This window comes from Oncorhynchus mykiss, chromosome 6 (assembly GCF_013265735.2).
Source record: "Oncorhynchus mykiss isolate Arlee chromosome 6, USDA_OmykA_1.1, whole genome shotgun sequence".
In the NCBI taxonomy this organism is placed as follows: domain Eukaryota; kingdom Metazoa; phylum Chordata; class Actinopteri; order Salmoniformes; family Salmonidae; genus Oncorhynchus; species Oncorhynchus mykiss.
This window is the reverse complement of record NC_048570.1, coordinates 26,491,023-26,610,306: the sequence shown is the minus strand read 5'-3', so window position 1 is coordinate 26,610,306 and position 119,284 is coordinate 26,491,023. Positions and strand designations below refer to the sequence as shown.

The 119,284-nt window shown below is 42.0% G+C and overlaps 4 protein-coding genes across 4 annotated transcripts in view; 3 read left to right on the top strand and 1 right to left on the bottom strand.

Moving 5' to 3' along the window:
• Window positions 1–45,976: 45,976 nt before the first annotated feature.
• Window positions 45,977–56,769, top strand: LOC110525620 (serine/threonine-protein phosphatase 2A 55 kDa regulatory subunit B alpha isoform). Its single transcript, XM_021605903.2, has 10 exons — window positions 45,977–46,346; window positions 46,826–46,903; window positions 50,728–50,825; window positions 50,920–51,085; window positions 51,269–51,381; window positions 51,537–51,714; window positions 51,982–52,146; window positions 52,508–52,677; window positions 52,999–53,090; window positions 54,503–56,769. Exons 1-10 carry the CDS (start codon window positions 46,340–46,342, stop codon window positions 54,777–54,779), a joined length of 1,344 nt encoding a protein of 447 aa, XP_021461578.1. The 5' UTR covers window positions 45,977–46,339; the 3' UTR covers window positions 54,780–56,769.
• A 4,131-nt stretch (window positions 56,770–60,900) lies between these two features.
• Window positions 60,901–75,279, top strand: LOC110525619 (BCL2/adenovirus E1B 19 kDa protein-interacting protein 3-like). The gene is made up of 6 exons (XM_021605902.2): window positions 60,901–61,052; window positions 71,115–71,376; window positions 71,479–71,560; window positions 71,685–71,776; window positions 72,219–72,368; window positions 73,148–75,279. The coding sequence occupies exons 1-6, from the start codon at window positions 60,965–60,967 to the stop codon at window positions 73,194–73,196; spliced, it is 723 nt and encodes a 240-aa protein (XP_021461577.1). The 5' UTR covers window positions 60,901–60,964; the 3' UTR covers window positions 73,197–75,279.
• A 4,195-nt stretch (window positions 75,280–79,474) lies between these two features.
• On the top strand, window positions 79,475–107,363 carry dpysl2a (dihydropyrimidinase like 2a). Its single transcript, XM_021605900.2, has 14 exons — window positions 79,475–79,875; window positions 86,845–86,933; window positions 88,612–88,796; window positions 89,027–89,191; window positions 89,358–89,419; window positions 90,954–91,034; window positions 91,127–91,195; window positions 100,304–100,424; window positions 100,901–101,057; window positions 102,093–102,234; window positions 102,481–102,651; window positions 103,184–103,363; window positions 103,500–103,689; window positions 104,184–107,363. The coding sequence occupies exons 1-14, from the start codon at window positions 79,834–79,836 to the stop codon at window positions 104,273–104,275; spliced, it is 1,746 nt and encodes a 581-aa protein (XP_021461575.1). The 5' UTR covers window positions 79,475–79,833; the 3' UTR covers window positions 104,276–107,363.
• A 5,588-nt stretch (window positions 107,364–112,951) lies between these two features.
• Window positions 112,952–119,284, bottom strand: part of adra1aa (adrenoceptor alpha 1Aa) — a 10,942-nt gene continuing 4,609 nt past the window's right edge. The window contains exon 2 of the mRNA XM_021605899.2: window positions 112,952–114,377. Within this exon, the coding sequence (XP_021461574.1) occupies window positions 113,827–114,377 (551 nt within the window). The 3' untranslated portion in view covers window positions 112,952–113,826. The remainder of the gene's footprint in view (window positions 114,378–119,284) is intronic.

Genomic DNA, 119,284 nt, shown 5'->3' with positions numbered 1-119,284 from the left:
TGACATTTTATTGATAATGACCTATAATGCAAAACACATCATCAGGACGATGTGGCAAGTGACATTTAGATTTTTTTTAAATACTATAACTTGACTAATTAAAAAAATACCAAAGATTATTTTTGAGTGTAGTTTTCCTATAAATAGATTGATTTTGATGGGGAATTTTTTATTTTGCTAATTCGATTTCTGTCCAGGTGTGGACATCGACCCTAGGGGTTTTTAAGGGCTCACAAGCAACTGAGAATACTTAACGGTTGATTTGTTTTTAATGTGAATAGCCTATCCACGTACAGTGCTCTGGTCTTAACTTCAATATCATACATGTACAGTGCCTTAGGAAAGTATTCAGACTGAAAGTATTCAGACCCTTTTTCCTCCAAACATAACGATGGTCATTATGGCCAAACAGTTCTATTTTGTTTCATCAGACCAGAGGACATTTCTCCAAAAAGCATGATCTTTGTCCCCATGTGCAGTTGCAAACCCCAGTCTAGCTTTTTTATGGCGTTTTGGAGCAGTGTTTTCTTCCTTCCTGAGCAGCCTTTCAGGTGATGTCAATATAGGACTCATTTTAGTTTTAACAGTTTAATAAATTTGCAAACATAAAAAAAAATCTGTTTTCTCTTTGTCATTATGGGGTACTGTGTGTAGATTACTGAGGATTTATTTTGATTTAATCCATTTTAGAATAAGGCTGTAACGTAACAAAATGTGGAAAAAGTCAAAGAGTCTGAATACTTCCGAAGACAAAGTAGCTGTGTTTTGTAATCAGTTTAATTTCAGCTAGTCGTAAAATAATGCTGTGGGAGGATCCATGTGGTGATGAGCCTTTATGCTAAGAAAGTCACAAGCCAAATGAAACAATGTAGAAAGAAAATGTTTGTAACAGATGGGTAAGGTCACCCTATAATACACAAACACAGGAACACTGGGTGGCATATAGCCTAGCGGTTAGAGCGCTGGGCCAGTAACCGAAATGTTGCTAGTTAAAATAACAGAGCCAACAACCCAGAGCATATCGGACTGCTTTTTCTCTACCACATCTCCGGATTCCTACCGCAAGCTCTAAACATTTACACCAGATCATCGCAGCTTGCTAGCTGCAATCTGAGTGTCTACTCCTGGCTAACGTCTCTGTCCCAAAGTAAGCACCAGATAGCCTTGAGCTAGCCTCGAGCTAGGCCCATCTCCCGGCTAGGCGAAGAGGTCCACCAGCCAATTCCTGGTCTACAATATCTCTTTGCCAATTGGCCTGGACCCTTTACTGCCGACATGGACGCCCGCCGATCCATCACGACTGGTCTGCCGAGGTAATCGTCCGAGGTGGTTTCAACAGGCTCTTCTGTTGCGACGTTGCCGGAGGCCCATCTGCTATCCCCGGCCCGCTAGCTGTCTGAATCGCCGTGCCTCCAGCTCGCCTAGCGTAGTAGCGACTACTGAATCAGCTCCCGTACTCATCTATTGCTACTCTTTGGACCCTATGATCACTCGGCTACACATGCCTCTCCTTAATGACAATATGCCTTGTTTATTGCTGTTTTGGTCAGTGATTATTGTCTAATTTCACTGTAGAGCACCCAGCCCTGCCCAATATGTCTTAGATAGCCCTTTTGTTCCACACTCCACACATGCGGTGACCGTACCTGGCTTAACTGGTGCCTCTTGAGACAAAACCTCTCTCATTGTCACTCAATGCCGAGGTTTACCACTGTACTCACATCCTACCATAACCTTGTCTTTACATTATGCCTTGAACCTATTCTTCCACGCCCAGAAATCTGCACCTTTTACTCTCTGTTCCAAATGCAATAGACGACCAGTTCTTTTAGCCTTTAGCCGTGCCCTTATCCTACTCCTCCTATGTTCCTCTGGGGATGTGGAGGTTAACCCAGGCCCTGCAGCCCCCAGCACCACTCCCATTCCCCAAGCACTCTCATTTGTTGCCTTCTGTAACCATAAAAGCCTTGGTTTTATGCGTGTTAACATTAGAAGCCTCCTCCCTAAGTTTGTTTCATTCACTGCTTTAGCACACTCTGCCAACCCGGATGTCCTAGCCGTGTCTGAATCCTGGCTTAGGAAGGCCACCAAAAATTCAGAAATTGCAATAAAACTGCCAAAGAGTTCTGTCATACTATCCAGGTCTGTGCCCAAACATTTCGAGCTTCTAAAAATCCACCTTTCCAGAAACAAGTCTCTCACCATTGCAGCTTGTTATAGACCCCCATCAGCCCCCAGCTGTGCCCTGGACACCAAAAGTGAATTGAATGCCCCCCCATCTGTCTTCAGAGTTCTTACTGTTAGGTGACCTAAACTGGGATATGCTTAGCACCCCGGCCGTCCAACAATCTAAGCTTGATGCCCTCAATCTCACACAAATTATCAAAGAACCTACCAGGTACAGCCCTAAATCCGTAACCATGGGCACCCTCTAAGATATCATCCTGACCAACTTGCCCTCTAAATACACCTCTGCTGTCTTCAACCAGGATCTCAGCGATCATTGACTCATTGCCTGCATCCGTAATTGGTCCGCGGTCAAACGGCCACCCTTCATCACTAAAACACTTCAGCGAGCAAGCCTTTCTAATCGACCTGGTATCCTGGAAGGATATTGACCTCATCCCATCAGTTGAGGATGCCTGGTTGCTCTTTAAAAGTGCATTCCTCACCATCTTAAATAAGCATGCCCCGTTCAAAAAATGTAGAACTTAGAACAGATATAGCCCTTGGTTCACCCCAAACTTGACTGCCCTTGACCAGCACAAAAACATCCTGCGGCATTCTGCATGAGCATTGAAGCCCCCACGATATGCAACTTTCAGGGAAGTCAGGAACCAATATACATAGTCAGTTAGGAAAGCTAAGGCTAGCTTTTTCAAGCAGAAATTTCCATCCTGTAATACTAATTTAAAAAAGTTTTTGGACACTGTAAAGTCCATGGAGAATAAGAGTAATTCCTCCCAGCTGCCCACTGCACTGAGGCTAGGAAACATTGTCACCAGCAAAAAATATACGATAATCGAGAATATCGATAAGCATTTTTCTACGGCTGGCCATGCCTTCCACCTGGCTACCCCTACCCCGGCCAACAGCTCAGCACCCTCTGAGGCAACTTTCCCAAGCCCCCCCCGCTTCTCCTTCACCCAAATCTAGACAGCTGATGTTCTGAAAGAGCTGCAAAATCTGAATCCCTACGAATCAGCTGGGCTAGACAATCTGGACCCTCTCTTTCTAAAATTATCCGCCCAAATTGTTGCAACCCCTATTGCTAGCCTGTTCAACCCCTCTTTTGTATCATCTGAGATCCCCAAAGATTGGAAAGCTGCTGCGGTCATCCCCCTCTTCAAAGGGGGAAACATTCTAGACCCAAACTGTTATAGACCTATATCCATCCTGCCCTGCCTTTCTAAAATCTTTGAAAGCCAAGTTAAACAAACAGATCATTGACCATTTCGAATCACACCGTACCTTATCCGCTTTGCAATCTGGTTTCTGAGCTGGTCATGGGTGCACCTCAGCTTCGCTCAAGGTCCTAAACGATATTATAACCGCCATCGATAAAAGACAGTACTGTGCAGCAGTCTTCATCTACTTGGCCAAGGCTTTCGACTCTGTCAATCACCGCATTCTTATCGGCACACTCAACAGCCTTGGTTTCTCAAATGACTGCCTCGCCTGGTTCACCAACTACTTCTCAGATAGAGTTCAGTGTGTCAAATCGGAGGACCTGTTGTCCGGACCTCTGGCAGTCTCTATGGGGGTACCACAGGGTTAAATTATCGGGCCGACTCTTTTCTCTGTATACATCAATGATGTCGCTCTTGCTGCTGGTGATTCTCTGATCCACCTCTACGCAGACGACACCATTCTGTATACATCTGGCCCTTCTTTGTGTTAACAAACCTCCAAATGAGCTTCAATGCCATACAACACTCCTTCCGTGGCCTCCAACTGCTTTTAAATGCTAGTAAAACTAAATGCATGCTCTTCAATCAATTGCTGCCCTCACCCGCCCGACAGAGTAGCATCACTACTCTGGATGGTTCTGACTTAGAATATGTGGAAAACTACAAATACCTAGGTGTCTGGTTAGACTGTAAACGATCCTTCCAGACTCACATTAAGCATCTCCAATCCAAAATGAAATCTAGACTTGGGTTCCTATTTCGCAACAAAGCATCCTTCACTCATGCTGCCAAACGTACCCTCATAAAACCGACTATCCTACCGATCCTTGACATCGGCGATGTCATTTACAAAATAGCCTCCAACACTCTACCCAGGAAACTGGATGCAGTCTATTACAGTGCCATCCGTTTTGTTTCCAAGCCCCATATACTACCACCACTGCAACCTGTATGCTCTCGTTTGCTGGCACTCACTACACATTAGTCGCCAAACCCACCGGCTCCAGGTATTCTATAAGTCTCTGCTAGGTAAAGCCCTGCCTTATCTGAGCTCACTGGTCACCATAGCAACACCCACCTGTAGCACACGCTCCAACAGATATATTTCACTGGTCATCCCCAAAGCCAACACTTCCCTTGGCCACCTTTCCTTCCAGTTCTCTGCTGCCAATGACTGGAACAAATTGCTAAAATCACTGAAGCTGGAGACTTATATCTCCCTCTCTAACTTTAGCAATCAGCTGTCAGAGCAGCTTACCGATCACTGTACATGTACACAGCCAATCTGTAAATAGCACACCCAACTACCTCATCCCCATATTGTTATTTATCTTCTTACTCTTTTGCACCCCAGTATCTCTACTTGCACATCATCATCTGCACATCTATCACTCCAATGTTAATGCTAAATTGTAATTATTTCGCCTCCATGGCCTATTTATTGCCTTAGCTCTCTACTCTTCTACATTTGCACACACTGTACATAGATTTCTCTATTGTGTTATTGACTGTACGTTTGTTTATGTGTAACTCTATGTTGTTGTTTTTGTCGCACTGCTTTTCTTTATCTTGGCCAGGTTGCAGTTGTAAATGAGAACTTGTTCTCAACTGGCCTACCTGGTTAAATAAAGGTGAAATAAATCACATTTAAAAACTAAAAAAAATGCTCCAGGATCGCCGTTGACAATGGCAGACCCTGGCCATGACCCTACTCTTTAAGGGTGTCTCAGGGAGAGTTGAGATATGCAAAAAAAAAAAAATCAAATTCACACGTGTATTAATACACATGTACATGTTTGAAATAGGACAAATATAAGCACCCACCTAATTATTTGTTATTATAACTGATCTGCAAACAAGTGTCTATGGCTCTCATTACACTTCCTGGAACCATACAGCATATTACAAAACACAGCTACAATACAAATAGTTGGTAATAGGAATGGTTATTAAGGTTAATATTGTCGAAAATACATTTTTTAGCTTTGATAACACCAGCTATCATGTAACCGTCGACTTATGTGTCTCTCTGCATGATTCATTAAAGGTAGACTCAGCAAACTGATGTTGCACGAGCGGAGATGAGTGAGATGCAAGACTTGTCTCTCACAGTCACACACAGTATCTGCACATATGCACAGGTTCGCTTCAAACTGTTTCAGCTTGGTAACGTCCTTAGTTATTGGGGAAATTGATCTACTATGCTGTTTACTTTCAGCATCTCATATCGTTGAGTCTACTTTTAAATATCTATCAATCAAATGTTAATCTTCTCACTAAACTTACTAAAGCTTGCACAACGCTCTTAGAAGAAAGGGTTCCAAAAGGGTTCTTCGGCTGTCCCCATAGGAGAACCCTTTTTGGTTCCAGGTAGAACCATTTTAGGTTCCGTGTAGAACCCTCTGTGGAAAGGGTTCTACATGAAACCCAAAACGGTTCTACTTGGAACCAAAATGGTTCTACCTGGAACCAACAAGGGTTCTTCAAAGGGTTCTCCTACGGAAACAGCCAAATAACCCCTTTTAGGTTCTAAGATTGTACACCTTAACTCTTGAACTCTATTCAAACTTTCATAGAATAGGATAAGGTGCAGTCATCTTAAGTAAAATTGTTTCTGTAATGTTCCCTTGAAGTAAATGGGTTTGTGCACTGGAGAATACAGCAAACCATTTCAGATAAATTAAATATGTTTTTGTACAGTAACAGCATAGCATGTATCCACTTCTAAGTGATTTCTGGGGGGAAATCAATCGGTTTCTGGGCATGTTTTTGACAACTTGATGGAGGTAGCTGAAGAACAGGTACGCCGATAGCGTAAGTTTGAAATCAAACAAATCCAAACCACTTCATCTGAGGTGTTGGAAAGGTAGAGCACAAACTGAGCAGGAAAGTTGATCTTTAGACCTGCAGGTCTACAGCAGGTTAGAAAAATCTGTATTGTCCACATATTTTTGTGTGGAGGAGTAAACTAAAGCTTGTAGGGTAGTAGGATTTTTCTGGGGCTTACACAGCAAAAGCCACAGCTTTAATCTTGAACATACTGTACTTTTTCTTATTATTATTCTTTAGCATGCTACTCCTCCTACACAGTTTAAGCTAGAAACGCTGTTCAAACTTTAAAATATGCAGAATGGTTTCACTCGAGTAGCTTATAATACAACTTTTTGATATCTTATATACTTTTTATGTTATTCATTCTTTTGTCCTTATTTTTGGCAATTTTCGCAACATTCTAAAGCTCCCCACTGTGACATCAAAAATACTACTTTTTACACAAATCATCTACTTTGACCACAACTTAGACAAAAAGTTAGAGGGTATGACATCTACTTCTCTGCTATTCAAATCTGAAATAATTACAGAAATATATGGTAAAGCTCTAACAAATGAGCTGTTTTAGTTACTGCATCAACAACATTTTCTGTAACTATTTTGCAATCAACTACCTTTTTGATCACTACCCCAACAGGTTATACAAAAAGTTAGAGGATATTTAATATTCCTCTACTTCTCTGCTATTCATATCTGTTTGCAGAACAAGCATATTCACTACGGATCTTACTGTACAGCTATTTTAGTAACTGCATTACTATATTTTCCCCAAACATTTTCCAAACAACTGCCGTTTTGACCACTAACCCAACAAGTCAGACAAAAACATAGAGTGTATGAAATCTTCCCCTACTTCTCTGTTTGTCAAATCAGAAAACAGATTAAGAATATTGTCTACAAACCTGTAGATAGAGATCTTTTAGTAACCCATCAACCCATGTTCTCTTTCTAGCTGCAGTAAATCATGTCATAAACTAGCTGATTAATTATTGTCCAACAGCTGCAAATTCCCCCCAAAATACATTACTTTCCTTACTTTGTCTAAGAACACTATCATGAATTTAGCAAAGTATGTTTTGTGGGTCAGAATTTGCAGAATTTAGTTATTATTAAAGCACAAATTTACTGTATGTTAGTATGTTTCTCACACTTGCTTTAGCCAAAAGGGAGCAGTGTTGCCAAGGCTACTGTTGCCTAGCAACACTAAAATAAAGAATACTTTCCCAGTCTGGACGACCTGAAAAGATTTCTAATGTTTACTAGTTTCATCCTACTTTTCCAGGTTCATGCTCCGTGCTCTAAATAACCTAACTGTCTAGTTTGCCTGTCTCTAAAGAGAAGGTTGGGCTGTACCCTTCTGATTGGATAGAACAATTAAGAATAGATTCTACCAATAAAAGTTACAGCTGTTTGTCGGAATTTAAAAAATAATAATATTATTATTATTTGTTTACTTATGCCCATAGCACACCAAGTGGTCACAAAAATAAAATACATTTACAAAAGTAATTTTATAGAAAAAGAAAGCAAAGCAAAAGTATTCAAGATTCCCCCCATACACATCAAGTTTTAAGTAATACCAGAATTTGTGTCCCAAATGGAACCCTATTCCCTATAGAGTGCAGGAATAGGGTGCCATTTGGGATGTAAACTAGAGAAGACTGCAAGGGAAGCTTCCCTTTGCACAATTCTATCTAGACTAGAGCCCAGTCCGGTTTTACAGGGTACGTTCAACACCACAAACGTTGCGCAAACCAAGTTAAAAACGGTTTAAAACAAATACAGGTTTAAAAGGCAGAATCAAAAAAAACTTGTAAGGAAAGGTCTGTGAAATGGTGAAAGAACAGATGTTGCAGCTGCTTGTCGGAGTTTAGAGGGACAAAAAGTGGCTAGCTGACGTCTACTAACAGGTCTCTGTGTCATCACTGATTCGTTGCTATGGATACTCAGACACAGAGGGCAACAATTTATGATGAGGGTGAAGAGTGACCACAATTGTGACTCGTTTCAGTTAACTAGGCGCATGTGACAAGTCACGACTTCACAAGAGAGGCATTTCCATGTTTGTTTAAATGTTTTTATCAAAATGCGTTTTTCTGTAACATTTTAACTTTCATGTGCCTTAATAACAAACTTGTATGCCATCTGTAAATATGAACTAAGTTGTTAAATTCCGAGCCTAATTGGTTTAGCCACAGAAAAAGTCAGGAACCATCCCTCTAGCCATGATTGGCTGAGATAATGAATGTGCTGGACATGGAGTTTGGTCTGCCATGTAGCATCTTCTGTTTATAAAAATTCTACTGCAGTTTTTTCTGATGATATAACGTTAGCCATGGAGAAGTGCAAATGTGTTGCTACTGTTCTCAATAACATTGCTGCCCTTTTCAGGCATTATTGACAAAGGTCAGTGGGAAAAAGTTGAGATTGACTACTTTCAGGAGGACGATTGTACCATGCTGACTCTGCCTCTGAAAATGAATCAGGCAAAGAAGAAATCCCTGATTTAGGTCAAAACATTTTAATTGAAGAAGACATTGTAGAGTCTTCTGATGACAGTAATGGGGAAGAAATTGCAAACAACAGTAATCTTGTCACAGAAGAAGTTGGTGGAGTTTTGACATCAGTGGAATGTTTGGTGGAAGCAGAGGATGATAAGGAGATGAATACAATTCTGTTGATTGATCGCAAATGCAGAAGGAGTCAAAAAGAGAACACAGAAGGCTGTTGTATAAAACACCTGTCTCTGTATTACATCTTCTAACTAAGGGCAACCATGGCATCCATGACAAAGAGGGAGAAATATCTGATGATTCTTATGGCATTGCACATGGTCAGTGTGAACCAGAGTGACTTGACACAATGGGCCAAGCAAGCTGTATAAACAAAACGGAAACGACACAGGATGTCTTATTTAATGAAAGGGGTTGCAGTCTGCCGTGAATTATTCATCCACGTATACGGGTAAGAGTCTAGCTACAGTTTAAGAAAGTATACATTTCTACTTTTGTCAGAAAGTTGTTTTCATTGCAAGTTAAAGCTTACTGTTAGCTAGCTAGTGTTAGATGTTAGTGTTAGGTGCTAGCTAACATTAAATGTGCGATCTGTGTAATAATACCTCAGAAAGCCATTTGATTTAGCTGGTTATAGTCTAATATTAGCTAGCTAACTAGCTAACATTAAACAAATAAGTTCAACTTCAACTAGCTATGACAATCGGTTTGTATTGCTAGTATTCTATGGATTGGGATTATGGTTCATTGTTTAGCTAGCTAGCTAGCTACATGTCTAAACAAAAGACTGAACTTCGCCAGATGATTACATGACCCATCAAGTTAGCCAGGTGTGTCTGACTGTGATTACGGCTATCTATTGTATAGTAATGCTAAAATTTTGTGTCTGGAATTTGTCTTTCATTATCAGTAGAACACACCTGACTCTCCTCCACCAGTCATACAATGATAATGGTAAAATGGCCCAGGACAGACCTGTGTAAGCAGTGCTAGAGGAACAACTATCAGGTCTTCAGATCTGCCAATCTGTCAGAAGCTGTTAAGTCAGCCAAGCGGAAGAAGCAAGAGCAGCATATCCTGCTTGTTCAGAGTGTGTGGTCTGTCTACCAGAAGATGGTTGCTGACTGCAAGACCATCTGTCAAGACCTGCAGTTGTCTCAGGGGAGCCCTACTGAACCAGCAAGCAAAGACATCAGTTTGCATTACATATTTGATTTTGCTCAACAAGTAAGCAACAATTCCTTCTGTATACTGACAAAGGACATATAAAGGAAAATGTCCTTTTTCAGGACCCTGTCTTTCAAAGATAATTCATAAAAATCAAAATAACTTCACAGATCTTCATTGTAAAGGGTTTAAACACTGTTTCCCATGCTTGTTCAATGAACCATAAACAATTAAGGAACATGCACCTGTGGACTGGTCGTTAAGACACTAACAGCTTACAGACAGTTGGCAATTAAGGTCACAGTTATGAAAACGTAGGACACTAAAGATAACTTTCTACTGACTCTGAAAAACACCAGAAGAAATATGCCAAGGGTCCCTGCTCATCTGCGTGAATGTGCCTTAGGCATGCTGCAAGGAGGCATGAGGACTACAGATGTTACCAGGGCAATTGCAATGTCCATACTGTGAGACGCCTAAGATAGCGCTACAGAGAGACAGGATGGACAGCTGATCGTCCTCGCAGTGGCAGACCACGTGTAACAACACCTGCACAGGATCGGTACATCCGAACATCACACCTGCGGGACAGGTACAGGATGGCAACAACAACTGCCCGAGTTACACCAGGAACGCACAATCCCTCCATCAGTGCTCAGACTGTCCACAATAGGCTGAGAGAGGCTGGACTGAGGGCTTGTAGACCTGTTGTAAGGCAGGCCCTCACCAGACATTACCAGCAACAACGACGCCTATGGGCACAACCCCTCCGTCGCTGGACCAAACAGAACTGGCAAAAAGTGCTCTTCACTGATGAGTCTCGGTTTTGTCTCACCAGGGGTGATGGTCGGATTTGTGTTTATCGTTACACCAAGGCCTGTATTCTGGAGCGGGATCGATTTTGGAGGTGGAGGACCCGTCATGGTCTGGGGTGGTGTGTCACAGCATCATCGGACTGAGCTTGTTGTCAATGCAGGCAATGTCAACGCAGTGCGTTACAGAGAAGACATCATCCTCCCAGCATGACAATGCCACCAGCCATAGTGCTTGTTCTGTGCGTGATTTCCTGCAAGACAGGAATGTCAGTGTTCTGCCATGGCCAGCGAAGAGGCAAGACCTGGGACCTGTTGGATCAGAGGGTGAGGTCTAGGGCCATTCCCCCCAGAAATGTACGGAAACCTGCAGGTGCCTTGGTGGAAGAGTGGGGTAACATCTCACAGCAAGAACTGGCAAATCTGGTGCAGTCCATGAGGAGGAGATGCACTGCAGTACTTAATGCCGCTCGTGGCCACACCAAATACGGCCTGTTACTTTTGATTTTGACTCCCCCTTTGTGCAGGGACACATTGTTCAATTTTGTTAGTCACATGTCTGTGGAACTTGTTCAGTTTGTGTCTCAGTTGTTGAATCTTGTTATGTTCATACAAATATTTTCACATGTTAAGTTTGCTGAAAATAAACGCAGTTGACAGTGAGGACATTTCTTTTTGCTGAGTTTATATACACTGCTCAAAAAAAGGGAACACTTAAACAACACAATGTAACTCCAAGTCAAACACACTTCTGTGAAATCAAACTGTCCACTTAGGAAGCAAGACTGATTGACAATACATTTCACATGCTGTTGTGCAAATGGAATAGACAACAGGTGGAAATTATAGGCAATTAGCAAGACACCCCCAATAAAGGAGTGGTTCTGCAGGTGGCAACCACAGACCACTTCTCAGTTCCTATGCTTCCTGGCTGATGTTTTGGTCACTTTTGAATGCTGGCGGTGCTTTCACTCTAGTGGTAGCATGAGACGGAGTCTACAACCCACACAAGTGGCTCAGGTAGTGCAGCTCATCCAGGATAGCACATCAATGCGAGCTGTGGCAAGAAGGTTTGCTGTGTCTGTCAGCGTAGTGTCCAGAGCATGGAGGCACTACCAGGAGACAGGCCAGTACATCAGGAGACGTGGAGGAGGCCGTAGGAGGGCAACAACCCAGCAGCAAGACCGCTACCTCCGCCTTTGTGCAAGGAGGAGCACTGCCAGAGCCCTGCAAAATGACCTCCAACAGGCCACAAATGTGCATGTGTCTGCTCAAATGGTCAGAAACAAACTCCATGAGGGTGGTATGAAGGCCCGACGTCCACAGGTGGGGGTTGTGCTTACAGCCCAACATCATGAAGGACGTTGGCATTTTCCAGAGAACACCAAGAGTGGCAAATTCGCCACTGGCGCCCTGTGCTCTTCACAGATGAAAGCACGTTCACATTGAGCACGTGACAGACGTGACAGAGTCTGGAGACGCCGTGGAGAACGTTCTGCTGCCTGCAACATCCTCCAGCATGACCGGTTTGGCGGTGGGTCAGTCATGGTGTGGGGTGGCATTTCTTTGGGGGGCCGCACAGCCCTCCATGTGCTCGCCAGAGGTAGCCTGACTGCCATTAGGTACCGAGATGAGATCCTCAGACCCCTTGTGAGACCATATGCTGGTGCGGTTGGCCCTGGGTTCCTCCTAATGCAAGACAATGCTAGACCTCCTGTGACTGGTGTGTCAGCAGTTCCTGCAAGAGGAAGGCATTGATGCTATGGACTGGCCCGCCCGTTCCCCAGACCTGAATCCAATTGAGCACATCTGGGACATCATGTCTCATTCCATCCACCAACGCCACGTTGTACCACAGACTGTCCAGGAGTTGGCGGATGCTTTAGTCCAGGTCTGGGAGGAGATCCCTCAGGAGACCATCTACCACCTCATCAGGAGCATGCCCAGGCATTGTAGGGAGGTCATACAGGCACGTGGAGGCCACACACACTACTGAGCCCCATTTTTACTTGTTTTAAGGACATTACATCAAAGTTGGATCAGCCTGTAGTGTGGTTTTCCACTTTAAATTTGAGTGTCACTCCAAATCCAGACCTCCATGGGTTGATAAATTTGATTTCCATTGATAATTTTTGTGTGATTTTGTTGTCAGCACATTCAACTATGTCAAGAAAAAAGTATTTAATAAGAAATACTGAGGACAGACAGCTTCAGGTCTTCTGAGGACAGACAGCTTTGTAGCTCAGAGTTCACAGCATAGGAATGAAACCTTTTAGATACCATGATTCCCTGGGATTGGATACTAAGGCGGTCCGGCTTGAATTCATCCGCTTAGACACAGCTACTCATCCGGGTAGAAAAATATTTATTTGTCTTCAAACTTGTGTTGCGTTCTGGGTTCGTTGACTTTTTAGACCTTGGCTGCAGCTTGGGTCACGTAGTCTTCTCTGGAAATTCTTTACTCACAGGTTTTATACCCTCGTGTCAGAAGTGGGTGTAACTGCCTTTAGGGCAATTCTCTGGGCGTACCAAGTTATGAGGGCATGGTCTAGATTTTACTCAAATCCAATTTTAGACAACTAACACAATTCATTTTTCCCAAAACATTCTCTTTGATTTGGATATTTTCCATACAACGTACAATGTATAAACATCAAATGTATACTAGGAAAACTCTTCACGTTACAATGTTTTCGTAATAACGTCATCTATTAACCTTTAATAACAAAACAAAAATGACATACATTTTCATTTTCCATCTATCGTCATCCCCACCATTGTGGCTGACGGAAACCATTGTTCCAAAGTCCCTTTATTTCATGTTTAATGTTCTGAGGCTGGTTCTCCATAGTAACAGGACAAAGGAATTTGTCTGTGGGCTGAGATTTACCAGGGACGCGAGGGGTCATAAAACCCCCACATCTTCAGACCCCTAGATCTCTCCTCCTCTGTTGGGGTTGAGATATAATCTGTAGGGTTGTGGTCTCCTGTAACCTGACCTGATCAGTACAGTCATGACACAGGCCACACCAAGTTTGTCCCGGACTGGTGCTTTGACCTCATCAAGCAGCGCTTCAGAAAGACCAGAGGGAACACTTTGTCCGAGATTGCTGGTGTTGTGAAGGACAGCACTGTGACAGGGGTAAACATCCCACAGCTGGTTGGACTGGAGGATGGTACGGTGCTAGTGGAAAGCTATGGCTGGCAAGAACACCTGACTCCATGCTTCAGGCCGCTGCCACAGATCAAGCAGTACCAGCACTTCAGGTGAATATCATTTTCATTGCATTGTGTGAAGTTATTCTTCTAATCTAAACTTGGGAGGTGGATTGATGTTATGCAAGGTTGTAATATCTTCAAAAATGTTTTTGTTATTTCCTGTTTTACAGCTTCGATACTCTGGAGCCTGGTGTTGTTGTCGCCAAGGAGCGGTCGGACTCAGTCGGGACCAGGTTTCAGCTGCTGCGCAACGCTGACATCCTTCCTCCCATAAATGGTTTGCCTGTTGAGCACAAGCACACAACTTCTGACTACAACCTTACAACGGCTTACAACAACCACACAACTGCTGACCATATCTACTGACCACAACCAGGCAACTACTGACCACACCACAACTGACAGCACCACAACTACTGACCATAACCACAACTGACTACATCTACACAATTTCTTACCACACAACTAAGGACCGCAACCACACAACTACTGACCACAACTACACAACTACTGACCACAACTACTGACCACAACTCTGGTCTGCACTAGCTCTGGTCCAGCTCTGGTCCTGGGCGTAGCTAGTTAGCTCTGGCTCACACAAGCTCTGGTCTAGCTCTGGTTTGTGTTATAAATTATAACTTAAATATGCACTCATTAGCATATAATACCTACCACCAACAATAATTGTAACTCCTGAACCGTTCAAGTTAGATACACCAAACCAACTTTCACATATTCAGGCTATCCTAACTTATATATGTTTTATTATATCAACTAATAACTATAAATTACCATACATTAGCAATAAACCACCAACAGTAACTCTTGAACTGTTCAAACTAGATACAGCAAACAAATGTTAATATGTTCAGGCTATCCTCATTTTTCATTTACCAAATTGTTCAACTATAACCAGTCACCACAGTTATTACTGCAGACACTACCACTACTGTAAAGTTTTTCAAAACCATACACACTTTTAAACTGTTTTGCTTTAAATAGTATATTAAAATATTTTAAACTTCGACCACTAACACAAACATACTTTTAAAGAACTTTAGCAAGCCCCACAACTTTACTTGTAAAGTTAACATCTAGTTTGTATTACTACCTTGTATTTTTTTTGTTTAGTCGTTTAGCAGATGCTCTTATCCAGAGCAACTTACAGGGGGAATTAAAGTGCCTTGCTCAAGGGAACATCATCTGAATTTTCACCTAATAACCTCAGGGATTTGAACCTGCAACCTTTTTGTTACTGACCGAATGCTTTTAACTACTAGGCCTGCAGAATATGAATTGATAGCAATGACTACAATACTTATTTAACATGTTTATATCACATGATTTGACATCTTTATACTATATCACGTGTGTCCAAGCAGTTGAATAAACAAGGGCTTGGTGGTATGGACTTGACCCTTGTTGTAACCCAACAGTTAACTTTAATGTGTAGTAGTTCACGTCTGTGTCAGGGCCACTACCACCTCCAAGGTAGTCTGTGTCGGGTTACACAGATTGAGCCGACGTGTCATGACAAGTATGAATGGCTATTTTTGTGAGTAGGCATACTTGCATGAAAATGAGCCATTACCTGTCCTTCCCAGGTGACATTATTAACCCAATGGCGTTGAACTAATGAGAAGAAGACTTGAGTCAAAGCTGCTGCTGCCACCAAACACAATCTTAATTGCACCAAATCTATAGCACTAACGCAGACAATCTCTGTCTGGTGTTATGTTGAGGTAGATGTTCTTACATTTTTCAAAGTCTGTTTCACACTAGAATAATGTCCAATACAGTGTCTCAAATGGACTAACCAACAACAAAAAGCATAGTATGGGAAAACCATGCCTTTGCAATGTGTTCTGACAGAGCTGAAGATGATCTGGTCACTTACCATGCCGATGGAGTGAGAACTGCAGCCTTTGTGTCTGGGAAGGCTTTAATAGCATCCACATCTGCTCACCACAATAAGTGCTAACCATAATCTCACACCTGCTGTTGGCTTTTCATCAAGTGGCTACAACAGGTAGATAAATCAGCAGGCCTGCCACACACACCCACCAGGTGCTGGAGCGCACTTTTACTACTTCCAGCCACCTGGAGCTAATGCTCATGGGAGGAGAGTCTTTCTTCTTTATTGTATTATTTGTCTTCTCGAAACCACTCTGTTTAAAGTGGGGGGACATTAGAGAGGATAAAGTGGAATTTAGATGTAGGCTTCTTCACCCTGTGGCGGCGGTACTTGAAGTACAGTATGTCACCGTCCCATTTTTTAAGCCTAAAATTAATATAATGTTCCCCGGGCAATCCTCTTCTTAATCCGGCTCAGAGCGGTAGACTTGTATATTGGTCTCGGAGTCAGAGGCAGGACGGGATTACAGACTCATTGGAATTAATACTGTAACTATGACTTGGACACACTTCTCTACCAATAACTCTAGCCTACTCCAATCACACTATAGAGTTTGGACATGCATGCATACAGCACACACACTCACCCTCACATATCAACCTGCTCAGCAAAACCTCAAAAATATCAAGCAATAACAATTTGCTTCATGTAAAATGTACATGTTTGAAATCAATTCCTAGAGAAGGGTATGAGGTCAATCACATAATCTTAGGTTATACACCATTACATTTTCAATCACTTTCAATTAACTGAAGAAACATTGTGCAGGCAGAGTAAGAGCAAGAGAGTAAGTCAATATAGTATAAGTATGCAAATCCAGTCTTGGGACCTGTAGTCTCACATGGCTGCTAGAGTCTGTCCCCATTTATTGTTTACCAGTACTGTATATTCACATGTGTTCCTCTCGTCTTGTCTGCATACATATTAGAACGTTTTTGTGTTCTGGCTGCTGATCCAGTCTTCATCTGTTCTGCTTTGTTGGCAGTTCCTTATTTTATATTCCTTGGAGGCAGCAGTATCTATTCCAGACAATCCATCTTAGTGCCCATGGTTTATGTTGAAAACAACTGGAAAAGGTAAGCATTCACATGACAAATGGAAAGAGGAGGAAAACAATGGACAATGATCCTGCTTACATTGCTGCTCATTGCAACTATGACAGGTTACAGCAGACCAATGCATCAGGGAAAAATTGTGTTTTACCTTCATGCACTTTCTCTGCGTTCATCAGAGAGTGGAACCCATTAAAACTAATTGAGCATATTTGGCATTTGGGCTGTATTAATTGAAAAGCTATCACTGCCAGTCATGCACTAAATGACCACATTATCTGAGTCTGTCAGCATTATGTTTGACATCGTACTACATTCAGCCATGCTTGGGGAGTTGTGCGTGGACTCTTAGCAGCACTAGAACAGGGCTAAGAGTCACAATGTGCCAGTGTGAGGTGGTCAGGCATTAAGCGATAGAACAAGCTGTCCATCTCATAAAAGCCCCCCATTTGATGCTTCAGAGATAGATTTTGTCATTTTAATATAAGGAAGCATCCATCTGCCTACAGTCAAATGACAAACTTGCACTAATGATCCACACTGTAAAAGGTGAGACAACGCTGTTGTTAATTTGAAGCGATTTTACTGATTGGAAATATTGAAAATTCTGCTTTGGTTCGTTCAACCTATTCTATTCAATTATTGAAATGAAATAACAAAGTCAACAGATCAATGTGTTTTTTAAATGTAATTTTAATCAATGTTTTTTTATTGAATGAAAGCATTTTAAATTGCTTTCAACACCTCATGCACATGGAATAGCAGTGGGGGCAATGTAGCGACGGCAGTTCATCAGAAGAGTTGGAGCCGTAGCTTATTGGGGCGTGGCTTTAAGTTTGTTATTTTTGCCCACCTGTGACAGTGAATGTCATTCAAGTGAATGTGGTTTATTGTAGTTGCTATTCAAACTTAAACTTGAACACTGACAGCATCTGTAATGATACTTGCATAAATACATGCGATACTAAATAGCCGGATAAGGTTTCTATGTTTTTATATTATATTGTGGCTACTAAATGTGAATGTCTTGTGTAAAGGTTATGTTTGGGAGAACATTATTTGAAGTTATTTAACAGCTAAATATTGCGGAAAGAATATTGGTTCAATCAATGTAATTGTCTGCATTATTTCCAATCCCCCATATATTTTTGGGATAAATATATATATCCATACAGACATGCATACATATACACATACAGTTGGTTAATAAGCCATATCTGTTTATTGGCCAATAACATATTCAAAATAATCCATCTACCTTGATAATCTGTTTGGACAATTTGCACATTTGGATCAAAATGACTGTTAATTAAAACCATCACCCCTTTTGAATTTCTTTGCCCATGGGAGAAATATATTCCCCCCCCCCCCCCAGTTCTTTTTCCACAAAACTTCATCTAAAATTGTTGAATGGGTTCCCTGTAAACAAAATATATTATATTCCTTCTCTTTTAGCCAGGTAAATACTGATCGTCTTTTCTTATTATCTGCTAGGCCATTACAATTGTAACTGGCTATACTTATTTCACCACTTACCATAATGAGACACAACTTTCAATTCTATTTATCAAAATATATGTTCGTAAACGTACCATTAAAAAGTAACATGATGATTGAGTGTCTATATAGCTGTACCATGATATTTTCATTGCTACTAATTAAACCTCAAATTGGTCCCCACCATTCCACCCGCTAAAAACCCTCCTCATCCCGAGCTGGGCCGTCATTCCAATGCCCGGAAGACCACCTCCGACCCCCTGCATCCCATAGCCCTGAACAGACTGGGATCCATCCTTCGAAAAGAGCACACATTTACCGAATTGAAGTAGATCAACTGCCAAATGCATTTCCATCGCCCTCACCTCGATTTGTATTATACATAGCTGTGGATCATCCTCTATTGTCCCTAACATCTTTTACTCCTTCGCAACAGTTGTGGGATACACACATACACCCACACACACTCAACCCTTTCCCCACACACAACCATAAACTCCCATTCTCAACAGTTGCACCATCCCAGAGCCCAACTCAAGAAAGGTCCTGATTTACAAATGCACTTACTGTTGCAGCTGCATGAGAAGGCCTGCAAGACCGCGCAAAAAAAATGGGCAAAAATTGAGAGATTTATTAATCATTGTCACATCCTAGATGACGGAGGTCAAATGTACACCTTTTCCCTGAAACATTTATTTTAAAACTGTTCCACCATGATAGGACAATAAATAAATAAGACGTATAATTAATACATCATCTGAACAACATTGAAAGCTCTCTCATACCCCAGCTCACAGCAATACATTGGTTCGTCTGTGTCTGTAGAAGAGTCACGTTTTAGTTTTGGAATCGGTTCCCCTGTCTAACTCTCCGTCATGTTTGGGTGTTGCTTGTTTTCGTAATATTTGTTGACAAATGTCTCTAGTCTTAAGATTTGTTTTGTGTTATTATCCAGATTGAAGGTTATCACCCACCAGATTGTGTAGTGCTAATATTTTAGTCTAACTTGCCGATATTGAATATCACGTTTTATCTTGAGGTGCTCTACATAACTTTGTTCAGTCCGCCATTACCTACGAATCATCTTCTTAAGATGACTGTCAACTAAATGTTTTAATTCATAGGAAATGTATTGAATCGCTTTTAACCCAGTTGAAGACATTTGGAAAGATAATTAAAAAGTGAACTCGGAACAAGATTCTTAAAAAATGTATTTACATTAAAAATTTGTTTGTATTTATGTCACGTCCTGATCTCTTTCACCTGTCCTTGTGCTCGTCTCCACCCCCTCCAGGTGTCGCCCATCTTCCCCACTTATCCTCTGGGTACTCATACCTGTGTTTTCTGTCTCTGTTGCCAGTTCGTCTTGTTTGTTCAAGCCTACCAGAGTTTTGTCTCTCAGCTCCTGCTTTTTCCAGTTTCTCTTTTCTCATCCTCCTGGTTTTTGAACCTTGCCTTTCCTGACCCTGTACTCGCCCACCTGACCACTCTGCCGGTCCCTGAGCCTGCCTGCTGTCCTGTACCTTGGCCTCTACTCTGGATTAATAACCCCTGCCTGCCTTGACCTGTCGTTTTCCTGCCCCTGTTGTTACAATAAACATTGTTACTTCACACAGCCTGCATTTGGGTCTTACCATGATTCCTGATAATTTATTATTTATTAGGTGTAACACACGGAGGAAAGTAAGTTCAGTGTTAAATAGGTTGCAACTTTATATATAGGTTTGGTAATAATCAAATAAAACAGTAGGCACTGAGTCATATATTTGGTTTCAATAAATGTGGTATTTTTCACATTTACTTGTTATTTTTTTGGCTTCATCCGAATAGTTTTTTTCTTCTTCTACAGTATCTAATACAGCGAATGTGGTAAGCGGAAACATGTATGAATAATTGAGTGGTGACAGGAAAGTAAATCCGATTATATCTGTGAGTCTAATTGCTCCTAATTTCTGTTCTTGGGCTCTCTCTATCATATCATCCCCCTGTTCGATAATTTCACCCTCTTTGCTCCTTCAGTCTCGCCTTGCTCCAGTCTCACATTTTGTGCTTTTCAACTGAGGTAATTTAGGAAATAAAATTCAGATTACTGTCTCCTTCGGTCTGTCCTAAACTCCCTCATGTGCTGGTCTGTGCAGTGTGGTGCTTGTAAGGTGACAGCAGTGCTTATTTCTAACATAAAGGTATTTGCTAGATCCTTCTTGATACCCTTAAGTCATATATTTTTTCAGGCGTGAAGTAGAAATGTGCTTATGAGGCTATACTGGTCTCATAGTTTACTAAAGGGGATTGCTAAACGTCTGGACTGAATCATGAGAGCCATTTCCTCTTACTGGTGTTTAATTTTGGACAAAAGACCTGGCTGTTTAAGTCCAGTCTAAAGCAGCAAATGTCACAAAATGAACCTGATGTATTCAGGCTGAGTTCTGATTTGTTATATCCATAGCTGTAATTTTGCATACTTCCAAAGAAGTCAAAAGGTGATGGAAAAAATTGAAAACAGAGAAAAGAATATTGCAAGGAAAAGGTGGTGTTCACAAACCAAACGTTCCAACCAATTTCATTGGCCTGGTGTATTGGAAGTCAATTTATTTCCACCTTGACATTAACATGTCAAATGTAATTAATTACATCGGTAATGGTACTTGTTTGACTGGATAATAGGACTTATTTTTAAATAGAGTTTGAGTGTGTGGAGTGCATCCCAGTGCACTTCTGAACTGGCTTCTATCTGTCTCAGCATGTGAACATTCCTGAAGCTGCCTCCCTCCCAGGTGATCTACTGCAGTATACCCCAGGGTACCGGGGAGCGAGTCTGAAAGCAGATCCCTTGCAGAGATTCTTTCAGTGTGGCTTTGTTGCTAAGAACGGCTATACAGCAGAACATGCTGCATATCTTCCTTGCCTGCTCAAGCTGTGGTTACTCTCATTGCCTTTCGATTATCATATGAGATCTGGTTCAGAGGATTAAACTGTGTTTTCAGTATCGATTTTATGCTATACTCTTTATCAGGTTATGGTCTACATTGGTCAGTTACTCAATTTAACTGCTGCCTATTCCCAGCTTCTTTTCCCAGGGAATATTAAAACATCATATGGTTTTGTTTTTCTAACTGATGATGATGAAAATCCTCTAGCTTTTTTCAACCTTATAGAAAAGGAACATGAACTTTCATGGGTTAACAAATGTGCTAAAACGTTCAGAGGCAGAGATACACAGACAATGCTTATTTCCCAGCCAGGTTGTAATCCTATTAAATCAGCCACTCTGCTCAGACAAATGAAATCATCTGCTCCAACTGGAGGAAGGCCAAGTTTACATAAATAAATTAAGAAACAGATTCACTTCCAACCCTGCTGTGATTGTGACTGGATTCAAACAAACAGGAAAATAACATATCAAACACAATAACTGACTCATAAATTCCTCTCACGTGGAATTAGTTCCCACTGGGTCTTTAAGTTTTAAGTTTTGACCTTTTGTAAGGTCACCTTTTCCAGTGTTTTGTTTATAAGAAAATTGATCTTTGAGGCAAACAAGTAATTTGTGGTATATATCAGATAACATGGCCTGAAGCTTATTTGCCATCTCATGTCAAACCTAATCTTATATTTAATGTCTCTCCTCTGCCTCCGTCTCTCATTGAGACTTTATTAGTAACAGTTTGCCTTTCTAAATGTTTACCACTCTCACTACAGTTTTATTTGAACACACTCAAAAGGGTTAAGTAAGTATATTGGATATGGAGTTAATGTCCATAAATGTGTTATTGCATTGCATAGAGCCATCTCTTTTTAGGTCCAGTACTTATGCATATTTGTATTATACACACAAGATACATTGTGGGACTCCACATATATGTCTCCAAGTGCTATTAAGCCTCTATTACCTTCAAAGGGTTTGAATCAGGCACTTTGATTCTGAGTTAGTCAGATGTGCTATTTGAAGAAGTGTGGTCCATGGACATGGCTCTGATCATGCCTTTTAGTGCTTGCCTAATTGTGAACAGTCACAAACATAGCCACTATCAAAGGCTTGGCAAGGATTGTACCTCCCATCTGCCAACTAACCCTTCATCTTGAAAAAACTTGGATCTTCTCACTCTCTGTGCTCTGGCAAAGTTCCGCTTCAAAAGACTCAGAAGTCAGTGTCTCGCCAAGTGGAGATCTTGCCTGAGAAGAGCCTGTTGACTGGAGAAGCTGTTATGTTTTGGGACCCAATATTAATGCTTTCTTCTGAAATATTATTAACTGATGAAGACTGATGAGCGTGATCAATACTCACTAGCTTGGAAATATTGAATCACTTAGAAATTATTTAATCAAATTCAAAATCCCCTTGTTGAACATTCTTCCAGTGAGCTAGGAGGGCATATAAACTGTCAATAAATAGTATGGAGATCGCTACAGAGAATTCCTCTGACACACAGTATAACACTTGCAGAGCAAAGTAGTCATTCCATCATAGAGATATGTAGATACTATTGTGGTTCATTCCCTGTATTGTGTAGATACATCTGCCTTTTACACCCTACTTTTGCATCAGCATGTGCATAAAATACACTGCTCAAAAAAATAAAGGGAACACTAAAATAACACATACTAGATCTGAATGAATGAAATATTTTTATTAAATTATTTTTTCTTTACATAGTTGAATGTGCTGACAACAAAATCAAACAAAAATTATCAATGGAAATCAAATTTATCAACCCATGGAGATCTGGATTTGGAGTCACACTCAAAATTAAAGTGGAAAACCACACTACAGGCTGATCCAACTTTGATGTAATGTCCTTAAAACAAGTCAAAATGAGGCTCAGTAGTGTGTGTGGCCTCCACGTGCCTGTATGACCTCCCTACAACGCCTGGGCATGCTCCTGATGAGGTGGCGGATGGTCTCCTGAGGGACCTCCTCCCAGACCTGGACTAAAGCACCAACTCCTGGACAGTCTGTGGTGCAACGTGGCGTTGGTGGATGGAGCGAGACATGATGTCCCAGATGTGCTCAATTGGATTCAGGTCTGGGGAACGGGCGGACCAGTCCATAGCATCAATGCCTTCCTCTTGCAGGAACTGCTGACACACTCCAGCCACATGAGGTCTAGCATTGTCTTGCATTAGGAGAAACACAGGGCCAACCGCACCAGCATATGGTCTCACAAGGGGTCTCAGGATCTCATCTCGGTACCTAATGGCAGTCAGGCTACCTCTGGCGAGAACATGGAGGGCTGTGCGGCCCCCCAAAGAAATGCCACCCCACACCATGACTGACCCACCGCCAAACCGGTCATGCTGGAGGATGTTGCAGGCAGCAGAACGTTCTCCACGGCGTCTCCAGACTCTCACGTCTGTCACAGGTGCTCAGTATGAACCTGCTTTCATCTGTGAAGAGCACAGGGCGCCAGTGGCAAATTTGCCAATCTTGGTGTTCTCTGGCAAATGAAAACCGTCCTGCACGGTGTTGGGCTGTAAGCACAACCCCCACCTGTGGACGTCGGGCCCTCATACCACCCTCATGGAGTCTGTTTCTGACCGTTTGAGCAGACACATGCACATTTGTGGCCTGCTGGAGGTCATTTTGCAGGGCTCTGGCAGTGCTCCTCCTGCTCCTCCTTGCACAAAGGAGGAGGTAGAGGTCCTGCTGCTGGGTTGTTGCCCTCCTACGGCCTCCTCCACATCTCCTGATGTACTGGCCTGTCTCCTGGTAGCGCCTCCATGCTCTGGACCCTACGCTGACAGACACAGCAAACCTTCTTGCCACAGCTCGCATTGATGTGCTATCCTGGATGAGCTGCACTACCTGAGCCACTTGTGTGGGTTGTAGACTCCGTCTCATGCTACCACTAGAGTGAAAGCACCGCTAGCATTCAAAGTGACCAAAACATCAGCCAGGAAGCATAGGAACTGAGAAGTGGTCTGTGGTCCCCACCTGCAGAACCACTCCTTTATTGGGAATGTCTTGCTAATTGCCTGTAATTTCTACCTGTTGTCTATTCCATTTGCACAACAGCATGTGAAATGTATTGTCAATCAGTGTTGCTTCCTAAGTAGACAGTTTGATTTCACAGAAGTGTGATTGACTTGGAGTTACATTTTGTTGTTTAAGTGTTCCCTTTATTTTTTTGAGCAGTGTACATAATTTGTATCTGTGTTTAAAGGAATTGTAGTTACATATTTTTCAAATGGCTTACCCTAGCAAACTTACCCTAGTAAAACTGACTATCTTACCGATCCTCGACTTCGGCGATGTCATCTACAAAATAGCTTCCAATGCTCTACTCAGCAAACTAGATGCAGTTTATCACAGTGCCATCCATTTTGTTACTAAAGCACCTTATAGCACCCACCACTGCGACCTGTATGTTCTAGTCGGCTGGCCCTCGCTACATATTCGTCACCCTAGAAATGGGTCCCGAATGGACGGGAGAGTCCGGCGGCGCCGGACGGATGGGAGACTCCGGCGGCGCCGGACAGGCGGGAGACTCCGGCGGCTCAGGACAGGCGGGAGACTCCGGCGGCTCAGGACAGGCGGGAACACCTGTAGGCAGAAGACAGAGAGACAGCCTGGTGCGTGGAGGTGGCACTGGGTAGACCGGACCGTGCAGGCGCACTGGAGCTCTTGAGCACCGAGCCTGCCCAACCTTACCTGGTTGAATGCTCCCCGTAGCCAGGCCAGTGCTGCGAGGTGGAATAGCCCGCACTGGGCTGTGCTGGTGAACTGGGGACACCATGCGTAAGGCTGGTGCCATGTACGCCAGCCCGAGGAGACGCACTGGAAACCAGATGCGTAGAGCCGGCTTCATGGCATCTGGCTCGATGCCCACTCTAGCCCGGCCAATACAAGGAGCTGGAATGTACCGCACTGGGCTATGCACACGCACTGGGAAAACTGTGCGCTCCACCGCATAACACGGTGCCTGCCCGGTCCCCTCTCGGGCTTCCAGCCGCGCTGCGGTGCTGCCTCCTCATACCAGCGCCTCTCTGCCTTCGCTGCCTCCAGCTCTGCTTTGGGGCGGCGATATTCCCCTGGCTGTGCCCAGGGTCCTTTGCCGTCCAGAATCTCCTCCCATGTCCAGGAGTCCTGTGTTCCTTGCCGCTGCTGCTGCTGCCCTTTACCACGCTGCTTGTTCCTTTGTTGGTGGGTGGTTCTGTAAGGGCTGTCTTGGGTGGAAGAAGGAGAGGACCAAAGCGCAGCGTGGTTAGTGTTCATCTTTTTAATAAACAACTGAACACTTCAAAAATACAAAACAACAAAGTGACAACCGAAACAGTTCTACCTGGTGCAGACACACAAAGACTGAAAATAACCACCCACAAAACACAAAGGAAAACAGGCTACCTAAATATGGTTCTCAATCAGGGACAACGATAGACAGATGCCTCTGATTGAGAACCATATCAGGCCAAACACAGAAATAGAAAATATAGAAAAACTAACATAGACTGCCCACCCCAACTCACGCCCTGACCATACTAAATAAAGACAAAATAAACAGAATAAAGGTCAGAACGTGACACATTTACATAAGTACTCAGACCCTTTACTCAGTACTTTGTTGAAGATCCTTTGTCAGCAATTACAGCATTGAGTCTTCTTGGTGATGACGCTATAAGCTTGGCACAACTGTATTTGCGGAGTTTCTCCCATTCTTCTCTGCAGATCCACTCAAGCATCACAACTGGAAAAGGTCCCAGCACAGCCAATGATTCTGTGTGGACTGTGGACTGTGGAGCCTGACATGAAAGCCCTCTCTTTTTTTCTCTGTTAAACACACCTTCTTAATTTCCTGAAAAAGCTATGATGACTGAATAAAATGTTTAGTTGAAAGCCCTGCAAATGGAAGAACATATTGACAAACATTTCATTATCCTGGCTCTGAAGAAATTAAGGCTAGGCTGACACAGTGACAATTTCTATTAGTGGGCAGGAGAATGAAAGATATATACTCAAATCCCAGGATGATGACGCTATGTTGTTCACCTCTGGTACTACAATGTCTTCTTATGCATGAATTAGTACTTTTCTTTTGTTTTTCCAACAGAATATGCCCACTAAGATGTGTGTTTCACACCTGCACTGTACTGTATTTGAGTCCTGCTCTGGGATTCTGTTTCTGTTGTCATGACTGGCCTGCTTGGGTCAGGATACCATGGACCACAATCCTACAGTGAGATATCTCACACCCACCAGAGGGGAAGAGATCGAGAGGTATGTAGATGGGGGGTTTATGACACATCACGCCCATTGTAAATCTTAAGGCAGCAGACAAAATTCCTTTGTCCTCTCACTATGGAGAACCGGCCTCAGAACATTAACATGCAATAAATGGATAACATGCAATAAATAGGTTTTGTCAGCCACAATGGTGGTAATGACTATAGATGGAATATGAAAATTAATGTAGTTTTTGTTATGTTATTAAAGGTTAAAAGATGACATTATAACAAAACCAACTTTAAGAATTTTCCTAATATGTGCCTACTGTATGTTGTGTAGAAAATATCCAGATCAAAGAGAATGTTTTTGTAAAGATGAAATGTGAAGTTAGTTGTCTAAGTTGGATCTGAATCAAATCCAGACCTTGCCTCATAACTTGGTACACCCAGAGAATTGCCCTAAAGGCGGAAACGCCCATTTCTGACCCAAGGGTATAAAACATGTGAGTTAAGAATTAACATATTAGACTAAGGGACACTGAGCTGCAGCCAAGGTCTGAGTGGTCAGAAAAAGCAAAACAAGGTTGAAGAAGACAAAGGAACCTTTTAACAACCTATGCTATGGATGAGTAGCTGCATCAAAAGGGGATGAATTCAAACAGGACCACCCGGTCACCACTCTCCAAGGAAACGTGTCTACACTGTTTTGCTTCCCATGCTGGAACCATCCAAGCTGATTAGCCCTCCTCCAAAAACCCATTTTCAGAGCAAGGGCGAGGAACCAGGCCACTAAGAGAAAGGACACTGACATTGTGAGGAGAAACAAAGAGTTACACCCGGTAACCGAAGACGGACCTTCATCAGAGAAGTCGGAATCCGGTCTACGCAGACACACACATTGGAGACCTTCAACACGTAATTACATCATTATATTCTGACCCATAAGAGTGGCAGTTCGGGGCAAGGTTAGGATTAAATTAAGCACATTTGACAAATGCACCCAAGTGTGTTTTTTCTCGTGCACTCTCTCTCACTCTCGCTCTCTTTTGAACTCCCCATTTTGTGTACACGCGTCATATCGTGTTGGCCCTCTAGAGACCTGTTTTATCGTTCTAAGTTCTAATCAATAGCCTAGACTGTGTTTTTGTGTATCTTATATTATAATTATAGCTTTTTAGCAAATAAATAATCAACTCAACTGGTGTGGTACGAATTTATTTGGTGAGACTCGGGATTGTGCAGATTCCCAGATTATGCGACGTTCAGAATGAGACTGTAGAGGAAATGTATTAATGAGCGACTGTTGTAAAATCGATATTCTGATCTTTTTTGAGTTAATTTGGGAAATAGAAACTCAAAATAGCTAAAACTTTCCCATGGAGCCCCAGGTTAACGAGTTAATAGTTGCCTGATTCATTTAGTCACGTAATTATAAACCGTTAATCATTCGACGAGCAGCAGTCGTCACATTAATCAATACAATGTCACGACACTGTGGTGAGAAGAATCACATTTTAGATTTGGTCGTGTATTGTATCTTTATGTGTGGTGTGGTATTTGATAAAGCACAGTTTTGGTGATTTAGCCAGTACAGAAAACTATATCAAAAGCCCAGTAATGTCCCCCTGGGAATTACATTTTAATGGAGTTATAATAGAAAACAACTACAAATAGTTAATCAGCAGAAAGGAGAGATAATTCCAAATGGCTTTACTCCATGATATCATGATAGTAAGGGAAGCTGGCGCAGCAGGGTAACACTGTGCACTGGAAAATTTTACTCACATAGTGTCTGCTTCCATAAATGATTGCATACCAGCAACGAAGGTAAAAAAGTTGGGATCATTTTAAAAAGGGACGTTATAGGCTGTTGATGTGACTACCCTCTCCATGGGTCTGCCTGTAAGTCTATTGATAAGGACATTTGTGTTGCGCTTTTTGCGCTATAATTCATGGGGGGTATCTATACTGTCACAAAGACCTGTGGCCTGTGATGGGACTAGGTGGGGGGGTTGTGATGGGATGATGTACAGCCACTGTACTAATCACCCATTCACTGACATCAATTACATTCACATGTGACAGGTAATCCTCCAGTCTCTCCTCTCCTGGTTTTATGAATTAGTCAAATTGAGATACATTTGACCATAACAAAAAGGCAGTAAGAAAGAGCACGGGGTGGTGGGTGTGGGTGGGTGTGTTGGGAGGGTTTGGGAGCTGGGGATTGACTTCTACCTACTGAATTCCACCTGCCCTGTTTGGTGACGGTTTCATCAATCTTTCCATTTTACAGCTAAAATGACTTCAATGGTTGGAGTCCCTGGTATTTTATTTTATCCCCATACCATGCGTTCTGCTTTAAAGCACTAGGCAGGAGATTGACTAATCAGTCCCTGGCCAGTTTCACCACCATAAAGAATTGTGCAGCCTTTGTTGCTGCTTTGTTCTTGTCACTCCTTTAAAATGATACATGGCTGGCAATATGTTAAATAAATTATTCTGAATACGGCGAGACAAAGAGAGAACGACAGAGAGAAACTGTGGGTGGTTTGAGAAAGGTGTCCTTCAGTCTTTTCATGTAAGAAAAAAAATTGCACAAAGGTAGCAATTCAGCACAACAGACCACAAGTTCCCTCTTTAAGGGTTGTTCATATTACTTAACTCCTTTTGAGTTTGAAAAGCTGTCCATGTAGTTCCATTTATATACTTGTCAATTTCTCATTATCTAACTGACTAACCTGTGTCCTCACCAAACGTCCATCTAATGAGTCTGAGTCATATGCCAAACTGACTCAGAAACTGAAGTAATTTACAGATTGAGAAATCACATTTTTCTATGCATATATCCATACAGCAGACAAGTGAAACAATCATACAATCACACACAATCTGTCAATCACACAAATGTTTATTTTGTTTTGTTCACCTTCAGTTTTGTTCACCTCTCATCATACAAGGCCATGTCTGTTCAGTAAACAATCCAAAAAGACAATTATGGCAAAGGGAATAAGCAGTTGCCAGCTAAAACACAATTTCTCCAGGTAAATAACCCTAGCCAGCTCGCTCAAAACATTTCTAACCTCAATGCACTGAATCTAGCTTCCTTTTTTACAGTACAAACTTCGAAGCCTTCAGCACCATGGACAAGGCCTCCTCCACCAGCCTGCGCAGTGCCACAGACAGAGCAGGTCAATGCCACAGGCAAGTTGATATGGTAATTTTAGGTATTATTACCAGTAAAAAAATAAAAAACTCTGAAACGATTTACTGTGGCATACTGTAAATTATGGTGCATAGTGGGAAAATTGCTGTATTTCGAATGGTACTGTAATTTCACCCCTCAAAATACAGTACCTTACAGTACCATTAGAGCACCCAAAAACTTTTATCCACAATTGGATGCATGGTATGCTTGTTTCTGAGCATTAACATATTTTGAGGCGTGCCTTGTAAGAGGCTATATTTGTTACTCCTGTGAGTGAGAATGCTGTATCAAATTAACTCCTATGTGGTTATAGTGCCCCATCCATTTAAAATGTATAGATTACAGATTGAAGTGTCAGCAAGTCATTAAATGGTTGAGCATTTTGCCATGTCATTTTCATCTGTTTTGCCCTGTAGTCGCTGCCAGTTTGAATGTCTTTGTTGAGTGCAAATTATATTAAACACCAATTATTCATTAATATGGTGTAACGTGTAAACACTTTACCTAGCAGCCGACCTGCTTGCACCAATCCCTTGTAATTACAGAAAAACACTCTAAAATCTCCTAAAGAGCTAAAAAAAAATGGAATGGTCTGCTGATCCATGTGAGAGAAGCAGACTCGATCTCAAGCTATAAGTCTTTACTGAAGACTCATCTCTTCAGTAGGGCCTATGATTGAAGTTAGTCTGGCTCAGGGGTGTGAAGGCGAACGGCAAGGTACTGGAGTGACGAACCACCCTGCTGTCTCTGCCTGACCGGCTCCCCTATCTCGATTGGGATTCTCTGCACATTACGGGGGCTGAGTCACTGGCTTGCTTGCGCTCTTCCGTCCTTCCTGTTCTCAGGCTCATACGGTGGGGAGATTTTTGTGAGCTATACTCGGCCTTGTCTCAGGGTAGTATGTTAGTGGCCTGTTGATATCCCTTTAGTGTTGTGGGGGCTGTGCTTTGCCAAAGTGGGTGGGGTTATATCCTACCTGATTGTCCTTGTCCAGGGGGTAACTTTGGATGGGGCTTCAGTGTAGCCGACCCCCCCCCCCCCCGTCTCAGTCTCCTGTATCTATGCAGCAATAGTATATGTGCCTAGAGTCAGTCTGTTGTATATGGTGTAATTCTCCTGTCTTATCTGATGTCCTGTGTGATCTTAGATATGCTCCCTCTGATTCTCCCATATCTCTCTCTCCATCCTCTCCCAGAGGACCTGAGCCCTAGGACAATGCCTCAGGAATACCTGGCCTGATGACTCCTGGCTGTCCCCGTCCCTGGTCCACCTGGTCGTGCTGCTGACCCAGTTTCTGCTGTTCTGCCTGCGGCCATGGAACCCTGAGCTGTTCACCCTCAACATCCCACACATGCTGTCACATAACTGACATTAACTCCCAAGGTGCTGACCTCTTGCACCCTCTACAACCACTATGATTATTATTTGACCCAGTGGTCTTCTATGAACATTTGAACATATTGAAGAACGATCTAGCCTTAATGACCAAGTACTCTTATAATCTCCACATGGCACATCCAGAAGAGGACTGGCCACCCCTCAGAGCCTGGTTGCTCTATGTCTCCTCCTAGGTTCCTGCCTTTCAAAGGAGTTTTTCCGCTCCATGGTGCCTCTACATCTGCATTGCTTGCTCTCTGGGGTTTAAGGCTTGGTTTCTGTATAGCACTTTGTGCCAATTCCTGTAAAAAGGGCTCTATAAATACATTTGATTGATTAAAATACAAAGCCCTCACCTCAATGAATTTCATTCATGAATTATTTCTGATTACGGTAGCATTTCATTTCTTACCATATTTATATTACAGCAGGTGTACTGTAATATGAAATAAAGAATTTTACTTGCCACGAGCTGCCTGTCAAATTCATGGCAATCTCTTTACAGTGTAAGCTTCCTCTGTTACATGTCAGCTGGCTGAAGTGGTACATAGCACAACAGGATATTATCAGGTATCAAGGTAAGACCCAAGTGCAGACTGTGAAGTAACAATGTTTATTGTAACGGGCAGGCAAACAACAGGTCAAGGCAGGCAGGGGTCAATAATCCAGAGTAGGGGCCAAGGTACAGGACGGCAGGCAGGCTCAGGGTCAAGGACAGGCAGAGGTCTGTAATCCAGAGGGGGTGGCCTAGAAACAGAAGACAAGGGGCATGGTTTTGACTCTAGACACAGAAAAGGTAGAAAAAATACGGAGGGTACGGGGCAACAGAGGACGAACAGCAGAGGGGCTAATGATCTTGGAGCGGGGGGTAAAGGTCTTGGCTTCCGGGGGTGTAGCCGCGACACTATAGCGGCATGCCAGCGCCTCAGGCTTGACCTTCTTGGATACCGGTCGGTGCTGAGGAAGCAAAGTGGCCCGGGCATTACTGAATCCAATCCGGGGGTCCTGGTAGTCTGAGGAGCTGGCGGAGAGGTCCGGGGAAATTTCCAAGCCCCAGAAAGATGTCCCGGGGCAGGCAGAGCTGACTTCAGTCAATGAGTGTGGCAAGATGGGCTCCAGCCCACGATGGCACCAGTAGCCCAGTCAATGGAGGGATTGTGTTGCTGGAGCCAAGAGAATCCCAATACCACGGGAACCTGCAGAGTCTCAACCAGCAGGAATTGGATCGTCTCACTGTGGTTCTCGCTGTGGTTCTCACCTCTGCCACAAATACCTCCAGACTGAGGCAGGCAGCAGATTGTTGCTCCCACACCGCCATGACCCAGGCGAGTGCCCTCCCAGACATCAGCGTAATACTGTACGCTATCTTCGAGCAGTCCAAGGGGAACGAAGAAGGCTGCAGCTCAAAAACGAGGGAGAACTGGAAGAGAAAGTCGGGGTTCCCGGGAAACCGGGGTTACGGTGCTGCTACCAGCCGGTTTACAGAGGGGCTCAGAGGTTATCATCAACCATAAATCCGTAAACATGGGCACCCTCATAGATATCATCCTGACCAACCTGCACTCCAAATACTGATTGTTTTCAATCAGGACTTCAGCGATCACTGCCTCATTGCCTGCATCCGCTATGGGTCCGCGGTCAAACGACCAGCCCTCATCACTGTCAAACGCTTCCTAAAACACTTCTGCGAGCAGGCCTTTCTAATCGACCTGGCCCAGGTATCCTGGAAGGATATTGACCTCATCTTGTCAGTCGAGGATGCCTGGTCGTTCTTTAAAAGTAATTTCCTCACCATCTTAAATAAGCATGCCCCTTTCAAAAAATTTAGAACTAAGAAACAGCCCTTAGTTCATTCCAGACCTGACTGCCCTCGACCAGTACAAAAACATCCTGTGCACTAGCATCTAATTGTCCCCACGATATGCACCTTTTCAGAGAAGTCAGGAATCAATACACACACTCAGTCAGGAAAGCAAAGACTACATTTTTCAAACTGAAATTTGCTTCCTGAAAAAAAAAAGTTCCTGAAAAACTTCCAAAAAGTTTTGGGACACTGTAAAGTCCATGGAAAATAAGAGGACCTCCTCTCAGCTGCCCACTGCACTGAGGCTAGGTAACACTGTCACCACTGATAAATCCACGATAATCGAGAATTTCAATAAACATTTCTCTACGGCTTGCCATGCTTTCCTCCTGGCTACCCCAGCCCCGGCCAACAGCTCCACACCCCCCGCAGACTCTTGCCCAAGCCTCCCAGCTTCTCCTTCACCCAAATCCAGATAGCAGATGTTCTGAAAGAGCTGCAAAACCTGGACCCGAACAAATCAGCTGGGCTAGACAATCTGGACCCTCTCTTTCTAAAATTATCCGCTGCCATTGTTGCAACCCCTATTACCAGTCAGTTCAACCTCTCTTTCGTATCGTTTAAGATCCCTAAAGACTGGAAAGCTGTTTCGGTTCCATCCTGCCCTGCCTTTCTAAAGTCTTCAAAAGCCAAGATAATAAACAGATCACTGACCAATTCGAATCCCACCGTACCTTCTCCGCTGTGCAATCCGGTTTCCGAGCTGGTCACGGGTGCACCTCAGCCATGCTCAAGGTACTAAATGATATCATAACCGCTATCGATAAAAGACAGTACTGTGCAGCCGTATTCATCAACCTGGCCAAGGCTTTCGACTTTGTCAATCACCGTATTCTTATCGGCAGACTCAACAGCCTTGGTTTCTCAAATGACTGCCTCGCCTGATTCAGCAACTACTTCTCAGTGTGTCAAATCGGAGGGCCTGTTGTTCGGACCCCTAGCAGTGTCTATGTGGGTACAGTGTTCAATTCTCGGGCCAAATCTTTTCTCTGTATATATCAACAATGTCGCTCTTGCTGCTGGTGATTCCCTGATCCATCTCTACGCAGACGACACCATTTGGTATACATCTGGCCCTTCTTTGGACACTGTGTTAACAAACCTCCAAACGAGCTTCAATGCCATACAACTCTCCTTCCGTGGCCTCCAACTGCTCTTAAACGCTAGTAAAACCAAATGCATGCTTTTTAACCATTCGCTGCCCGCACCTGCCCGACCGACTAGCGTCACTTCTCTGGACGGTTCTGACTTAGAATATGTGGACAACTAGAAATACCTAGGTGTCTGGCTAGACTGTAAACTCTCCTTCCAGACTCATATTAAACATCTCCAATCCTAAATTAAATCCTATTTCGCAAACAAAGCCTCCTTCACTCACGCACTGCGACCTGTATGCTCTAGTCGGCTGGCCCTCGCTACATATTTGTCACCAGACCCACTGGCTCCAGGTCATCTATAAGTCTATGCTAGGTAAAGCTCCGCCTTATCTCAGCTCACCTGTCACGATGACAACACCCACCCATAGCACGCGCTCCAGCAGGTATATCTCACTGGTCATCCCCAAAGCCAACACCTCCTTTGGCAGCCTTTCCTTCCAGTTCTATGCTGTCAATGTCTGGAAAGATTTGCACAAATCACTGAAGCTGGAGACTTATTTTTCCCTCACTAACTTTAAACATCAGCTATCTGAGCAGCTAACCGATCGCTGCAGCTGAACATAGCCCATCTGTAAATAGCCCACCCAATCTACCTACCTCATCCCCATATTGCTTTTATTTACTTTTCTGCTCTTTTGCACACCAGTATTTCTACCTGCACATTATCATCTGCTCATCTATCACTCCAGTGTTAATTTGCTAAATTGTAATTACTCCTCTACTATGGCCTATGTATTGCCTTACCACCTCACACCATTTGCACACACTGTATATAGACTTTCTTTTTTTCTATGGTGTTATTGACTGTACGCTTGTTTATTCCATGTGTAACTCTGTGTTGTTGTTTGTATCGCACTGCTTTGCTTTATCTTGGCCAGGTTGCAGTTGTAAATGATAACTTGTTCTCAACTAGCCTACCTGCTTAAATAAAAGTGAAGTAAAATATAATAAAATAAAAATGGTAGGTTGCCTAGTTGGCAACCCAAGGAATTACTCCCTCAATGCGTCCAAGGCTAGGTCGTGACGTTTGGCCACGGCCTGGAACCCTTCCATCAGACCGCGAAAAAACTCCTTGTGCCTACCAATGGTGGCTCCTTGTGAGGAGATCGCGTTGCGGAGCTGGTCCTAGTCTGCTGGGTCCGTCATGGTCAGTTCATACTATCAGGTATCAAGGTAAGACCCAAGTCCAGACTGTGTGAAGTAACAATGTTTATTGTAACAACAGGGGCAGGCAAATGACAGGTAAAGGCGAGCAGGCGTTGATAATCCAGTCTAAGGAGCAAAGGTACAGGGTGGTAGGCAGGCTCAGGTTCAGGAAGAGCTCAGTAATCCAGAGGGGGAGCAAATGTACAGGATGGCAGGCAGGCTCAGGTTCAGGAAGAGCTCAGTAATCCAGAGGGGGAGTAAATGTACAGGATGGCAGGCAGGCTCAGGTTCAGGAAGAGCTCAGTAATCCAGAGGGGGAGCAAATGTACAGGATGGCAGGCAGGCTCAGGGTCAGGCAGAGTGGTCAGGCGGGCGTCAAAAACCAGGAGGACGAGAAAAGGAGAGGCTGGGAAAAGACAGGCGCTGACAGGACAAACGCTGGTAAGCTTGACAAACAAGACGAACTGGCACAGACAGACAGAAAACACAGGTATAAGTACACAGGGGATAAATGGGGAAGATGGGTGACACCTGGGGGGGGGGGGGGGGGAGCACAAGGACAGGTGAAACAGATCAGGACGTGACAGATGAAACAGATCAGGATGTGACAGATATAACCGTTTCATTTTCCATTTTACTCTGTAATATGAGACATAATGTATTTAAAGAAGCCAAAACAGGAGTGGGCCTATAGATCATTTTTTGGGGGCATATGTCAAGGGTGTTGTGTAGCTAAAATGAACCCTCATACTGTACATGGCTGATAACTATGGCGTCTAGACAAAATGTAGAAGGGAAATAGTCTTTGAAGAAGAGAGCATTTGTCTTTTTAGGGAAGAGGGAGACAGAAAAGTTGCAAGGACATGAAATTGAGGTATTGTAAATCCCACTTCTACCTGTGGCAGGCAGGCGGTGGAAATTAAAAACCTCAGATGTTCTGCTGTCCAGCTGACATTTTAATCTGTTTAGAGCCACCATGCAGGTAGCCATAGTAAGCTGACTCAGGGTCAGTGTACACTGTAAAACACCATTGAAGGATGAACTTCACAGAACTTCACAGATCACTAATCCATTCTTGGTCCGCATGGACAGTGCACCATTCTTGCATCTTGGTCATATTTTGCTTGTCTCGCCCTCAGGACAGCCTCCTTTGCTGTTTTTCTGTAGCTGCCATAGGACATTGGGGAGCGCATGGACAGTGAGAGGAATGCAAAGAGAAACATGACTGAAGTTCCTTCTCTCTTATGTGTATCACACAGGCTGTGTACATGAAGATAACTAAAAGTATAAGAGCTGGAGTGCATTCAGTAGTTTAAACAAAGATAATTCCAATAGATACATCTCACCTTATTCACATAGCATTTTGCAGCATTTTGAAACTTCAGATGACTCCAAATAAACCCTCCCTTTAAGTAACTGTTGGATAAATGGCTGTGGGAATAGACTTCTTTTTCAAGTGACAATCTCAGCCGAGTCTGCTTTTTCAGGCAGTGAATGCACCTTTAAATTGAGCCAGTTTGTAATATCCCACTGATCTGGATATACTTTGCAATAAGATCCCAATAAGCCATGCATCTTCAAAAGAGATGCATACTCCTCACCCAAACGAATAAGATTGAATAAACAATATTCCAACACTCTCAACCGCTCCTCTTGTGCCATCATACTATTAAGGATTTATGGACATATGGACATACAAGATATGCCTCTTTTGTTCGAGAATATTATCTTTCAACAGTTTATTGCTGTGTCATCCCTGTTTATGAACTGGGTTGTGGTGTGGCCCACTTGTAAACAAGATCCAAATATCAAATCAAATCAAATTTATTTATATAGCCCTTCGTACATCAGCTGATATCTCAAAGTGCTGTACAGAAACCCAGCCTAAAACCCCAAACAGCAAGCAATGCAGGTGTAGAAGCACGGTGGCTAGGAAAAACTCCCTAGAAAGGCCAAAACCTAGGAAGAAACCTAGAGAGGAACCAGGCTATGTGGGGTGGCCAGTCCTCTTCTGGCTGTGCCGGGTGGAGATTATAACAGAACATGGCCAAGATGTTCAAATGTTCATAAATGACCAGCATGGTCCAATAATAATAAGGCAGAACAGTTGAAACTGGAGCAGCAGCACAGCCAGGTGGACTGGGGACAGCAAGGAGTCATCATGTCAGGTAGTCCTGAGGCATGGTCCTAGGGCTCAGGTCCTCCGAGAGAGAGAAAGAAAGAGAGAAAGAGAGAATTAGAGAGAACACACTTAAATTCACACAGGACACCGAATAGGACAGGAGAAGTACTCCAGATATAACAAACTGACCCTAGCCCCCCGAGACATAAACTACTGCAGCATAAATACTGGAGGCTGAGACAGGAGGGGTCAGGAGACACTGTGGCCCCATCCGAGGACACCCCCGGACAGGGCCAAACAGGAAAGATATAACCCCACCCACTTTGCCAAAGCACTGCCCCCACACCACTAGAGGGATATCTTCAACTACCAACTTACCATCCTGAGACAAGGCTGAGTATAGCCCACAAATATGCAGGGAGAATAGATTAGAAAATTATAGGATGAGGTTTAGTACATGTCAAGTAAGTTCTGCAACTACAGGAAGTGATTGGATGTTTTAGCATTTCATTTCCATAGAGAGTGGCAAGCACGTCTGATGAATAGGTAATGCCATCCCTGCCAGGGAGCACTGCACATTGTGGGAGGATTCCTGCAAGGTCTGTTTTTTAGCAACTACGTAGACTATACTTGCTTGCTTGATTCTGCTATTTCAAATTACCACTTTTTCTTCAGGCTACAAATGACCAATTTTACCATGTGATGTTTAGTGACTGTTTTCTCTTCAGCAGTTACATACAACATCGATGGATGTGAAAATAAGACCTCCTACATGCATTTTTGAGTCCTTACAAAACGACTCTAGTAGGACATTAACTATACATCACATCGACTGCAAAAGTCTACACAGGAAAGGCTCTCAAGGTCAATGGCAGAGAAAATCACTTTTTATAAATGGAGTGACTCAATTGGGTAATTAATAAGGGCATGTTCTAATATCACACAGTGCAGTAAGATTGGCTGGGGCAAAGGAGTCTGGGGTGACCTTGATGTTGCCTCACATTCCGTATTAGTAATGACGGCAAAAAATAAATAAACACATGGAAGAAGCAATCGATTTGTCTTTTAAATATGACCCAACACATTTTAAAGGTGCCTTTTATAAAAGATTCAAACAGTCAAACAGAAGAAAAAAAACATTTCCACAGGGCCATCTGGTAAACAGATACCAGAATAGTCATTCATTTTCCTCTCCTTTCATAATGACACAAAGACATCTTGTATAACCATGAGTAGTTGCAGGGCTCACTGTTTAGAATCCTTTGAGTCTAACTATGTTAAAAACACACACAGGACAGGCTTAAGGAATATCCAGAGGAAAATTCATCTAAAAAATGTTAGAAAACATAACATTTTTCCAAAACCTTTGGCATTTGGCAGCTTTTGCAAAAAATGTTGTGAATATTTCACAAAAGTAACATACATTGATACAAAGCTTTTGTATATTACATAATTGTTGCTTATGGGTTGCATGTTACTTGCATGTAACTACTGCTGCTGCTGTTGTTGTTGTTGTTGACAATCCTTGGAAACCAAGAGAACACATGCTTTTCCTCAGCAGATAAAAATTGACAGTTTATGAGCTGCATCTTTTGATGAGAAGTCTCTGTGTTTTCTTGGGTTTAGCCTGTGAAATCTGCCCGAGGTCTACAGAGAAAAAGGCATGGAAGACAACAGCCAATCAGTGCACTTGTGACTGCCTAAAATGTCAGACTTAATTCCCTTTGATTATCAAAACCTACGGCCTCCTTATCTAATCTATTTTAATTATAGAGGGGATAAGTCTTCATTGTGATGATGGAGGTGGCTGTGTCTTTGAAATTAATATTTAAGACAAGAAAGCATACTGTAGAGATGTTGGGTCAGTAACCGAAAGGTTGCTGGTTTGAATCCCCGAGCTGACAATGTGAAACATCTGTATATGTGCCCTTGTGCAAGGCAATTGACCCTAATTGCTCCGGTAAGTCACTGTTATCCAGACTTACTCTGGATAAGAGCTAAATGACTAAAATGTAAATGTAACTTATTTCAGAAAGTCAATAACTTGGCCAATTAAGCATACATACTCACAAACAGTGTACATTTAGTTACAGAAAAGGAAATTCTCTTTAAAAGTTTTTCTGTAGGAGAACCAAACCAGTGCTGTGAATGATCTAATTCATTAATCAAATTGCTATCTTCACTTTCTTTTGCAGATATTAAAATTCTTGCATAGATGGGGAGATCAGGATAATGAATGGCAACATGAGGTTGAGGTATTGCAGATTACAACCAATCAGGGGTATTGTCCATTGTATTGTAATCAGGGGTATTGTCCATGTTATGCAGCCATTATAATGTACAAGTGAGTAAGTTACTGGCTACAGGAATCAAATCAAATCTAATTTTATTTGTCACATACACATGGTTAGCAGATGTTAATGCGAGTGTAGCGAAATGCTTGTGCTTCTAGTTCCGACAATGCAGTAATAACCAACGAGTAATCTAACCTAACAATTCCACAACAACTACCTTATACACACAAGTGTAAAGAGATGAAGAATATGTACATAAAATATATGAATGAGTGATGGTACAGAACGGCATAGGCAAGATGCAGTAGATGGCATAGAGTACAGTATATACCTATGAGATGAGTAATGTAGGGTATGTAAACATTATATTAAGTGGCATTGTTTAAAGTGGCTAATGATACATTTTTCCATTATTAAAGTGGCTGGAGTTGAGTCAGTATGTTGGCAGCAGCCACTCAATGTTAGTGGAGGCTGTTTAACAGTCTGATGGCCTTGAGATAGAAGCTGTTTTTCAGTCTCTCGGTCCCTGCTTTGATGCACCTGTACTGACCTAGCCTTCTGGATGATAGCGGGGTGAATAGGCAGTGGCTCGGGTGGTTGTTGTCCTTGATGATCTTTTTGGCCTTCCTGTGACATCGGGTGGTGTAGGTGTCCTGGAGGGCAGGTAGTTTGCCCCCTGGTGATGCATTGTGCAGACCTCACTACCCTCTGGAGAGCCTTACGGTTGTGGGCGGAGTAGTTGCCGTACCAGGCGGTGATACAGCCCAACAGAATGCTCTCGATTGTGCATCTGTAAAAGTTTGTGAGTGCTTTTGGTGACAAGCCAAATTTCTTCAGCCTCCTGAGGTTGAAGAGGTGCTGCTGCGCCTTCTTCACCACGCTGTCTGTGTGGATGGACCAATTCAGTTTGTCCGTGATGTGTACACCGAGGAACTTAAAACTTACTACCCTCTCCACTACTGTCCCATCGATGTGGATAGGGGGGTGCTCCCTCTGCTGTTTCCTGAAGTCCACAATCATCTCCTTTGTTTTGTTGACGTTGAGTGTGAGGTTATTTTCCTGACACCACACTACGAGGGCCCTCGCCTCCTCCCTGTAGGCTGTCTCGTTGTTGTTGGTAACCAAGCCTACCACTCTAGTGTCGTCAGCAAACTTGATGACTGAGTTGGAGGCGTGCATGGCCACGCAGTCGTGGGTGAACAGGGAGTACAGGAGAGGGCTTAGAACGCACCCTTGTGGGGCCCCAGTGTTGAGGATCAGCAGGGTGGAGATGTTGTTACCTACACTCACCACCTGGGGGCGGCCCGTCAGGAAGTCCAGTACCCAGTTGCACAGGGCGGGGTCGAGACCCAGGGTCTCGAGCTTGATGATGAGTTTGGTTAAATGCTGAGCTGTAGTCGATGAACAGCATTCTCACATAGGTATTCCTCTTGTCCAGATGTGTTAGGGCAGTGTGCAGTGTGTAGTGTGGTTGCAATTGCGTCATCTGTGGACCTATTGGGGCGGTAAGCAAATTGGAGTGGGTCTAGGGTGTCAGGTAGGGTGGAGGTGATATGGTCCTTGACTAGTCTCTCAAAGCACTTCATGATGGCGGAAGTGAGTGCTACGGGGCGGTATGATAACAAACTCATGTAACAGTACAAATTTAGACCGTCCCCTCGCCCATACCCGGGCGCGAACTAGGGACCTTCTGCACACATCACACCCTGCACACCCTCGAAGCATCGTTACCCATCGCTCCACAAAAGCCGCGGCCCTCGCAGAGCAAGGGGAACTACTACTTCAAGGTCTCAGAGCAAGTGACGTCACTGATTGAAACGCTATTTAGCGCCCACGCTAACTAAGCTAGCCGTTTCACATCTGTTACACTCACCCCCCTTTTGACCTTCCTCCTTTTTTCCGCAGCAACTAGTTATCCGGGTCAACAGCATCAATGTAACAGTATAATTTTATTCCGTCCCCTCGCCCATACCCGGGCGCGAACTAGGGACCTTCTGCACACATCAACAGTCACCCTCGAAGCATCGTTACCCATCGCTCCACAAAAGCCGCGGCCCTTGCAGAGCAAGGGGAACTACTACTTCAAGGTCTCAGAGCAAGTGACGTCACTGATTGAAACGCTATTTAGCGCCCACGCTAACTAAGCTAGCCGTTTCACATCTGTTACACTCAGTCATATTATCCGTCAGATTTTACCACAAGCTAAACATACATTACCACACGTTGAAGCATACAAATAATAAAATGCATTTGATATATTCAAACCCATGAATATGATATATATTACACATATTTTTTATCATTGTGAGGAACAGTAATATCAAGGAACAATTGTCCTGGCAGCAAATAACTTGAACAAAGATAGATTACACATACGTAAAATTATTTATTTGGTAACCTTGGTGAAATGGCATTCTTCAGCAGTGTAAAAATTATTTACATTTTGATCAAGAAAAGCCTCCTTGATCGAAAAAGCATATGACATAAAGATACTGGATGGCTTCCATGTTACTATGGTGAGCACAGCTTTTATATTCTAGTGGAAGCGAGAGCTGTGTAGAAGTGTTTTTTTCTCCTCTTCTGTCAAATCTGCAGGCTGTTGTCAGCAAGTAACACAAGAACCAGTTTGGGGACATAGATTACATGTTACATTATTGCCATCTAGTGTTTGAAATTGTTCCATTTTCTCCGTGATACTGGGGAATTATGGTTACAGCAGTTCATCCCATGTGATATACAGTGCATATTCAGACCCCTTGACTTTTTCTTCATTTTTTTACTTTACAGCCTTATTCTAAACTTGATATTTTTAATCACTCATCGTACACACAATACCCCATAATGACAAAGCAAAATCAGGTTTTTAGACATTTTTGCAAATGTATTGAAAATAAAAAACTGAAATATCACATATGTATTCAGACCCTTTACTAAGTCCTTTGTTGAAGCACCTTTGGCAGCGATTACAGCCTCGAGTCATCTCGGCTATGACGCTACAAGCTTGACACACCTGTATTAGGGGAGTTTCTCCCATTCTTCTCTGCAGATCCTCTCAATCTATGTCAGGTTGGATGGGGAGCTTCGCTGCACAGCTATTTTCAGGTCTTTCCAGAGATGTTCGATCAGGTTCAAGTCTGGGCTCTGGCTGGGCACTTCAAGGACATTCAGAGACTTGTCCCAAAGCCACTCCTGCGTTGTCTTACCTGTGTGCTTAGGGTCGTTGTCCTGTTGGAAGGGGAACCTTCGCCCCAGTCTGTGGTCCTGAGTGCTCTGGAGCCGGTTTTCATCAAGGATCTCTCTGTACTTTGTTCCGTTCATCTTTCCCTCAATTCTGACTAGTTTCGCAGTCCCTGCCACTGAAAAACCTCCCCACAGCATGATGCTACCACCACCACGCTTCAATGTAGGGATGGTGCCAGGTTTCTTCCAGACTTGACGCTTGGCATTCAGGCCAAAGAGTTCAATCTTGGTTTCATCGGACCAGAGAATCTTGTTTCTTATGGTCTGAGAGTCCTTTAGGTGCCTTTTGGCAAACTCCAAGTACGCTGTCATGTGGCTTTTACTGAAGAATGGCTTCTGTGTGGCCACTACCATAAAGGCCTGATTGTTGGAGTGCAATCAGGTTCTTTGAAGGTTCTCCCATCTCCACATAGGGCCTTTTTCAGTGTGACCATTGGGTTCTTGGTCACCTCTGTGACCAAGGCCCTTCTCCTCCGATTGCTCAGTTTGGCTGGGCTGGGCCAGCTCTAGGAAGAGTCTTGGTGGTTCAAAACTTCTTCCATTTAAGAATAATGGAGGCCAGTGTGTTCTTGAGGACCTTCAATGCTGGAGACATTTTTTGGTACCCTTCCCCAGATCTGTGCCTCGACACAATCCTGTCTCGGAGCTCTAAGACCATTTTCTTCGACCTCATGGCTTGTTTTTTGCTCTGACATGCACTGTCAACTGTGGAACCTTATACAGTCAGGTGTGTGCCTTTCCAAATCATGAATTTACTACATGTGGACTCCAATCATGTTGTAGAAACATCTCAAGGATCATCAATGGAAACAGGATGCATAGCAAGGGTCTGAATACTTATGTATATAAAAATACATTTAAAAAATGTCTAAAAACCTATTTTCGCTTTGTCATTGTGGGGTATTATGTGTAGATTGATGAGGATTTTTATTTATTTAATCCATTTTAGAATAAGGCTGTAACGTAACAAAATTATGAAAAACTCAAAGGGGTCTGAATACTTTCCTGAATGCACTGTAATTGTCACGATCGTCGTCTTCCTCGTCTGAGGAGGAGTAGTTGGAAGGATCGGAGGACCAAAATGCAGAGTGGTATGTGCTCATCATGAATTTAATGAACAGAGAACACTTGAACAAACTATACACGAATAACAACCGTGAAGCTATAATAAGAACTGTGCTGACACAAGCAACTAACATAGACAATCACCCACAACCCACAATGACAAAACAGGCTACCTAAATATGGTTCCCAATCAGAGACAACGACTAACACCTGCCTCTGATTGAGAACCATATCAGGCCAAACACAGAAACAGACAAACTAGACATCCAACATAGAATGCCCACTCAGATCACACCCTGACCAAACAAAACATAGAAACATACAAAGCAAACTATGGTCAGGGCGTGACAGTAATATACATTACTGTTCAAAGCTTGGAAAAGAAAAGCTTTTTTTGTCCATTGAAATGACAGCAAATTGATCAGAAATACAGTGTAGACATTGTTAATGTTGTAAAGGATTATTGTAGCTGGAAATGGCTGATAATTAAGGAAATATCTACGTAGGCTTACAGAGGCCCATTAACAGCAATTGATTTTGGATCAGTAGAAGTGAGATTTTTGGAAAGAGGCAATTCCTGCTTTTCGGCCGACCCATACATTGTTTCAAGCTGGGTATAGGACCAACTGGGAATGGTTACATATTTGATAGTTTTGAGAAGTGGAATTGTTTTGATTTTTTGTGTAACAGCCTCCCAGAGGAAGTGGGCGCTTCGAGTCACGCGGCTAGGTGCTTAACCTGTAGTGTGTTTTGCTATTCTGTGAGGGCTTATGTTCTGAACCTGCTTCACTGCTTTAGGTGCTAAGGATTCAGACATGTTGCAGCAGTGTGTAAGAGATTCCACAATGTGAGATATTGCAGGAGGGCATAGTCAGAGGGAGTTTGCAGTTGGGATAGAGAGTGCACTGTGTCAACTGTGGGGGTGCCCATGCAGCTGTGGATCAGAAGAGCCCTGTGATTGAAAGACAGGTTGAGATTGCCAGAGTTCGAGTGGGGCAGAACGTTTCCTATGCTGAGGCAGTGAAAAGAGTAGAGGATAGCCCAAGGATGAGTGAGTCGACTGGGAGCCCCCACAGTGAATAGTCCTGTAGAGAGAGTTTTAGTAAGGTTGGATTTCTTGCGTTTATAGAGATGGTGATCAACTGCATTGCACTGATGGAGCGGAAATCATCAAGATAGATGTGGAAGTTGCAGCAGCAGATAAATATTTCGTTGTACGAGATTTTAGTGCAGATCTACAGAAAGTTTTGAGAGAAGGGGTTCCATCCTCCCAAGCCGACGGCCTGGTGTAGGATCGTTTAGGGCTAAGTAGGATGGGGTGGTGGATTTGGGAGCTAGTGTATAGGATGGCAGGTAGGGACCTGCCACTTTAAGGGACATACATACACTGACAATTCTAACAGCTTTTTTGTTAGTAGAGTATTTAACTGTCTTAAAATACAGTTCAATTTATTTTTGTAGGGTAAGAAAATGTGTTTTGTTGTTTGTAAATTTACATTTGTGTATATGAAATTTGGCCAAAAGAATAATTAAATTAAATTAACGTTTCAGCTTATTTCTATCGTATGTAAAGAATCCAAGCTGTACATCTCTCCACAATAGTGTAAAATCTTTCTAAATGTGTTCCAAGTATAAATCTACTGATGTCTTGCCACAGTTTTCTTCCATGAATACAATGCCAAAAAAGATGCAGCACTGTTTCTGGGTGGTCATTACAAAAGGAGCAATTTGAGTTTATGTTTTCATTAAACTTCTTCATATAGTGGTTAATATTTATGGATAATTTTAAAGGAAATTCCTTAATTTTGTTAACAAGTAGGTATGTGTGGCAACATCCAAACTTTTTTCCAACAGATATTATCAATAAATCCATTCCAATAAGGCATGACATAAGGAAAAGCTACAACATCCTGCTGAAACAAGGTTCGTATCGCTCTACCGGAAATTCACAAGAAGAAGTCTGTCTCTCACTGACGTCAATGCAGGACTAGGTTGCGCCATTTTGAAAGTAGAAGCAGGGAGGGGAAAATTTTGCAAGCAAGCAGCCAGCTAAACAAGAGGCTTTGCAAGGTGTTCCAAGGGAGAGTTGCTGATTGTCAAAGCACTGCTAAGCAAGATAAGTGACATGAGAAGTTGAAGAATAGTAGGGGGAAAGCCACACACTCTGTAGCTTTACGATTCACCTGCACTCATCGAGATTCTGCTTGTACACACCCTAGCACGGTAAACTGGAAAGATAAGCAAGGGCCCCAACCAAGGCAAGCCCTCCTCGACAGAGATTCCCTCTCCACCATGGCAGGTAAAGTTAACTAGCAGGCTACTGTCGTTAGCTAACTATGACGCATAAATAAAATGGTCAAGTTAATCGCCCATAAAATCTACAAATTGTTTTGATGTAACGTTAGATTGTCCGCTTTCTTGATATTTAGAGATAATCTAGCTAGCTAAGGTTAGCGTAGTACGTCTACGAGTTGGGAGTGTAAACGTTGCTCTGCATGTGTTGTCCAGCGGTAGTGGAGGCTTCGGCTAGGTTAGCTAGCTAACTCTACCATCGACATTTAGATAGCTAATGTTACCTAACTTTATCTGTGTTAGCAAGCAAGGATGTCTATTTTGCTCAATAGTTCTCTTGATGATGTTTATGGAAAGTAGCTACAGGAGTCAGAAGATTATAAACAAAGCATGCTGATCAATAAGATTCATATTATCTTTGACATCAGAACCATGATGATGATGCAGCTGTTGATTTTCAAAGCATTGCTGTTTGTGCGGTTCTAGGAGCTGGCGGCGGAGGCAATGATGTGCAGTGGTGTTTCTCTCAAGTCAAAGGAGCGATTGATGACGATGTGGCTGAAGGTATGACTGATGATTCAGACTCTAGACTGCTAACTAGCTAGTTGATGTAGTGTGCAGTTAGCAACGACAGCCACCGACTCACTTTCACCTCTCCTCTCAAAACATCATACCATAACTTCAATTAAAATCACGGAACACAACAAGCGCTTATTAGAGACAGGCTTCTATTTGAGCCAGGCATCTATTAATGCATACAGACGTTTGCTCATTTGCATAGCTAGTTGATTTTGTTTAGTTCCTGCATTCACTTCAATCATTTTAATCAATCTATTCATTGCCTGCACTGTGTTATCATGTACACACAGTGTCAGTCATTGAGTCTTAGTATTCCTATTTTGAAGTTTGACTGTTTTTGTGCTTGCCAGTTAACAGTAGCTTGCTGTTATCAGCCAATGTCTAGCAGTTTCTTACTCGTGATAAATAAATAAAAACAGATGATTTCCATAATTAAAAAAAAGTCATTATTGATTTATTTAATGTAACACATCACACTTTAAACCTGGTAATCTATTCATGTTTACCTTGTAAACAATTCATTTAGACACAAGGTTTATTTGCTGAAATGTGTGCCTTTGCCCGGCTATTAAAAGGGACAGGTGGCTTTTTGAGACTGTTTAATTGAAGTTTTACGTTACCCACCAAACATGTCAAATAATAAAGGGACATGTTAATTTTGCGATCAGATGTGATGGTGCATAATTGATTGTCTGGAAATGGTCAGTGACCCAAAACGAAAGGTAAGATGATGTTGGGTGATTCTCATGACGGAGCTATAGTCTGTCATGCCATGCAGTTTTGGTCTGTAGCCTTCTTCATCTCATGATGCAGGTTAGTAAAGTATTGGTAAAGAGCCCATGTTAACTGTTGTATTTTTCCACTTAAACTCATTAAGATACTGGGAACACTGGCACTTTTGCTTTTTAATTTGAGAGCTAGTAGCCTAATTGGGTTTAGTCTGCATAGACGGTGTCCTTAGTTGCACATAAGATATAGGGATCTGTGTATGTCTGTAACTAGGTTTCCATCCAGTTGGCAACAGATTTTCATGTAAAATGTAAAAAATATGCATAAAAACAATATGAGCATTTTCCAGAGATGTTTCCATCAAATGGATAAAGGCTGTGCGTGATGATATAGTGCACCTAAATACAGTTGAAGTCGGAAGTTTACATACCCCTTAGCCAGATACATTTAAACTCAGTTTCACACTTCCTGACATTTAATCCTGGTAAAAATTCCCTGTCTTAGGTCACTTAGGATCCCCACTTTTATTTTAAGAATGTGAAATGTCAGAATAATAGTAGAGAGAGTGATTTATTTCAGCTTTTATTTCTTTCATCACATTCCCAGTGGCTCAGAAGATTACATACACTCAATTAGCATTTGGTAGCATTGCCTTTAAATTGTTTATCTTGGGTCAAACGTTTTGGGTAGCCTTCCACAAGCTTCCCACAATAAGTTGGGTGAATTTTGGCCCATTCCTCCTGACAGAGCTGGTGTAACTGAGTCCGGTTCTCTATAGGATTGAGGTCAGGGCTTTGTGATGGCCATTCCAATACCTTGAATTTGTTGTCCTTAAGCCATTTTGCCACAACTTTAGAAGTATGCTTGGGGTCATTGTCCATTTGTTTGCGATCAAGCTTTAACTTGCTGACTGATGTCTTGAGATGTTGCTTCAATATATCCACATCATTTCCCTTCCTAACAATGCATCTATTTTGTGAAGTGCACAAGTCCCTCCTGCAGCAAAGCACCCTAACAACATGATGCTGCCACCCCTGTGCTTCACGGTTGGGATGGTGTTCTTCGGCTTGCAAGCCTCCCCCTTTTCCTCCAAACATAACGATGGCCATTATGACCAAACTGTTTTATTTTGTTTCATCAGACCAGAGGATATTTCTCCAAAATGTATGATCTTTGTCCCCATGTGCAGTTGCAAACCATAGTCTGGCTTTTTTATGGCGGTTTTGGAGCAGTGGCTTCTTCCTTGCTGAGCAGCCTTTCAGGTGATGTCGATATAGGACCCGTTTTACTGTGGATATAGATACTTTCATACCTGTTTCCTCCAGCACCTTCACAAGGTCCTTTGCTGCTGTTCTGGGATTGATTTGCACTTTTCGCACCAAAGTACGTTCATTTCTAGGAGACAGAACGCATCTCCTTTCTGAGTGGTATGACGGCTGCGTGGTCCCATGGTGTTTATACATGCATACTATTGTTTATACAGACGAACGTGGAACCTTCAGGCGTTTGTAAATTGCTCACAAGGATGAACCAGACTTGTGGAGGTCTACAATGATGTCAATTAGCCTATCAGAAGCTTCTAAAGCCATGACATGTTTTATTTTTTTCCCCGGGCTGTGTAAAGGCACAGTCCACTTAGTGTATGTAAACTTCTGACCCATTGGAATTGTGATACAGTGAAATAATCTGTCTGTAAACAATTGTTGGAAAAATTACTTGTCATGCACAAAGTAGATGTCCTAACTGACTTGCCAAAACTATAGTTTGTTAACAAGAAATTTGTGGAGTTGTTGAAAAACGAGTTTTAATGACTCCAACCTAAGTGTATGTGAGCTTCTGACTTCAACTGTATAACATTTACAGTTAAATTACCATGTACCTGTTTAAAAAGTACAAGTTCAATTGGTTTCCATCGCATTTTCAACTCTACTGATGGTTTTGTCACACACAAAAAGTGCATTGTATAGCAAATGTGACCACTCTGGCCTTGGCACATGCGCTCTATGCTCAAAGATGCATTCGGGTTTAACCTATGTGATGAGATTGTAATAGACAAAAGAGAAAGTGTTTTTATTTGTCAAACAGCCAATCATTGATCCTCATGTCACCAGAATAAGACCCTCAATATTTATTGGAAAGGAGCATCAAGCTGATCTCAGTGTAGTTTCACCACCCTGTGAAGTTCGTCGTTTAGTTCTGTAGCCTAATAAACTGCATGCTTTCCCAAGTCGTAGTGGGAGGACAACACAATATATCATCACGTGACTCAAGTTTGCTTCGATATGTTAGTTATGTCGACATTTGTGCATAAGTGTTTCCACTGCCGTTTCTCTCATAATTACATTTACAGACACACAAAAATCCTATCTTGTCTAGTGTGTTTTGTCGACATTTGGAACATTTTCAACAAATTTGCAGTTTCCATCAGGCCTGTCACTTTTTCCTGACGTGTACTTTACTCGCATAAAAAGGTTGGATGGAAACCTGGTTGCTTTGTGCCTGTCCCTTTTAAGTTAATCTAAACAGACTGTCAGACATGAGAAAGGCTGCAAGACTCAAGACAGTGGCAATGTGGGACACGCAACAGTTTTCATGCTGCTGCAAAATATAGTTTATTCTGCTTGTTTCCTTTCCCCTTTGTCTGTTCCTATTGGAACTGTGGGGAGGCAGTGTGTGGCTGTGGCAGGAGCTGAGTCAATCACTTCTCCATAGCACTCCTGTTGTGTTGGGGATAGCACTACCCTACACTCAGGCTAGTGCCAACCTCAGTCATAAGGGAGAGATTGTTGAGCTAAAGGCAGCGGATGAGAATTCTATGGAAGCGGTTAGCTGCCAATGCTATGTTTGTTTTACATTTTCCCTCTGGTGTGGTTAAGTAGGTCTATACCTTGCTTTCCACAGCTTCTCAAAATCACATTTAGGCTACTAGTATTACGCTCTGTAGTGAAATCAGTGCAACACTGTTGGGCACTAGATGCATTGCTAAATGGAGAGCCCCCCCCCAAAAAGACAAATGTTGATACATCTATTATTTTGCAATAAGCAATTTAACCTACTACTTGTCATGTTATTTGTAACAGCTGACATCATATCCACTGTGGAATTCAATCACTCTGGGGAGCTGCTAGCCACTGGGGACAAGGGGGGCCGCGTTGTGATCTTTCAGCAGGAGCTAGAGGTAAGAAAATGATCCTGCTCAACACAGTCCACTAAAATCAATTACTTGACTGAATCTTGTCTCAGAATCTGTTATGCATGTTGTCATTGAGTAGAGCAAGAACCAGCCACAGTGCCGTGGGGAGTACAATGTTTACAGCACCTTCCAGAGCCACGAGCCCGAGTTCGACTACCTGAAGAGCCTTGAGATCGAGGAGAAGATCAACAAAATCCGGTGGCTGCCTCAGAAGAACGCTGCACAGTTCCTCTTGTCCACAAATGGTCAGCAGAGCAGTGTGTGCATGTAGCCTTATCCTCCCCAGCCCTTCCTCTGGTGAAGATGGGGAAACTGTAGATAAGCTGTTTTATTAATTTGATTCATTTGTATGATTTGAATAGGAGAGGGATCAACATAAATATTTAGCTTGTGCAGAAGCAGTGTGACATACGTGTGTTGTCTTGCAGATAAAACTATAAAGCTGTGGAAAATCAGTGAACGGGACAAGCGACCAGAGGGGTACAACCTCAAGGAAGAGGATGGGCGCTACAGAGACCCCACTACCGTCACAACACTACGGGTGTGTAGACCTTCACGTACCCACTACCTATACCCTACACACTCAGAGACACCAACACTGACACAACTAAGAGTGTGTAGACTCACCCTATACACCTAATCCTATACACACACAACTCATACTACACAACCTGCTAAATCTCTTCTTCACCATAGGTCCCAGTGTTTCAGCCGATGGACCTGATGGTTGAGGCCAGCCCCAGGCGAGTGTTTGCTAATGCACACACCTACCACATCAACTCCATCTCGGTCAACAGTGACTGTGAGACCTACTTGTCTGCTGATGACCTTCGCATCAATCTCTGGAACCTAGAGATCACTGACCGCAGCTTTAGTATCCTCTGTTTGGTCACATCACTTTTCCTTTCAGTCTGTCTGATGAAGGTGATCTTGATCCATCTCAATTTCCTGCTGTCTGATTTAAAAAAAATCTGTGTGTGTGTGTAGACTTTGTCTTGGATAGTACTGTAATCAATTTCACTGAGACAGTTCAATAAAGCACAATTCAAGTAATTTGTGGGCTAGGGTAGTTCAGGAGCCCCCTTATCTGTGGTTGTGTCAGAGCTGTTATGTTTGCCCTTGACCTCACTGACCTCCTCAGACATTGTGGACATCAAGCCAGTCAACATGGAGGAGCTGACAGAGGTGATTACAGCAGCAGAGTTCCATCCAAACCAGTGCAACACATTTGTCTACAGTAGCAGCAAGGGCACCATCCGCCTCTGTGACATGAGAGCATCAGCTCTCTGTGACCAGCACTCCAAACGTAAGTGGCATCTGACAGTGGAGTCAAAGATTTTAGTTTCAGACAGAAGAATGCTGTGCCCTGTGGAGACGACTAGGTAAAGTGACTAAAATGGTATATTGATTGAAATGACTACTACATGTACCCAGTTTTTCGGAGACAGGTTAAAAGTACTGAGAAGCCCAGAAATTTCAGAGCCCTTGGAAGCAGAAATTTCAGAGACCTTGGAAGCAGATGTTTCAAGAGTCCATTCCTGTCATTGACTACTCAATCAATTAAATGTATTTATAAAGCCCTCACATCAGCTGATTTCACAAAGTGCTGAACAGAAACCTAGCCAATGAACTGACTAAGCGAGCACACTTCTCCTTGTCTCACTCAGTGTTTGAAGAGCCTGAAGATCCAAGCAATCGTTCATTCTTCTCTGAGATTATCTCTTCCATCTCTGATGTCAAGTTCAGCCACAGTGGGCGCTACATGATGACCCGGGACTACCTGTCCGTCAAAATCTGGGACCTCAACATGGAGTCCCGTCCAGTAGAGACTTATCAGGTCAGCTGGTGTCTGTATGGTGGGAGATGGTGACATCATGGATGTTGCGTCCAAATCTCTAAACTTTAGTTTTATATATATATCAAAGTCTTCCAGTAGGGGGAGATATAGTGTATACATGTGTCTTTTACGAGTACACTGGTCCTGTATTGGCCTTTGTTGTATTTGATGGTTTACAAGCAAGGATACATTCAGTTGGTTATTGTGTCATTTGTTATCATTTGACGGTATGCTTATATTAGACTGAACCAATGTATTTTTTGTGCAAATATAATGTACTGTTTTCAGTGTCTTGATAAACTATAATTTTCCTCCCAACAGGTCCATGAATACCTCAGGAGTAAACTGTGCTCACTCTATGAGAACGACTGCATCTTTGATAAGTTTGAGTGCTGCTGGAATGGAAACGACAGGTGAGAGTCAAGTTTAGAATTACGAATAGCTGTCTGACATTGATCATGAAGTTGATGCTGTATGATACATTATATCAGGGATGGGCAACTCCAGTCCTCTGGGGCTGGAGTGGTGTGTCCCCCCCCTCCCCTCCCTAACAGATACAGCTGATTTAAAAAAATGCTTTCTAAACTGAAGATCATGATTAGTTGTTTATAGGAGTCCGGTGTGTTAGCTGGGTCAATCAATCAGGCCCCCGAGGACTGAAGTTGCCCATCCCTGCATTAGATCAATGTTAGACATTGAGGACACATTAAAGAGTAATAGTTGTATTTATTACTATGTTGTACTTAGTAATGTTATGTTCCATTTGGCCTACAGAAGAAAGGCTGTAGATACTGTAAGATACAGTATATGGGGATATCCCCTCATCTGAACTGAGCGACACAGGCCTTATCAAAGGCTTCCTTTATCGCTGTCCAACAGAACTCAAGGCTCACCCTTGCATTTTCATGTGACTCCGCCTACAGTTTGATAAACGGCATTGGCACTTGGATTGGAACCGGTTGCTATGGTCAGATTACATGAAAATATAGCTATTTGGCATTGAAAAACAGAAGCCTATGCAGTAAAGTACCTCATACCTACAGTAAATTATGGTGGTGGAAATGGTTAATTGACCACAAAATCAACATATTTGCAATGGCCATCTGTCTCCGGACTTGAAAATATGTACTTTGAATTGAAGAGGCCAGTCCATAGCAGCAGACAAAGTATATCAATGATCTGAAAAGATTTTGTATGGAATGATGGTTTAAGATCCCTCCCAACATGTTCTCCAATCTCAACATTTTAGAAAAAGGCTGTGCCATTATCCTCGCACTCAGTGTTAGACTACTGAAAACATGGGTGCCAATAGTTTTGACCTGTATCTTTTTGACTTTTTTAAAATTACTTGTTAAACAATATCTCTTTCTCTGAGCTATTGTATTAGTTTAAAAAAAAATGGAATTTCGCCCTTTTTGCATACCGTATAGGTTAGTGTTTATTTTTAAAAGTATTTTTGCTTATCTTTATCAAGGGTGCCAATAATTATGGACCTGACTCTACATTTATTTAACTAGGCAAGTCAGTTAAGAACATATTTTTATTTACAATGACGGCCTAGGAACAGTGGGGTAACTGCCTTGTTCAGGGGCAGAACAACAGATTTTTACCTTGTCAGCTCGGGGATTTGAACTAGAAACCTTTCAGTTACTGGCCCAATGCTCTAACCACTAGGCTACCTGTCGCCACAATACAGTTGAATTTTGTACGGTCTTAATATGCCTGAGATGAATAAGTGTTTTGATTCTGTGATTGAAAGACGGATGTGAAACCACTGTCAGTCTGCCACTACCTCAGTTTCATTCCCCACCCTTGTCCTCCTCAGTGTTGTGATGACGGGCTCATACAACAACTTCTTCAGGATGTTTGACCGAGGCTACCGGCAGGATGTGACCCTGGAGGCGTCTCGGGAAAGCAGTAAGCCTCGTTCTGTGCTCAAGCCCCGCAAGGTGTGCACAGGTGGGAAGCGCAAGAAGGACGAGATCAGTGTAGACAGCCTGGACTTTAACAAGAAGATCCTCCACACGGCCTGGCACCCTCAGGACAACATCATCGCCGTGGCCACCACTAACAACCTCTATATATTTCAGGACAAACTGTAACAAATATTCAATGAACCCTTCATATCCCAGATCCCACTTTAGCCTCACTACTCTGGTCCCCAACATCTCAACTGGAAAAGTGCAGCAAAACGCCTCTGTTTTGATGGCTTTCTTAGTCTTATTTCCTGTTCAGGGGGCTCCAACAGTACCACACTTCTTCTGCCACATTGCAACTGTTGTCCACTACATCCCAAAGGGAACACTTTTTTAACACTAGTCTTTGCGATATTGATATGTTGCTAATTTAACGGTTTTGGTGCCACAAGCATTTTTTATATATACAAGCATTTTTTTCTTTTGATAGGAAGTTGTTCCCTCCCACCCCTCCATCGTTGACACAGATCACAACATTGCTGTTCTTCACTGACCAAATTGGCAAGCTGACAGCTCTCAATTTTTGTCCCAGGCCATTTGTCAAATTTCCAAGTTTGCTCACCCTCTTTCACATACAGTACACACTTACTCTAAACATTGATGTAGACACGTATACACACACACACAATAGCTCAACTCAGTTGGTGGGCTGGGTTGGGGTCTGGGGGTAATTTCGAGACAACTATGTAGAATATAGAGTTAGTCAGTCTGAGACTACAGATGAGAGGGTTAACCGTCTGGTAAGCACAGTGCCCTTCTCCAGAGGTAGCCTACAGTATGAAGCCATTGCTTTTCCAAGTAAACGGTAGTGGGCAGAGGTATTGCAGCCTAATCTCCTTCTTGCACTTAGAGTGCCACCATGTACAGCTCAGCACAGAGGCTCCAGTGCAGTAATTGCAGGAGAAAGACAGGCCTGCCTTGGCTGACCTGCATGACTTGTCCGTTTTTAAATGTAAGCGCGGCACCCATTTGTACCTCTGCTGCTCAGTTCCATGCATGCGTCTTGACTTATGCTTCTTGTGAATTTAAGTTTTCCCTCTGGATCAAGTTTTTTGTTTGTTTTTTAATGATGTTTTGTACTTCAGATAAAGAATAATCACTATAATTAGTTTATTTTTGTATGAATTAAGAAGACAGAAATATTGATTGATATCCTTTAATCCCTTCGCACTACTTGGTGTAGTCTGATCACTGTTGTCTATTAAGCTGTAGGTTTTGGACTGGTCTATGGACTGAAGGATTACTTGGACTGGTGAAAGTTAATGTGACTTACTGTGTTAAATTCACGTGGGCTGCGGGTTTGAGGATGGAGTGCATATTAATGTGCCATTAAGAAAGGCTTTATGCATGTTGGATGTCCAAATAAGTATTTTCAGGTATGCGTCACTGTGGAATCATAATGGTCATTCGTTTTTGTATTTGGGTTACTGTAACCGATATTGACTGGAATGGATTCGGGTGCTTCTGAGTTTAAGCTAGTTCATTTGCGCTAATTGTTTTAACTCCGGTGTGGATCTGTGTGCATCCGTTTGTTTGCCATGGCTGTGTTTTCAAAAAAATTGCACTGAGTAAAATATCATTTTATTATTAATAGCCCATTGTACGTTGAGAATGGGAAAGGCATTATCTGTTTGCTTCAGTTTGACTGAAGAAATGCTCTTAACCGCACGTTCACTGAGTATCAGGTTTATTGACTAGACAGGGTTACTGACTTGAAATATTTTATGAAACAATATTTTCTCTCTTTGATTGTGCGTAAGTTCTTTATGCAGGAAACAAACAAAACTGTTAAGTGAGTCGTGTTAGTGGGTATCATTGGATGGAATTACTGGGTAATGTCAGCTCAGGGCATTGGAGACAGTATTTAAAATAAACGGCATTTCCAGCGTTTGTACTGTATTTAGTCAATGTGGCATTCTTTGTTGATATTTTGGGAGGTAAATAATTTTTTCTTCTGTCTGTAGCACATGGCTACGCGAATACTTGATTGACGAGATACCAATTGTGAGCCATTTGATCGTAATAAGTTAGCATTAAGAGTATCAATTGAGTCTCATTTACTAGTAAGGCTACCAATAAGCACTATTGCAGACTGCAATAAAGGTCATTAGCTCTACTGGTGTTGTGAGGGTCACTTCCTCATGTCCTTGTTGAATACTTAATTTTCTTATGTTTGTTTTGTGGACAGTTTATAATAGCTGTTGTGAAAATGTGTCATGACATGAGGAACAAGAGTAGCCTACTACTAGCCTAATGTTTAGGTATGGTTAAGATGTAAAATGCTCAATAGGAGAAGCAGCACGTGATACCCCTAACCCCATACCGCCATTACACTCTTGGCATTAAAACATCACGGCTCAGTTACGGTACAAATGTAATTGTTGCCACAGATCGGCTCTTATTTTATATATATATATATATATATATATATATATATATACACATACAAATATATATATATATACACACACACACAGTGCCTTGCGAAAGTATTAGGCCCCCTTGAACTTTGTGACCTTTTGCCACATTTCAGGCTTCAAACATAAAGATATAAAACTGTATTTTTTTGTGAAGAATCAACAACAAGTGGGACACAATCATGAAGTGGAACAACATTTATTGGATATTTCAAACTTTTTTAACAAATCAAAAACTGAAAAATTGGGCGTGCAAAATTATTCAGCCCCCTTAAGTTAATACTTTGTAGCGCCACCTTTTGCTGCGATTACAGCTGTAAGTCGCTTGGGGTATGTCTCTATCAGTTTTGCACATCGAGAGACTGAAATGTTTTCCCATTCCTCCTTGCAAAACAGCTCGAGCTCAGTGAGGTTGGATGGAGAGCATTTGTGAACAGCAGTTTTCATTTCTTTCCACAGATTCTCGATTGGATTCAGGTCTGGACTTTGACTTGGCCATTCTAACACCTGGATATGTTTATTTTTGAACCATTCCATTGTAGATTTTGCTTTATGTTTTGGATCATTGTCTTGTTGGAAGACAAATCTCCATCCCAGTCTCGGGTCTTTTGCAGACTCCATCAGGTTTTCTTCCAGAATGGTCCTGTATTTGGCTCCATCCATCTTCCCAACAATTTTAACCATCTTCCCTGTCCCTGCTGAAGAAAAGCAGGCCCAAACCATGATGCTGCCACCACCATGTTTGACAGTGGGGATGGTGTGTTCAGGGTGATGAGCTGTGTTGCTTTTACGCCAAACATAACGTTTTGCATTGTTGCCAAAAAGTTCAATTTTGGTTTCATCTGACCAGAGCAAACTTCTTCCACATGTTTGGTGTGTCTCCCAGGTGGCTTGTGGCAAACTTTAAACTACACTTTTTATGGATATCTTTAAGAAATGGCTTTCTTGCCACTCTTCCATAAAGGCCAGATTTGTGCAATATACGACTGATTGTTGTCCTATGGACAGAGTCTCCCACCTCAGCTGTAGATCTCTGCAGTTCATCCAGAGTGATCATGGGCCTCTTGGCTGCATCTCTGATCAGTCTTCTCCTTGTATGAGCTGAAAGTTTAGAGGGACGGCCAGGTCTTGGTAGATTTGCAGTGGTCTGATACTCCTTCCATTTCAATATTATCGCTTGCACAGTGCTCCTTGGGATGTTTAAAGCTTGGGACATCTTTTTGTATCCAAATCCGGCTTTAAACTTCTTCACAACAGTATCTCGGACCTGCCTGGTGTGTTCCTTGTTCTTCATGATGCTCTCTGCGCTTTTAACGGACCTCTGAGACTATCACAGTGCAGGTGCATTTATACGGAGACTTGATTACACACAGGTGGATTGTATTTATCATCATTAGTCATTTAGGTCAACATTGGATCATTCAGAGATCCTCACTGAACTTCTGGAGAGAGTTTGCTGCACTGAAAGTAAAGGGGCTGGATAATTTTGCATGTCCAATTTTTCAGTTTTTGATTTGTTAAAAAAGTTTCAAATATCCAATAAATGTCGTTCCACTTCATGATTGTGTCCCACTATATCTTTATGTTTGAAGCCTGAAATGTGGCAAAAGGTCGCAAAGTTCAAGGGGGCCGAATACTTTCGCAAGGCACTGTATATATACACACACACACACATAGTTGAAGTTGGAAGTTTACATACACCGTAGCCAAATACATTTAAACTCAGTTATTCACAATTCCTGACATTTAATCCTAGTAAAAATTCCCTGTCTTAGGTCAGTTAGGATCACCATTTTATTTTAAGAATTTGAAATGTCAGAATAATAGTATAGAGTGATTTATTTCTGTCTTTCATCACATTCCCAGTGGGTCAGAAGTTTACATACACTCAATTAGTATTTGGGAGCATTGCCTTTCAATTGTTTAACTTGGGTCAATCGTTTCGGGTAGCCTTCCACAAGCTTCCCACAATAAATTTGGGTGAATTTTGGCCCATTCCTCCTGGCAGAGCTGGTTTAACTGAGTCGGGTTTGTTGTAGGCCTCCTTGCTCGCACACACTTTTTCAGTTCTGTCCACAAATTTTCCATAGGATTGAGGTCAGGGCTTTGTGATGGCCACTCCAATACCTTGAATTTGTTGTCCTTACTCCGTTTTGCCACAACTTGGGAAGTATGATTGGAGTCATTGTCCATTTGGAAGACCCCATTTGTGACCCAAGTTTTAACTTCCTGACTGATGTCTTGATGTTGCTTCAATATAGTCCCTCCTGCAGCAAAACACCCACACATGATGCTGCCACCCCCGTGCTTCACGTTTGGGATGGTGTTCTTCAGCTTGCAAGGCTCCCCCTTTTTCCTCCAAACATAACAATGGTCATTATGGCCAAGCAGTTCTATTTTTGTTTCATCAGACCAGAGGACATTTCACCAAAAAGTACGATCTTTGTCTCCATGTGCAGTTGCAAACCGTATGTCGATATAGGATTCGTGGATATAGTTGCTTTTGTACCTGTTTCCTCCAGCATTTTCACAAGGTCCTTTGCTGCTGTTCTGGGATTGATTTGCACTTTTCGCACCAAAATACGTTAATCTCTAGGAGACAGAACGCCTCTCTTTCCTGAGTGGTTTGACAGCTGCGTGGTCCCATGGTGTTTGTACTTGCGTACTATTGTTTTTGCAGCTGGATGTGGTACCTTCAGGTGTTTTGGAAATTGCTCCCAAGGATCAACCAGACTTGTGGAAGTCTACAATTTTTTTTTTCTCTGAGGTCTTAGCTGATTGCTTTTGATTTTCCCATAATGTCAAGCAAAGAGGCACTGAGTTTGAAGGTAGGCCTAGAAATACATCCACAGGTACACCTCCAATTGACTCAAATTATGTCAATTAGCCTATCTGAAGCTTCTAAAGTCATGACAACATTTTCTGGAATTTTCCCCGGGCTGTTTAAAGGCACAGTCAATTTATTGTATAAACTTCTGACCCCTGGAATTGTGATACAGTGAAATAATCTGTCTGTAAACAATTGTTGGAAAATGTACTTGTCATGTACAAAGTAGATGTCCTAACCGACTTGCCAAAACTATAGTTTGTTAACAAGAAATTTGTGGAGTGGTTGTATGTAAACTTCTGACTTCAACTGTATATCTCTGCTGTCAGTTTAGACTAAAACAATACTTGGAGACACCTGAACATAATAAAATAACTTTCCTCCACACACTCCTGTCTTCACAACTCTTGTCTAAAGCCACGAAATGTCATTCAGAAGGACCTAATTGCCTTTTTCATAGCGGAGGAAATTAGATAATGTATGTTTCCTGAAGTGACTGGCGGCTTGTCAGGCAGGAGAATGCCCAGGAGGACTTAAATATATTGTATTCACAGGACTCACAACAGAATGCACTTTTTATTTTTGTGAATTTATTTTATTTGTATGTTTTGTTTTTGAGGGACTCTTGATAAAGATTGGGAAATTCTGGGTGATTTAAAAGAAAAAGGAATACAGCAGTTTTTAAAGGTTCACAGTATAGGTATGTTTGCATTTGTCAAACAGAATAAAATACAGTTTAGGTTAATGAGTAATAAAGAATGAATAAAATAATTGTAATACGTTTCTGACTTCTTTCACAGTGAGATGACTTGTATTTGTATAATGTTCTCATATAGGAAAGTGTCTTGTCATTACATACACAAGCACCATTTGAAAATTGAGAAAATAAAGCAAGAGAAGACCATTTAAATGCGAAATGCAAGGAATACACATCACAAACAAATGTTTATTTGCGTTGGTGCATATTTTGAACAACAAATTAAAGTTCGTGAAATAATTTGGTGACGTCTCTTCTCAGGTGAGCCAATCATATATGATACGCCTGCGCGCGCTGTCGCTTGCGTGTCATGTTGACAAACGCTAAAGACGGAGCTGGCAACATGTCCGCCACTGCTGCTGCTCAGCAAAACAATAACGAGGAGCCTAGCCTAAACGGTAAGTATCACCGACAACCTTTTCGAACAATCAAGAGTTTTGAATACATGTCCAACAAATGTGCTTGATTTTCATGGTAAATGTTTTTAACAAAACATCGCAAAAGTTGCCTCCTAGGTTAGAATTTCTTCTGCTTCCTTAGGGCAGGAGGAGCTCTTAATATTGTTTAAACGTCACCCTTATTGCTCCAATTGATTTACTTTGAACGTTTGAGTGACAGGATTTCAACCAACCATGGAAGGATACCACTGAACTAGTTTGTCTTGGGGCGGGCTTAATCCATATCAAAACATGTCTGAAAAGAATTTATAAATGAAATGTGTCGAATCCGAACAAATTCCCTGTTTTAAATCATGTAATGTGTTTACATAACTCCAGCTACTCATGAGCTTTTATGGTTTGAGTTGCACACATTCAGTGCATTGTCGATTTTCTGAATCCACACACAGGCGAATGGAATGCACTCAATAGACAACGTTTTTGCCATGCGAAACACACATTTCTAGACGTTGCATACAGCATGTCTACGTATGTACGTTTTCCTGCAGAGAACGTGTGCATATAATATTTTTTTTTAAATCCAAGAGGTGGGACCAATTCGCTATTATTCGAGTCACAAGCAAGTCACAAATCAAGTTCCAAATAGAACGGGTCAAATACAAGTCGTGCATTCTAAGGGCAAGTTGTCACAAGTTTTTTTTAATGTAAATTCTTAAGTCAATAAAAAATGTGCTATGCAGGCAATGAATTGTTGCGCCGAATACATGCGCCGAATACAACCTTACAGTGAAATGCCTACTTACAAGCCCTTAACCGACAATACAGTTTTAAGAAAAGGGGGGGAGAATCTAATTATTAAGGAGCAACGATACAATAACAGTAGCGAGGCTATATACAGGGGGTTCCGGGACAGAGTCAATGTGCTGGGGCACCGGTTAGTCGCGGTAATTGATTTAATATGTACATGTTAGGTAGAGGTAAAGTAACTATGCATCGATAATAAACAGAGTTGCAGCAGCGTAAAAATGTGGGGTGGGGTCAATGCAAATAGTCCGGATAGCCATTTGATTAACTGTTCAAGAGTCTTATGGCTTGGGGTTGAAGCTGTTATTAAGAAACCTTTTTGACCTAGAGTGGCTGGAGTCCTTGGCAATTTTTTGGGGCCTTCTGGTATAGAGGTCCTGGGTGGCAGGAAGCTTGACCCCAGTGATGTACTGGGCCGTTCACACTACCCTCTGTGGTGCCTTGCGGTCGGAGGCTGAGCAGTTACCATACCAGACGGTGATGCCAGTGAAGATGCTCTCGATGGTGCAGCTGTTGAACTTTGAGGATCTGAGCAACCATGCCAAATCTTTTCAGTCTCCTGAGTGTGAATAGGCGTTGTCGTGCCCTCTTCACGACTGTCCTTGTCTATTTGAGACAACCATACAGCCATTTTCATTATTCTATCTTCAACACATTTTTGATTATGTTGTTCATTTTTACTACAAATTCAAATGTGAGCTTCGTAGGTAAATGCTCAATTTCAAGCACTTTTGACATAACAAAATACCAGTAGGCCTATGCTAGTAATTGTTGCTTGATGCCCCATTGCTGGTGAGTTTGCAAGGTAAACAGTTCATATTCTTGATCACCGAACAATTTTTGGATCTGCATATTCATTTATGGCAATCCTCTCTCCATACAATGAAATTTTATTTTATTGCTGTAAAGTAAATCAGCAATCTGTTTGCTAGCGGAAGGATGTTCTAACTTTTTGACCCCCACAAAGACGTAGTTCAAAGCTTACGCACAATCACTGCACAGATGTAGCCTGTCATTACAGCCATAAATAGTGATGCATTTTCAAACAACAAGATTTTGAAATTAACAGCGTTTTACACCTGCATTTTGAGATGAGTCATTCAAGTAAGCAGTCAATATCAACTAGGGATATCATGTCACGTTGACCATGTTTAAATGCACACATTATTCCAGATAGTAGCTCATATCCCGCTTAAGGTCTGATACTGTATAAGCTGTTTACATACATGCACCTTTTGATATCCCGCTCAATGAGTATCCCTCTAACCACAAATAAACAGAATATTCCTAATTTAAGTTCATATGGGTTAAATGGAATAATAACTGATATATGGACACTGACTGTAGGCCTATAACATCTCACATGTAGTCTAATATATTTTCTTGCAGTAAAATTATAAAATAAATGTTAATTTTGTCTCAGGAACAGGAGTGGAGAAATGTGATTTCTTTCAGCATCTCTTGAGAGAATGTGTGTGTAATATTATCTTTGACACTGTTCTGCAAGCAGACAATTTCAACCTTAAAATATGCACCCAGTACAAAACAGAAGTTTTATTAGAAATGTTTTTCTCAAATGTTTTTCTCCTTAAAACTGGTCAAACTGATGACATTTCTCACAGGACCAATCGTTCCAGTTTTTTTTTAATTACATTTTTATTCATTTACCCTTTATTTGGCAAGTCAATTAAGAACAAATTTACAATGACGGCCTAACCCGGCCAAACCCTCCCCTAGCCCATACGACGCTGGGCCAATTCAGCGCCGCTCTATGGGACTCTCGATCACGGCCAGTTGTGATAGTCTGAGATTGAACCAGGGTCTGTAGTGATGTGTCTTAGACTGCTGTGCCACTCGGGAGCTCAAACGTTATTGTTTTTGAGTTATTGCTTTTTCTCACCGGTCCCTAAACGAAACAGACAACTTCACTGGTGTTAACTAGATTACTAATGCATTTATTCTATCGTTGTAAGACATTATTCTGGTAAGCACTACTTTATTTAGTCTTCTGGGGCAACAAGTTATAATAGAAGAGAAGCTGCGTGTATCAAACTATAGTTGATAAACAAATGTAAGTTATAAGTTCTTATAGCCTTATCCTCCTCCTCCTCTGTTCCTCTGGTGATGTAGAGGTTAACCCAGGCTCTGCAGCCCTCAGCACCACTTCCATTCCCCAGGCGCTCTCATTTGTTGACTTCTCTAACTGTAAAAGCCTTGGTTTCATGCATGTTAACATTAGAAGCCTCCTCCCTAAGTTTGTTTTATTCAATGCTTTAGCACACACCGCCGACCCTGATGTCCTAGCCGTATCTGAATCCTGGCTTATGAAGGCCACCAAAAATCCTGAAATTTCCATCCCCAACTACAACATTTTCCGACAAGATAGAACTGCCAAAGGGGGCGGAGTTGCAATCTACTGCAGAGAGAGCCTGCAGGGTTCAGTCATGCTATCCAGGTCTGTGTCCAAACAATTCGAGCTTCTACTTTTGTGGCTTGTTATAGACCCCCTTCAGCACCCAGCTGTGCCCTGGACACCATATGTGAATTGATTGCCCCCCATCTATCTTCAGAGTTCGTACTGTTAGGTGACCTAAACTGGGATATGCTTAACACCCCGGCCGTCCTACAATCTAAGATAGATGCCCTCAATCTCACACAAATTATTAAGAAGCCTACCAGGTACAACCCTAAATCCGTAACCATGGGCACCCTCTTAGATATCATCCTGACCAACTTGCCCTCTAAATACACCTCTGCTGTCTTCAACCAGGATCTCAGCGATCACTGCCTCATTGACTGCGTGAATGATGGGTCTGCGGTCAAATGACCACACCTCATCATTGTCAAACGCTCCCTAAAACACTTCAGCGAGCAGGTCTTTCTAATCGACCTGGCCCGGGTATCCTGGAAGGATATTGACCTTATCCCGTCAGTAGATTATGCCTGGTTTCTCTTTAAAAGTGCTTTCCTCTCCATCTTAAATAAGCATGCCCTAGTCAAAAAAAATGTAGACCTAAGAACAGATACAGCCCTTGGTTCACCCCAGACTTGACTGCCCTTGACCAGTACAAAAACATCCTGTGGCGTTCTGCATTAGCATCGAATAGCTCCTGCGATATGCAACTTTTCAGGGAAGTCAGGAATCAATATAGTCAGTTAGGAAAGCTAAGGCTAGCTTTTTCAAACAGAAATGTGAATTCTGTAGCACTAATTCTAAAAAGTTTTGGGTCACTAACGTCCATGGAGAATAAGAGCACCTCCTCCCAGCTGCCCACTGCACTGAGGCTAGTAAACACTGTCACCGCCGATAAATCTACGATAATGGATTATTTCAATAAGCATTTTTCTACAGTTGGTCATGCTTTCCACCTGGCTACCCCTACCCCGGCCAGCAGCTCAGCACCCTCTGCAGCAACTTGCCCAAGCCCCCCCCCCCTCCCCATTTCTCCTTCACCCAAATCCAGACAGCTGATGTTCTGAAAGAGCTGCAAAATCTGGATCCCTCCAAATCAGCTGTGCTAAATAATCTGGACCCTCCCTTTTTAAATTTATCCACTGAAATTGTTGCAACCTCTATTACTAGCCTGTTCAACCTCTTTCGTATCGTCTGAGATCCCCAAAGATTGGAAAGATGCCGCTGATATCCCCCTCTTCAAAGGGGAAACACTCTAGACCAAAACTTATAGACCTATATCCATCCTGCCCTGCCTTTCTAAAATCTTTGAAAGCCAAGTTAAAAACAGATCAATGACCATTTTGAATCCCACCGTACCTTCTCCACTATGCAATCTGGTTTCCAAGCTGGTCATGGGTGCACCGCAGCCACGCTCAAGGTCCTAAACGATATATATATAACCGCCATCGATAAGAGACACTACTGTGCAGTTGTCTTCATTGGCCTGGCCAAGGCATTCGAATGTGTTAACCTGTGTTAACAAACCTCCAAACGAGATTCAATGCCATACAACACTCCTTCCATGGCCTCCAAGTGCTTTTAAATGCTAGTAAAACTAAATGCATGCCCTTGAACCGATTGCTGCCTGCCCGACTAGCATCACACCTCTGGATGGTTCTGACTTAGAATATGTGGACAACTACAAATACCTAGGTGTCTGGTTAGACTGTAAACTCTCATTCCAGACTCGCATTAAGCATCTCCAATCCAAAATGAAATCTATAATCGGCTTCCTATTTCGCAACAAAGCCTCCTTCACTCTTGCTGCCAAATACACCCTCGTAAAACTGATCATCCTACCGATCCTTGACTTCGGCGATGTCATTTACAAAATAGCCTCCAGCACTCTACTCGGCAAATTGGATGCAGTCTATCACAGTGCCATCTGTTTTGTCACCATAGCCCCATATACTACCCACCACTGCGACCTGTATGCTCTCATTGGCTGGCCATCGCTACATATTCTTCGCCAAACACACTGCCTCCAGGTCATCTATAAGTCTTTGCTAGGTAAAGCCCTGCCTTATCTCAGCTCACTGGTCACGATAGCAACACCCACCTGTAGCACGGACTCCAGCAAGTATTTTTCACTGTTCATTCCCAAAGCCAACACTTCCTTTGGCTGCCTTTCTTTCCAGTTCTCTGCTGCCAATGACTGGAATGTATTGCAAAAGTCACTGAAGTGAGAGAGACCTATCTCCCTCACTAACTTTTTGCATCAGCTGTCAGAGCAGCTTGGGGGGCTTGGGCACTGTACCTGTAGACAGCCGATCTGTAAATAGCACACCCACTTACCTCATCCCCATATTGTTATTTATACTCTTGCTCTTTTGCACCCAAGTATATTTACTTGCACATCACCATCTACACATCTATCACTCCAGTGTTAATGCTACATTGTAATTATTTTGCCTCTATGGCCTATTAATTGCCTTACCTCCCTACTCTTCTACATTTGCATACACAGTACATAGATGTTTCTATTGTGTTATTGACTGTATGTTTGTTTATGTGTCACTCTGTTGTTTTTGTTGCACTGCTTTGCTTTATCTTGGTATGGTCGCAGTTGTAAATGAAAACTTGTTCTCAACTGGCCTACCTGGTTGAATAAAGGTAAAATAAAATACATCCGAAACTTGTCTAAATTAGGGGTGAATGTAGCAATTATGCTCTGCGGTTCAGTACGGAGTATCAGCAAAGTGAATTATGGTGGATTGAACTGGTAGGTAGTTATTTTTGAAGTGATTTGTTTGACAATCAGATGAAAACATCACACAACACCCATAAAATGCAATTCTCAGCCTGCGCAGACCGTGTAAAGCAACAGTAAACAGGATAAAATGTTCACATGCCACAGTATCCCATCTAAGATCAACATATCCCAGGCATCTTATCCGGGTTCTCATAACCGGGATACAAGCTTTTAATTTTTTTTTTAAAGGATATGATGTTTACATGTGTCCACTCAAAAGCAGAATACTTGAGATCCCGAATAATAACGGGATATTGGTTTGCATGTTAACATGGTCATTGTCACTTCTCTGGAGTCCAGAGCAAGCAGGATCATACTTGTAAGAAGCGGATGTTGCAGGATTGAATGGAAAGCATGATGTGTCTTTAGCCATTTTTCTTCCTCACAAATATCTTAATTAGTTTGCCAGAATGCTACATCTTCATCTCAAAAGAATTTGAAGGGTGTGTGATGTTACAGCTATCTTTAGACGTAATATAGCCAGTACCACCACTGAGGTGTATAATTAACCCACCCAAACTAGGCCTATCTGAAATATGATCAATGAAATCACCAGGTAGCCTATTGTTGTGACAAAGATGTGTCTGTAGCAGATTGCTAAATGGTACTTAATATGGAATAATGTAGGGAGGCTACATTAATGGCAGGCAAAACCGGAGAAAATTAAACAAGTGCTTTCTGGTCACTAATCTGAATATGTGTGCCCGCCTTTGCGCGCCAATGCTGATGATTGGTCAACAGTCAAGATGCACAACTTTTTGGTTCTGAAGCACAGATTAGATGATTTTGAAACAAGAATTTGGTGCATTTCCGTAGGCCTATGTTAGTGACCAGGTTGAATAAGCGAAGGTATAAATATAAAATACAAATGGTAGGCTACACTCACAACCCACCCAAAACCTTTTCACTGAGCAAGTTCACCTGATCTGTGTTGACTGATAGTTTGCTGGTCCAATTAGAGGACCAAGTGTGTGTTTCACTTTTTTAAGTTTTTTTTTGCAAGTGTGATACAGTGGCTGCGTGGAGAGTAATTCACGGAGACTCTATGCCACAAAGTAAGTGACAAAACATTATAAAACCTGGCCAGATAAGTCTCCAGTCAAATAAGAGTCCCGAGCATTAAGGCTCCAAGTTATTTTATTTTTTATTTCATGCTGAGTCTCAAGTCATCAAGTCATTCGACTCAAGTCCACACCTATCAATTGCCCATAACACTTAGTGATAGGTTAGTGTGTCATCATACCATATCCTTACAAGGCTTTCTCATAATAAGATTTATACTAGATTAGGCTTCTCAATGTCTCAATCTAATCAGTAATAAAAATGTTAGTTTTTTTTTTTTTTGGTAGGGGTGGTAAATCTGTTTGGGTAGGAACTGTCAAAAGTAAACCTTGCAGATAACGCAATAGGTATATTGTCTACTTCCACCCACAATGACTGCTACTGTATGCTGAACAGTCAATATTGACATGACCATCAGATGCAGTTTCTAAACTGCCCACACAGTCCACGTTGGAGGCAAAAGCACAAGATTAAGATGGTATAGGTTTGTATTATCGGTGTCCTTGTATAGTACTTTCTGTTCCTTTTTGTCCCTTTTTATACAGTATGGAGATGCAGAGTGGATTTCTGGTAGAATGCACAGGGAAAGTCCTAGAAGAGGTTTAGTTAGTTGAATGTTGCTCAGGCGTAACTGGCTAAATAGTCAGGCCCTGGATTTGATGGCCCTGGATTCGATGCTTAGCTTGGTTGCAGAGATTGCATAACTCCCCTCCCTCCTACCCGTACATGGGAGCAGTTTGGATTCCATTCAGGCAGCCTGCTGTTAGAGGCAGTAGCACTATCATTATGAAATGTAGGCTATCATCTGGATAGTGTTTATTTATAGAGAAGCAATCAAATGAAGCAAAATGATGAATAAGAGGCATACTTTTTCAGATGATGGATAGACACAACATCTCTATGCACATTATGTAAGGGCCTAGATTGGCAATGGAACCACATAACCTCACTGACAGTGGCATTCAGGCCACCCCTACTAACCTTGTCCCCAGGCTCGAATTAGAGGGAGAGCTGGCTGGTGGACGAGATTACCCCATTACAAGCCCAATTGATGTCCCCAAGAGAGGAAGTCAGGAATGTTTTGCTTAATAGCCGTGGGTGCTTTTTTATGACTGTGAGCAAAGACTGAGAGCATGCTTTGTTCCAGTTGCGGCTTAAAGCATACTAGACTTTGAGTCCAGTGCCTTTTTCTAAACTGAAATCTACTGAAGTCTGCTATACTATATATACAAAAGTATGTGAACACCCTTTCAAATAAGTGGATTTGGCTTTTTCAGCCACACCTGTTGCATGGCTGTATGCCATCTCCATAGACAAACATTGTACTGCCAATGGCTTTACTGAAGAGCTCAGTCGCTTTCAACGTGGCACCGTCCTATGCCACCTTTCCAACAAGTCAGTTCATCAGATTTCTGCCCTGCTAGAGCTTCCCCGGTCAACTGTAAGTGCTGTTATTTTGAAGTTGAAACATCTAAGAGCAACAACGGCTTACTCGCAAAGTGGTAGACCACACAAGCTCACAGCTGGACCACTGAGTGCTGAAGCACATAAAAATCGTCTGTCCTCAGTTGCAACACTCACTACTGAGTTACAAACTGCCTCTGGAAGCAACGTCAGCACAACAACTGTTCGTTGGGAGCTTCATGAAATGGGTTTCCATGGCCAGGCAGCCGCAAACAAGCCCAAGTTCACCATGTGCAATGCCAAGCGCCGGCTGTAGTGGTGTAAAGCTTGCCGCCATTGGACTCTGGAGCAGTGGAAATGCGTTCTCTGGAGTGATGTTTCACTCATCACCATCTGGTAGTCCAAAGGATGAATCTGGGTTTGGTGGATGCCAGGAGAACGCTACCTGTCCGAATGCATAGTGCCAACTGTAAAGTTTGGCGAATGCCCTTTCCTGTTTCAGCATGACAATGCCCCCGTGCACAAAGCGAGGTCCATACAGAAATGGTTTGTCAAGATTGGTTGTGGAAGAACTTGACTGGCCTGCACAGAGCCCTGACCTCAATCCCATCGAACACCTTTGGGAGGAATTGGAATGCTGAAGATGAGCCAGGCCTAATCGCCCAACATCAGTGCCCAACTTTACTAATGCTCTTGTGGCTAAATGGAAGCAAGTCCGTGCAGCAATGTTCCAACATCTAGTGGAAAGCTTTCCCAGAATAGTCGAGGCTGTTATAGCAGCGAAGGGGGGACCAACTCCATATTAATGCCCATGATTTTGGAATGAGATGTTTGAGCAGGTGTCCACATACTTTTGGTCATGTAATGTATGTTTGTTTTTGTTAATGAAGGCAATCATTTCAGTAACATGCACATGCAACCTTAGGTCTACAAAGATCCTCTATTGGTGTCCTTAACATCTAAAACCCATGCATGCATGTCTATTTTTTGTTTTACAAAATGATTCTGCTTTCATGTATATGGAGTTAGGCCTAATCCTCGGCAGCATAGGGTGGCCATCCACTGACTCTCCATGTTAACATGCACTGCTGTATGTTCCATACAGTGACTTCATTACACATACTGTGAGTGGCTGAGACAAACAAGGCCAGACCAAGCACAGACATGTCTCATGCATCTGAGATAAAAAGTCCTAAACGGTAGAAGGGATGCATTCCTCTGCCAGGGGCTCTCTGCTGTAGACTAAGATGAAATGTAAATGTCTGGATCTCTGTTCGGGCTCAGTGAGTCTTTTTGTGTCATGATGACTTCTCTCTTTGTTGACTTTGTAGCTAATTGCAAGCACTTACAGCAGCTATTTGGTGTTTTCCCCAAGTACCACTGCCTTCATTCTCCAGCTTGCTCATTTGAATTACAATAGTAGCTGCAAGTTCTCTTCTCAAAATGCAGTGTTTTTGGTGACGGTGCAGTAAGCCATGCATCGAATTTGAGAATGTCACTTCATCTTTACCATTAGACTTATGTCACTAACATTTGTACTAATACACATACTTCCTCTAAACCCCACTGCCATCTTTGTTTTCAGGGTCATGGGTGGAGCTGGAGATGAATGGAAACAACAGGAACCAAGCCCTGCTGCCAAACTCCACCACACCCTCTCCTGCCCAGGGGAACGGGAATGAGGGGGAGAGTCAGGCCCTGGAGGTGGTGCCAGAGGAGGTGGAGGAGAGTCTGACAGCGGCACTGGAGCATGTGCCCTCATCCTCCTCTATCCACAATGGAGACATGGAGAAGATCCTGCTGGATGCCCAGCACGAGTCCAGCCAGAGCAGCTCCTCCTGCGACAGGTAAGGGAGTGTCATGTTTTTAGTGTACTCCCTAAACTCTGTCCTCCATGTTGAGGTGTTTGTATAATTTGTGTATTCATTTCCTCCTGTGTTGCACCTCAGTCCTCACAGACCTCCCAGTCCAGATCAGGATGACGGCCAAATCACCTTTGATGTGGAGATGTCCAGTCGGAGAGGGAGCCAGGTACAACAACCCAGCCTGCCCTCATGTCTCTCTTCCTCCATCAATGCCCCTGTCTACACTGTTACACTATAGGCATACAGTAATTCTCTGTTCACATGTGCTCTCTCTCTCCCCCCATCTGCAGTTAGAGGAGGAAGGTCCAGAGAAAAACAAAGAGGATATCATGATGAACAAAGTTGCAGATTGGTCCAGTCGGCCTGAAAACGTTCCACCCAAGTAAGGAGACACACGGCACACTCTAACACAGTGTTGGGCAAACTACTATCCGGCCCGCGAGCCCATTCAATCCAGCCGGAGGGAGATATAAAGTATAAACATAGAAAATGTAGAAATTACTATATATATATATATATATATGTATATATGCTCTTTTTCTTCCCCAGCAAAAAACTGTGCGGCCCTTTCAAAATCCCTATGTGGCCTTTAAAGTTTTCCCACCCCTGTTCTAACACAAAACTGCTAGCCTAAATCATAGCAAAAATAGGCAAATGCCAATTTTCTGTGGGATAACAATGCAATTTGTTTCAAGATGGTGAACATGTTCAGTGATTTAAAAAACATATATATATATATATATATATATATATATATATATATATATATATATATATATATATATATATATATATATTTATTATTATTATTTTTTTTTTTGTAGGGAGTTCCACTTCCGTCACCCCAGACGCTCAGTATCCCTAAGCATGAGAAATAGTGGAGCCATGAAGAAAGGGGGTATCTTCTCTGCTGACTTCCTCAAAGTCTTCATCCCTTCCTTACTGCTATCTCACATTATTGCCCTTGGCATTGGGTGAGTGACTGTTCCATCTTACACAACTAGCAAATCAAATGGATATGTGAGTATTTGTAGATTGTCTGCTGTTGAATCATTGTCATTAGTGCTGAGCGATTAGTGCTTTTTTGTGATCTGTTCGATTATACGTTTTTTGATTTTGCCCTATCACAATAAAACAATTAAAAGTCCCATGGTAGTGACTGCCCATTATTACTTATTAACCATAATTTCACATTACGTTAGTTGTGTATTACATTAGTTTTATTTGATAACTTGAAATGATATAATAAAGTAATCTTATTTCTCTAGAGCTGCTGCATATACTGTCTGACAAAATCACTTTTGTATTTCTTAAATAAGGCATACTTTTATGACTGCTGAATACCAAACTATCAATCACTTAGATCATGTGTTTTCAGGTAGACATACCTTTGCAAAGCAACAGCTGCTCTCTATATCCCCTCACGATCGTGCATTCTTCTGCCTCTTCTGTAGCAGGCATAAGAGACTGGACAAGGTAGATAGATGCGCAATGGATTACGGTTATTGTAGTTGATTACCATGTTTTTGCACTAAACAATGTGGAATATTGGCCTGTTGGAAACTACAACTCCCTACTACATCACACAGTTCAGGCTGGGTCTGATTTATCTTTAGAGAAAATGTTCAATGCGCGCATTGAACTCACAGAAGGAAAAACGGAATAAAATGAACCATCGTCGCTCAATTAGCTGTTAAAAAAAACTGTCAGTTAATCGCTCAGCATTGTCATGCTGTACTTATTGTCTCCTTAGGGTCTACATTGGGAAGAGACTCCCCACGCCTTCCACCAGCTCTTTCTAAACCCAAAGTGAAGCAGTATCTGGAAGTCGCATCAAAATTATCCTGTTGACTAGTTGTTACAATGTCTTCATGTGCTTAAATGTCCTCTTTTCCTCTGCATCCATTGTATGCCTAGCTATCTCCTTTCAACTGTTTTTTTCCCCCCTTTTAGTTATTTGTACCACTATCTGACAATGACTTACCCACGTTTTTTGATGTAGTGTGCTTTTGGAGGGTTCATAATTCATAAATGACTGGGAACTTTTTACCTTTTGACACAGATTGGCTTTGAACAGTAATGACCACTAGCAGCACATAATAGTTAACAGCACCTACCTGAATCTGAGTGTTGTACTTCTGGACAAAATTATTCCTCAAAAGCTGTTTATACTGTACTGCACAAACACTGTGACTGGTATTGGATGGCACAGGGCCTGGGGGTTTGGGAATTTCTCTTAGATTTCTACACAGATTACTTGGCTTAGACCTAGAGATTGTGCTTTGAGAAATCAAGAATTCCTCTACTGCTCCCTACTCCAAGTCAGTAAATTTCATGGTGACTTTTACCTGAACCAAAATAAGCTACATATCTGCAGTACGTCTTTCAATTGGCATTGAGAATTGCAGTAACTGTGAATCAAGTGGTATTGTTGTTCGGATTTGTTATTTTATTACATGGTTTGGAATAATATTCAGCCCAGACTTGTCAATTCAGGTTAAGTTTGCTTGTAATTCTAGCCTATTCTTGTTATACCTAATTTGTGTAATTTAGTAGCACCAAATAATTTTCTCTGAAGGTGGTCTCTTGGTGAAAGGGTGTGAATAGTGATGCTAGTAGCTACTACAGATTTCCATTGATTAACAGGAAAACATCCCAGTAGATGCTGAAAGAATAGTAAATCTAAATGCAGTACAGGGTAAAGTACGGGGTAAGGAAAAGTTTGAATGAAGACTTTATGTACAGTAGTTGATACCAATATACACAACCTGCCTGTTTAACGACACACATGCCACACATTCTTCCTTTTTGTTTTTCATATCTAATTTATTTTCTTCAAGCTGATTCTATAAACCTTTTGAATGTAAGTTTTCCCGTGTGGTAACACGCCCTCAGTGTATAGGTCCAGCCACCATACAGAGTAGGATGTATTGGTGGAATGATGTTATAACTGGCCACAAATAATTCAGTTTTGTTTCCTTTTGGTACACAAAATGACTACTGCATAGTGCCAAATATAGATTTATTTTAATCTCAGCGCTTTCATTACAAAGGTAACACGCACAGTGATTTCTCAACTCTTGGACAAGTTTAACTAACAAAAACTGTTTCATGCACTCATATCTCCATTCCTGATAAGTCCTGGTTCTGACATGTCCTCCGGTGAACATTTTGTGTATGCATGAAATATGTTTCCATTCTCCATAGGCATACATTTACATAAAGCGGACCATATGTAAGTAATGATTTTTGACCTATTTGGTACTGAAATAATTTTATGAAATCTGATAAAGGACCCTTTTTCTTTTTTTTGCAATAGTAAAAAGCTTTTTTTCATACACTAAGTAATTATTCTCACATAGCGTGCAATAGGAACTCCTGAGAAAGTATCTTTACAGAACCAGCACTCCACCCCTGCTTGATTATTTAGGGTTTTGTTTTTTAACTTTGGGGGGGGGAGGGTGAGTGGACAATGGGGATAGATGTGGTGATTGTAGTAGGGTTCTTTTTTTTTGAGTGGGATTGTTTTTTGTGCCTCTGTTCTTGGTTTGTGCCAACTCAAAGTAACTCCCATTGTATGCATGCCTTTAGCTTGTAATTGGCATTGATTAACTTATTATCATTCATGAGATGCCAAAGGCTGTCATAGCTTTCATTTAATATTGTCAAGTCCATCCTGTATCTAACGCAGAAGAAGTATGTGCATTATCATTGGTTTCATTTTTTTTCTTTGATAATCCAAAATACAAACTGAAAGATGCTTGGTCTTTTCCTTGAACATGTTTTGTTTGTGATATTGATTCTAGTAGCAAGAACTTTCAGTCTTGTTTGATAGTTTTTCCAATTTGATGAAAATCTGACATTAAAATGAGAAATTAACCGCAATTCACTCCAATGTGGTTTTTGAATGGTGAAAACGGATATAACAGAAATGCATTGTAAAACATTGTCATCAGAAGATGGTGGGTGATGGATTAGTGTCAAGTACTCTGTATCTTGATGCATGAAAAGTAGAAAGAATAGGCAGTGGCAGAGGTGTTTCACATTAATTGGCAGATGTTTATTGAACCTAGACAGCGACTGGGTAGATGTAACAGTACCGTCTCTCCATATTTTCAAACAGTGACGCACTAAATCAATAATATGGTGAAATGAACCACTTTGCATTGATCTGAATATCGGTGAAAGGTTGTAGATTGTTGCAAGCAAGGTTTATTGCTGTTATCTCTGACTTGAATAATTTAAACAATGTCAAGTCAACCCTTTTACCAAGTTACAGTGCCTTGCGAAAGTATTCGGCCCCCTTGAACTTTGCGACCTTTTGCCACATTTCAGGCTTCAAACATAAAGATATAAAGCTGTATTTTTTTGTGAAGAATCAACAACAAGTGGGACACAATCATGAAGTGGAACGACATTTATTGGATATTTCAAACTTTTTTAACAAATCAAAAACTGAAAAATTGGGCGTGCAAAATTATTCAGCCCCCTTAAGTTAATACTTTGTAGCGCCACCTTTTGCTGCGATTACAGCTGTAAGTCGCTTGGGGTATGTCTCTATCAGTTTTGCACATCGAGAGACTGAAATTTTTTCCCATTCCTCCTTGCAAAACAGCTCGAGCTCAGTGAGGTTGGATGGAGAGCATTTGTGAACAGCAGTTTTCAGTTCTTTCCACAGATTCTCGATTGGATTCAGGTCTGGACTTTGACTTGGCCATTCTAACACCTGGATATGTTTATTTTTGAACCATTCCATTGTAGATTTTGCTTTATGTTTTGGATCATTGTCTTGTTGGAAGACAAATCTCCGTCCCAGTCTCAGGTCTTTTGCAGACTCCATCAGGTTTTCTTCCAGAATGGTCCTGTATTTGGCTCCATCCATCTTCCCATCAACTTTAACTATCTTCCCTGTCCCTGCTGAAGAAAAGCAGGCCCAAACCATGATGCTGCCACCACCATGTTTGACAGTGGGGATGGTGTGTTCAGCTGTGTTGCTTTTACGCCAAACATAACGTTTTGCATTGTTGCCAAAACGTTCCATTTTGGTTTCATCTGACCAGAGCACCATCTTCCACATGTTTGGCGTGTCTCCCAGGTGGCTTGTGGCAAACTTTAAACAACACTTTTTATGGATATCTTTAAGAAATGGCTTTCTTCTTGCCACTCTTCCATAAAGGCCAGATTTGTGCAATATACGACTGATTGTTGTCCTATGGACAGAGTCTCCCACCTCAGCTGTAGATCTCTGCAGTTCATCCAGAGTGATCATGGGCCTCTTGGCTGCGTCTCTGATCAGTCTTCTCCTTGTATGAGCTGAAAGTTTAGAGGGACGGCCAGGTCTTGGTAGATTTGCAGTGGTCTGATACTCCTTCCATTTCAATATTATCGCTTGCACAGTGCTCCTTGGGATGTTTAAAGCTTGGGAAATCTTTTTGTATCAAAATCCGGCTTTAAACTTCTTCACAACTGTATCTCGGACCTGCCTGGTGTATTCCTTGTTCTTCATGATGCTCTCTGCGCTTTTAACGGACCTCTGAGACGATCACAGTGCAGGTGCATTTATACGGAGACTTGATTACACACAGGTGGATTGTATTTATCATCATTAGTCATTTAGGTCAACATTGGATCATTCAGAGATCCTCACTGAACTACTGGAGAGAGTTTGCTGCACTGAAAGTAAAGGGGCTGAATAATTTTGCACGCCCAATTTTCCAGTTTTTGATTTGTTAAAAAAGTTTGAAATATCCAATAAATGTCTTTCCACTTCATGATTGTGTCCCACTTGTTGTTGATTCTTCACAAAAAAAATACAGTTTTATATCTTTATGTTTGAAGCCTGAAATGTGGCAAAAGGTCGCAAAGTTCAAGGGGGCCGAATACTTTCGCAAGGCACTGTACTTAGCAGTTGAGGTTTAGAGGAAATAGTGTAAATAGAAAAGTACTATATTAAGATGTCTGTCCTCTTAGCCTCAGCGTGCTGTCTCAAAATGAATGCTTACGTTTTTCTCTGTGTATGCCGAAAGTGGTTTGTAAGGAACAGATCCTTCTTGGTTCATCCCATTAATTCATGTTTCTATTATACTCTGAGGGATAAATACCTCTTTTAACCCATGGCAACAGAGGAGAGGTTTGGGGATTTCAGACATCTCGATTGGCTTACAGCAGATGTTCTGATGTTGAAAGAAGTGGTACAGTGCATTCGGAAAATATTCAGACCCCCTCGACTTTTTCCACATTTTGTTACGTTAGAGCCTTATTCTAAAATGGATTAAATAGTTTCCCCCTCAATCTACACACTATACCCCCATAATGACAAAGCAAAAACAGGTTTTTAGATTTTGTGTTGCACATTTTATTAAAAATAAACTGAAATCACATTTACATAAGTATTCAGACCCTTTACTCAGTACTTTGAAGCACCTTTGGCAGCAATTACAGCCTTAAGTCTTGGGTATGATGCTACAAGCTTGGCACACCTGTATTTGGGGAGTTTCTCCCATTCTTCTCTGCAGATCCTTTCCAACTCTGTCAGATTGGATGGGGAGAGTCGCTACACAGTCTGAGGTCCTGAGGGCTCTGGAGCAGGCTTTCAAGGATCTCTGTATTTTGCTCCATTCATCTTTCCATTGATGCTGACTAGTCACCCAGTCCCTGCCGCTGAAAAACATCCCCACAGCATGATGCTGCCGCCATGCTTCACTGTAGGGATGGTGCCAGGTTTCCTCCAGACGCTTGGCATTCAGGCCAAGGATTTAAATCTTGGTTTCATCAGACCAGAGAATCTTGTTTCTCATGGTCAGAGTCCTTTTTGGGTGTATTTTGGAAAACTCCAAGTTGGCTATCATGCTTTTTACTGAGTGGCTTCTATCTGGCCACAAGCATAAAGGCCTGATTGGTGGAGTGCTGTTGAGATTGTTGTCCTTCTGGAAGGTTCTCCACATAGGAGCTGTCAGAATGACTATCTGGTTTTTGGTCACCTCCCTAACCAAGGCCCTTCTCCCCTGATTGCTCATTTTGGCTGGGCTGCCAGTTATATGAACTGTCTTGGTGGTTCCAAACTTCTTCCATTTAAGAATGGAGGCCAGTGTTCTTGAGGACCTGCAATGCTGCAGAATTTTTTTTGGTACCCTTCCACAGATCTGTGCCTTGTCACAATCCCCTCTCGGAGCTCTACGGACAATTCCTTCGACCTCATGGCTTGGTTTTTGCTCTGACATGCACTGTCAACTGTGGGACCTCCATATATCCAGGTGTGTGCCATTCCAAATCATGTACAATCATTGAATTCACTACAGGTGGATACAACTATCAAGTTGTACAAACATCTCATGGATGATCAATGGAAACAGGATGCACTTGAGCTCAATTTCAAGTCTCATAGCAAAGGGTCTGAATAATTATGTAAAGGTATTTCAGATTTATTTTTTAATACATTTGCAAACATTTCTAAACCTGTTTTGGCTTATTATGGGGCATTGTGTTTAGATTGAGGGGGAAAATAATTGAATCCATTTTAGAAAAGGCTGTAACATAAAAATGTGAAAAGGGGAAGGGGTCTGAATACTTTCTGAATGCACTGTATGTGTTAATTTCTACCTACATGGACAAACTGCTACTTGGCCACATGGCTATGCGTATGAGTGAATGGCTTCCTTCCTCATTTTAAAAGCAATCCAATTGCATTTATATTACACTAAATTAAACAGAATATGCACAATACATTACTGAATTAATTAAAGCAACATGCACACCTGACTGTCATATTGTTTGATGAAACATAACAGCATTTAATCCATAAGGCTTCCACACACTATGTATATTACTAAATACACAAGTGGTTTCAATCATCAAAGGTGTAACAAATTTAAACCTGATTTCAGATTTATTACCAGTTCATACCAATTTAATGTCACCACTTGCACTGCTATAATAAACAAATGCAGGTTAATTGGTCAAACATGGAACGCCAGTTCATGCGCTCATGTCAATCGACTTTGCTTGTCCTTTCTAATTAAAGGAAGTTGCATTGTTTCAGACAAGTCAAATAAGCATCAGTGTCACTCCTAGCCTCCCATCCAGCCTCCAGACTTGGCCTGCAGCAGGTGAGTGGAGAGGCAGGGTGGGGCATTGCGCATGCACGGTGACCGTGGCCCTCATCACCGTTTATCTTATCGCTTGGTGACTGCTGGACAGGCTTGGCGCAGCATTGGAACGTGAGGAAAGCCTGTCAGACCTTTTAAATTCATTCAGCAAGCCTAGTTGGAACGGATTGAGCTATTTCACGAATTTAGTCAGGCGATAGCCGGAGACACAATTTTGTCTGGGCGTCGACTGGTCTCAACGCATCTGAGCATCCATCCCTTTCATTGCTAGCGGTCTAGCTAACATCAGTGAGTTGACAGACATAATCGAGGACGCTGACAACGCGCCGCTAAGATGTCCGGATACCAGGGAAAGAAAAATATACCTCGCATTACAGTGAGTAGTGTTTTAAATGCTCATAATTTAACAATATTGTGTAAAAATCTATACCTATGATATAAACTAGCCGTAGGGATTAGACAGCTAGACTGTGCTAGCTGTAGTTATCACGCTATCTAAGGAGGAGGATGGGAGGGGGGGGCATTCATACCAGTGTAATGTCACCACTTGCTTTGCAATCAACAAAGGCAGGGTAATTGTTCATAATTGGAACTCCAGTTCATGCGCTCATGTCATTGGAATAATCGTCAAGACGCTCATCTTATTGTGTGAATGCTATTTTTTTTGCCATTCCATATCCTACCATGTTAAATGATTTAGCCCAGCCGACAGGATCAGGAACAAGAATGGATGATTGGGACAAATCTTTTATATTTTCCATCCGTATATTCAGATTGATTCTAATATACTTGTAATGCCTTATTGGTAATACTGTAGCTATAGACTATGGGGATACCACAATATAAATTAAAATGTGGGGAAAATCCCAGCAACAATAATACAATGTTTTTTGGGGAAAATGTATTCATTTATTGAATACATATGTATTTGTCACAACAATTCGTCAAGACAGCAAAGGGTTGATTTGCCATGATGACATTTAGGGAGGGGGTCATAACCTTAGTCGTTAAAAGGGCAAAAACCTTTAATGAAAAGTAGGTCATTGGATTAAGTCCATCCTTGCTGTAAACTGTTTTTTAAATTTAACTAGGCAAGTCAGTTAAGAACACATTCTTATTTACAATTAGAGCCTAGAAACAGTGGGTTAACTGCCTTTTACAGGGAAAGAAACACAGATTATTACCTTGTCAGCTCAGGGATTCGATCTAGCAACCTTTCGGTTACTGGCCCAACGCTCTATCCACTAGGCTACCTGCTGTGAAGGCCTAGCTTTTGTCTGTATGCTGCCATACTCTACATGCAGTAATGACATTTAGGCATTTATGTCTTTAATCAAATAACACAAACCACACATTTGCGTGCGTTCCTGTCAAAAATATATGAATTATTGAAATAAAATTATTCTAGAGATCTGTTCCTTTTTTGTTTATGCAAGGGCAGCATGGAAGGGAACTGGGATTGGGGGAGGTATTTTCAGGCAGCTGTCGGCTCTCCCTCACAACTGGAGCAGACTTATCTAAGCACCTGACATCTCAGGCATTGCATACAGACGGCTCAATCAGTGTGTTGTGGCTTTAAAATGGGGACAGAGCAATGTGATGTTTTCCCATCAACTGTACCAGTGGCACCACCTCATTGTGGTGTGGCTGACTCACATCTTCCATGTGAAACACTTTTTTACTGAAGCATCCTAGGGTTTAGGCCTTGGCCCTGTTACTTGCGCACTCCTCTCTCAGCCCACCAAATGCAAAGAGAGAAGTTATGGGATGCTGCTAATGTACATGGCATTGACAGAGTGGCTCTGACTGCATGTGTGAGTATGGATGTGGGTTTGCGGCCCCTGAGTTTAGATTGTTTTGTGGCCCCCACCCCCATCAAAGTTGCCCATCCCTGACCTGGACCAATTGACCAATGTGTGTGGTGTAGCCTAAATATTTCCAAGAGAGTGTTTGGTACAGAATCATTTCCCGTGTCACAAAGATTACTCATCCATCCACAGAGCCCATCCAGCTCAGCATTTAAGTGGGCTCACTGTACACGAGGCAGGAGGATGCCTTCTTATGGGCAGGATACTTTTTATGGGCAGGTGGGATGGTAGCGTCCCACCTGGCCAACATCCTGTGAAATTGCACAGTGCGAAATTCAAATTACAGAAGTGTAAATATTTAACATTCATGAAAATAGAAGTATTATACATCAAAATAAGGCTTAACTTCTTGTTAATCCAGCCGCTTGTGTCAGATTTCAAAAAGGCTTTTACGGCGAAAGCACAACATGCGATTATCTGAGGACAGCGCCCCGCATACAAAAAGCATGAAAAACATTTTTCAACCAGGCAGGTGCGACACGAAAGTCAGAAATAGCGATATAATAAATGCCTTACCTTTGAAGATGTTCTTCTGTTGTAACTGGGACCTTTTGGAGTGCCATCACAAAGGGTCCTTTTGTTCTTTGATAAAGTCCTTTATATCCATAAAAACTCAGTTTAGCTGGCTCGCTTCATTCAATAATCCACCGGTTTCCCTCCTTCAAAATGCATATAAAATGTATCCTAAACGTTACCAATAAATTTATCCAAACAAGTCAAACAATGTTTATAATCAAACCTCAGGTACCCTAATACGTAAATAAACAATACAATTTAAGACAGAGAATAATATGTTCATTACCAGAGATAAATAACAAAGAATGTGTTTTCATCCACTCGCATGGAAACACTACAGCCAAAATGGGAGCCACTTAGAAAAACTACAACTTCTAGTTCATTTTTCCAAAAACCAGCCTAAAACTCTTTCTAAAGACGGTTGACATCTAGTGGAAGCCCTAGGAACTGCAATCTGAGAAGACTTTGCCTCATAATAAACATGAAAGCCATTGGAAACAGTGGTAGGCTGAATTTTTAAAACATTTTTATGGTTTGTCTTCGGGGTTTTGCCTGCCATATCAGTTCTGTTATACTCACAGACATAATTTTAACAGTTTTAGATACTTTAGAGTGTTTTCTATCCAACTCTACCAATGATATGCATATCCTCTGCTTCTGGGCCTGAGTAACAGGCAGTTTACTTTGAGCACGCTTTTCATCCGGATGTGAAAATACTGCCCCCTACCCTTACCTGACTAGTCATAATGCATTAGTGTGGCCTGTTATAAATGCCATTAAGTGCAATAGTTGCATTTAATTTCCCTCTCACTTCATCACTGTGTCAAGCGTTTGCACAGCATGGAGTTCTCAGATTTTCCACAATTATAGCATAGGCTTATTGTTAACATCTTGTCCATGAAATAAATACATTCTATGCTTGCCCTTGAGGTTGTCAGTCTCAGAGATACTGTATGTATAGAAATAAGCCTAGTTCATTTAACCTCCGCTGGTGCTGTTAGGGGGGACAGAGACTCATGAAGTCATTCTGTTTGTGAGGTATTTATAAAGAGATCCAGTGGCAAGACATAAAAACACAGTAAGTCAGTGTTTTGCATAGTTTATTATTGATATTATTGATATTATTGATTATTTTCTGTACTCAATGTTTCCATCTTGTGAATAGCCAGTGGAATCAATCACTATCATGAATGTTTGCATTGATTGCATCCTTGTTTTAGGTGCTGATTCCATCTTATTTCCTAATAGGCCTATAATAAAGATATCACTATGGATTAGAGGTCGATTGATTAATCGGAATGGCCGATTAATTAGGGCCGATTTCAAGTTTTCATAACAATCTGTAATTGGCATTTTTGGACACCCATTGTGGTCGATTACATTGCACTCCACGAGGAGACTGCATGGCAGGCTGACTACCTGATACGCGAGTGCAGCAAGAATCCAAGGTAAGTTGCTAGCTAGCATTAAACTTATCTTATAAAAAACAATCAATCTTAACATAATCACTAGTTAACTACACATGGTTGATGATATTACTAGTTTATCTAGCTTGTCCTGCGTTGCATATAATCGATGCGGTGCCTGTTAATTTCTCATCGAATCACAGCCTATTTCGCAAACGGGTGTTGATTTAACAAGCGCATTCGCGAAACAAGCACTGTCGCTGCACCAATGTGTACCTAACCATAAACATCAATGCCTTTCTTTAAAATCAATACACAAGTATATATTCTTAAACCTGCATATTTAGTTGATATTGCCTGCTAACATGAATTTCTTTTAACTAGGGAAATTCTGTCACTTCTCTTGTGTTCCGTGCAAGCAGTCAGGGTATATGCAACAGTTTGGGCTGCCTGGCTCGTTGTGAACTGTGTGAAGACCATTTATTCCTAACAAAGGAATTCATTTGCCAGAATTGTACATAATTATGACATAACATTGAAGGTTGTGCAATGTAACCGCAATATTTAGACTTAGGGATGCCACCCGTTAGATAAAATAAGGAACGGTTCCGTATTTCACTGAAAGAATTAACGTTTTGTTTTCGAAATGATAGTTTCTGGATTTGACCACATTAATGACCTAAGGCTCGTATTTCTGTGTGTTATAATTAAGTCTATGATTTGATATTTGATGGAGCAGTCTGACTGAGTGGTGGTAGGCAGCATCAGGCTCGTAAACATTCATTCAAACAGTACTTTCGTGCGTTTGCCAGCAGCTCTTCGCTGTGCTTCAAGCATTGAGCTGTTTATGACTTCAAGCCTATCAACTCCCGAGATTAGGCTGGTGTAACCGATGTGAAATGGCTAGCTAGTTAGCGGGGAGCGCACTAATAGCGTTACAATCGGTGACGTCACTAGCTCCGAGACCTTGAAGTAGTTGTTCCCCTTTCTCTGCAAGGGCCGCGGCTTTTGTGGAGTGATGGGTAACAATGCTTCGAGGATGGCTGTTGTCGATGTGTTCCTGGTTCGAGCCCAGGTAGCGGCGAGGAGAGGGAAGGAATCTATACTGTTACACTGGCAATACTATAGTGCCTATAACAACATCCAATAGTCAAAGGTATATGAAATACAAATGGTATAAAGAGAAATGGTCCTATAATTCCTATAATAACTACAACCTAAAACTTCGTACCTGGGAATATTGAAGACTCATGTTAAAAGGAACCACCAGCTTTCATATGTTCTCATGTTCTGAACAAGGAACTTAAACGTTAGCTTTTTTACATGGCACATATTGCAATTTTACTTTATTCTCCAACACTTTGTTTTTGCATTATTTAAACCAAATTGAACATGTTTCATTATTTATTTGAGGCTAAATTGATTGATGTATTATGTTAAAATAAAAGTGTTCATTCAGTATTGTTGTAACTGCCATTATTACAAATATATATATATATATATATATATATATATATTTTTTAATCAGCCGATTAATCGATATTGGCTTTTTTTGGTCTTCCAATAATCGATATTGGTATCGGCGTTGAAAAACCATAATCGGTCGACCTCTACTATGGATGGTGAACAGATAAAAGATAAGACAAGATCACTCATGGTTTATCATAGACATATGAAACAGGATATTGGAACCAATTTGCCTTATTCCCTGCACTCAGGCCTGTTATTTTCCTTTATCTGGTTGAGTGCATAAATGTGGTCTAATCTGAAGTCAACTGACCCATTTGAAGATAATAGACTGTTAGATCATGCTGGAAGAATGCAGTTTTGTGAGGCCTGTACAGTCTTCTGTGCGACCACCACAACTATTAGTGGTAGGCTATAGGTCACTGTCTGATTGTGAAAGTGCTCAGGTCAGTGTGCTAGCTAGGGGATACTAACACTCTACATCTTGTGACTGCTGTATGGTCTGGAGAGAGGATGAGCCTCTATTGGCCTCATTAAGGTAGCTACTCAATCCACACTCCCAGAGGAAGGCCAGATGAGAAGGCCTGATGAGAAGTAGGCCAGCCCGAGCCAACAGTAGAATGCTCTCCTCAGATGGAAATGGGATTATTTGTCCTACTCTTAAGTGGATGCTCCTGGTCTTCCATTAAGCCATGCTCTACTCTACACAGCCCTGCATCTCAGACTGAACTAGGCTACCCCTCAAGATCTGAGCTGTTTGTGATCAGGGTGGAATATGTCATGACTTAACACATAAAGCCTTATTCTATATGAAATATATGGCCAATAGCCTAGTAAAAATGGAGAAGCCAAGTGTTGTCTTAGTAGTGGTTGCTTTAAGGCCTTTCTGTTGGGCATTAGCCTAATCTTTGTACTAATTTTTACATTTCAGTCATTTAGCAAGCGCTCTTATCCAGCGTGACTTACAGTATTGAGTGCATACTTTTTTTTGTACATTTTCTGTACTCACATGATATACCAAACATTAGGAACACCTTCCTAATATTGAGTTGCACTCCATTTGCCCTCAGAACAGCTTCAATTCGTCGGGGCATGAACTCTGCAATTTGTCACATACAACATGCTTGTAATGCTTCCCACAGTTGTGTCAAGTTGGCTGGATGTCCTTTGGGTGGTGGACCATTCTCGATACACACAGGAAACTGTTGAGTGTGAAAACCCAGCAGCGTTGCAGTTCTTGATACAAACCAGTGGCACTTACTACCATACCCTGTTCAAAAGGTACTTAAATCTGTCTTGCCCATTCACCCTATTAACAGCAAACATACACAATCCATGTCTCAATTGTCTCAAAGCCTAAAAATCCTTCTTTAACCTGGCTCTTCACCTTCATCTACACTAATTGAAGTGGATTTAACAAGTGACATCAATAAGGGATCATAGCTTTCACCTGGATTCACCTTGTCAGTCTGTCATGGAAAGAGCAGGTGTTCTTAATGTTTTGTATATTCAGTGTAGAGACATTCTGAGTAGGTGTCGGAATTCCCCTTAACTGCATCGCGGGTTTGACAGAGAAAGAAACAGCTCGTTGCTTAAGAAGATAACTTTGCAGAAGGATCACAAAAATAAAGAAAATTGTGGCCATAAGCCTGTGTGTGTCCTTTTGTTTGAATTTTTCCATTTAGATAAAACACTTAAAAATATATTGTTGAATACAATTGGGTGTTACTTTGTTTCTGATTTACCTCTGCTTATGCATTGTTGGTTGGGGTTTCTTGGCAGACAAGACAATGGCCATGTCTTGGCCAAGCCCTAGTGCTGTTTTATACAGGAATGCATACTACGGACTCTATCCTTGTGTGGAGCTTTTTAGTCCCTTATGGTATGCCTCTGATGTGCTTCTATTCAGTTAGGTTCTGTTGATGCTCTCCTGGATGGATGTGCTGGGGTTGAGTATTGGCTAGCTTACCTTTCATGCCAAATTTGTCCAATATGAAGTATGCTTTTTAAATCTATCATCAATGGGTTGTGGTGCTCACTGCTGTTAACACAATTAAGTCACAAATTAAATTCTGTCTCTTCTCACAGAGTGATCGTCTCCTTATCAAATGTGGAAAGATTGTAAATGATGACCAGTCTTTCCTTGCTGACATCTATATCGAGGATGGAGTCATCAAGTAAGTCTTATTAGTTCGAGCACCATTGTTGGCTATATACACTGCTCAAAAAAATAAAGGGAACACTTAAACAACACAAAGTAACTCCAAGTCAATCACACTTCTGTGAAATCAAACTGTCCACTTAGGAAGCAACACTGATTGACAATACATTTCACATGCTGTTGTGCAAATGGAATAGACAACAGGTGGAAATTATAGACAATTAGCAAGACACCCCCAATAAAGGAGTGGTTCTGCAGGTGGTGACCACAGACCACTTCTCAGTTCCTATGCTTCCTGGCTGATGTTTTGGTCACTTTTGAATGCTGGCGGGGCTTTCACTCTAGTGGTAGCATGAGACGGAGTCTACAACCCACACAAGTGGCTCAGGTAGTGCAGCTCATCCAGGATGGCACATCAATGCGAGCTGTGGCAAGAAGGTTTGCTGTTTCTGTCAGCGTAGTGTCCAGAGCATGGAGGCGCTACCAGGAGACAGGCCAGTACATCAGGAGACGTGGAGGAGGCCGTAGGAGGGCAACAACCCAGCAGCAGGACCGCTACCTCTGCCTTTGTGCAAGGAGGAGTAGGAGGAGCACTGCCAGAGCCCTGCAAAATGACCTCCAGCAGGCCACAAATGTGCATGTGTCTGCTCAAACGGTCAGAAACAGACTCCATGAGGGTGGTATGAGGGCCCGCCGTCCACAGGTGCAGGACGTTTGGCATTTGCCAGAGAACACCAAGATTGGCAAATTCGCCACTGGCGCCCTGTGCTCTTCACAGATGAAAGCAGGTTCACACTGAGCACATGTGACAGACGTGACAGAGTCTGGAGACCCCGTGGAGAACGTTCTGCTGCCTGCAACATCCTCCAGCATGACCGGTTTGGCGGTGGGTCAGTCATGGTGTGGGGTGACATTTCTTTGGGGGCCGCAACAGCCCTCCATGTGCTCGCCAGAGGTAGCCTGACTGCCTTTAGGTACCGAGATGAGATCCTCAGACCCCTTGTGAGACCATATGCTGGTCCTGGGTTCCTCCTAATGCAAGACAATGCTAGACCTCATGTGGCTGGAGTGTGTCAGCAGTTCCTGCAAGAGGAAGGCATTGATGCTATGGACTGGCCCGCCCGTTCCACAGACCTGAATCCAATTGAGCACATCTGGGACATCATGTCTCGCTCCATCTACCAACGCCACGTTGCACCACAGACTGTCCAGGAGTTGGCAGATGCTTTAGTCCAGGTCTGGGAGGAGATCCCTCAGGAGACCATCCGCCACCTCATCAGGAGCATGCCCAGGCGCTGTAGGGAGGTCAAACAGGCACATGGAGGCCACAAGCACTACTGAGCCTCATTTTGACTTGTTTTAAGGACATTACATTAAAGTTGGATCAGCCTGTAGTGTGGTTTTCCACTTTAATTTTGAGTGTCACTCCAAATCCAGACCTCCATGGGTTGATAAATTTGATTTCCATTGATAATTTTTGTGTGATTTTGTTGTCAGCACATTCAACTATGTAAAGAAAAAAGTATTTAATAAGAATATTTCATTCATTCAGATCTAGGATGTGTTATTTTAGTGTTCCCTTTATTTTTTTGACCAGTGTAGATACTGTATATATGGGGATTTTTTAAAATCTTATTTTGTAATGACTTTTATCATTTCTGGTCTCTCCCTCTCAATACATTTCTTCTCCTCAGGCAAATTGGAGAGAACTTGATAGTTCCTGGTGGGGTGAAGATCATTGATGCCCATGGACGCATGGTGATGCCCGGGGGCATAGATGTGCACACACGCTTCCAGATGCCAGACAGGGGCATGTTGTCAGCAGATGACTTCTACCAGGGCACCCGTGCTGCTTTGGCTGGGGGAACCACTATGATAGGTATGTACTAATGAAATGCTTCATCCCCAATGACACTTTACAGACACCCCTAGATTCTGAAATACTGATATCAACCAGCCAAAACATTTGTTACTAATTTACCCTTTGCAGATGTTCATGTTGCCTCATGGTTTTGAACATTATGCCTTCTGTAAAACGTGATAATGTTACTGCTAAGGTGGTTTCAATGACAATGGTCTGTGTGTGTGTGTGTGTCTGTCTGTCTGTAGTTGATCATGTGGTTCCAGAACCTGGTGTGAGCCTGGTGGCAGCGTTCAACCAGTGGAGGGAATGGGCCGACAGCAAGTCCTGCTGTGACTACTCCCTGCATGTGGACATCACTAACTGGCACAAGGGCATGCAGGAGGAGATGGAGAGCCTGGTGAAGGACCACGGTACGCAACTAACACAAACCATTGTCACCCATTCACGAATGTCAGTTGGGGTGAGGGAGCTATGATTTCTACTAAGACTCTCCTTGTGGTTTATTTCCTTCCTGTGACTGTCCTTTCCTCTCCCTTTGTCTATTGCTACTATTGCTCATAAGTTTTCTATCTTTAGGTGTCAACTCTTTCCTGGTCTATTTGGCTTATAAGGATGTTTTCCAACTTTCCGACTCCCAGGTACGATTTGAAGCATTTCAGATTGGTATGATTTACTGGCGACGGATGGAGGAGTCAACATTTGTGGAGGCTTGTGCATGCATTTAAAGTTGTGATTGCATTGCACTTTGCGTAAATGCATTGCATGAAATTATATTCTGTATGATCTTGCTTGGTAACACTTTACTTGACATCCAGCGTCATAACCATGTCATAACCTGTTATAATATGTTCAGAAACACTGTCATGACACATATATTTAGATTTGTCATGATATATATTGTGTTATTTTATGGCTGGTTATGACACCTACATAAGAGTTTAAAAACCCACAAAACAAAAACATTCCATTACACCATAGTCTATGTGTCAACAGTATCTTTATGTTATCTATATTTTTGTTGTTGACCATATTAAATTACCATTGTAATTGTGTACACATTGATGTCAGACATGCAGCTTACCCCAATGCTCTGTTGCTGATGACTGAGATGAATGCAGGAACAGATTTCAGGAGCTGGACAAGACACCCTCTTTTTGACTGATGACTGATATAAGGGCGTGTACGAGATAGGCCTATCTGGCTTGTATGATTATTAAGGTCATAATGCTTTTTGACAGTGTAATAAAGTGTATTTTCTTAGTCCAAGTAAAGTGACACAGTATGGTCATAAAGTTATTTAAAATATGATGAATAAAGCATGACTATAAATCATTTATTACAACAACAACAAAGGATTTAAGAAACAAACTTTAAAACGAAAGGGAACTTCTTGGCAGGGAAAAAAACTAGTTTGAATAAATGTGGGTTTTGACACTCTTATGTAAGTGTCATAACCAGCCATAAAATAATGCAATATATGTCACAACAGGTGTAAATATGGGTTATGACAAGTTATGTCAGCTGTTATGACATTAGTTAATGGTTATGACCATGTTATGGCACTGCGTGTCAAGTAAAGTGTTACCCATTGCTTAGAAACTCTTTGAAGGCTGAAACCTAATTTGAGATTAGTACGTGTAAAAAGTAGTTTATGTCAATGGGGGATTTGCATGGATTTATGCGGAACACTGCTCCAACAATTATGAGATTATTGAAGCCTTCTTCACCTCCTCTGGAATATCTACTGCTATCTGACTGCTAGATAAAGGATTGTCTTACTGTGGGGTGATTGATCTCTCTCACGTTGCACATGTATTTCTGGGAAATCTTTGTTAATGGCACTGTATTGAGTTTTCCCACTCAGCACAGGCCGGTTAGTGGTTAGGACTGCCACTGGGGATGACTCTTGTAACACGTGCTGAAAGATTGCCTGACAGTTTCCTGTGGCCTATTGCAGCTGTCAATTCCTAGTTGATTGAACCATGTGGTCAACCTAAAGAAGTAGAGTATATTAATTAATCTATACATTTAACATTCTCATCCAACATGTCTTGCTCTGACAAAGATCTCCACTAAAGCTTGGACCACCAAAAAACACATTGTAAATGTCCTCGTTGCTAAAACCCCTTGTTCCCTGGCCTGTGTTGAAAGGATGCTTTCCTCTTCCTGTAGATGTACGAGGTGTTCAATGTCATCAGAAACTTGGGAGCAATTGCTCAGGTGCACGCAGAGAACGGGGACATCATTGCCGAGGTAACAGAACTTCTAATAAATCCTATCACCTTGTCCCAGTTTGCTGTCTCCACAGGCCAAGCCACTAAAGCTGTTGTCTGATGTGTTTGCAGGAGCAGCGTAAGATCCTGGAGCTGGGCATCACTGGCCCTGAGGGTCACGTGCTGAGCCGCCCGGAGGAGGTAACTACGACCTCTGGCCAAGTGCTGTGCTTCTATTAGTCTTCTACTTGAACTTGAAGTGTTCCTTTGGTTGTTTTACATGGAAAGCAAGAAAGTGGCTATATGATTTTACAGGAGAATGTTGCTTTTTTACAACCAAATCTACATTTTTAATGTAAATCTCATGTTATAGATGGGTCCAAATGGAAGCCCTGAAGCCCTTGGCAAAATAAAATAAGAACTTAGACTCTATTAATTATCTTGTTTGAACAAGTTAGTAAAAAAAATATATGAATGTTGTTTTGTCTAATTAGACCTAATTTGTTATGCAGTTTGTCAGACCGTGTAATGGTTGCTGCATTATTAATTGACAGTTTTTTGATTGGCATTCAACAGCAGCCCTGCTTTAGCCTGAGCATGTAAGTGGGCGAGTGTTGAGCGAGGAGCAGAGCGTAATTTGAGCAGATTTAAAAAATGGTGTGTACCTTCTCCCGCTTCAATTTCGCTCTGCCCTGCCTAGCATTTTTTGTTTCCTTCATCACTGTTCTTTTAATTAGGTCTATTTGGTTGTAATTATTTAGCCTACCCCACCCAGAGTAGCCTATATCTAGTTTATATTCTACTTTAACATTAGGATATGTAGTTTCTATTTTAAATGACTAAATGTATTCAGGGATGTTTTAGGTAGGCAATCCATAGGTGACTGTAAAACGTATTTTCGTTTTTCTTGGAATAGGAACACCATAATATAAATAAATCAATTTAATTCATCTAAAATATCAGAAATAAACCGTAAATAATTAAGGCCAGTATCAGCTTCTTTTCATAAATAAAAGGGAATAAATCATCTCAAACTGCAGCAGTCAAATGATTTGCGCACAGAAGCAAACGCCAATAAGCTTTACATGCACATTAAGCATGGGAAATGCGCTTTACAAATTAAATATTATTATTATAATAAAGACCGGTGAGAGAATGAAAACAAGTAGGCCCTCAGGTCATGACACAATACTGTCATCTGCAGGAAGATAATGAGATTTCAACATACATTAGGGACCGGCACAGAGTCCAGTAGGACAGTGTCACAAGGCTACATAGTCATATGCCTACACTTCACTGCTGGAGAGAATACACTAGAGAACGAGCGATGTGGATTTTTTTTAGGGCTGATTCCGATACCAATTTTTGCCGGTAAAGTAGGCCGATATTGTATTTCATTAAATTTGAAAATGTTGATAACAAAATCATTCTTTATTGTTTTTAGCTGTCAGGCCGCATCTTGAAACAACTCAGCTGCCAGGACGAAACTCGAAACAACTCAATTGGCCAGTTCAGCTCTCTGTCAAGAAATAGACGGGTTATAACTTGATCCTACTGCTACGATTGGATGAGCGACTGTAACTTAGTTCCCATTCATATCTCCTCATCCCGTGTTGCCAACTTTGCAGCTAGATTTAACGAGTTTTCAGACCCCTCCAGTGACTTTTATTGACAAAAGAGTATAGCGACAAATGTAGCTACTTATTAAGGCTGCCTCAGCGACTTTTGTTTGATTTTTATCGACTTCCCTGTTTGTGCCCGCTTGGCTGAGTGTGTGTGCACCCATCACTTGTGCCCGATCTCCTGCCTCTTCGTTCTGCCCCTCCCCCACCTCTCGGTAATCTCCCCGCTGCAGCAGCAATTGAGGTAATTTAAAAAATATATATATTTCTTTATTTCACCTTTATTTAACCAGGTAGGCCAGTTGAGTACAAGTTCTCATTTAAAACTGCGACCTGGTCAAGATAAAGCAAAGTTGGGTGGGCTATTTACAGATGGGCTATGTACAGGTGCAATGATCTGTAAACTGCTCTGACAGCTGATTAAAGTTAGTGAGGGAGATATGAGTCTCCAGCTTCAGTGACTTTTGCAATTCGTTCCAGTCATTGGCAGCAGAGAACTGGAAGGAAAGGCAGCCAAAGGAGGAATGGCTTTGGGGGTGACCAGTGAAATATACTTGCTGGAGTGTGTGCTACGGGTGGGTGCTGCTATGGTGACCAGTGAGCTGAGATAAGGCAGGGCTTTACCTAGCAAAGACTAGATGACCTGGAGCTAGTGGGTTTGGCGACGAATATGAAGCGAGGGCCAGCTAACGAGAGCATACAGGTTGCAGTGGTGGGTAGTATATGGGGCTTTGCTGACAAAACGGATGGCACTGTGATAGGCTACATCCAATTTGCTGAGTAGAGGGTTGGAGGCTATTTTGTAAATGACATCGCCGAAGTCAAGGATCGGTAGGATGATCAGTTTTATGAGAATATGTTTGGCAGCATGAGTGAAGGATGCTTTGTGGCGAATTAGGAAGCCGATTCTAGATTTCATTTTGGATTGGAGATGATTAATGTGAGTCTGGAAGGAGAGTTTACAGTCTAACCAGACATCTAGGTATTTGTAGTTGTCCACATATTCTAAGTCAGAACCGTCCAGAGTAGTGATGCTGGACGGGCGGGCAGGTGCGGGCAGTGATCGGTTGAAGAGCATGCATTTAGTTTTACTTGAATTTAAGAGCAGTTGGAGGCCACGGAAGGAGTGTTGTATGGCGTTGAAGCTCATCTGGAGTTCAGTTTGGACAGTGTCCAAAGAAGGGCCAGAAGTATACAGAATGGTGTCGTCTGCATATAGGTGGATCAGAGAATCACCAGCAGCAAGAGCGACATCATTGATGTATACAGAGAAAAGAGCCGGCCCGAGAATTGAACTCTGTGGCACCCCCATAGAGACTGCCAGAGGTCCGGACAGCACGCCTCCGATTTGACACACTGAACTCTGTTTGAGAAGTAGTTGGTGAACCAGGCGAGGCAGTCATTTGAGAAACCAAGGCTGTTGAGTCTGCCGATAAGAATGAGGTGATTGACGGAGTCGAAAGCCTTGATAATCCTTAAGATGTTTCTACAACTTGATTGGAGCACACCTGTGGTAAATTCAGTTGATTGGGTGTTTTGAAAAGGCACACTCCTGTCTACATAAGGTCCCACAGTTGACAGTGCATGTCAGAGCAAAAACCAAGCCAGAGCTTCCTAGAGCTGGCCGCCCAGCCAAACTGAGCGATCGGGGGAGAAGGGCCTTGGTCAGGGAGGTGACCAAGAAACCGATAAACACTGACAGAGAGATGGGAGAACCTTCCAGAAGGATAACCATCTCTGCAGCACTCCACCAAGCAGGCCTTTATGGTAGAGTGGCCAGACGGAAGCCACTCCTCAGTAAAAGGCACATGACAGCCCACTTTTGTGAGTTTGCCAAAAGGCACCTAAAGGACTCTCAGACCATGAGAAACAAGATTCTCTGGTCTGATGAAACAAAGATTGAACTCTTTGGCCTGAATGCCAAGCGTCACATCTGGAGGAAACCTGGCACCATCCCTACGGTGAAGCATGGTGGTGGCAACAACATGCAGTGTGGATGTTTTTCAGTGGCAGGGACTGGGAGACTAGTCAGGATCGAGGGAAAGATTAGCGGAGTACTATCCCTACGATGAAGCATGGTGGTGTCAGCATCATGCTGTGGGAATGTTTTTCAGTGGAGGCGACTGGGAGATTTGCCAGGATCGAGGGAAAGATTAACAGAGCAGTCCCTGCCACTGAAAGTACAGAGAGATCCTTGATGAAAACCTGCTCCAGAGCGCTCAAGACGTCAGACTGGGCTGAATGTTCACCTTCCAACAGGACAACGACCCTAAGCACATGGCGCCAATAGATAGGGCCGCCATGCTTCCAGCCCCTAGGCAACTTTTTAGTATTTTGTTTTTTTATGTGTTTCTTACAATCAAACAGACAAAACGTCAGTATAGAGACAAATTGGAGTCGCAATTCAATGGCTCAGACACGAGACGTATGTGGCAGGGTCTACAGACAATCACGGACTACAAAGGGAAAACCAGCCACGTCGTGGACACCAACGTCTTGCTTCTGGACAAGCTAAACACATTTTTTGCCCGCTTTGAGGATAACACAGTGCCACTGCCTGCTACCAAGGACTGTGGGCTCTCCTTCTCCGTGGCCGACGTGAGTAAGACATTTAAGCGTATTAACACTCGCAAGGCTGCCGGCCCAGACGGCGTCCCTAGCCGCGTCTTCAGAGCATGCGCAGACCAGCTGGCTGGAGTGTTTACGGACATATTCAATCTCTCCCTATCCCAGTCTGCTATCCCCACATGTTTCAAGATGGCCACCATTGTTCCTGTACCCAAGAAAGCAAAGGTAACTGAACTAAATAACTATCACCCCGTAGCACTCACCTCTGTCATCATGAAGTGCTTTGAGAGACTAGTCAAGGATCATATCACCTTTACCTTACCTGGCACATTAGACCCCCTTCAATTTGCTTACTGCCCCAATAGATCCACAGACGATGCAATCGCCATCGCACTTCACACTGCCCTATCCCATCTGGATAAGAGGAATACCTATGTAAGAATGCTGTTCATTGACTATAGCTCAGCATTCAACACCATAGTACCCTCCAAGCTCATCATTAAGCTTTGGGCCCTGGGTCTGAACCCCGCCCTGTGCAACTGGGTCCTGGACTTCCTGACGGGCCGCCACTAGGTGGTGAAGGTAGGAAACAACACCTCCACTTCGCTGATCTTCAACACTGGGGCCCCACAAGGGTGCGTGCTCAGCCCCCTCCTGTACTCCCTGCTTATCCATGACTGCGTGGCCACGCACACCTCCAACTCAATCACCAAGTTTTCAGACGACACAACAGTAGTAGGCCTGATTACCAACAATCACGAGACAGCCTACAGGGAGGTGAGGGCCATGATCGGCTCCTTTGTTTTGTTGACGTTTGAATAAGAGGTTATTTTCCTGGCACCACACTATCCTATTCTACTGTATCTTAGTCTATGCCGCTCTGACATTGCTCATCCAAATATGTATATATTCTTAATTCCATTCCTTTACTTCGATTTGTGTGTATTGTTGTAAAATGGTTAGATGGTTGCTTGTCAGATATAACTGCACTGTTGGAGCTAGAAACACAAGGATTTCGCTACACCCGCAATAACATCTGCTAAACACGTGTATGTGACCAATACATTTGATTTTGATTTGATGACAATGCAGGAGTGGCTTCGGGACAAGTCTCTGAATGTCCTTGAGTGGCCCAGCCAGAGCCCGTACTTGACCCCGATCGAACATCTCTGGAGAGCCATGAAAATAGCTGTGCAGCGACGCTCCCCATCCAACCTGACAGAGCTTGAAAGGATCTGCAGAGAAGAATAGGAGAAACTCCCTAAATACAGGTGTGCCAAGCTTGTAGCGTCATACCCAAGAAGACTTGAGGCTGTAATCGCTGCCAAAGGTGCTTCAACAAAGTACTGTGTAAAGGGTCTGAATACTTATGTAATTGCAATATTTCATTTTTTTCAAATTAATCAATTTTAGAATAAGGCTGTAACGTAACAAAATGTGGATAAATTCGTGGGGCTGAATACCTTCCGAATGCACTGTATTTTGTAAATATTTTCTCTAAATTGTTAACTAAAGTTTATTGCACCATACTGGCCATTTACTTGTTTTCTTTCTCCAATCAAAAGAATAATAATAATGCATAATAGACACTGTAAGACATTTTTTAAAATGTTTTGAAATAGTATCCATGTATTTTTTAATTGGAGGCTTCTCATATACAGTGCCTTGCGAAAGTAATCGGCCCCCTTGAACTTTGCGACCTTTTGCCACATTTCAGGCTTCAAACATAAAGATATAAAACTGTATTTTTTTGTGAAGAATCAACAACAAGTGGGACACAATCATGAAGTGGAACGACATTTATTGGATATTTCAAACTTTTTTAACAAATCAAAAACTGAAAAATTGGGCGTGCAAAATTATTCAGCCCCCTTAAGTTAATACTTTGTAGCGCCACCTTTTGCTGCGATTACAGCTGTAAGTCGCTTGGGGTATGTCTCTATCAGTTTTGCACATCGAGAGACTGAAATTTTTTCCTATTCCTCCTTGCAAAACAGCTCGAGCTCAGTGAGGTTGGATGGAGAGCATTTGTGAACAGCAGTTTTCAGTTCTTTCCACAGATTCTCGATTGGATTCAGGTCTGGACTTTGACTTGGCCATTCTAACACCTGGATATGTTTATTTTTGAACCATTCCATTGTAGATTTTGCTTTATGTTTTGGATCATTGTCTTGTTGGAAGACAAATCTCCGTCCCAGTCTCAGGTCTTTTGCAGACTCCATCAGGTTTTCTTCCAGAATGGTCCTGTATTTGGCTCCATCCATCTTCCCATCAATTTTAACCATCTTCCCTGTCCCTGCTGAAGAAAAGCAGGCCCAAACCATGATGCTGCCACCACCATGTTTGACAGTGGGGATGGTGTGTTCAGGGTGATGAGCTGTGTTGCTTTTACGCCATTACGCTCTTGCATTGTTGCCAAAAAGTTCAATTTTGGTTTCATCTGACCAGAGCACCTTCTTCCACATGTTTGGTGTGTCTCCCAGGTGGCTTGTGGCAAACTTTAAATGACACTTTTTATGGATATCTTTAAGAAATGGCTTTCTTCTTGCCACTCTTCCATAAAGGCCAGATTTGTGCAATATACGACTGATTGTTGTCCTATGGACAGAGTCTCCCACCTCAGCTGTAGATCTCTGCAGTTCATCCAGAGTGATCATGGGCCTCTTGGCTGCATCTCTGATCAGTCTTCTCCTTGTATGAGCTGAAAGTTTAGAGGGACGGCCAGGTCTTGGTAGATTTGCAGTGGTCTGATACTCCTTCCATTTCAATATTATCGCTTGCACAGTGCTCCTTGGGATGTTTTAAGCTTGGGAAATCTTTTTGTATCCAAATCCGGCTTTAAACTTCTTCACAACAGTATCTCGGACCTGCCTGGTGTGTTCCTTGTTCTTCATGATGCTCTCTGCGCTTTTAACGGACCTCTGAGACTATCACAGTGCAGGTGCATTTATACGGAGACTTGATTACACACAGGTGGATTGTATTTATCATCATTAGTCATTTAGGTCAACATTGGATCATTCAGAGATCCTCACTGAACTTCTGAAGAGAGTTTGCTGCACTGAAAGTAAAGGGGCTGAATAATTTTGCACGCTCAATTTTTCAGTTTTTGATTTGTTAAAAAAGTTTGAAATATCCAATAAATGTCGTTCCACTTCATGATTGTGTCCCACTTGTTGTTGATTCTTCACAAAAAAATACAGTTTTATATCTTTATGTTTGAAGCCTGAAATGTGGCAAAAGGTCGCAAAGTTCAAGGGGGCCGAATACTTTCGCAAGGCACTGTATATTCCATTCTCCTTTTTCTTCTTTATATTATGTATATATTCCCAGTAATATTCCTTTATGTAATTAAGCTTTTACATGTGTATTTTTATTTTATAATAATAATAGTAATAATGATATTTAATTCGTAGAGCGAATATCCAATGCTCAATGCTCATATGAAGCTTATTGGTGCTTGCTTCTGTGTGCAAATCATTTGACCGCTGCAGTTTTCTATTGTTTATTCTCATTTAAAAAAGAAGCTGATACTGGCCATTAGTTATTTTTTTCAGATATTTTTGCTTTATTAAATTGATTTATATTATGGGGTGTCTATTCCAAGAAAAACCTAAATACATTTTACAGTAGCTTATGTATTGTCCACCTAAAACAGCCTTAATATATTTGAAGTCCTTCAAAATAGAAACTACAGAAAGTAGAATATTAAATAGATTTACTGTGGGTGGGGTAGACTAAATAATTACAACTGAGTAGTCCTAATTAAAAGAATAGTGATAAAGAAACAAAAAATGCTAGACAGAGCAGGCCCAGAGTTTGTTGCTGAGCAGTACCAGAGCGAAATTGCAGAGTGAGAGAAGGCTACAGCGACACTGGAGCAGGAGAGAAGGCCAACATCATTTTTTTTTTTTTATCTGTTCGAATTACGCTCTGCTCCTTGCTCCACATTTGTCCACTTACATGCTCTGGCATTCAAAAGCAGCCCTGCTTTAGGCTATCAAAGAACTGTCAATTAATAATCATTTCAATCGATCAAATCAGTGAATGAATGGCTGCAGCAACCATTACACAGTCTGACAAGCTGCATAACAAATGAGGCCTAATTAGACAAGATAACAATTAAGTCGTTCAAACGAGATAATAAGTCATTAAAACAACTTAGTACCTCTTTGTATCTTGTTCAAACAACTTTTTTTTTTTTTACTAAATTGTTCAAACTAGATGATTCCAAGAGTCTTCTTTTTCTTTTTTTGCCTTGGGCTTCAGGGCTTCCGGAGGTCCAGACACTTTTTTTTGCGCGATATAACGAAAACATTTTTTTGAAATGTACCACAACCAGCAATTCACTTTCTATTCCTCGTTGCGCAGTACAGGTGCTCCGAATTAAACATGAACAAATGCTCCAAAAACACCAAAATAAGTCATTTTAGAAACGCAAACGCTCTCAGTATAGTAATGCAGGTCTTTAGATGTTGTACACATAAAATTGTAATTCCGAACTTTATCCGCAACATTATATTCCATTTTATTGCGACTCGAGCTATACCTCTCCGTTCATTCTAGCAGCAGGTTACACAGTGAATGGAAATGCTGGATGGGGAAAAGCTTGAGTCGCAATGAAATGGAATATACCATTGCGGATAAAGTTCAGAATTACATGATTTAATGTGTACAACATCTAAAGACCTGCATGACTATACTGGGAGCGTTTGCGTTTTCTAAAATGACTTATTTTTGTGTTTTTGGAGCCTTTGTTCATGCTTTTTCAGGGGGCCCCTGTACTCCACAACAAGGAAGAGAAAGTGAATCGCTGGTTTCAGTATATAAAAAATATAAAAAGTTAAATTGCAAAAATAAGTGTCTGGAGTTTTCTATGACATGCTATTTAGAGATTTGGTTGTTAAAAAGCAAACTTTAACAGAACTCACTACAGAAGTAACTGAACAGCGAATGTGAGAGTCAAGTCTCTTGAGTTCTATTCCTATGCTTGCTTCCTCCAGAATGCCTACTCAGCATTTTGGTAAATGCTGCAGCAGTGAAGAAGTCCGTAACTCAACATGAAGGTCAATGAGTCTGGCCTGAACTCCCTTTCTCTGTGTCTGTCTCTGTTGTGTAGGTGGAGGCAGAAGCAGTCAACCGGTCAGTCACTGTGGCCAATCAGACCAACTGCCCCCTCTACATCACCAAGGTGATGAGCAAGAGTGCTGCTGATGTCATCGCCCTGGCCAGGAAAAAGGGTAATAGTAAAGAGAAAGAAGTGTGGTGATGGACTACTGTAACATGTTTTCTATTGATTGCTCTCTGTGGTTTGTGTATCGTAACTACTGTTTAATAATAGTAATGTGTGTGCTTACATTTGTCCTATTTCACACGTGCGAATTGGAAATTCTTTTTTTGCATACCCCATTGCCCCTGAGAAACCCCTGGAGAGTGTGATCAGAGCCAAGGATCAGCCATTATTGACGGCGATCCTGAAGCAATAAGGGTTAAGAGGGAACATTGACAGATTTTTCACCTAATCGGCTCAGAGATTTTAACCAGCAACCTTTCGGTTACTGGCTCAGCAGTCCTAACTGCTAGGCTACCCGTCCGTTTTAAGGTACACTAAATGTCAAATCGCATATAAATGATTCCCCTTGTAAATCAGTACTGCTTTGGAGACTGGGCACAAGCCCTCTGTCCTGGTGTTTTGCTGTGTTCTGTGCTACTCTAGGTGCTGTGGTGTATGGAGAGCCTATCTCTGCCAGCCTGGGCACGGACGGAACCCACTACTGGAGTAAGAACTGGGCCAAGGCAGCTGCCTTCGTCACCTCCCCACCCCTCAGCCCTGACCCCACCACCCCTGATTATCTCAACTCACTGCTCTCCTGGTAGGTGCTCCATTTACACTATGTACCTCTACTTAACACAGATATATGCAGTAATCATGTGTTACTTACACACATCCTCCACCAGAAGGTGATATGTCATTCTAGCCTCCTGGGGCTTCATTTATTAAAGGTTAAAAAAACGTCCAGTTTTCCCACAAAGGTTGTTATTTATCGATTTTGAAAAGTGTGTGTATCTCCACGCAAATACCTTGATGTTTCTACTTTTTAAGACTTGAACATGAATTCCCCCCGTGCCCATTCTCTCGGGCAGTCTTTGCCACTCTTCACACTTTACTATTCAGTTGATTTAAATAGTAAAGAAAAACAATCCAAATGACTATGCTAAAGTCCCTAAGAGGAGATCGCATAGCATCTAATATGTTTATTTTAATTTTATTATATAGGCCTAAATCATAATCAAATTGCAGGACATGTCTCTCCTTTTCTGACATAACTGGTTTGAATTATTCCCATTACACAAGAAATAGTAGGCTACCATTTATCAATTGCTCATTCAATAGCCAAGCATGCTCAAAAGTAAATAGGCCGTTAACCTCGACAGTAAGTGACAGTACGGGTAGGCTACAGTATTTTTGTGAGATAGGATTAGGAGCACGACATCGTAGCCAAGCCTATTTTTAATTTCAGATGCTATACCAGGGGTGTCAAACATAAGGCCTGCGAGGGGGTCCAATCCGGCCCGCCGGTGGTTTTAGTACAAACAATAACAACAACGTTTTATACATTTTTGGCGTGGAGAACGAACTCTGTATACTTTAAGATGACTAATCCAATGAAAACTGTGTAGAAAATGATAATGGACCAACATTCATACAGTTTCTTGACTGTTCCCAGCTCACTAATAATCACAGAAATTAAAACTAGACAGTCAGGGAGAATTTTTTAAAGAAATGTACGCACAGTTGATAAGAGGCCCATGGAAAGTCATATTACTCAAGACAAAACATGCAAACGTAAGACCTTTGAGTGGAGTGTCTCATTCTCGCTCTCCCTCCATCCTTTGTTCCTCTCCAGTGGTGACCTGCAGGTGACTGGTAGTGCTCATTGCACATTCCACACCTCTCAGCGTGCTGTGGGCAAAGACAACTTCACCCTCATCCCAGAAGGCACCAACGGCACTGAGGAGAGACTCTCCCTCATCTGGGACAAGTGTGTGGTGAGGCACATTCTACTGACCTTTTTCTGCTGGTTTTCCTACAATCAAACATACCACAATCAAACATGCTTCTTTCAAATTGATCCTGTCTATGTAAATAGATATAGATTTTGTAGAATTAACTTACTTTCCCAGTTTGTGCCGCAGTCATTCATGTCATCAAGGGGTTCTCAGTTGTTCAAGTGAACGTTTGCAGCTGTCTTGTTAGTCAGGAAGTGACAATGCCTTTTCTTCTGATTCCCTTAGGTGACTGGAAAAATGGACGAGAACCAGTTTGTGGCTGTGACCAGCACCAACGCAGCTAAGATCTTCAACCTGTACCCCCGAAAGGGCCGCATTGCAGTGGGCTCTGACGCCGACCTGGTCCTCTGGGACCCAGACGTCAGCAAGATCATCTCTGCCAAGAGTCACAACCTGGTGAGAGCCTGGCCAACCCACACTGTACTAACCATATCATAACCATGGTGTTTATACATGGTTTTAGTCCCACCTACTGTATGTAGGACTCAGTTTGGATCAAACAATTCTTCCACATTTTCATATGAAACATTGAAGCCTTTTTCCTACGAAGCGTTGAAACAAACCATTAAGTAAAATCTACTGACCTGAAATGACTTGTTAAAGAACAGCTCATGCAGACAGGGCCTGAGTTATCCCTCAATGAGTCACCGCTTTCTTTCATTTAGAGGAGCTAGCTGGTTACATCAGCACTAGTTTCTCCTGATGATGTCAGCTGAATGCCACAGTTACCATGCTGGCACGATTCATTGAATATATAAGGGCCTAGACTAAAGTTCATATGGAAAAAGGCCTCAAATCTTTGAAATGTTTTTTGGGGTTTGCAATGTGCATGTGAAAGTAGAGTAAGTGCTGTCTTTCTCTGTGATTTGCCCTCTTGTACTTTGTCAGTCTATTTGAAACTCTTCTCATCAGAGCTCTTCTTTTGCAGGCTGTGGAGTATAATATCTTCGAAGGCACCGAGGTGCGTGGAGCTCCCCTGGTGGTGGTCAGCCAGGGCAAAATAGTGTTGGAAGAGGGCAACCTCCATACCACTGAGGGCTGTGGGCGCTATGTGAGCCGTAAGCCCTTCCCTGACCATGTCTACAGGAGGATAAAGGCTCGCAGCAGGGTGAGTCTATAGTGCAGTGAAACGGACATTGAATAGAATAAAGATTGTTGATTGTTAATTACCATTCTCACTGACAGTGATGAACTTGAACAGCCGAACTGATGCTGTTATCTCGTCTGTCTTTCTGTCCTCCCAGCTGACGGAGCTGAGTGGGGTCCCCAGGGGTCTCTATGACGGGCCAGTGTGTGAGAATGTGACACCTAAGGTCATGACCCCGGTCACCTCGGTGAAGACCTCTCCAACCAAGCTGCAGCAGCAGCAGCAACAGCAGCAGCAGGCTCCCCAGCCCGTCCGTAACCTGCACCAGTCTGGCTTCAGCTTGTCTGGTCAGTACAGCTCAACGTGGAATACCAGTAGGAATAGCATAATACTAAGATGTGTAAGCACACAAGTATTATCATTTGGGCTGAAATTGTACCATATTGGGTTTGGCAGATGCCTGGAGAACACTACCTGCCCCAATGCATATTGCCAACTTCAAAGTTTGGTGGAGGAGGAATAATGGTCTGGGGCTGGTTCATGGTTCAGGCAAGGCCCCTTAGTTCCAGTGAAGGGAAATCTTAATGCTACAGCATGCAATGACATTCTAGACTATTCTGTGCTTCAACTTTGTGGCAGCATGACAACGCCCCCATGCACAAAGCAAGATCCATATAGAAATGGTTTGTCGAGATCAGTGTGGAAGAACTTGACTTGCCTACACAGAGCCCTGACCTCAAACCCATTTGGGATGAATTGGAACGCAAAGTGCGAGCCAGGCCTAATCGCTTTTGGTCATGTAGTGTAACTGACTTTCTTTTCTCTTATCTCTCATGCCCAGGTGCACAAGTTGATGATAACATTCCCCGCCGCAACACCCAGCGCATTGCGGCGCCCCCTGGTGGTAGGTCCAACATCACCAGCCTGGGTTAAGCTCTACTGTCAGCTGAGCTAGGGAGGAGAGAAGCGGAGCAGTAGGATCCACCTCAGCTCCTAGACCAACCATCACAACCAACAAAGCTTCATCTATTGTGGTCCCGTCTCCCTGACTTAACTGCAAGCTGGTGGTCAAAAACACTCCATCCATCTTCATCCATACTTAACCGCTCTGCCACCTCATTCAAAGAAAAAAAAGAAATAGCACTCAATGTTTTGTTTTGTATTACCTACGCAATATGCAATCTTTTCATTTTTTTAAAGGAAGAGTCAAGTGAATTTAGAGAGTTCTTGATGTTTTTCTGTATATACACTGAGTGTACAAAACATTAGGAACACCTTCCTAATATTGAGTTGCACCCCCTTTTGCCCTCAGAACAACCTCTATTTGTTGGGACATGGACTCTACAAGGTGTCAAAAGCGTTCCACAGGGATGCTGGCCCATGTTGACTCCAATGCTTCCCACAGTTGTGTCAAGTTGGATTGATGTCCATTGGGTGGTGGACCATTCTTGATACACACAGGAAACTGTTGAGCATGAAAAAGTACACCTGGCACTTACTACCATACCCAGTTCAAAGGCACTTTTGTATTGCCCATTCACTCCATTAACAGCAAACATACACAATCCATGTCTCAATTGTCTCAAGACTTAGAAATCCTTCTTTAACCTGGCTCCTCACCTTCATCTACACTAATTGAAGTGGATTTAACAAGTCACATCAATAAGGGATCATAGCTTTCACCTTGCCAGTCTGTCATGGAAAGAGCAGGTGTTCCTAATGTATTGTTAACTCATATATATACACACACACAATTTAAGTTTAGTCTTTGATTACATTTGGGCTTTTAATTGTACAAGAGGAGCTGTGGATTGTGTTCTTGTGGCATTTGATGTATCTACACTCTTAGAAAAAAGGTTTTCAAAAGGGTTCTGTGGTTGTCCTCATTGGAGAACCCTTTTTGGTTCCATTTAGAACCATCTTTCTAGAACCGAAAGGGTTCTACTTGGAGCCAAAAAGAGGTATCCTATAGGAACAGCCAAATAACACTTTTAGGTCCTTTTTTTAAATATCGTACTGTATAAGGGCATTCTTGGTTTGACACCAGACAAGAAGAATCACTTCTGATTCCAAGAAGTGAGCCATTGCATTAGATCACTGTCAAAGACACATGGCGTATTTAACTATAGTACATTGGTTATTGTTTTTCTTCCATCATATAAGTACATGGAAGGTTTCACAAATGTTTTTACATTTTCGAGGCTGTAAAATAGTGTTGTTGAAGGAACTCGGATTACGTTTTTACCTCACTAAGTCAGTTTGCAGTATTTGTATGATTTTAAAACAGCTGTGAGTTCTAGTTATTGTCCTTCCATAGCCTGTCTTTCTGGTCAGTATTACAACAGAACTTTCAGCTGAACAAATTCAATTATATCTTCCTTTGTCTCATTGCTGCACTTTTTGTATTGTTGTGATGTTTTTGTTGTTAATATTATACATTTTTGATCGTGTCTAGAGCTAAAACATTACTGTAATCTGAAATATTGACTCTTAGATCTTAGCTTGTCTGCTGATGGAATGTGCAGAAGTCAAGGGAGATGGATAAACCATTCATCTCCTCACTCCCCTCAGTCTGAACACCTTTGACACAAAGCATGCACAATACATGGCAGCAGGGAGAACCTTCACCCCCCCCCCCCCAAAAAAAACTGCTTCTTTTTCCTCCATTTTCTTCTCTCTTTTCACGAGCTGTCTGAAGTTAAAGGTCGCCGAGACACCAGGCTTCCTATAATCACACTGCTGTTTATTTTCTTATGACACTGACAGCCATGCTCGATAGAAGGTTGCCCCTAACAACCTCTCTGCACCAGGTGCTATTTGATCAATGCTGTGTATGTGCAGATGGTGGTGCCTACTTTTTCCACTCAACCACAGCAATTCAAGCTTTGTGAAACTACTTTACGGGGGAGCGGAGTCAGCTATTACATGACACGGGTCTTCGTTTTCTATCTGCTAAAGTGCAAAAAGTGAATCTGTGGAAATGCAATGTTGATTTGTATTTGATATGTTTGTTTTTGTTGTTTTTTCAGAATGTTTGTTCAATATCACTTGCCTGCCTATTCTATAAAGTATTGATTGATAGTATGCTTTAAGAACCATGTATTTATGAAAAACACCTGTTAAGCACTGTCAGTGACCAAGCTAGTAAAAATACCTGTTAAGCACTGTCAGTGACCAAGCTAGTACAAATACCTGTTAAGCACTGTCAGTGACCAAGCTAGTACAAATACCTGTTAAGCACTGTCAGTGACCAAGCTAGTACAAATACCTGTTAAGCACTGTCAGTGACCAAGCTAGTACAAATACCTGTTAAGCACTGTCAGTGACCAAGCTAGTAAAAATACCTGTTAAGCACTGTCAGTGACCAAGCTAGTACAAATACCTGTTAAGCACTGTCAGTGACCAAGCTAGTAAAAATACCTGTTAAGCACTGTCAGTGACCAAGCTAGTACAAATACCTGTTAAGCACTGTCAGTGACCAAGCTAGTAAAAATACCTGTTAAGCACTGTCAGTGACCAAGCTAGTACAAATACCTGTTAAGCACTGTCAGTGACCAAGCTAGTAAAAATACCTGTTAAGCACTGTCAGTGACCAAGCTAGTACAAATACCTGTTAAGCACTGTCAGTGACCAAGCTAGTAAAAATACCTGTTAAGCACTGTCAGTGACCAAGCTAGTAAAAATACCTGTTAAGCACTGTCAGTGACCAAGCTAGTAAAAATACCTGTTAAGCACTGTCAGTGACCAAGCTAGTACAAATACCTGTTAACCTCTGTCAGTGACCAAGCTAGTAAAAATACCTGTTAAGCACTGTCAGTGACCAAGCTAGTAAAAATACCTGTTAAGCACTGTCAGTGACCAAGCTAGTAAAAATACCTGTTAAGCACTGTCAGTGACCAAGCTAGTAAAAATACCTGTTAACCTCTGTCAGTGACCAAGCTAGTACAAATACCTGTTAAGCACTGTCAGTGACCAAGCTAGTACAAATACCTGTTAACCTCTGTCAGTGACCAAGCTAGTACATGTAGTGCTTTGAGATCCAGTGAAAAAAAGCTGTGATAATGAAATCCATTATTTACACTAATGATGTGGTTTGACTCCTGTCCTTATTGTTGGAGTCACTAGAATAGCACCTCCTCTTAGCCCTGTGAGTGTTGACGATGGGAGCCACTTTTAACAGGTGCTCGCTCCATCATCACTCGCGCTACCCTCTTACCTATTCACATTAGACCTTACTGTTAGTGCCACGCATCAGAGTATGAACAATGTTACACTAGACCACAAGCCAATGTTTATTAACCACTCACTCGACACTGTGAACGGTACAGTAGGGACATTTACAGTAGGCTCCTCATTTCTCTGACCAGTTCTCTGTATACTGTACAAGCATTGTGTTCTTTCCTCCTCCTTGCCTTGTCAGGTATAGGTTGTTATGCCAAGCTATGTGTTGTAAGTTAATTCCCGGTGGGGAGGTTTCCTATAGTGTTTGTTTTTTATTTCAGATTTTTAGCACTGTCGTTGCCCTCCCATCTTGTGATAAACTGTTGACCGTGTATGTTTTGGGATGTTGAAATACTTATTCCTGACGACGTTGAATACTATCAGTGTTGACTTAAATGGTTTTAAACATAAAAATAAAACAATTGATGTGTCTCTCTAATAACAGTTATTGTGCTACAGATACTGTTTTAGTTTTGGTAGTCATAAAATACTGTACATAAATACCGGTAAATAAACACATATGTATAAAAATATTAAAATAATGTCAGGAATCTCATGTTCCCATTGTAATAACTACTATTTCAATTCAATGTAACATTGAATCCAGTAAGTATAAATCACTGTTTTAAATCTTAAGGTGAATAGTCAATGTTGTTCACTGTAGTAGTTTGCTGTTCATTAGATTTGTCTTGAATGGCGAAGATGCTTGAAGATGACGACCCCCATGTACTTTACCACAAACAACTAATTTGCTAAGTTTGCCGTATTTTACAGTGCTCTCCGTTACTCATTTTTTGTTTGGCATTAGCACAGCATACATGATCCTAATTTTAGCTCCAAGACGGCAGCAATAAAAAAAATAAGAAAAAGTCAATTGTGCTGATTTATAGGCACATTGAACCATGTCGTGCTACGTAGTTTGAAAAGTCTATGGATAGTGTTCAAAACAAAGACGCATATCTGATTTCCTCCGTCTTTATGCGCCGTCACCATTATTATGATAGTTCAGGTACTTTAAATATACACTGAGTGTATTAAACATTAGGAACACCTCTTTCCATGACAGACTGACCAGGTGAATCCAGGAATAAGCTCCCTCATTGATGTCAGTTGTTAAATCCACTTCAATCAGTGTAGATGTAGGGGCAGGTTAAATAGGGATTTTTAAGCCTTGAGACAATTGAGATATGGATTGTGTACGTCTGCCATTCAGAGTGTGAATGTCCAAGACAAAAGATTTAAGCGCCTTTGAACGGGGTATGGTCGTACGTGCCAGGTGCACCGGTTTGAGTATGCCAAGAACTGCAACACTGTTGGGTTTCCGATGTGTGTCAAGAATGGTCCACCACCCAATGGACATCCAGCCAACTTGACACAACATCCCTGTGGAACGCTTTCCACACTTTGCCGCGACGAATTGATGCTGTTCTGGGGGCAAAAGGGGGTGCAACTCAATATTAGGAAGGTGTTCCTAATGTTTTGTACACTCAGTGTATGTATTTGCCAATAACCTCTGAGATCTTGGAGTTGCAGAAATGATGTGTTTTATTGTAGGCTACAGGCAAGCACACTAGGTGGAGACAGTCTGCTTTGTATGGTCAGGGCTGGCTCTTTCTCCCTTTCTCCAGGCTCCTTTCCTATGAGAGACACAGTGGTGAGAAAGATGGGGGTCATGAATCCTGGCAACATGGGGAATTAGTCCACCAGAAGCATCATGATTTTCCTGAACCATGCCCCATGGCAGCAGTGGTATCTAAGCAGTTGTCCAATTATGACTGAATCTAGTTATGACTTGCCTTGTTAAATGAAGGTTCAATAAAATATTATATGAGGGCACACTAACTGATAGTGGAGTGGAGAAGGGAGAGCATTGGGTTGAAAACAAACAGTGTAGAAGAACTCTAGAAGAAGCTCCGGGGGAATCCTTTACAGGAGCATGTTGAGTCATCATCAGTGTCTTCACTCTTAGAAAAAAATGTGCTATCTAGAACCAAAAAGGTTTGTTCAGCTGTCCCCATAGGAGATCCCTTTGAAGACCCCTTTTGGTTCCAGTTAGAACCCTTTTGGTTCCAGGTAGAACTCTTTCCTCTGTGGAATGGGGACACCCTTTATTCTAAAAGTGTTCCTAGAAAACAGTGAGAATATGACAGTCACTAATAGGGAGCTATTATTATGATTATGCTCCCATTCTGCTCACTCTCTCTGAGTCTCTCTCCGAGAGAAAATGAATGAGCGGCATCTTTGCCCTTGTGGGAACTTTGTATCAACGTATTTCGATGGAAGTCTAGCCTTCATATGTCACCAGCATGTCACATTGGGCTTAGTCAAGAACAAAGTCAGTCATTGCAACAGAAGATTTTGTATGTTTCCACTCTGATCCCTTTTCAGCCAAAGCTCTATTGCATTTCAAAGACTGTACATTAGAACATTAAAATAGAGTAGCAGGGGGGTATAGCATAGAGAGACGCAGTATCTTTCTCAGTTGTTCTTCTAAAAAAATCTATTTGACTGATGATACTGGTGGGTTTCACCTCCATGACTAATGTATCTTTCTTTAGAAACTACAGCCCGAGCATCTACCTGGGAACGGTGTCTACTCGGTACTGATAGTAATCCCACAATCTCCACCCGGCACAGCCAGAAGAGGACTGGCCACCCCTAATAGCCTGGTTCCTCTCTAGGTTCTGGCCTTTCTATGGAGTTTTTCCTAGCCACTGTGCTTCTACACCTGCATTGCTTGCTGTTTTGGGTTTTAGGCTGGGTTTCTATACAGCACTTTGAGATATCAGCTGATGTAAGAAGGGCTTTATAAATACATTTGATAGTACGTTTTTACAGAACCCACAACTTTTCTATGATGTTATTACATGATCTGAAAAAAGCTACTGTGTGCTTGTAATAATACTAATGCAGGTTTAATTGAATTGAACTTCCCTTTGTGTCTCTTGTCTCTCTCTCTTTCTCTCCCTCATTCACCCCCCCCCCCCCCCCCCATACTCCCCTTCACTCATCAATACTATCTGTGGTTTGATGACCAGAGCCAATAGCCTCTCGATGATGTCAGTACTGAGACAGTATGACTCACAGAGGGGCACAGCCATGTCAGCCAGTGTCAAATATTTCTGGCCACTCCCCTCAAGAAAGCATGTCCACTTGGCCACTGGAGATAGGTTGTATCAGAGGGGTTACATTTTATATTTCATCTTTATTTAACCAGGTAGGCCAGTTGAGAACAAGTTCTCATTTACATCTACGACCTGGCCAAGATAAAGCAAAGCAGTGTGACACAAACAACACAGAGTTACACATGGAATAAACAAACTTAGTCAATAACACAATATAAAAAAATCTATATACAGTGTGCAAATGAGGTAAGATTAGGGAGGTAAGGCAATAAATAGGCCGTAGTGGTGAAAATTACAATTTAGCAATTAAACACTGGAGTGATAGGAGTGCAGAAGATGAATGTGCAAGTAGAGATACTGGGGTGCAAAGGAGAAAGAAAAAAAAAGAATATGGGGATGAGTTAGTTGGATGGGCTATTTACAGGTGCAATGATCTGTGAGCTGCTCTGACAGCTGATGTTTAATGTTAGTGAGGGAGATGAGTCTCCATCTTCAGTGATTTTTGTAATTCTGCATCCGATTTGCCGAGTAGAGTGTTGGAGGCTATTTTGTAAATGACATCACCGAAGTCAAGGATCGGTAGGATGATCAGTTTTACGAGGGTATGTTTGGCAGCATGAGTGAAGGATGCTTTGTTGCGAAATTGGAAACCGATTCTAGATTTAATTTTGGATTGGAGATGCTTAATATGAGTCTGGAAGGAGAGTTTACAGTCTAACCAGACACCTAGGTATTTGTAATTGTCCACATATTCTAATTCAGAACCGTCCAGAGTAGTGATGCTGGACGGGCGGGCAGGTGCGGGCAGCGATCGGTTGAAGAGCATGGTTTTAGTTTTACTTGCATTTAAGAGCAGTTGGAGGCCACGGAAGGAGAGTTCTATGTCATTGAAGCTCATCTGGAGGTTAGTTAACACAGTGTCCAATGAAGGGCCATAAGTATACAGAATGGTGTCGTCTGCATAGAGGTGGATCAGAGAATCACCAGCAGCAAGAGCGACATCATTGATGTATACAGAGAAATAAGTCGACCCGAGAATTGAACCCTGTGGCACCCCCATAGAGACTGCCAGAGGTCCGGACAACAGGCCCTCCGATTTGACACACTGAACTCTGTCTGCGAAGTAGTTCGTGAACCGGGCGAGGCAGACATTTGAGAAACCAAGGCTGTTGAGTCTGCCGATAAGAATGTGGTGATTGACAGAGTCGAAAGCCTTGGCCAGGTCCATGAATACGGCTGCAAAGTATTGTCTTTTATCGGTGGCGGTTATGATATCATTTAGGACCTTGAGCGAAGCGGAGGTGCCCCCATGACCAGCTCGGAAACCAGATTGCATAGTGGAGAAGATACTGTGGGATTCAAAATAGTTGGTGATCTGTTTGTTAACTTGGCTTTCAAAGACCTTAGAAAGGCAGGGTAGGATAGATAGAAGTCTGTAACAGTTTGTTTCTAGAGTGTCTCCCCCTTTGAAGAGGGGGATGACCACGGCAGCTTTCCAATCTTTGGTGATCTCAGACAATACGAAAGTCAATGAATACTATCTGCTCTCCATATCCTGTTCACTACTCGTTGTTTTTCCTTGACATAAGTTACAGATAAGCCAATGCAAAGATTATTATGCCCACACTGTGACCAGTGCATATCTATGCAATCACTTATATTTGTGTGCTTGTAAGTGCATATGGATGCAATCTACAAATAGCTAATTTCTTACTTGTTCATGGTGGATTTAGAGGTTTAGGGAGCAGTTATGAGGTCAAAACCCATGAAACGATCCCTCAGAAATCCACAGGAAGAAGTTAATCTTCTATCTGGCAGAGGAAAGGGGTATCGTGGGAATGTTGGAGTACAAAGTATTATCGTCCATGCGTGTTTATGAAACGTGTGTTCATGAAATTACTGAGAATGAAAGAAAAACTGAGAATATCTCATATTCTTTTTATTGGAGTACGTGACATGGAATGACAGTATCCTCCTGGGTTCCTGCCTGCTTTAGATACCGTCATATACACTATTTTCACATCAGGAAAAGAGTTTGGTAAATGGTAAGACACTGGGAGAAAGGTAATCATTTTGAACAATATATGAGGTTACCTGTAACGGCTTTCTTCCTCCTCTTCTGAGGAGGAGTAGCGAGAAGGATCGGAGGACCAATGTGCAGCGTGGTAAGTGTCCATAACGTTTATTTACAGACATAAACTGAACACTACAAAACAATAAACGTGAAACGAACGAAACCGAAACAGTACCGTGTGGCAACAAACACACACACGGAAAACAAACAACCACAACTCAAAAGTGAAACCCAGGCTACCTAAGTATGATTCTCAATCAGAGACAACTAACGACATCTGACTCTGATTTAGAACCATACTAGTCTGAACTCAAAACCCCAACATAGAAAAACACACATAGACTGCCCACCCCAACTCACGCCCTGACCATACTAAATAAAGACAAAACAAAGGAAATAAAGGTCAGAACGTGACAATACCATCAATAACCTATGTACAGACTTGACCTGTTAAAACTTGTAAACATTACCCAAGGAACAAACAATTTGGCTCTTTTATGAAATACCTTCACAAACCTCAGTATCTTCTCAGGAATATCTGGAATAAATAATACATATATAACTAAAGTGTAGGTCCCCGTAAAATGACGGATCTCCATGTGAAAAACCATGAGGGGGAAATAGTTTGCTCTTAGCATAGTCATTTGGACTGTTTTTCTTTACTATTTAAATCAACTGAATAGTAAAGTGTGAAGAGTGGCAAAGACTGCCCGAGAGAATGGGCACGGGGGGAATTCATGTTCAAGTCTTAAAAAGTAGAAACATCTCAAGGTAAAACCTTGGTTTAGTGCACAAAAACTTTTCTTCAGTCATTAATTCAAATCCACTGGCATTGTGTAACTGCAGTCAGAATATTACAAATATTAAAATATTTCCACCATCTCCTCCAGCTATTATTACTATTCCATCCTTGTAAAGTCCACTGGACAGAGACATGTATTCACTGTTCACTTCAGTTTCCTTTAATAGTGCTGGACCTTGAGGGTGGATCATTGTTAGGGTTAAGAGTGAGGAGCTACAGTACATTCATACCAGAGACGATCCAAATCACTTATTATCTCTGGTTATACAGCCTCTCCATTTTCACACAAAGACAGCTGGTGGATCTTAATGATGGGCAGAGTCCCGTGTGGAGGGGGCTGGGGATGGCTGGGCTCCTGGCTGGGCCCCTGGCTGAAGCTCCTGTCTCTGATGCAGCAGCAGGTTTTCAGCAGATTCTTACCGCACAGTTGGGCCACCTTAGCCCGTCCTGTCTCTACCGCTGTCCCAGACCCTGCCACGGAGCTTCCAGAGAATACCCTCCACTCCCTGCCATCCCTAGAGGAGGGTGTGCGGGACAGGGCTATGGAGGAGGAGGGGCTAAAGCAGGAGGGGTCACCTTGGCCATCTAGTCTCAGAGTGAGAGAATGACCCTGAACCTGGGCTGGACCCGGGTGATGAGTGGCTCTGGACTGGGCTCTCAGACAGCGCACTCCCAGAATACTCTGGAAGGCCTTCTTAAACTCCTGATTGGAACAGGGGTAGATGATAGGGTTGATGCAACTGTTGAAGTAGCCTAGCCAGAAGGTGATCTTGAAAACTGTGTCCGAAGGTCTGTATGCTGGGAATATGGAACCTATAATAGGCCACACACACCACACATACACACACATGTGCGCACACACACAGACAGACAGACAGACAGACAGACAGACAGACAGACAGACAGACAGACAGACAGACAGACAGACAGACAGACAGACAGACAGACAGACAGACAGACAGACAGACAGACAGACAGACAGACAGACAGACAGACAGAGGAAGAAAACTGATTAACATACTTGAGCTCTTTATCACAACACAATGCACAACAACAAGTGTTTAACCCAGATTGTTATTTCAGGGTCTTTGTTGATGATATGACCACGTAAATCAGGATATCAACATCAGATAAGAAGAAACAAATAGAGGAGCATATTTCCATTAAGATTTTGTGCCATACTTTATAACATTCCTAATACATCTAAATCCAATCAGGGTTAATGTTGATCACGTGTGAAAGAAGCCGATACTTTGTATACACTCAACAGAAGAGCCAAAGACTGTGTTGAGAAAAACACATTTATTTCCACTTGGGTTCAATTGATAGTTTTATCATATTTCTAGAGCTACCAATGTCAAGGTATTGACATCAAGGTATTTGTTGTATTAAAATTGCCTTCATAAATCCTGCTGCTTCTGATTAGAGGGACTAATGTGAGAAAGTGTGAGAGTGTGTGAGCTGCACACTTAATAGTGCAGTAGAGGAAATGGTTTAAGATACACATTACATGCAGACTTTTCCAGTTCTTTAGAGTACTACTAGTACTTAAGTAGTTTTTGGGTGTATCTGTACTTTACTATTTATATTTTTGACAAATTTTACTTCACTACATTCCTAAAGAAAATAATGTAGTTTTACTCTGTACATTTTCCCTGACACCCAAAAGTACTTGTTACATGACAGGAAAATGGTCCAATTCACGCACTTATCAAGAGAACATCCCTAAATGCTTAGTTTGTAAATTATGTCTGAGTGTTGGAGTGTGCCTCTGGCTATCCGTAATTTTTTTAATGAATCATTGTGCCATCTGGTTTTCTTAATATAAGGAATGTGAAATGATTTATCATTTTACTTTTAATAATTAACAAGATTTGAGCAATAACATCTACTTTTGATACTATGTATATTTCAAATCAAATACTTTTAGACTTTTACTCAAGTAGTATTTTACTGGGTGACTTTCACTTTTATTTGAGTCATTTTCTATTAAAATAATTAAATGGCTGAGGTCTTGGATAGCCTTGAAATTGAGCATCTATCTTCAAAGGCAGGATGGGATGAGCTGTCTTGTGAAATTCTTTATTGGAGAGGCTGTCGGAGACAAAAATGAAAAATGACAGCGTGATGTGGAGATGGATAGAGAGAGAGAGAGGAGAGAGAGGAGGTAGTTTGAGCAATATGATTCCGTGCTAAGTATATCTCAGATGACTCCTACTGTGCAACGAGCAACAATAATTATATTACTCTGCTATTGACTGATTTCATACATTTTTGAGCCTAAAACCTCCTAAGGGGGAACTTGATTGGTATTTGGTATTTTATTAGGATCCCCATTAGCTGTTGCAATAGAAGCAGCTATTATTCCTGGGGTCCACGCAAAACATAAAATATGAAATAATACAGAATATTAATGGAAAATAACAGCTCGAGGACAGAACTACATACATTTAAGATTGCCGCTACTCAAGTAGCCTCATTTGTCTATAAAATGTTGAATCCATAAAAAGACAGTGACGCAAAACATGCTTTTTAAAGAAAACAGAGGGTTTATAGTGATGAATAGCAAAGGAAAACAAGATAGATTGAGCAATAAATAATGGAGGACCAATAGATATGTGCTTACTTCCCAAGAGAGACGTTGTCATACTGTACATCCAGGAAGACAAGGATACTATTGCTATAGTACTATAGGTCATTATCAGAATCACCACCACCACCACCACCAAATACGATTCATATTGTTGATAATGATTTAAGATAACAATACCAAAGATACATGGCTGGCACCATAGCAACTACTGACTAACAACCACAATACCAGCGGGAAGGGTGCAAAATACCACTACCCTTGTGAAAATATGCTCTTGGTCATGCCTTCAGAAATGGCTCCTAGAATGTCAAGAAGAAGCAAGAACAAACCAGTCTCAAAATAAACACACTGCCAAGACAGTGATATGCCTCCTTAACCTTTTGACCCACTCAAATCCCCACAAGGGTTCGTTTATAAAGCCTGTCCCAATAAAACAAGCAAACAAAAATAACCATCCCCAGCCTAACACAATCAATCTTAAATGGAAAATCGTTATATTTAACAGGATAATAATAGATAACATTGTGACATGTTGTCCTTGATGCCTTCATGGTTTTGTTAGAAAGGGCAGCCAGCATGGTTAGGGAGTAGAATAACCAACAAGAAGACCCAGCCCTCTGTTGCGCTTGCTATATTTATGAGCATGAGAGAGTATAATAAATCTGAACCCTGAGGGGTTAGGAAGTCCGGAGTTGGACAGAAACACTTGATTTGTAGTTCAATCCCACATTCATCCTATACTAAAATTATGAAACTAACTAGCAGTGAGTGTAGAACACATTTGTGCTTTTGCTGAACTCCATATTGTTCTTTATTACAGTTTTTCTCAATTGCTAAAACACTAAAACCCATTGGCTGAACAAAGTTCTCAGTTGCTAAAACACTAAAACCCATTGGCTGAACAAAGTTCTCAGTTGCTAAAACACTAAAACCCATTGGCTGAAAGTTCTCAGTTGCCTGGACTCATTTAGCTAATTATGCCGTCTGTTCTCAATACCTTAAACCATTTCACATGGTAAAACACAATTTGCAGATCTCACTTAGACTTTTCAGCAAAACAATGAAATACAAATAGAGAACACATGTCATTGATTGAACACAACCACTCAAAATTGATTTAACCTGTTTTAAATGATGCGACACAACCAATATAAGCCAGTTCAGAGAGCAAACAGGTTGTTGAAGGTGGGAAGGAGAAAGTCTGAGAATGGATAGAAGAAACCATGTGAGAGGACGAGGACGAGTGCGTATGCGAGGTGAGCAACGAGGAGGAAGAGGAGGAGGAGATCAAGAAAGAGGAAGAGGAGGACGAGGACGAAGAGGAAGAGGAAGACAAAGAGTGGAAATATCTGATGAAATTCGAGCAACAGTTATAGACCATGTTCTTGTCCATGGACTGACAATGAGGGAAGCAGGACTTTTTTGAGCCGATTTGGCTCAAAAACCCAACCCAATTTGAGCCGATTTTCTGTGTCCACCATAGTAAGGACATTCAGAGAAGAGAACAGGTACAGTATACTACTGTATTTTTGTAATTGCAAATTTACTGTACTACACTATATGCAGCTGTTTCAATAGACATTTGTAAAGTTAATCATTGTGTGTATTGTACTGCATGAATATGTTTTGTAACTGCACAACTACTTTTTGTAGAATTGCAAGGCTGCCACATGCAGGTGGAAGGACAGCTATATTCACTCAGGACCAAGAGGCCGTTATAGTTGGCCTGGTCCTTGAAGATAATGCAATGAGACTCAGAGAAATCCAGGAACGAGTGATACAAGACAACACACACTTCCAGGGAATCGACAGTGTGAGCATTTCCACAATTGACCGTGTCCTCCATCGTAACAGGATGCGAATGAAACAAGTATACAGAGTACCTTTTGAGCGCAACTCACCAAGGGTGAAAGAACTGCGAGCTCAGTATGTGCAAGTAAGTGTGCATTCAGAAACATTTACTGCAATCCAGATTGTCTACAGTACTAACACATACTATGTGAATGACATTACTCTTCAGTACATGCAATGTATGTGAATCAGAAGCCTAATTGTACTCTACAGTATAGCACTGTCTCTGTACGACTTACAAAATCCTACATACAGTATATTGTATTTCTACACAGACAATATTTGACTTGGAATCCTTGGACAGACCCCATGAGTTCATCTTTGTCGATGAAGCAGGCTTCAATCTAACAAAGAGGAGAAGGAGAGGCCGAAACATAATTGGACAGCGGGCCATTGTTGAAGTCCCTGGTCAACGAGGTGGCAATGTCACAATCTGTGCTGCTATCAGCAACCATGGTGTTCTACATCACCATGTTACACTCAATGATGTACTCGGGCCATATAACACCCAGCACCTTCTAAGATTTATTGCCAATCTAAGAGATATTTTATTTGAGCAGCAGGTTCAAGAGCAGCAGGGTCAAGAGCTAAATGAGAATCCCATTCCCACCTATGTGATAGTGTGGGACAATGTCAGTTTCCACCGAGCTGCTCAGGTAATGGAATGGTTTAACATCAATGGGCAGTTTATGAACTTGTACCTCCCTCCATAGTCGCCTTTCCTGAATCCGATTGAGGAGTTTTTCTCCTCTTGGAGATGGAAAGTGTATGATAGACAACCCTACACCAGAGTAAATCTGCTGCAAGCCATGGATTTAGCCTGTGGTGATATAGGTGAGGAATCATGTCAGGGCTGGATACGGCACACAAGAGGCTTCTTCCCCCGTTGCCTCAGGAGGGACAATATTGCTTGTGATGTCGACAAAGTGCTCTGGCCTGACCCAGCCCAAAGACAAGAAGAAGCACATTGATCACATGTTTACTCCTTTGATTTTTGTACCTTTTAGTATTGTATACTGTGGTACAGTGCATTGTAGACTGTATGCTGTACAATGGACAAATTGTATGGCCCTGAACATTGTCCTTTCCATTTATTAACAGTACTGACTGCTCAATAGATTTTAACTGGTTGCAGGTTCATATCAACAAAGAACAAGAATTACAGTATCACAGAGACAAAGGACAAGTTTGTGAGATGCAGGGTACAGTACTGTAAAAATAGGGGTACAAGGAGGAGGAAGAACAAAAAACAAAATTGCCAAGAGCAAAGCAGAGT

Bases quoted from the DNA above. Each gene is read 5' to 3' on its own strand.
- LOC110525620 (XM_021605903.2), top strand. The intron at 50,826-50,919 runs GTAAGAAAATGA...GTCATTGAGTAG, and splicing joins TCTTTCAGCAGGAGCTAGAG to AGCAAGAACCAGCCACAGTG. The intron at 51,086-51,268 runs GTCAGCAGAGCA...GTTGTCTTGCAG, and splicing joins GTTCCTCTTGTCCACAAATG to ATAAAACTATAAAGCTGTGG.
- LOC110525619 (XM_021605902.2), top strand. From the start codon at position 60,965: ATGTTGACAAACGCTAAAGACGGAGCTGGCAACATGTCCGCCACTGCT. The intron at 71,777-72,218 runs GTAAGGAGACAC...TTTTTTTTGTAG, and splicing joins CCTGAAAACGTTCCACCCAA to GGAGTTCCACTTCCGTCACC. The intron at 72,369-73,147 runs GTGAGTGACTGT...TTGTCTCCTTAG, and splicing joins ATTATTGCCCTTGGCATTGG to GGTCTACATTGGGAAGAGAC.
- dpysl2a (XM_021605900.2), top strand. From the start codon at position 79,834: ATGTCCGGATACCAGGGAAAGAAAAATATACCTCGCATTACA. The intron at 100,425-100,900 runs GTAATAGTAAAG...GTGCTACTCTAG, and splicing joins CGCCCTGGCCAGGAAAAAGG to GTGCTGTGGTGTATGGAGAG. The intron at 102,235-102,480 runs GTGAGGCACATT...TGATTCCCTTAG, and splicing joins TCATCTGGGACAAGTGTGTG to GTGACTGGAAAAATGGACGA.